At 54.3% G+C, this 121,896-nt stretch overlaps 8 protein-coding genes across 17 annotated transcripts; 2 read left to right on the forward strand and 6 right to left on the reverse strand.

Annotated features, from left to right (window-relative positions):
• Positions 1 to 23,900: 23,900 nt before the first annotated feature.
• KAZALD1 (Kazal type serine peptidase inhibitor domain 1) lies at positions 23,901 to 30,421 on the reverse strand. 2 transcript variants are annotated; one of them, XM_040071457.2, is made up of 5 exons: positions 30,366 to 30,421; positions 28,286 to 28,886; positions 26,931 to 27,091; positions 25,813 to 25,960; positions 23,901 to 25,598 (listed from the first exon to the last, which is right to left on the reverse strand). In XM_040071457.2, exons 2-5 carry the CDS (start codon positions 28,785 to 28,787, stop codon positions 25,513 to 25,515), a joined length of 897 nt encoding a protein of 298 aa, XP_039927391.1. In that variant the 5' UTR covers positions 28,788 to 28,886; positions 30,366 to 30,421; the 3' UTR covers positions 23,901 to 25,512. The 2 variants fall into 2 exon arrangements, with proteins under 2 accessions (XP_039927391.1, XP_039927392.1); XM_040071458.2 differs by having other exon boundaries at positions 28,286 to 28,911; positions 30,366 to 30,392.
• A 5,919-nt stretch (positions 30,422 to 36,340) lies between these two features.
• On the reverse strand, positions 36,341 to 41,272 carry SFXN3 (sideroflexin 3). 2 transcript variants are annotated; one of them, XM_040070963.2, is made up of 11 exons: positions 41,215 to 41,272; positions 40,476 to 40,642; positions 40,085 to 40,255; positions 39,825 to 39,923; positions 39,488 to 39,563; positions 38,964 to 39,049; positions 38,514 to 38,641; positions 38,339 to 38,388; positions 38,132 to 38,181; positions 37,620 to 37,667; positions 36,341 to 37,353 (listed from the first exon to the last, which is right to left on the reverse strand). In XM_040070963.2, exons 2-11 carry the CDS (start codon positions 40,637 to 40,639, stop codon positions 37,257 to 37,259), a joined length of 969 nt encoding a protein of 322 aa, XP_039926897.1. In that variant the 5' UTR covers positions 40,640 to 40,642; positions 41,215 to 41,272; the 3' UTR covers positions 36,341 to 37,256. The 2 variants fall into 2 exon arrangements, with proteins under 2 accessions (XP_039926897.1, XP_039926898.1); XM_040070964.2 differs by lacking the exon at positions 41,215 to 41,272 and adding an exon at positions 40,962 to 41,089.
• Positions 41,273 to 42,118: 846 nt separating this feature from the next.
• On the forward strand, positions 42,119 to 50,291 carry PDZD7 (PDZ domain containing 7). 2 transcript variants are annotated; one of them, XM_040070966.2, is made up of 17 exons: positions 42,119 to 42,516; positions 43,158 to 43,565; positions 43,745 to 43,885; positions 44,276 to 44,450; positions 44,768 to 44,944; positions 45,154 to 45,301; positions 45,528 to 45,588; positions 46,018 to 46,443; positions 46,928 to 47,131; positions 47,321 to 47,362; positions 47,547 to 47,704; positions 47,881 to 47,972; positions 48,117 to 48,208; positions 48,302 to 48,373; positions 48,747 to 49,241; positions 49,546 to 49,646; positions 49,787 to 50,291. In XM_040070966.2, the coding sequence occupies exons 2-17, from the start codon at positions 43,373 to 43,375 to the stop codon at positions 49,934 to 49,936; spliced, it is 2,727 nt and encodes a 908-aa protein (XP_039926900.1). In that variant the 5' UTR covers positions 42,119 to 42,516; positions 43,158 to 43,372; the 3' UTR covers positions 49,937 to 50,291. The 2 variants fall into 2 exon arrangements, with proteins under 2 accessions (XP_039926900.1, XP_039926901.1); XM_040070967.2 differs by lacking the exon at positions 47,321 to 47,362.
• On the reverse strand, positions 50,158 to 55,686 carry LZTS2 (leucine zipper tumor suppressor 2). Its single transcript, XM_040070968.2, has 6 exons — positions 55,601 to 55,686; positions 54,965 to 55,033; positions 53,511 to 53,951; positions 52,645 to 53,160; positions 51,874 to 52,143; positions 50,158 to 51,785 (listed from the first exon to the last, which is right to left on the reverse strand). Exons 3-6 carry the CDS (start codon positions 53,910 to 53,912, stop codon positions 51,108 to 51,110), a joined length of 1,866 nt encoding a protein of 621 aa, XP_039926902.1. The 5' UTR covers positions 53,913 to 53,951; positions 54,965 to 55,033; positions 55,601 to 55,686; the 3' UTR covers positions 50,158 to 51,107.
• A 1,929-nt stretch (positions 55,687 to 57,615) lies between these two features.
• Positions 57,616 to 62,682, reverse strand: TWNK (twinkle mtDNA helicase). 3 transcript variants are annotated; one of them, XM_040072083.2, is made up of 6 exons: positions 61,422 to 62,426; positions 60,659 to 60,899; positions 59,880 to 59,987; positions 59,388 to 59,529; positions 58,657 to 58,734; positions 57,616 to 58,571 (listed from the first exon to the last, which is right to left on the reverse strand). In XM_040072083.2, exons 1-6 carry the CDS (start codon positions 62,284 to 62,286, stop codon positions 58,557 to 58,559), a joined length of 1,449 nt encoding a protein of 482 aa, XP_039928017.1. In that variant the 5' UTR covers positions 62,287 to 62,426; the 3' UTR covers positions 57,616 to 58,556. The 3 variants fall into 3 exon arrangements, with proteins under 3 accessions (XP_039928017.1, XP_039928015.1, XP_039928016.1); XM_040072081.2 differs by having other exon boundaries at positions 57,616 to 58,734; positions 61,422 to 62,682; XM_040072082.2 differs by having other exon boundaries at positions 57,616 to 58,698.
• A 209-nt stretch (positions 62,683 to 62,891) lies between these two features.
• Positions 62,892 to 63,855, forward strand: MRPL43 (mitochondrial ribosomal protein L43). 2 transcript variants are annotated; one of them, XM_040071921.1, is made up of 3 exons: positions 62,892 to 62,968; positions 63,343 to 63,455; positions 63,626 to 63,855. In XM_040071921.1, the coding sequence occupies exons 1-3, from the start codon at positions 62,907 to 62,909 to the stop codon at positions 63,838 to 63,840; spliced, it is 390 nt and encodes a 129-aa protein (XP_039927855.1). In that variant the 5' UTR covers positions 62,892 to 62,906; the 3' UTR covers positions 63,841 to 63,855. The 2 variants fall into 2 exon arrangements, with proteins under 2 accessions (XP_039927855.1, XP_039927854.1); XM_040071920.1 differs by having other exon boundaries at positions 62,893 to 63,037.
• Positions 63,856 to 63,908: 53 nt separating this feature from the next.
• On the reverse strand, positions 63,909 to 97,123 carry SEMA4G (semaphorin 4G). 3 transcript variants are annotated; one of them, XM_040071918.2, is made up of 18 exons: positions 97,044 to 97,123; positions 92,913 to 93,124; positions 72,406 to 72,634; positions 71,070 to 71,218; positions 70,459 to 70,521; positions 70,281 to 70,379; positions 69,042 to 69,135; positions 68,706 to 68,819; positions 68,357 to 68,523; positions 68,039 to 68,208; positions 67,731 to 67,875; positions 67,431 to 67,653; positions 67,229 to 67,344; positions 66,751 to 66,902; positions 66,483 to 66,544; positions 65,135 to 66,386; positions 64,802 to 64,922; positions 63,909 to 64,719 (listed from the first exon to the last, which is right to left on the reverse strand). In XM_040071918.2, exons 3-16 carry the CDS (start codon positions 72,518 to 72,520, stop codon positions 65,545 to 65,547), a joined length of 2,511 nt encoding a protein of 836 aa, XP_039927852.1. In that variant the 5' UTR covers positions 72,521 to 72,634; positions 92,913 to 93,124; positions 97,044 to 97,123; the 3' UTR covers positions 63,909 to 64,719; positions 64,802 to 64,922; positions 65,135 to 65,544. The 3 variants fall into 3 exon arrangements, with proteins under 3 accessions (XP_039927852.1, XP_039927850.1, XP_039927853.1); XM_040071916.2 differs by having other exon boundaries at positions 65,135 to 66,401; XM_040071919.1 differs by lacking the exons at positions 70,281 to 70,379; positions 70,459 to 70,521; positions 71,070 to 71,218; ... (1 more) ...; positions 92,913 to 93,124; positions 97,044 to 97,123 and adding an exon at positions 69,899 to 70,266 and having other exon boundaries at positions 65,135 to 66,401.
• On the reverse strand, positions 95,678 to 121,623 carry SLF2 (SMC5-SMC6 complex localization factor 2). 2 transcript variants are annotated; one of them, XM_040071746.2, is made up of 20 exons: positions 121,512 to 121,623; positions 119,849 to 119,892; positions 119,261 to 119,370; positions 117,935 to 117,992; positions 116,115 to 117,241; positions 112,855 to 112,937; positions 111,770 to 111,880; positions 111,329 to 111,496; positions 109,268 to 109,370; positions 107,750 to 107,825; positions 106,329 to 106,470; positions 105,817 to 105,925; positions 105,038 to 105,214; positions 104,376 to 104,473; positions 103,627 to 103,714; positions 103,013 to 103,138; positions 102,120 to 102,197; positions 100,429 to 100,515; positions 98,950 to 99,018; positions 95,678 to 97,813 (listed from the first exon to the last, which is right to left on the reverse strand). In XM_040071746.2, exons 1-20 carry the CDS (start codon positions 121,619 to 121,621, stop codon positions 97,778 to 97,780), a joined length of 3,000 nt encoding a protein of 999 aa, XP_039927680.1. In that variant the 5' UTR covers positions 121,622 to 121,623; the 3' UTR covers positions 95,678 to 97,777. The 2 variants fall into 2 exon arrangements, with proteins under 2 accessions (XP_039927680.1, XP_039927681.1); XM_040071747.2 differs by having other exon boundaries at positions 119,849 to 119,909.
• Between the last annotated feature and the right edge of the window lie 273 nt (positions 121,624 to 121,896).

The following is a 121,896-nucleotide window of genomic DNA, read 5'->3' on the forward strand; positions in this document are numbered from 1 at the left end:
CAAGCCCCAAACTGGATGAGGTGAGAGGAGGGGAAGAAAGAATGACTGCAGCCAGTGCTGTGGTCTGTGGTTCAGCCAATCCAGACTTCCAAGGATATCTGCAGCCCAGGGATGGTGGGGTTTCAAAACAGTGCTAGGTTAAGCTCTAACCTCCCCTGCAGAGCTGCCTTTGCTGGGCAGCCAGGAGAAATCAGCCAAATGGGAGCAGTACCCCTGCTGAGGGTTACAGAGCCAGGCTGAGCCATGGCCAGCATTTAGAAGGGCTAAACTCTCCCAGCAGAGGCATTTTTTATCATCTGGAGGATGCTGCAAGGCAGTGATCTGCCTCTGGACTGAGTGCTCCTGGTGTTCCCTGAGTGAGACGTGTTCCCACTTTGATTACATTACAGGATGTGACAAGCTGATCCCTGCCAGGAAATTAATGAGCCCTAAACACCTTGCTCATCCATCACCACCCCAATCAGCTGCTTAACACACTACCCACCCTGGCCACACACCCAGCACTGCTGGTCACTGAGATCCTGGAAGCTTCACTTTCCAAGCACCTAATGTTGCTGCCAGGCTGGTGAAAGGCCCAGGCCACCACCAGCCCAGCACATCCCAGCTCTCCTCACACCCCAGCAGCGGCTGCTGACACCTCCCTCCAGGCTGTTCTGTCTGACCAACGCCTGTTTTCCCTGCCCATTGCCCACAGGAGCCCCTGAGGCCATCGTGGTCCACAGTGCCAAGGCCATGGGGAAACGTCCTGGATACCAGCAAACGCAAACCTGATATTTAGCAATGATTGGGGCAGGTTAACACAGAGATGAAAATAAGAACAGAAAGCTTGGTGGGCTGGAGAAGTGCCTCTTCGCCAAATCAGATCAGCAAATTGGTGAAAAATTCGAAGGAAAATGAATTAAAGAGGTTTATCATGCAACAGTGAGGAGAGCACCATGCCAGGGCATCATTTCGCAGAGCAAAGGCACAAAAGGGCACTCATAAAACACCAGTAAAAGTGGCATGTTCACAAAATCCATGATAAAAGTTGCTGGGAAGTCAAATGGAAGAAGGCACCTCCAGCTCCTGAAGGCTGTGTTCCCCAGGGTCTGGTCCCCACACAGAGCTGTACCGAAGCTGGTACTTATTGTGCTCACAGCCTTGCAGGAGCTTTGATGCACCGCGACGCATTTGCTCACACTTGCAGCTCGCCAGGTGGATCCTCTGAAGCCGCTGCTGTGTTTCAGGGCAGCGATGGAGGATGCCTGATGCTTAGCAGCACGGCAGTGGCGACACGACAGCTCCCTGGGCTTGTGCCAGGTGAGCAGAACCCCTGGCTGGCACCGCAGCTCGCACGCCCCGCTGCCTGCACAGCTGCTGCTGGAACCTGGGGGACAGGAGGGTGTCCGCGTCCCCAGACAGGATGGCCTGGGGGAGAGGTCCTTGCTGACGAGCCCTGGGTATGACCCTGGAGAAGAGGATCAGGCTGGCAGCCACTTTTATCCTGCAGACTGCTGGTGCAGGGCAGCTCTGAGAGCGCAAAGCCTGCCCAGCAAGGACTGATGGCAGCAGATGCAAGGAGTGAAGCAGTTTGCACAGCAGGCGAGGGTGAGCAAAGCCCCTCTGGGTCTTCCCAGGATGAGGGCATCCAAAATGTCCTTTTGTGCCACCCCAGCAGGTGCAGAGTCACAGCAGGAGGCAGAAGATCGGGTCCTGAGGATGGGGGTGTCTGCAAATGCTTTCTGATGAGCTGCTTCTGTCCCTGAAAAATGAAATTTCATTAAATAAGCCTTGAAGTAGCACGTGAAATTCCCATGTTGTGTTTGTGCTTCACTTTGTCTCCATTGGATAATTATGAAAAATACAGCTTTCCAAGTGTGTCACTTGCTCTTCTTCAGCTTAAAAATTTCTTTTCCACCTCGTTCTCTAGGCAGTATTTTTTTACTTCATCTTAATTGTGGAAAAAAAATTTGACTTCCTGGTAATAAAACAAAAGAGACACAGAAATTTTCCAATCTGAAACTTTTTCACCAACGAAGTAAGGACCAAGTGAAACATTTTTTCCCCTGACCATCTTTGTTTCTCTTGAAATTTTTCAAGAGGAAAAAAGTCACCAAAAGACAAAAATTCGGTAGTTTCCTCCCTAAGCTGATGGAGATCTCTCTAGAGGAAATGTGTCTGATAAGCTAAAGTGAACCCACCTCCCCTGCTTTATCTCAAGCAGTGTCAGATGGGTATTTCTAGCAGGATCTCTCCTGGACACTCAGAGCATCAAATTACTCTCCCATCCCGTCCTCCTCCACTGCGCTGTTTCAGAGCTCCGGGGCTGATCCCGGGACACGCCAGGCAGCTGTGCTGGGCTCTGGTGCAGGGATATGGTCCCTGGCTGAAGGGAAGGGCTCTCACCACTGCCAGACTCCCTTCTCCAAAGTGGCTGCTTCGCTGGACAAGGCTGAGGATGTCCAAGGAGTTGCCCCCAGTGCCACACAAGTGGCTGCAAGTTTTGTGTTTTATCGGGGGTTTTCAGTCCTTGGAAAGCTGCTTAGGTGCCTCAGTTTCCCCAATAAGTGTTTCAAGCAGACACCTCGCTGTGGTCTTTCCTAAAGCAGGTGTGAAGCAGAAACATCTGCATTTCCTGGCATTAGAGGCATCTCAGTTCATTCCTAAATAGAGAGTCAGCAGCCCTTGCTTCTGACCCCACCCAGGGCCAAACAGGGAACCGAACACCTCAAAGCATCCAGTCCCGAAACACCCCATGGCTCAGGCTGGACACGTGCTGCCAGCCGGGCTGGGCACAGTCTGCAGTGGTGAGGGCAAGGCCAGTCCTGTCCTCAGCCCAGCTGTGTCTGTTTTCCACGTCTTGGGGTTTGTTGTCAATATTCCCACCTGCCCAAGGAAATCCCCTCGGCTGCCACTGCTGGTGGATCACCCACACCTCCGTTCTCTTTGGCCCTCAGGGCTTTGCATCCCGGTGCCATAACGCAGATGCTCATTTTTGTAGTGGAGAGAGGGCCAAAAGGAGTCCAGCCTGGAAACCCTGCCCCAAAATCAGGCCAATTACCCATTAATTGATCCTGCTCACTCCCCAGTGATTAATTGTCAAGAAAAACCATGTCACATTTTGCAAGCCCAGACTCCAGCGCAGCGACACCGCAGGTCCTTTATCAGCCCCGGGGCCAGCCGTGGCACCAGCCTGTCTGAGCCAGCCAGGTACCTCCACATCCCAGGGCTTGTTTGTTTTGGTGTAAGCCTGAGTGTAATTGGGGCTAAAGAAAAATACCCACAGCAAAACAAACGCGGCGCCAATGATGGACACAGCCCTGCAGCCGGCACAAAGACGGATGGGAGGAGAGCCTGTCCTGAGAAGCACAGGTGGAGATGCCCAGAGAGTTCAACACATGGCTGTCAACTGTTCAATCAATTTCCAGCGGCCCCTGTGAGAGTGAAGAGCCCAGCCAAGCACCTCCTGCAGACTGGATGTGTCCAGGGCCAGAGGGAGAACCCCACTGCATCCCACCCTGCCTTCCCAGCTGCGGGACCGAGATCACCTGCCCCAGCCACGGGACTCTCTCATTGCTTTCCTTGCCTCAGTTTCCCGTAGCATCATCCTGAATAATTCATGTACAAGACAGAGAAAAGGATAAATCTCAAGCAGTGATTAACGTGAGTTATTTCACATGCTGGGGAGATCTATTGGCCTGACTCTATCAGGTTGGGGTGATTAATGCAGCGTGTAGCCCTGAACAGAAGCCCTCACATTCAATTACAGATGCTGGGGAGCTCCTGGACAGCAAGGAATCAGAGACAAGAATGAATGGGGAGACCCCAAGACACTGCAAGACATTTAGAATGGATCCACCTCATATTATCCTTAATCGGATTTAGTGGGATTCAGACAGGCTGAGAAACCAAACACAGGCACTTCAGGCACGCTCTGACACCCCAGTGCATTTGTGATTTACTGCAAAGCCATCAAAGCCGGCTCTTAGGTCACATCCAACACACAAATCTGCAGCTTTGTCAGACCAGCCCTCTGATGCCTTGGGAGCAGACTAGCTTGGTGGCAGAAGTTATTTTAGAAATTAATTTTTTTTAAAAGTGAAACATCTGACTTGATTAACAATAATTAGATCACTAACAATTCATTAACATTAATTAATTAACAAGCTGAACGTTATTCTACATCTTTGATAACCGCTGACTCCAAATGCTCTTTTCCACCCTGTCCAGGGCTGCACTTGTTTCCAGGTAAGCTCCCCCTGTGCCCCACCAATACCACCTGATTTATTTCCAACAACAGCAGCCTGACAGAGATGCTTCTGCATCTGCTGGAGGGTGCAAGGAGGGAGAGCTCTGGGGGTTTGTAGCCAAGATCACAGGTGTCTGATACGATGGGGTTTGAATCCAAGTCCTGAGCTGGCTCTGCACACTGACTATTTTGTGCTGTTTGGTCTCCGCTGTTGTTATGCCAGACTCCTTCCTCTTGTATCAGGGCCTTCAACAACAAAATGCCTCTCTGTTCAAATCTAGATTTAATAATCAGTGCAACACAAAACTCAGGAAAGTGTATCCATGTGGTGAGGCTTTAACTACCTGTTTTGGGGCCTTGATGGCATCAGACCTGTGGCACCCATTTAAGAAGGGGAGAGTCCATGGTCACAGACTGCCTAGCAGGGAAATCTTTCCCCTGCTCACTGGCATGGCCAATCCCACTCCCCTCTGCAGCCTGGCCGGGGCCTCGTTTCACTGCACACCCCTGTGATCTTCCAGGGAGGACTTATATTAGCCCAAGCCATTAACACAGAAAGTTATGAGTAGGCTTTTGGGCAGAGTCTATTTTCACATTCATTTGGCTAATTAAATGTGAATCTGCTGCTCTGGATTACCGCTAAGGGTCCCAAGCCCCATCAGTCAGCCCGTATTCACAGGGGAGAAAGGGTGTCACCCCTGTGCAGAGGTGGCTCGCGGTCACACGGGACACCCCACGCCTGCCGTGTCAGTGGGTGGCTCTGTCAGCGCCAGTGGGTGGCACAGGGGGGTGCTTCAAGTTATTTGGGCTCCAAGGAACAGGTACCACTTCTTTCTACCCACGGGATATTTAAACCAGGGACATCTGGCCAGGGCTCCCCATGACGGCAGGGCTTGAAAGATGTCCTATGAACGTGCCAGCCATGATCAATATTTGGAGCCTGCTGGCCCTGGCTGCCCTCCCCAGGGCTTGATGGAGCATATGGGTGTTTCCACCCGGCTAGTGTTGCAGCAGCTTTTAAGATGTCACCGATCTCCTCTCAGGGACTCTCTGCCAGTCACGTAGGCCCAAGTGGCAGGGGAGTCCAAGGAACTCTGCAGGGTCACACCACCAGCCTGGTCCCCACTCCCCCGTGCGTTGGTACCTGACACACCACTTGGCAATGCTACGAAATCACACAAAAATGAGATTTTCTGCTCCGGGCAGGACGCTGAAGGGCTGCAGGTGGGGGTAGGATGGACAGAGACGGATGCCCTGGGAAGTGGCGCGGATCGTCGGCCTGGGGGGCACAGGGGCAGGCAGGCGTTGTCCCCCCACAGACGCTGCATGCAGCCAGCCCTGGGCAGGCTTGGGTGCTCCAGTCACTCCTGCCATGTCCCCCACGCTCAGCCTGGCCACCAGCTCCATCTCGCAGCCCAGCGGTGGGAGAAGCCAGCCCACCCACGCCTGTGTCCGCGGGTCTCAGGGCTTCCACATCGCTCACGTGAGGGTGAAGCCACCCTTTATGTCATACAGGCAGGACAGAAATAAATGCCCTGTGTGGGTTTGGCTGCCCAGAGACCCACGGGCATGGCTTTGCACCCACAGAGCGCTCAAGGGATGGGTGGAGAGGGACAGAGCCGAGCTGCAAAGGCAGGGTCGGGGAGATGTGTAAGAGTCCGGGCTGGGGGAGAGTGCTGGGAGAGCTGCCATGCAGTGGTGGTGGAGAGCCAGTCCAGCCCCACTGCCTGGTGTCTGCTTTTCGGTGCCTGCAGCAAAAGCCACCTGCCACTCAAAGTAAGCCCACATCCGCCTGCCCCGCAGCCCCGCTCTGCTTGCATGTCCCAGCTGGTCGCAGATGGATAGGCTGGGAGCAGGCCAGGAGTAGACTGAGTTGCTGGGAGCCGGGGATACTTTGTCCCGCTTTAGGGCAGCTCACAGGCAAAGCAAACCTGGGGTAGCTGTCTGTTTGCTGTAGACTGAGCTGTAGCATTACACTCATCCTCTGAATTCCTTGTTCATCCGGCATAGGCTGCCCAGCTCCCTGGAATCCAGCTCGGTGCTGGTAGCTGAGCCAAGCCAAGCACACACAACGAGCTCTGCAAGGTGGGGAAAGCAGGGGATGGTGTCTCCAGGAGCTCAGGAGCTGTGCCACACTGCCTGCAGTCCCACGAGTAGGGAAGGCGCAGGGGACTTACTCTCCATTGCCCCCAGGTACCTTGCAGCCCCTTGTCCCACAGCCAGGCTGATCCTGCTTCTGCCAGCTCACAGCCCAACCTGTCCCTGCTACCTCCTGTTATCAGCCACTGAAATCCCACCTGTCTTCCCTGCGTCTGTAGGAGCACCCTTGTCTGTATTAACCCCTGACCCCAGCGAGATTCTTTTGACAACTGTGTTTACCAGGGGCTTGGAGGCTGAGATTTTTCTCCATGCCAGAGCTCAGTCATCCTGTCTCCATCCCAGGATGCCCCATGGTCCTTCCCAGCTTGGAGAGTCTGCAGGGTCTGCAGCTTGGCACAGGGATGCTGCTCCTGCCAAGCCAGCCTTAGATCCAGAGCTGTCCCAGCCCCCCTGAAAAGCCTGGCAAGAAATGATGCTCACCTTCTGCTGGGAGATCTTTGGAAGAAGTCCACCACCCTCTCCAGTGGTCCCTGCTAAATTTTCATGGGACCCCTGAGTTGTCTGGGTACCGACAGGGAAGGTCTCACCCTCACACCTCCCAAGCCTCATGTGACTTGTGCTTTCAGCTCCTCCAGGTCCAGCTGCAGAGCCTGGACCTGACAAAAACCTTGGGAGCAGGGACAGAAGAGGTTTTAGGGGTGGAAGCCAAGGGCAGGGGGTGATGGGCATAATCTGACAAAATAGAAGAGCTGTAAACCCTCACCAAGAGAGCCCATCCCAGCCTTGGTGGATTTCTCTTCAACCTCCTCCCCTACTCACCCTTCCTTAATTATTCTTAATGGGTAAACTCATAAGAGCTTCTATTAACTTTATTACCAGATCAATTAGTGCTTACTTCCCCCTCGCCCCCCCTCGTGTTAATAATAGCGTCAAATATGAAGACAACATCTGCACTGCTACCCAGCAATCTGGAGAAGGTGCTGGGGAACACAGTCTAGTCTGAGCTCCAGATGCTTTGCTGGGCACTTCTGAGATCGATGGATCGTCCCCAAGATGTGGTCCAGTGAGGAGGGAAGCCAGGGAGGAGGAAGATTAATTGGAGAAGACATTGGCACCAAGCAGCTCCAAAATCTGCTGGCATGAGCTGAGCAGGAGATGTTTGGCACCAGAAGGAAGCGCTCTTGCCTGCAGCCCTGTGAGCTGGTGGGCTTGGCACAAACAGCAGAGGATACAGGTGTTTGTTGGTGGATCTGGTGGAAGGAGGCATGGCATCAATCAGAGCACCACAGGATGGCAGGAATGGGGCCAGTGGGACAGGAGATGGGGGAATGGCTGCAAACACTTTCTCCAAACAGAGGGAAGAGGACACCTTCCCAGCACAGAGAGAGGAGCAGCACCAGCACCCCTGCTCTGCTTGATGGAGACATGAGGGAGGATGGGAACACCCCTGGGCACACAGCATCCATCCCCACATCCCCTTTAGAGAGGGAGGGGCACAGAGGATGGGCGCTGGTGCTGAGCGTGTCATCCAGCAATCCTTCCCCAAATTCTGTCCCTTTTGGGGACCTACTCCGAGCACCCTAGAGGGGGGTGCCCACCCTCAGCCCTTGGCACAGGCCTTGCACAAACGTGAGTGCTGGCTGCAGAGAGGCAGGAGCTGGCTGCAAGCTGCAGCTGTGCTGGATGCCCTGGCTCTCAGCAGGGCCATTGCAGCCTGACTGACAGCCCCTGAAGGGAATGCACAGGAAAATTGTGGGAGTGAAAGGATTTTGAAACATTTAACCGGGGCACCTTGCATGGAAAGAAACTCCTCTTGCAAAGGCACCAGCTCCCACCACAGAGCATTTCTCAGACCCCTCAGCTGCCCACGCAATTTGTTCCAGCCTGAAAGGACCCACTTGAGCATCCCGGAAAGGACACAGCATTCCCAGCACCCCGAGTCACGTGTCCTGCTTGTGTCATGCTGACAGCTTGCAGCTTTGGCACTTGGAAAGTGCTGCATGACCACTGCAAAATTCCAGCCTGCCTGGACATGGGACAGCAGGGCTCTGAGCCAAAGGGCTGCCAGCCCAGGGGCTCAGCGAGGCTGTAGGGGAACAACCTGTACCTGGACCTTCTCAGTAAAAAGCACTCAGACAGGGTCTGCAGGGCCACCAGCCACCGGGTGTAGAGCAGAGCCAGCCCCCAGTGCCATCCGTTTGAGCCATACTCAGCATTCAACAACACAAATTTGTTCACCTGCCCAGGTCCCCTCCCAGATCCTGGAGGAGGCCAGATGGGCATTGGGTGTTTGACCTGGTGAAAAATACCCACAACAGCTTTTGGTGGCTGTCACCTGTTGATTTCTGCATGGAGACATTGCTGCTTGACTGTATGACCCAAGAAGATGTCCCCAGCTAGAGAGGAGTTAGCAGGGGATTGCATCCTGCTCTCCTCATGGAAGGACATCCCACTGCCTCCTAATGTCATGGGTGGCTGGCTATGAGCAGCCAACAGCTGAGCCCATATTTATGGTCCATGGGGGCACAGGTGGTCTCACACACACATTACAGTGCTCTCTGCTGGCTGAGCACCCCAAACTCCTCCTTCTGTCATCTTTCCAATTGCCCCAAGTACAGCTCTCTCCTGAAACAACCCGTTCCTGTGTCCCTGGCTGGCCTTGTCCCTGCTCTTGCCTGCAAGTCTCCCTTCCATGGAGCTGATCCAAGGCTCTTTAGACTCCCAATGCTGACCTGCCCCTTCCACCTCTGAGGCTGGGCCAGATAAGGTCTCTGCCCAGCACAGGGCCCTCCAGCCCATATGGATAGGACTCTGCTCTGCTGCCAGCAGGGCTGTTACTGCCGAGCCTCAGACCAAGCAGGGAGCTGCACAGCTCCCACAACACCCCATTCCTAAGGAAGACCTCCAAAGAGAGCTCCTGGCCTTCAGCCACTGTGGGCTCTGCAGGCTCAGCTCCAAAGAGCTCCAGTTTGCAGCAGAGTGGAGCAGTGGTTCTGTGAACCTCCAGAGACACAGGTGTCCTGGGCAGAACACCACAAGCCTGGGATCAGTCACAGCCAGAGCACTGGTGGGGAAGAGTAACACCACCACCACAGTCTGGAAAGAGACTCTTTTCAGCATCCAGCAGAAAATGCAGTTGGAAAACTGACGCTAAAGCCTTCTAACTTCACGTCCAAGGAGTTCCCTTTTGCAGGTAGAGGTGGTGGGTGCATGAAGGAGAGAACGATGTTCTGTTTGTGTGGGGCTATTGCTGCCATGGATGGAGGAGGAGAGAGCAAAGCACCACTATCCCCTGCCCCCCCAGCCCTTCCAAAATAAACAGATCTGGGAAATAATTGTCAATGTGAAAGGAATTAAAAAGGCTTCAGCGCGTGTGTGTGTGTGCGTGTGTGTGTGTGTGTGAGTCCTGCCAGGTTAATACTGCTGCCTATTCGCCTGACAGCTCCAAGATTGATTACCTGCCTCAGCGCTCTTTATAACTTGATCAGTCGAATTAATCTCTGGCTGCGGGCCCATCTGATGCCAGGCATCACAAATTTAATTTGGAGGTGTACGGGATCTTTTATTCCTCCCTCCCTCCCGCCTTCCCCCGCCCCAATCCCTGTCCATGTCCCTTTCTTCTCAGCTCATCAGCACGCACGATGTTCCTGCTGATGTAAGGATGACCTGGGCTGTCAAAGCTTCCTCAGGGCTGCAGGGATTAACATCAGCAAGTAAACCCATGCTACTCACAGGAAAAAATAATTTAAAAACCAAAACAACAAAAACCCCAAACCCCAAAACAAACTAAAAAAACCCCAAACCTAACCACAAAACCAGAGGCCAAAGCAGACACTAAGTAAGACATATTAATGTACTAAAGACTTAATGAAGTTGGGGAGGGGGGTGTGGAGGGGAAAGTGCTTACTTTATTAGTTTATGGCCGATTAATGGGAACGGTCATTACAATGATGGAGATGGATTACCCCCATCAAACACAACCAGCAGCCCCTTTCGGAAGGTACAAGGGTGCCGCTGTAGTGCCTTGCTGCTCAGCCAGGGTTTGGGAAGCGGGGTGCTCCACAGGGAGGGGAGATGGGCTCAGGGAGGGGACTGCAGAGATGCCAGGGAGGTTCTGGAAGATGCCATGAGCTGGAGACTGAACGAATGAGAGGTTCAGGTGGTGGGACTGAGGGCTCAGTGCTTTGGAGGAGAAATCCCACAGAGGAAAGGAAAGAAAAGGGCCAAGTGAAGAGGCCAAGGAGCCCCCATGCCGATGAGCAGCCTGGGGGTGATTTCATGTCCCCAAAGCTTGGTTCACCTTCAAGGCTGAGAGGAGCACAGCATAGATGCATTAATACCCAGCTGCCAGCCAAAGAGGGCACAGGATGCACAGACAGCCTGGCCAGAGGCACGGGAGATCAGCCCCATGGGTGGTAAGCAGCTTCCACCCCTTGCCCCTCCAGCACTCTGCGCTGACACCCTCAAGTGTGTCTGCAGGACCAGGATGTGAGAGCCAGTTTGGTTCACCCAGAACATGGTTGAACACCTGCTCACAGCCCAGGTGCCCTACAGTGATCACCCAAAGGTCCCCAGATACTTCATGATAGCCAGAATTACCAAATATCTCTCCAGCCACTAATTGGTAGTTACACTTTAGCTCCCTGGGGCAAGGAAGTAACTCTCATCCCTGTGAGCCGTGGTTCAAGGACCATCTACTCACACTGGGGATTAAATGATCCAGGAAAACTCTCACACTTGCATTCACTCAAGAGCCTTTGATTCCTCCATGTTTTCAGCCCCTTTTATTCATACCACACCAAAATTTACATCAAATATGGAGGATAATTTACTTTTTTTTGCCTTTAATGGCCAGAATATTCACACTGATAACAGGAATTGGGAATTGAAAGGGAACATCTTAGATATTTGTGCAAACTTTCCTGTTCATCAGAAAGCAAAGGTGTTGAGCTTCACATCTGGGGGAAAGAAACAGAGGGAAATACATGCCTTATTTTCTTCTTGGGTGCCAGGGTCCCAGAGCATAGCCATGAGATGCAGCCTCCTGACCTGCCTACCCAGGCACCTCTGGCAGAGGTGGAAGTGCGTCTGCCAGACCCTTGGAAGAAGCAGGTGTGTGCAGCCTCAGCAGCGGCCGTTCCAGGTGGTGCTGTACCCGAGCTCTGACCAGCCCGCAGGGATGGCCATTCCTTCACACACTCCCCACAGCTCCGCTCTCACAGACCCTGGCCTTTCTCCAGCTGGGGTTGGGACCATCTTGTTAAACCTTCTGTTTTGTGGGATCACCCAGCGCTGGCAGACAGGTTGGTGGAGCACAGCAGGGTCGCAGGTTTCCGTCACTCCAGATCCTCTCTCTCTCCATTCCTTGTCTGTATGGATTAACCTGTGCTTGAGCCAGTTTCCCACATGACTTCTGGACAAGCCTGGGACTACTGGATCCCCAGAGCCTGGTGTAGGAAGCCTGTCTTGCAGTCTGTTGTGAAGGGACTGCGATCCCGCAGCAGCTCTGCTGCCATCCCCACCCACAGCCAGGCTCAGCAGCGAGGAGGGAGCTCCTGCTCCTGCTCACACGCCCGCATCGAGCAGCGCCGCCGCTCTCCAGCATCCACATGGACTCGCAGCGTTTTTTGATTCCCAAGTGATGAATAACCACCCTAATGAATGGAGGGAAATTGGATTAGTGCTGAACACCCATGTGCTTGAACTGTGCCTGATTAAACCCCCATCTGTGCAGGGAAAGGCCGAGTCTTCCCGCTCCTCAAAAGCCAGGGAGCTGGCAGCACCTGTGCACAGCCTCATCTGCAGCCTGTTGGGACACCTCAGGTGCTCAGAAGCATTTTCCCCCTCTGCCGGTGGCAAACCACTCCCTGAAGGCTGAGCTGGAAAGTTTGGGACTGGTTTTCTTCAGTGTGCTGACCTGTTCCCAATGGATGCTTTTGCAGCTGGAAGAGGGAAGGTTTACAAGACTTCTGAGTTGTCCCTTGGCTTGCTACCAGGTCCTTCCCTCAGCTGGGAAAGTCAGTCTCATCCGCCTTGCCTCAGTTTCCCAGTTTCCAATGGATACAAACACCTTCCCACATAAAAATTCTGTGTTTTCTTTGAGCAGAGTGCCTTCCACTAAGAATTTGGCCCAAATGACAGAAGCTACCTCTGTCTTTCTTGATGGCTTTGCATAGACCCCTTAGAAACAGTCTAGGGACACTGATGGGGCTGACAGTTTCTAAGACACGGGTGCCAGGACTCAGAGTAGGCAATCTGCCAGGGCCAAGGCTGCCAGTAGAAAATTCAAGGCTAGAGGAGATGCCAGGATCCTCTGTAGCTGTCTCAGAAATACTCAGGACAGATCATATCAACCTGCTTCCAAACACTGACAGCTCTAACTTGGATTTGCATAAAGAATCCCTATGACACAAACACATGGCAAAGGATCCCAGTTTGCTCTGCAGATCCCAAGAGCTGGCCAAACCACCTCTGATTTTAGTGGAAAAGACGTTTTCAGCCCCCTCGCTGCTAAAAGAAGTAAAGTCAAAATGGGTCTTATTTTTAAGTGTTTTTTTCTCTTTATTTGGGTCCCATTGACCCTCCAATCCAGCAGGCTCAAGCCCTTTGATGGCTGCACCTTTCTGCAGACCCTGGGAACAGTAGTGGGATCTGATACCAGGTTCCCTGCTCATGGTTCTTGGGAGTGTTTCCGAAGAGAAACAGCAGCTGCAACCCATCCCATGGGCAAATAGGACATGCCAGTGCTATCCCAAAGGCACATCCCAAGGAGTCCTTTCAGGTCCCCTCCCCACACACAGGAGCTTCCATGTTCAGGACATGGCAAGACACTGCACAGCAGCACACCCCACACCTATCTGCACCTATACCTGGCTCCCAGCTCTGGTCAGTGTCCCACCTGTCCCACCCCATCCCAGCCTCTGTACATCCACATGAAGGACCAGGAGTTTAATACATCACCAGCCTGACCATGAGCTACTTTGGGTCAGCACAACTCGAGGTCTGACTGCCAATTTTTTCCTCGCTCTCGTATAAGGTGAGGTTGCAACCTCTGCTGAAGAGGTATCAGCCTCTGCTGAGCAGGTATCAGCATGTAATGAAACACAGTCACTGCTCTGATTGACAGCACAGCAATCTTGCAGAAGAACCAAGCCAGACACCAACCCTTGGATGGCTTTTCCTGATTTCCATGAAGGGTTAGGCTGTGTTTGTCCATGGGCTCCACTGGGTTTATGAGAACGAGTGAATCTTTGAATCTCACGGACCTTGGCCACTGATGCTGCTTTAATTGCAGGGCTCCTTTGCTACCAGGCCCTAATGAGGCAGGTGAGTGGCTGACACTTGTCAGCTGTGCAATGTCACTGCTGTCCCAGCATTGCTGCGAGGTGGCTGTGAGGCCATTCGACCCCAGGAGTGCCAGGACAGGCACGAGCACCCACAGCAGGAGGCTGCAGGGACCAGAGGGGTGTCTAACATTATCCTGGCCAAGATGGCATTATGGTCCAGCACAGTACCAGAAGGGCCCAAATATCCCCAGCCTCTCTCCCCACTCCATATCCCCATCAAGGAAACTTTCAGGTGTGGGACAAAGTTGACACCAGTGATCTGTCACAGGCTCTATAACACCTGGGGTCCTGCCCTACATGTCAGGCACATCCTGGCAGCTCACCCTGGGACTGGGATGACACACCAGCTCTGCTTCTGCACACGTACCTTGCACCCACACGAGAAACAGCTTCAGCTCCTAAATCCAACACACACCTTGTACCCACCCCAAGGACTGAGCCACGAAATCCCCTGCTCAGCCTGCAAACACCTCAAATGAGTTTTGCCCTCCAGCTTTGCCAGCAAGGGTGGTGAGGAGCCCTCACAAATGCACCCAGCAAAGAAAGGCTGCGGGTGCCAGCAGCTCTTCAACCATAATGAAAGTCTCAGGTATCCCAGCCCGGCCACATCACCTCCTACAGATGCAGAACGGCGCTGGAGTAGCAATAAAAGTGTCAGGGATGTCTCCTCGTGCATCACCAGACTGCAGCATTTTGGGAGCGGCCTGCACAGAGGTTAATTATTGCTTCCCTCTCTTCCCCTCTCGCTCCCAGTTTAAGATGGATCTGACTGTCAGGAGGGGTGACAGATGAAGACAAAGCACAGGTACGGCTCCCATGAACTCTGCGCCTGCCTGTATCATCCTAGAGCAGCTGGGAGCACGTGGAGTGGAGCTGGGGGGAGGGAAAGGAGGGGACGAGGAGGAGGGAGAGTTGAGAAAGCAGCAACCATACCAGTGCTGGAATGGATTTGCTGTGGGGGACGTGGGGTTGCTGGACTGGGAGAAGAGAAATTACAGCTCCTTCCACCCCACTCTTGTAGAAGGAATTCTTTTCCTTCTTGCCTCTTCATACAGCCTCAAAACTTCACTCGAGATTGGCAGAGACCTTTTTCCAAATATCAAGGGGAGCATGAGAAAGAGCACATGGTCAGCTGCCTTCTGCTCCACAGAGCTCCCATCAGTGCAAGCACAAACATGTATTTGAGCATCCCCCCTCTGAGAGTCAGTTTAAGAAGATCTGGTATCAGGGTCCCAGCTCTGCTCCAGTCACGAGTCTCTGAAGTGCTGTTCCCTAAAGCAGCCTCCGGCTGGAACAACACTCAGGTCTTTTGGGTGGAAGAAGCTTTGCAGAAGCTGTTATAAGCAGTCCTCAGCAGACAGATTTCTGTGAGCATCCCCTCTCCATGTGCAGCAAGAGGTGACTTGTCCTTCACTTTCCTTCCTGGTCAGTGGCTTTAGTGCCAGCACAGCCATTGCCATTAAAACCTTGTTGTGGCCTCTAGAGGTTAAAGAGATGACCATGGACATGTCCCTCTTCTTCTCTACAGAGCAGCTGGCCTGTTTTGATCACCTCTGTCCTCCCCGTGACCAGACCTGCTGCCCAGGGGGTACTCGGCCCTGCTGCACCCAACAGGGACAGGGCACAGCTGCTTTCAAAGCAGCTTCTTTCCAGCCAGCTGGGGAAAATCTGTTCCTGTGCAGCAGAGAGGACACTGGTCTTTCCCAGGAAAAGCCAGCTGCTTTGCCTCCCAGACAGTTTGTTTTTTGTAGTTAAGGGATGCTGTGACAGTGTAGCACGTGCCCCACTGCTGCTGTTTTGCCCCACTGCCCCCACAGAGAAATTCCCCAGGCACTGGGAGCAGTGGCCTTCCTCTTCCACTCCAAGAGGGTTTGAAGGTATCCATCAGGAAGATGGATTGGTGCCCCTTCCCCTGCTACTCCCTGCAATCTGGTTTAGCTCTCACCTGTGTTCAGGGGCTGCCGAAGCATCTTCAGGGAGGCTGCAAACCACAAACCTGGGAGGTGCACTGGCTCCTCAGGGCAGAGCAGCACCCACATCTCCGTCTCCTGCCTTCCCCTTGCTCAAGGGCACAGACACTGCAGCCACTTCAGAGGCATGGAGCCACCCCAGGGCACCCAGGATGAGAAATTGCCCTGTTCCCATTCCCAAAAGGGTTTGGATTTTATCCCGTGCTAGGAGCCAAGGGATGAGAAATGCCAGCATTGACAGTTTTTATCCCTGTGGAAAGGCTATCAAGGCTGACCCTAATGGGAAGGTCTGCATCCAGCCATTCCCAAATAGTGCCTTTCCTTTCCAGGCTTTCCAGCCATTTCAGCCTGGCTTGATACCATTTAGCTGCAGATGCTGAAGGAAACATCACTTCAAATTAAACCAAAGGGGAGCACTTCAGCTGAACAGCTTTGAAGTAGGAGGCTTTGATAAAAGACTCTGTTTCCTCCCGCTCTTGATCTTTCTTTCTTCCCCCTCTCCTCTCCAAATGGTGAGTTTTGGCATGGCTGCTCCAGCACAGCCGCGGGAAAGGCTGTGACTCCCCCTCCAGGGGCATCTCCCATCGCTCAGCCAAACAGCCTCTCCTCCAGGACAATGGGCTCGGTGCCAGCAGCTGAACCCAGGTTCAGCCTCTCCACATCACCCAAGGTAACACAAAACCTCCCAGAGGTCCTTTGTCCCTCCGTGGGCACCCTGAACGGTTCCCTGTTGCTGGGATGGAGCAGACCCCAGAAGATATTTCCAAGGACTTCAATTCCTGGAGGAAAGGCACAGCACAACTATCCTAACCCACTGCCAGCCTGCCCCATGATTTATACACTGAGGCTGTCACATTGAAACCAGGGTAGGATGCCCTCTCCAGAGCCAGAAGCGTTCTGCCGTGGGAATGAACGAGAAGATACTTTTAAGCTGTCATTTAGTTACCCTGTGTCTTCCAGGCAGCTCCCACGGCCCCGGAAGGTTCCCATCTCTCCAGGCGCTTTCCCGAGCCCTTCTGAACCTCAGTGCTCAGCCCTGAGTGGGCTGGGCCGTCAGAGCACCAAGCAAGCCCGCAGTGCTGACCTTGGATGGAGGCTCATGTCCTGTGTACTCGTCCCCAGCCCTCCTGGAGGGCAGCAGGAGCACCCAGGATGCAGGCAGCCCGTGTGCCTGCCGGGGAGGTTGTGCAGCGAAGGCTGGAGGGCTCAGAGCACATCCCTCCCTGTGCGACAGCTAAACGAGGCGAGGCAATTAAATGTGCCTTTTGATGGCTGCCTGGCAGAGCCAGAGCCTCTCTCTCTTTTAATAAAAGGACTCTTTTCCCAGAATCGCTCAGGCTGCAGTGAGGGCTGCAGCTTGTGAAGTGTGAGAGCTCTTCACATTTAATTAAACAGCCCGTCCAGGCCTGCCTCGTGTCGGCGGAGCTCACCCACACTGCCAGAGATGCCCCGGCAGCCTGCTCCCACCGCAGCCCTCACCGGGCACTACACCCCTGCCTCCTTCCGTCTTCACTCCCAGCGCGGACAGAGCTGCGTCCCAGCTTGCCCGGACAGCAGAAGCCACTCCAAAGCGGGCTGCTGTGCCCTCAGATACCAGTGCCCACAGGGTACTTAACCCTTGCAGAGCCGATAACTCCCTTGATGTGAGCCGGGCTCTCCGGGGGGCTGGGGGCCGGCGGCTCAACATGAGCGCTACAGCAATGAGGCGCTGCTGGAGAACCCGGGGTGTGACACGGCCAGGAATAATAGGGAATCCGCCAGTGGATCCAGCTCCGTGGTGGACCACACCACCCCCCCATCGCTGACCTGCAGCCACACAGCCGCCCCACAGCTGGGACACCGTGGCCGTGGCCTCCCTTGAGCCCTGTGCTCCCAGGCAGCTTCCGCCTGTCGCCAGCTCTGCTCCTCATCAGCGGAGGAGGGGGAATGCCCTGCTCTTGCCCAGGGCAGATAAGAGAGATGGATAAGGGTGGGGGCAGAGGGGAGGCCGGCATTTGGGTAGCTTGGCTGACTTTCCAGAGAGCACTTGTTTTGCTGAGCCCTGTGGCTTAACCCTTCCTTCCCCAAGGCCAGGGCAAGCTGGCAGTGGGAGAGAGCTGGAGCTTTGGACAACTAGCGACAACACCATCCTAATGGGCTCAGTGCTTTTGGATCTTCTCCGTGAGCCCTGTTGAGCTGGCATCACTCATTTCTGTCTCCTCCGTCCTTGGGCAGGGAAGGCAGCAAGCATCCTCCTTCCCGAAATGCTTGCAGGGGAGCTGCCACTCCCATCCTGGCAGCCTGGTGGCTGATGGTTTGTTATCTACAGGCATGGAGGGCTTCAATCCACTGTCTGCAGCTGTTCTTGCAGGATGTGCTAGACCAGGCTTCCCTGGACCTTCTTGGTCCCCCCGACACCAGCTAAGATGCAAACCCAGATTTTTTCTGTTTTATTCTTCCCACCTGAACTCTTCTGTGAGGAAGGACTGGCTTCAGCCAGGTCCTGGAGAGATGCTGAACAGCCCCCTCAGCCCTTCACAACATTCGTCCACATGTGGCTGCAAAGTGGGAAAGGTGAGGGGGGATGGGATACGCAGGTTGCAGCTTCTGCCTCTCCTCATAGCCATAGCTGGGAGAGGGAGGCTGTTAAAGGGGAGCGCTCAGGCCGTGCTTCGAATGTTGACGTCCAGCCAGGTGAATATTTGGGGTTTTTTACAAGTTTTACAAAGTCGCCGTCCCCTGCTCCCCTCCCACATTCTCCAACCGGCAGAGCGCAGGCAGCTGGGGAAAGCTGCTGATGGGTACGAGCCCTTCCCAGCCCGGCAGGGCTCGGGGGCTGCTCTGCAGAGACCCCATCACTCACACTTCCAGGCCTGCCAAGCCAAAGGCACAGTAATTGCAAGCCAGATACCCCCCCACTTCCGAAGCAGTGTGCTCTGGCAGGGACCCGGCCCGGGGGCTCCCGTTTCCGCCTGCCTCCGGCTGTTACGGAGCAGAGAAGTGACAGAGAGCAGCCCCGGGGCAGAAAGGGCTGCGAGGAGAGACAGCAACCAGCGCTCCGATAAGGGCAGGTCCCTGCTGAGCTCCTCCTTGCTCTTGAGATAACGCACCCCAGGCGCCCGCTGAAGGATACCTGTGCTCTCCGCAGCTTGTGCCCTCGCACGGATTATTGCCTGCTCCAGCTCATCCCCCTCTCCCCGTGGAGTCAGACCCCAAATTCCACGTCCTTGAAGAGGGGAAACCCAGACCACAGGGAACAAATCCAGGACGTCAGATGAGCACACAAGAGGAGATACAACCAGGTCCATCTCCACACACCACTAAGGATAGGTCTTTCCCCCACCTGACCACAGGTGAAGGTCAAAAAGTAACCTGCAATGCAAGGAGACTGTGGGGGCCCTGCAGCCCCCCCTGGGCTGGTGCTGCCCCCAATGAATCTGCCCAGGGATCATCACCTCAAGGGGACAGCTGAGATACGATGTCCCTTCACTGGATCCAGAATCTACATCCCACTCACAGCCTCAGTAATGGTCATGGATAGAGTCACATCAGCAGCTCTTGGGCTTTTCAAGCCAGAGGAAGTGGAGCTTTCAACAGACAGAGCTGAGAAGAGAAGGAAAAAAAAAAAAAAGCAGTCTCAAGTTAAAACCTTTCACAGGCTCCAGCAGGCACCAGTGCTGGCAGAACCAGAGGGTGTTACCCTGCATCAATCCCAGCATGAAACCTCTGCTGTCAACACCAGCTAAAGAGTTCACAAAAACTGCCCCACACACAGCCCTGCCAGCGCTTCAGCCAGGCTGGAGGACAGAGGCTGCTTGCACAGCTTTATCTGGCTGGGAAGCCCTCCTTAAGACAGGAGGCTGCTTGCTCTGCTGGAAGGAGCTGCAGGTGCCTAGAGCTGGTTTAGTTCCAGACTGTCATTTGGCTGGACAGGGACAAATCTCCCACAGCCTTGGTAGAGAAGGGACAATCTGTTGTCTAATATAACACCAGCAAAACTTGCATCAGGGGAATGGCTTCTCCTTGAGGCCACTCCTCAAACCAGAGCATGGGGCAGTCATACAAACCCCATTTTCATGGGGAAACAATGTGGGCAGTCCCTGCACCACTTCTCATATCTCTTCCACCTGCTGTGCTGTTCTCTGCAGGTACTGGGGTTTGGGGGGATTATTCCCGAACAGAAAGGGCACAGCTAGGTTGCAAGGAGAGGAGGCAAAAAGGCCACAGAGGGGAAGGGCTGGTATTCAAGTGTCCAGGAAGGCCTACAGCAAGAAGAGGGAAAAAACAGCATCTGGATCTTGCTAGGTGATGAATATGGGACAGTGCAACATCCTTCAGCCCTCACCTATACACAGAGGTGTCTCCAGACATAGCTGGTACTGTCAAGCCACCTCAGCCGAACCACCTCCATGACAAGCTCTTGCTTTTCACCAGCCCTTGAACAAATCCATGTCTGGAGGGGCCACCCATGCAGCCCAGTGGAGAGCACACACGCTTGCTGCAGCACCAGGCACCAGCCGTTCCCCATACCTTGCATCATCTCACCTTGCACAGCCTCTCTGTCTCCAGGAGGCTCAGCTTTCCACTCTGCCTCCTTTTAAAGGCAGCCCAGCAAGGGTGAAGCAGAAAAGGGCTGCGCAGGCTGAGCTGACTTAGAAAGGGACGTGAGTGAGAAAGTTTTGGAGAGAGGGATTGAACCCAAGGCTTTAATCTGATCCTGCAAGCAAGATGTGATGCCAGGGCAGAGCTCTTCCCTGGATGGCTGGGCAGCTGAAGAGTCTGCTGCACTTCACACCTGCCCCTTGTCCTTGCAATAATCCCCATTTCCCACAGGTCTGGCTCACATCTCCATGCGCTGCCCAGGATTCCTGCAGTGCCAGATTGAGGGGCACACAGCAAAGCAAACCCAGCTCTGCGTGTCCCTGCAGCCAGCTCTCCCAACCTCCCCCCACAGCTAGCACCCCGCCGCTTGCTGTGACTGATACAGGGAACCCGGTGCTTTTATTAAACTCTTTGCTCCCTGCTTTAAGCTTAATAATAAATTGCATGTCACATTACGGCTGTGTTTATTAAAACCCATTGGCGTGGGCTCTGCTCTGCAACAGCATTTGAATTATTGAAAGCAACCCCCCATGGAGACCTATTTGCTGCAAACGCAGGAGGATTTATTTCCATTTTGTTTATCAGGCAGTATAAGTGCTGGGTGGAGGCAGGGAAGCCGTCTTGCTTTTATTTTCCCTCTGAGCCACTACAGCAGGGTGAAGAGATGGCATGCAGAAGACAGGGGAAGAAATGCCACCCCCAACAGGGGTGGGGACAGGTTGGGGACAGAAGTCCTGGGGGTAGCTGGTTGCTCTGCCCTGAAGGTCTCTCTGGCTCTGGTTGAGTTCTCCAGGCATAGTTTCTTTGTGCCTCAGTTTACCCATTTGCAGAGCGAGGTCACAATGCTGCTTCCATCCAGGCATGACCAGCGATCAGCTCAGGCTCAACAAGCCTCTGCCAGAAGCTGTCAGTCTCGCACGGGAGATGCCCATGGCTTGGGGGGGCTGTCAGGGTGGCCATGAGGGGCGTTCACCCTTTTGCAGCCCCGGCTCAACGTGGACACCCAAGGATTGCAGCTGAGCATCCCCAGGCTCTGCCTCGCCCCAGCTCTGCCTGCAGCAGCCATCCAGAGGCTGCTCCGGCGATCGTCCCCGGAGACAGCCCATACTCGCGTCCCTCGCGGCCGCCGCTCCCAGCCAGGCGCAGGGTGTGCCGGGGCAGGGACGGGGCGCGGAGCGGGCACGGACGGATTGGCGGGTCAGGCTCCCCAGCGGTGCCCAAGGCCCCGGGGGCGCGGGGCGCTGCCCGGCGCGGTGGCGGGGCGGCGGGGCGGGGGGGCATTGCCGGGAGATGGCACTGTTTCACGGCGAATCCCGGCCCGGCCCGGAGCCGCGCTCCGCCGCGGAGGCGCGGATGCACCGCGAAGCACGGCCAGCAGGTTGCGGGAGGTGATTCTGTCCCTGCTTGTGTGAGACCCTCCCGAGTGCTGCGTCCAGCTCTGGGGCTCCCACACAAGAAGAATGTGGACCTGTTGGAGCAGGTCCTGAGGAGGGCCATGAAGATGCTCAGGGGGCTGGAGACAGGCTGAGAGAAATGGGCCCGAAGAAGAGTAGGCTGAGGATGACGAGGCTCCAGGAACGCCTTAAAGCACCTTCCAGAACCAAAAGGGCCTACAAGATAGCTGGAGAAGGACTTTTGACAAGAGCATGCAGCGATAGAAAAAGGGTGAATGGCTTTAAACTGGAAGAGAATAAGTTTAGATCTGATATTAGAAAGAAATTCTTTTTTGTGAGGGTGGTAAGGAACCAGCATAGGTTGCCCAGGGAAGCTGTGGACTCCCCAGCCCCAAAAGCATTCAAGTCCAGGCTGGGTGGGGCCCTGAGCACCCTGGTCTAGTGGGAGATGTCCCTGCCCATGGCGGAGGTGTTGGAACTAAATGACATCTAAGGTCCCTTCCAGTCCAAACTATTCTATGATTCCATGTGCCTCCTCTCCAGGCCCAGACAGGGGCAGGTCCCAGCACCCCCAAGGGCGGGGAAGGACAGGGACAGCATGTTTTTGTTACAGGAATGTATTTACCTGCCAGACAGGGTGGGTTTTCCCTGTAGACCGCGAAACCCTGCGGTTGGCAGCTGGTCAGAGGGAGCATCCCCAGGGTCTTTCAGGTCCTGGCAGGACAAGCCGCCCTTTCTTTGTACCCAGGCTCGCAGTGACCTCTGGTGCCCTGGGAGGTGCTCGCACCCTGCTCATCCCCGGTGGCCAGGAGGTGTCGGTGCTGTGCTTGGGCCAGTGGCCACGTCAACACTTCCCAGCCCAGCTCTCCCCATCCCCGACATCAGCCTGAACTCTGGGCTCACCTGATCGGGTGGCCTGAGTGCAGTCAGCCGGGCTGACGGGAGCTGCTCCGCCCCTCTGCCCCCAGAAAGCCACTGCACCAAAGATGGGCCAGCAAAGGAATATGGTGCTGCGTGCTATTGCGGCACACCCTCCAAACCCACAGCAACACCAGCTTTGGTCAGGTCCCTGGGACCCTCTAGGTGCCTGGAGCTGAGAACAGGATCTGGGGGTGCCCCCCTCCTTGGGGCAGAGCCTGCAGAAACATCTGAGCAGCCAGCAGCAGAGGTGACCAAATGTTTTTAGAGCCAACAAATAACCTCAATTAAGCTCTGTGGCAGTGACCGATTCCAGCTGTGCAGCAATATCGGCTTCTTTAATTTTTAAGTGAGTGGAAATGGCAAGACTAGGAGCTGGGATGAGGAGACATCAACCCTCTCTGTGCCTCTGGAGCCTTTCACCATGGGGGGAGTGGAGCTCAGCTACTGGCTGAGCTCCAGCCTGCCAGTCAGACAGCTCTCTCCCACAGTGGGATCCGAGGAGTCTGGGAGACACAGCCCTTGGTTTGGTTAATTTTGGCCAAGAGCTTTTGCTCAAGTTCCTCCCTCTCTCCATCATCACATCCCCACTGCTCTTCCTTCCAGGCAGGAGCCACCAGCATCCCCTGCCAGCTCCCTACAGGGTATGAAGGCACTGGGTGTGAAGCAGAGGGGGGCAAGGACTGAGACCAACCTGCAGCTGCCCAGGCAGGGCATTGTCCTGCAGAGCACACCGAGAGCCAGGGATGGAGTGTGCCACCCATCCGACACTCTCCAGCCAGACCAAAGCTGCATCCACACCCGGCACCACCTGGATTTGTGCCAACGCAGGCAGGGCAAGCCTGGCCCTGGGGAGGGTTGGCATGGCAGCCCTGGCTGGAGGCCAGCTCTGGGCACCGGCAGGGAGCCCAGCAAGCGGCTCTTGACTGCTGAGGCTCCGGGACACTCTCGGATTTCCCCGTGGCAGCCTCAGCCTGAGCGTGGCCCAGTTCCACCAGCTCATTTGTGTGCAAAACAGGAAGGGGATCAGGATGGATAAAAAAGGCCCAGCTTCTCTGAAAGCATGTTTTACACCCAAAAAAAGCAAAATGAAAGCCAATGGCACACTTCTGTCCCTGGTCCCTCCTGAACTCGCTCTGACTCTGCTGGAACAACCCAGGAGGATTCTGTTATGCTGTTAGATGGAAAGAGAAGCTGGGGCATCAGTGGCTTTTACATTTCTCTGGCTGAGAAGGGGTTTTCTGCCAGAAGGGGTAGGGTAGGCGCTCCAGCAGGCAGGGCAGCAGTGCCCCATCAAGCTGTGGTGCAGCGGGCCAGAACTGGCCCAGCCTCACCGTCTGCAGGAATTTTGCTCTGCTGCCAATTCCAGACAAACCCCTTTTATTTGCTTGTTCAGGTTTCAGTGCCGTAATTGTGTCCTCTGAGCCAGCTCTCAAGAGAAAAAGGAAGAAAAGAAAAGAAAAAACATGTGAAGGAGAGTAGCACAGGACCCGAGCCGCCAGCCTTACTGCATCCTGCCTGCTCCTGCCTGGGGTCTGGCCAATTCCTTCCTCACGGGGTCTGGCTCCCTGCCGTAGCCCTGGACCTCCCTGGAGCTGGGACTGAGTAACTGGGAGTGGTTTGGTCCACATGGAGCTTTTGAGCACCAGAAGTCCTGCAAATGCTGCTGCTTTGGGGGTAAAGCACCCCTTGAATGTGAGCTCAGCCCCAGAATGCCCACAGGAAGGGCCCTCTCTGGGCAGTGAGCAGCACAGTGCAGCTCTGAGCTTCCTTCCTGTGCTCCCCCCAAATGAAAGCTTGCTCTAAATCACCAGCTCTGGGAGGTGGGGGGATTTGTTTTTTCTTTCATATAATGTTTCCAGTGGAAACTGGAGCATTCCTTTACTTCATCAGCTAGGCACAGAGCTGCTCCACACTTGGCAGGGCTGTGGTCACCTGGGTGGACACCCCAGTGTCACAGAACTTAGGATCCCAAGATGAAAATGGGATGGGATCCAAGCGCGTGAGAGTACAGTGATTTGAGTCGATGCATCACCACTGCACAGGAGATTATCTGCTGGGCACCCCCACTCCCAGGTGGGGTGGGAAGGGCAGGACCCACACCAGGACCAGCTGTGAGCACTGGGGTGAGCAGAAGGGCTCCTCAACACAAGCACCCCACGATGGACAAGGTAGCAACCACAGTGTTTGCACCCTTCCTCACCCCCATGATCATCCCTGGGGATGCAGGACAATCAGCTGGGCTTGGCTTTGACCTACATGTGTGTTTTAAACAACATTAACTGAAATGACAAAGGAAAGCATGAAGTCAGTCAAAGGCCTGGAAGGGAAAACATGAAGTCAGTCAAAAAAAGGCCAAAGTGTTTCTGACCACAAGGGTGGTTCAACTGGAGACACGACAGCACTGAAAGCCACAAGTGCCTGGTTTCCTCAAATCACTACTTTTCTGGTTAAAAACAAAACAGAAGAGAAGGGTGTTTTGGCAGCAGGTTCCTCAGGTTCTGGGGAGAAGCTGGGATGTCTCTGTGCTTGCAGGATACAAAGCAGACAGGGGCGTGACACACTGGTAATCCCAGTCAGGTCCCAGCTCTCTGCTCCAGCTTCCCCAAAAATTATTCACACAGGACATAATGCCCCTGCCCTGGCCTCACTCTCCCAAAGAGGGTTGTCTCTATCCTCATCACACACAGCACAGCTGCCCCCACAGTGTCCTATTTGCCCTTGTGTCTCCACTCAGTGCCAGAGGACAGATCCATCCTGCTCCAGCCAGAGCTGCCCCTGGCCCCAGCTCTTGCCAACCAGCCAGTATCCCATCCCCAGCACCTGTCCCCCACCCCAAAAAACAGGCTGGTGTGCCAGAATTGTTCAGAGAAGGAGTTTTGGGCCGGAGGGTGCTCTCTCCAGAGGTCCCCAAGCCCCAAGGAAGGCTTGCTGCGGGCAAGGCGATCTCTGCAGCCGGACATGCCGTCTCTGGGCTAGTAGTAGTCCTCCTCACTCTCCCCGTAGTCCTCAGGTGTCATGTGGGGCTTCGGCAGGGAGAAGTCTGTCAGGTTGAGCTGGTCTGAAATGGCAGCACGGGGACAGTGTGACATTGCCACCCTGCAGTGCCCGTCCCCTTCCCCAGCAGGACCAAAGCCAAACCACGCACAGCAGCTTTCTGGGGCACCCCCAGCACAGCCCTGTGCTCCAGCAGCTCCCGCCACACTGGTGCACGGTGCCCAGACATCCCTTCCCTTGTCCCCGTGAGAGCATGGGCATAAGGACGTGGTGCTCACCCGGAGTGAGGACGGTCAGGCTGGCCGGTGCCACCACCTCTCCGACCCTGTTCCGGGCGAAGCAGCGGTACGTGCCCTCATCCGTCACCCGCACACCCTGGATCTGAAGCCAGCCTGTCACTTCGTACTTCTGGGGGCCGCCTCTGAACTGCAAAATGGGGGGATTTCTGTCAGCACTTGGGGCAGAAGCAAGGGCGGTGTGTGCCACAGAGCCCCGGGTCCCCTGTTCCAGCAGGCAGTGAAGTTCCAGGATTGCTCTGGCAGCAACCATGCTATTTTCTGTTTATCTCCAGGAATAAATAAGCTTTTCCTGACCCAGCTGGGCTGCAGCTGTGTTTGCAGGCTGCTATTATGGTGCAGTGGCCAGGGGTGGAGGACAGTAGAGTTTCCTCCAACCAGGCAGGGTAGTCCTGCTTGGAGTGAAGATCCTCAGTCGGACCCTGCAACAAGCAATGGGGAGGCTTGAAGGACAGAAAGATGGAAGGGGGCCACGGTGCCAGGTTCCACCTGCTGCTCTGGCTCCCTCCATCCATTCCACCACAGTTTCTTCCTCACTGGTGCCTGGCTGAGGTGCATGGCCCCTTTGCCTCTGCCCACACCCTCTAATAGCTAGGTACACCCAGATGGGTGCTATATTTGGGGCTGGCAGCAAGCAGGATGCTGACCTCTGGGTCTGCCAGCTCTGGGAGGGAAGTCCTGCTGGTGGGAAAAAAGGCCAGGAACTGCCTGAGTGTGCTGGTAGGACCAGAGACAAGCCAGGCTGTAAGGCACTTGGTAGGTTCTCTTTCCAGCCCTGCCAGCAGGACTGCAAGTGAAGCCAGCACGCACAGCAAACTAACGGCAGGCAAGTGGGAAACTCCCTGCTGCAGAGCTCTATGAACAAGTTCAAAAATTACTAGAGGAAATCACAGAAGAGAGCTATGCTAAAGGCTCCTACCACTGAGACACCTGGCTCAGTCAGTCCTGATACAGTACAGCCTCCAGCCACCGCTTCTCATCCCCAGGCAGCCAGGCTTGGTCATTCCCAGAGGATGATCACTCTCAGGTCTTGTCCATGAGCTCTGAGAAGTGCTGGATCACCCTGGGGACATCTTCGATGCCCTAGGCACGCTGCTCACCTGGACAGAGATGTGGGGGTCATCTCCAGGCAGCAGCATCTCTGTGCCATCCTTCCTCCACTCAATGGATGCCATGGGGTAGGCAAAGACCTCACAGCCGAAGATGACATCCTGCCCAGTGATGTTCCATGTGTCATAGGGAGGAGAGGTGATCTGAGGCTCTGGAGAGGGGATAGAGGAGAGCAGGGTGGGTTCAGAAGAGGTCCCACCCTTGGCAGGTCTCGTGGGCTCTCTTGAGCTCTCTGGAGCAGCAGCCTTTGGTTCACATAGAGATGCTGGGACCCTTCCCATGTCTGTCTCCTCTCCCTCCCATGGCAGAACCTCACCTTTCCCAAGGACATGGTCCCACCTCACAGCTGGGACTGGGAGCTCCCTCCCCAGCCCTCGCAGTCCACAGAGGGCTGCCATCCCTGCTGGCCTCAGTTTCCCCACCTGTGCAATGATGCTCAGGCACACGCACAGGAAGAGTGCAACAACAGCAATGCTGCAAAGCAAAGCTCTCCTGAGCAACTGGAGCATGCTGCTCCTGTGAGAGAGAGGCCAAGGGGCGCTCATCCAGCCCCAGGCTGAGGATGGATGAGGTAGTCGAGCTTCCAGCCAGACGAGGCCCCTGCTCTGACACAGGGCTCATGCCAGCAGTGAAGAAGTCAGCGGGTGCCCATCTCCTGGATGGAGCCAACAGCTCCAGGTTCCACATGCCTTCCCTAGAGGGAGAGAGTGAGGACCATCCTTCTTACCCACACCTGCTCCACGATCTGGCCCATAGCACGAGCCAGAGTTCAGAGTTCAACCTCCAAACATACCTGGGAAAACACTCAAGGATGTGATGGTCTATGGAAAATAATGTCAACCTTGACACCCCTCAGGCTGCAGTGACAGCACTGGGTGACCTTTGCCAGACTGGAGAGGATGGGGCACGGCCTTCCTGCTGGACTGTCCCCTCTCAGCCCCCACCTGAGCTTTAAATGGGAGATAGAAATCACACAGCCAAGCTAACACAACCCTGGTTTCTATTTGCGGGAGGCAGGCACATTTCTCGGGAGCAACAGGCCAGTGTGAACCCAGCCCTGCCGCCAAGAATTCACTAACAATTCCCTGGAACTACCCCATATGCTCCAGAAGGATTTGTTGCTTCCCATAAACTCCACTCCCTCCTGGCAAAGCTGCTCCCAGATTTCTCCAAGCACAGGATCTGCTCAGGCTCCCCCAGAGCAGCAGGGTGGGGGGACTAGTGGGAGCCTGATGCTGCATGGAGCAGCCCCCAGTGCAGTCCTGTCCCTGTGGTTTTGCTGCCACGTGAAAGAGTTAAGCCAGACCCCCTCGCTTGTCTCTTCCCACAGCTCCAGGGCCGCTACCTGACTCGCAGGGACCTTCGTGGGCCACAGTGAGGTTGGCATCGGGGTGGGCACGGGCAGCCTCCAGGAACCTGCAGATCTGGGCGTAGGTTTTGCCGTCAGAGCCGCAGAGGGCCAGGTGGGAGAGGCAGGCACACTGGGGCTCGGGCACCTCTCCGTGACGCAAGTCCCCGGCATCCAGCCGGCACTCCAGGTGCTCCCCACACTTGCCGTAGAAGTGGTTGGTGTTGTCCAGGTCACAGATCTGTCCCTCCAGGTTGGCGCATTCCCAGCAGCAGTCGCAGGCGTCCCGCACTGTGCCAGCCAGGCACCCGCGTGGCATCGGGCACTCCTCTGGCTGGCACTCAGCGCAGCCCTCCCCCTCCTCCAGCAGCCGTTGCCAGCCCCGCTGGAGGTAGTCAGAGGTGCTGGGAAAAGCCTGGCCCAGCTGGAGCAAAGCCCAGTGCAAGGAGAGCAAGGAAAGCACCAGGCAGGAGATGCTGAGGGGTTTGGCTTCAGACATCCTCACGGCAGCTCCTCTATCCCAATCCCACTGTCACTCGGATGGGGATTTCTGGCACTCCTCTGGTCTCCCTGTCTAGATCTGAGGAGCCATCCTGGCCTGTGAGGAGGGAGAAAGTGCGTTACTGGTGCAGGAAGTGACTCCCACTCCTTTGTCTCCTGGCTGGCTTGCTCTGAGCAGCAGCACTGCATGATGTGCAGGGGGGAGTTGGTCCCAGCCCCTCTCATCCCCAGCCCTGCAGTCGTGGCCTTTGCACCCTGGAGCTCCCCAGCCAGCTCCTGCCCCGAGATGCTGAACACCTTCTGGAGAGGAGTGCTGATGACCCCAGCCCATCAGGTTTCATCCTTGTTCCCCTGGCATGCAAAGTCCAGCCTCCTCTGACCCCAGCACAGCCTGGGAAGCCACAGGGCTGGCAGGGCACTGGACAGGCTGTTCTACAACATCGTGGTTCATCTCGTTCATACCCTGCTCCTGGTGTCCTGTCAGAAAGTTGCTCTCGAGCTCCTTTCCTTTCCCCATTGCTTTGCAAGAGCCACGACCCCTTTTTTCCCCCCTCACCATCCATACAAGCACAATGGAGAGGCTGATCCTGCAGACAAGGTGCTCTTTCTGTGCTGGAGGCAGCCGAGACAGGAGGATGCTCCCGCTCTGCCTGGCTTTTGTTCTCCCTCCCTCCCTGTGCTGTAACCCCTCTTTTTAGGCACCACCTACTCGAGGAAGGGAAAAGATGCCCACTCCCCAGAAGGTTTTGTGACTCTCTCAGTCATCACACAGCCAACTGAGGCTGAGCATGGAGTTCAGGGCACAGGTGAGCAAACACTGGACTGACAGCAGACCCCGAGTCGCCAGCCTGTACCAGTACAGCAGGGTGCCCGCCCTCAAACCCCAAGCCTGTGTTACCTGCTCAAGGTAAAAAGAAGCTGATCTACTCTGGGTGTCCCATCTCTCTTGGTGGGGGGAAACGTGGCCTCTCAGAGCCTGTCCCCAGTGAGGGTGACAATGAACCCAATCCCTTTGCAAACATCCCTCCCTGCCCCATGTTACACCCTGGCTGCCTTCCCTGAGATGGGGTGAAATTATGATCCTCCGCCCCAGGGCGGCTCAGCATAGGGAGTGGGGCTAGGGAGGGGACTTCGGCAGACAGGCTGTCCCCTCCCCTTCCCTCCTGCTCAGAACAGCACCGAAGGGCACGCTGCAGCCCCCCCAGCTACACCCCCCACTCCTGGGGCTAACACAGCCCAGAGCTGGGGTGGGGAAGGCCCGGATAGCGGGTTACACATATGCACCCCCGGATAACAAACCGTGAAGATTTGACCCGTTTACCAGAGACCCCCAGGGGTGGAAAGGGGCAGAGGGTCCCAGTGCCGGAGCCCTCCCCACGCCCACCCTACCCCAGCCCGTACGGAGTGAGGTCCATCCCCCGATGGATGTGGGGGGGCAGAGAAAGGGCAAGGGGGAATTGCAAAGTTGGTCGCTGGCTCCTCATCTCTGGGGTGCAGGGGCTGGAAGAGTGCTGGGAAGAGGCACGACGTCCCTTGGGGTCCCCCAGGAGCCGCCCCGCCGTAAGCCGCCACTTACCGATGCGCGGGTGCCGGGGGCCGCGGGTGCGCAGTGGCCGTGGCGCCGGGGCTGCTGGCCCCCAGGGCTGCTGGCCCCCGGCCGCTCCAGCACCGCCGTGATGTCAGCGAAACGTGAATCCCCCCGCCCCTCTCCGGGCCGGCGGCCCGTCCCTGGACCGGGACACGGGCTGGCTGGCACCCCTTCCCTGCCGGGCTCCCGCCACGCACCGCACCCTGGAGCCGGGGCTCTGCCGCTCCCGCTCCCTGGCACCGGCACCTCGCCGCTGGAATCACCCCCAGCCGTGTGCGGGATCTGGGCTAAGGCTCCGCCCCATCCATGGGGCAGGAAGGGACTGGGGTCCCCTCCTTTGCAGCCCAACTTGGCCGCAGTCCTTGGGGACAAGTGAATGGGAGAGGTGGGCACGGCTAAGGAAGTGGTCAAAAGCATCTCTCAACCTGTAATTTGGCTGGGAAACATAGGCTGAAAATTGAGCAGCTGCTGTAAGTAAATCGGGGGATAACTCCCGGGGGATGTCTGCACTCTCCCTACACCAGGAGCCACGTTTGGAGGGGGTATTAGGGTGTAAACCACGGTGCTCCCTTGGCTGGAGTGGGGCTATCGGGAGCAACTGTGGGGCCGCTCCATGCCACAGCAGTGCAGAACCCATGTGCACAGGGCTGGGGCTCCAGACCTCCCCAGCGAGCTGCCCTGCTGCTCCCTGCCTCAGTTTCCCTCTGGAACTGGCTCTGAGCAGCGGGTCAGCCAGTATGCCTTTGCAGCACGAACACGCACGGTGCATTTGCATCTTGCTCCCGATGCCGTGCTGGGGGGATCACACAGCCCGCTCCTCTCCAGGCAAGGAATTTGTGGGATTTCATTCCCCCATGAAGCTCAAGCAAATCAGGACCCCTCCAAGGATCTGGTTTCCTTCAACACGCTGCAAAAATCTGCTTTTGCTTTCCAACACCCTCCTGCAAATTTGTTCCGGGTTCCAGGGCTTTCTCTCGGTCACGCTGTGAATCCAGCCATGTCTAACGATGGAAAATGCGTCAGGCTTCAGCCCCCTTAAATCTGTCTCTGCCGGCCAAACTCCCCCCTCCAGCCCCCTGCTAGAGTGGGGTTTTCTGCCAGCTCTGCCTTCAGCCTCACTTCCCACTCCCCCTGAGTGGCCCCCAGCCCCTTGGCTCAGGGCTGCCTTCCTCCCTGGCTCCCCTTGTCCAGCCCATTGAGTTCAGTCCCCGCATGCCACAAGTTTTCAGGTCCGGCATCCACGAGCTGCTGAGCAGCTGTGGCTGCAGCTGTTTTGGGAGCAGGGAAAAAGTCAGGAAGGGCTGAGGTTTTCCTACACGCAGGCCCAGAGCTGGGTCAGAGCCTGAGCAGAGAGGAGAGGGACTGGAGGTGGTCCAGACAGGAGTGCTGAGCCTCCTGGGCTATCCCTGCCATACCACCCTTCCCGCTTTGGGATGAAGGATTGCCTGCTTATTTGGGCATTCCTGCACCAAACACACAGGGGGCAAAGCAGCGAAGCAAGCCTGGCCCTGGATGCCACCTCCTGCTCACAAAGCTCCTGGCCAGCACAAAGCAGCGAAGCAAGCCTGGCCCTGGATGCCACCTCCTGCTCACAAAGCTCCTGGCCAGCACAGAAACAGAGGCAGCACTTAAATCCCAGACACTGCTGAAAAGGCACCATCAGCGGGTTATTTGTGTGTCTTGCCCTCACAAGGGGGAACAGGCCCCACTGCTGCCATCCTTTCCCACACATGGCTCCTTTTCCCATGTGCAGCGGCTGGAACACTTGGTGTGTCTCATCTTCATGGGATTATCATGGCCTCTGTGTGGCTGAATTCACCTGAGCACCACTGCATCATCCACTAATGGGGCAGAAGCCCTGGCCAAAGGTGAAATCCGAACGCAGATCAGAGCAGCACCAACTCTAGTTGTGGAGCAACACAACCCAGCCTCAGAAAGCCAAGGGCAGCTTAGCTCAGCTCATCAAGATGGAGCTCAAATGTGGCAGTTAATTAAACCTCCCGCTTAATGAGACTATTGAATGGGTTAATAAACAGTAGCAACAATGAATGAGGGGTGCAAGATCTAACCTGTGCTTAACAAGGAGTTCTGCTCAATCACACCTGAAGTCAATCAACACAACCATGGCTGCAAATGGGGTTTGTAGCTTATGTTGCTTGAGAACTTTGTGAGGAAAAGGGTGATCACAGCCCTGCATGGCCTGGCACTTGGGTAAGTTGCATTCCTGGCTCCCTACCAGCACTGGCTAGTTATCTCTCCTTTTTCCCCACTTTTTGTGAGCCCAGTGAAGCTCCTAGAATGGGGCTTTGAAGGCTGAGCCTAAAGCACCAAAGCCTCCTCCTCCTTTCCTGGTGGTTGCTCCCCATCACTGTTTTCTCATCTTGTGATGGTCCCATAGAAGCTGGGAGTCCATGGGTGCTCCTGGCAGGCCCACATCCTTGGCGTCCCTCCAGAGCTCTGCCATCAGAATGAAACACATCACATCCAGTCAGGGGTACCACACTGCTCCTGGCCCCACTGACCCCTCCACAGCTTTGGGCTGATCTCCCAGCCACCCCATAGCAATCTGGGGTTTATGGCAGATGAGGCCAAGGGAAAAATCCACTCTGGAAAAACATCCCAGGCCAAGTGACTCAATGTACATCACGTCAGGCAGGGCTGGCGAGCAGCATTGGGGCTGGGCTGGTGGGGTTGAGAACGTGGGTTATGTCACAGCAGAAGCAAGTGTTGCCAGAGGTCATGGGACAGATTGCTGCCAGCACACTGCCTGGGGCCCTGGGGGTCTCCTTCTGATAATAAACCAAATCTCTCTCATTTCACATCAAATACACTGTTTCCTGCAGTCTGACAGCCTGAAACAGCCCGGTTCTGGCCAGTCTGTACCAAGGCTGAGTGGTTCTGGAGAGGTCCCAGCCACATTCCAGGATTCCACTGTGGGGACAAGGCACGGGCAGCAGGCAGGTTCCCCCCGCTAGGAAGCAGCCAGGCTCAGGTTTCTCCAGGCTTTTCCAGACCAAATTCCTCTGAAGAACCAACCCGTCAGCAAATTCTTGGGGAAGCGGCTGCAGCTGCAGGGTCAGCCGGCCCAAGGGCAGGGGCCGCCCCGGTGCGCAGCCTGCCCAGGGTCCCCGGCAGGAGCCGCGGCTCGGCTCCATCCCGGCAGGAATCACGCCGCCTCCTGAGGTTTCCCCACGGCCCCATCCAAGCGCAAGTCCAATAACCCGGGGGCGGGAACCACAAAGGCGGCGGGGGCGGCATTCCCGGCATTTCTCCGCACTGGCACCACCGCGCCAACTTTGACACTCCGGTGTCGGGTGGGAGCGGGTTCCAGCGACCCGCCCGGCTCCTCCGCAGCCCGGCCCGCACAGAGGAGCCCCGCGTGTCCCCGCCCGGCACGGGGCTGCGGCGTCTCTGCCGCCACCTCCAGGGCACTGCTGGCCTCGTCCCCGGCGCCTTGCGGCGACACCGAGCCCGTACCTGCGGGCTGCAGAGCCCCGGGCACCTCAGCCCCACCGCCCTCATCTCCCTGCGCTCTAAAAGCCCCTCTGTCAGCCGAGCCGGGGAGCCCTGGCCGCGGTGTAGTGTCCCGCGGGGCTCGGGCACACCCTCCTGCCATGGTGGGACCCTCTCTGTTCAGCTTGCCCCGGTGCTCGGGGCTGCATGGCCCTCCCTGGACGGGGTGGGTGCTCCAGAGGGTGCTGCCAGCTCAGCAGCACCTCGCCCGCTGTCGCCTTTGCCACCTTCCCTTCCCAAGAGCAGCCTCCAGGAGCGCCAGCCGGGCTGGGACGCAGCCAGGGAGCCAGGGAAGGTGACCCGCTGCCAGCACCCCGGCACCTCCTGCCACTGGGGACGGGCACTGGGGAGGGGGAGCCTGCCCGCTCCCCCTTGCAAGAGGCTGCCCATTTCCAGGCGTCATTAAAGAGCAATTAGCTGGAAATTAAGCTGAGAACAAGTATTGATTAGCTCATTAAGGCTGGGGGAGCCGGCTGAGGGGTAGGGATTGCTGCTGCTCGCCCTCATTATGGGCAAGGTTAAAGCGTGTGGTCGGGCAGCTCATTAAAAATGCCAGGGACCAATCGATGTCCCCAGCCCAGCGCCGCCCAGCACCCCTGGGGACATCCAGCTGTTGTCTTTCTGGGACTGGCCCTTGACCTCTGCCATGAGCCAGCTCGGGAATGGACTGAGCATCTTTGCTCTCCTGCACCCACTGCTGCATCCTGGGCTCCCCTGCAGAGGCAGCAGTGTCCCTTTTGGGCTTGTCTACCCCTCAAAACTCACTGGCCAAGTGAGTTTTCTCTCCCACAGTCAGCAAAACCCACGGGGACGGGTTTCCCCTAGCCCAGTGAGGTGGCTGAGTCTGGGCTCACTGCCCTGCAGCCGGCCCCAAGAGAGAACAGACACCGTGGCTGGTTTGCAGGGCAGCACCCCAGACCTGCAACGCCCCAGAACTGAGTTTTCCATGTCTCTGCCTACTGGTGCCAGCTTGTGCTGGTGTGGGACAGACCAAAGGGGATCTCAGGGGCGGAATGAAAGCAGGTGACAGATGAAAGACACTCAGTGGCTCCGTGTGGCCAAGTACTGCCACACCACACTGCCGTGTATCCCAGCCTCACAGCTCTTGGGGGGCTCTTGAGGGGAGCCCAGACTGGGCCCAGCCAGACTCATTCAGCTGGACCCAGCCACCCCAAGCAGCTGTGTCTCTGGTCTCACATCCCCCCCACTTCCACCTCTGCCTCTCGTGGCCAGCAGCAGCTCAGGGCAGCTCCCAGCCAGCCCGCACAAGGAGGGTGTCCCTGCAAAGCCGGATGGTGTGCGTGGGAGGAGGAAAGTGTCATCATTATTTTTGTTTTCTTTACACTGCTCTGGAAATATATTGTATTCTCAGATAATCCCGTTCAATTACACCACAATAAAACACATAATAAAAACGTAATTCATTTTTCCTGAGTGCTCCATCTCCCTGTGTCTTGGCAAGCTATTAAAAATTTGTCTTCATTTTTCTGGCAAGAGCCTTGTACCTTTTCATCTTTAATTTATGAGAGCAGAATAGCTACTGACAAGCCCTTATTGCACAGCGAGGGGCTGCATTATTTATAAGCCGCCAATGGCTGGCTCAGGGGAGATATTTGCAATATTCCGGGGCCAGGAGAAGGAGGGGGACAGATCCCTGGTGTGCCAGTCCCAATCCACTCACTTTCCCACCTTGGGTGGGTGCTGGGTGCAGGTGTTCTCCTGTCTGCCCCTTGAGGGGAGCAGCTCCAACCCCTGTCAGCTGTGGAAGCTGTGGCACAGGGTGGCTTTGGCTGCCTGGCCCTTATCCCATCACTGCTGCATCTGCCCATCTTGGCTTTTGCAGTGGTCTCGCTCCTCTGCCCCTCAGCATGGGGCACTGCAGAGCACGGTTGTCTCCATCCCTCCTCTCCCTGAATCATCCCTGAACATCCATCGCTCCTTCTGACTGCCCTGGTCGGACAGAAAGCCGAGGGGGAGGCAGCTGCTGCCCGCAGGCTTGCCAGGGTCCTGCGACAGCCACGACGTGCTCTCCGATAGCTGTACACAGAAAGTGGGATAAAAATAGTCCTGCAGGGAAGGCACAGGAGCAGGGCTGGGATTGTCCTGTCAGCGGGCTGCAAGAGGGGGTGTGAGCGTGGGCAGAGCCAGGGTGACGCTCTGGCCTCTCCAAACCAGCAGCATCCAGGGCAGCAGCTTAGCAAAGCTCTGCGCAGCGGCGAGGTCCAAAGCCGACTGTACTAAAAAAAGCCCTCCTGACAGCTGGATAAGCTTAAACACGTCATGCCAGCCAGAGCTGCTGCAAAGGCAGCGGGCTGGAAAGCGGGGAGCACAACCCAACCCCAGGGGGTGCAGAGGCACCCCAAAAGCCAGCCTGCCCCTCTCTCCTGCTCCCATCTTCACCCCAATAGCACTTCCTTTCACCATATACAAACTAGCCAGCAGCACACTTCTTTTTGCTGTTGGTTTTGTATAAACAATCTGCCTTTATTGTTTGGTATATATAGGTACATTATACATATATCAAAAATATCTAGAGGAAATCACCAGTGCACTTAAAGCTATCTGAGAAGGTCCACCTGAAAGCAAGCACTCCAGGAGGGGGGTAGAGTAACCCCTCAGGGGAAGCCCAGCCCTGAACGCAGATGGCATTAAAAATGAGAATAAAAACCCAAGACTCTACTGGGATTAAAATGTGCCATTTGCTCTGGGGATGGAAGCAGCAGAAAGCCAGATTAAACCCCCAGAGCAGCCCGAAGGAGAGCAGAAGGTGAGCTGGGAGCACGTGCCAGGGCTGGGAGAGGCCCCCACTCCAAGTTCACGCAACTACGTGCAACTGATCACTCACCCCAGCTATTTTGGGTATGGAGAGTTTTCCTCTCCAGAAGCTGCTCTGCCATCCCCAGGCACCAGCTGTTGAACCGCTGGGCACCGTAGGGTGCCTGCAGAGGTATTCTGCCTTCAATTGCTGATTCTCTGCTGCCTCCTAAAGCTGGGGAGCACCTTTTCTTCCTCATCCCGCTTTTGTCTTTCTCCCACCACAGCTCACAAGGTCCCTGGTGTTGCTGCCCGCACTTCCCTGTGCACCTCACGGAGCTACAGGCACACGCAGAAAGGAGGACTGCACCAGGGCGCCAGGCAGGAGGTCCCCAGAGCAGGGCTGAGCCGGGCACGGGCACAGGCACAGGGTTTGGTGTGGTGCTGCATGGCTGCAGGCACCCCGGGAAGCAGGGCTGAGCACCTGGGACCTACGGACACGCAACGGCCAAGGGAAAGCGGCGGCAGCCCCGAGGGGATCCAAAGGGCGAAGCTCAGCAGTGCGCCGGCCCGGCAGCTCCGGGGGCACACCTCGGCCACCCCGGGAACCCCTCAGAGCCCCTTGTTGAAGTAGACCGTCTCCAGCAACGGATCTTTCTTCCGGATCTGATCTTGGACTTCAGGCTCCAGGCTGCTCACAGGCATTGAGCTGTAGAAGAAACACGGATACAGAGGATGGAGGGGGTATATCCACCAGTGGCCGCAGGTCGGAAACTTCCTGCTGCACCCCGTCGGGATGCTGTGCCCGCGGCCCAGCAGAGACCCTCGGGTCCGCACTGCTGCCTGTGCACAGAAATGTGTGTGCACAGGTTTAAGCCCCTGACTGCCTGAAGAAGCAAAAGAATCCCTTGAGAGTCAGAGAGGAGCCCCGTCCCACACAGGAGCCACATGTGCAGGCAAAGTGCCTGTCTGTACCTTTTCTGTGGGAAGAGTGCGCAGCACAAAGGGGTGGCGAACACCAAACTGCAAGGGAAAGACATGGAAAGGTGAAGCTGGGCTGCATAAATCCCCCACACCCACCCATGGCCTGATGCCAGAGCAGCAATGAGGCAGCCCAGAGCTATGCTGGGTGTTCAGCCAGCAAAAGGCTACAGAGATGGCTTCTCCAAGCTCCAAACCCTGCACTTGGCTACCGAGGTGGGGCAGGCAAAGTCTGTCCCCCGATGAAGTGGGGGAACAGCAGTGCTGTTCCCCATGGCAGTCTTGAGAGACACCAAGAGGAAGCAAAACTCCCAGCCCCAGAACCTCATATTCCATCCCATCTGCCTAGGGTGCCACTAGCCTGGCCAAGCTCTGGCATCCCCCCAAGAAACTCTGGGGCAGTTCTCCCCCACACTGCCAAGGAGGGCTCCCAGCAGCATTGTCCCATACCCCTGGGCTGGGTCTGTGCCCAGGGCAGCAATGCCCATCGGTGGAGGAGAACTTACCAGAGTCCCACCAGGCCAACCTGCACGGGAGCATTCAGGTACGGGTACCGCTGCCAGGGACAGGGAGAGGATGTGTGTCAGTGCGGAGGACACAGGCTGGGAAGACGTCTATTCCCCAACAGGGTGCCAGCCCTGAGGGGTGTTAACAATGTGCCGAGCTTGGTGGGTGTCTCCACGCCCACCCACCCATCCCAGGTGCACTGGTACCTTCAGGAAAGCTCTCTTCTCCAGCATGTTCATGATCACGGGCGGAATGGCTGAGGCAGGAAGGAAGGAGATGAGCTCCCAGTGCTCACAGCCCCCTGCCAGCAGTGGGACCCCATCCCACGCTGCCAGGGATCAGCTGCAACCTCCCGACACAGCTGGAGGAAGGGACACTCACCCATGGCTGGCACTGCCATGCCAATGCGGGACACCACCACCTGGAAAATGGCCTTCTGGGCTGCTGCTGTGGATTCGCCCAGGCGGTTCCCATTCTCATCCGTGACAGGGATCCCCAGCTTGAGCTCTCTGCAGGGACAGAGGGGGTGAGGGGGCCACAGGGCACAACGGTGAGGGGATCAGGACACGGGACAGGGACATGTCTCCAAGGGAGGTTGGCATCCTCCTGTATCCCATCCGCTGGCTGCACAATAAATCAGAGGGGGTCTCAGCTGGACCCACATTCACTTTTGGCAGCAGTCCTCAACAGGGCTGTACAGGGACCAATAACCAGTCAGATGCTTGCACCCTCAAGCCAACCCCCCAGGCTAAGGATCAGCAAGGAAGTCCCTGCATTCCCCACCAGTGCCTACAAACCCTGAGGCAAGCCTGTCCCACCCCAGGGGCTCACCTCTGCCTCATCAGCGGGATGTTGATGCAGTTGGCAGCTGCCACGGCCGCAAAAGGCACGTACCGGCCGATGAGGGCTGGCAAGTGCTGGGGGAAAAGCAGGAGAGTGTCATGAAGAGGGTCTGGGGGCAGAGCTGGCTGTCCCCAGCTCTGCCTCCATCTTCCTGCAAGACCCTGGGGCATCCCAGCCCCAGTGGGGGCAAAATGTTTCCTCCCCCCCTGCCACACTCAGCTGGTAAAAGCTGCACAGACCAAAGGGTGTGGGGGGTCTCAGGTTCCCTGCCAGGCCTGGACAGAGGCTGAGTGAAAGAAGCCTGGAGATACATCCAGAGCAAGGCTGAAGGGAGAGGCCATCTGCACAGCCATCACTGGGGAGAGCAGTTGCCTTGTGTGGGCAACCTCGGCAAACCCCTTTTCTTCATTTTCTCCCTGACCTGAGGTGAATCCCCTGCTCAGCTCAGAGCTCAGGGAGATCCCATGGGAGGGTCCACATCCCCCAGCTGTGATGGCCAAGGGTCACCTTACCTTGGTGAGAGATTTGAGTCCCAGTGCTGTGACAACTGCCCCTGTGGTTGCGCTCACATAGGCTGTCCCCAGCTGGCTGAAAGAGCAGGAAGTGACACCAGTAAGCCAGGCTCTCCCTACTCCAGTTACCCCTCCAAAGGAAGGAACAGCTCTTCCTTCAAGAGCACCAGGATACCCGGGTTCCTCTCTCAGCTCTACCACTAACACTGACAGTCCCAATGGTGTCCATCTCTGCCTTCACCAGGGCTCCATCGTCCCATCTCACAGCTCCCTGCTATTCGAGGCACCCCCCTGGTGTTTTGGGGTGTCTTCAGAACCTGGTTAGAGAGATGCTCACCTGGGGGTGATGGGTGCATCCCCACTGCGGTTGGTGTAGTTGACAATGGCATTGAAGGACTGGTTGACCCACTGCCAGAACAGCACAGCCGGTGTGGTCCTGCCAGAGAGAGGAGGGTGCTGGAGACACTGGGGGATGCCAGCCGTGCTCCTACAGCAGGAGTACGAGCGGGGCTCGGGACACGTGTCCCTTCCTCACCCCAGAGCCAGGAGGATCCTCCAGGCATCCTCTCGGTCCTGGGGTGAGGAGGAGACAGGTACCTGTAGAAGGTCAACATGCAACCAGTGATGGTCATGTTCATGGGGACCTGAGCGGACATGCGTCCCACGAGGATCATCTTCTCGCCCGTGTCCGGGTGGAAAGCCGAGTCATAGATGTACTTTGCTCGCCAAAGCTGGTCCTCTGTCAGCCCAGGCTGTACGATGCCTGCCCTGCCAGGTAAGGGCAACACCTGTTGAAAGACCCTCTGCCAGCACACATGGCCTAACTGGCTCCCTAAACCATCTGCAGCAGCTGGGAGATGCCTTAGGGACCAGCCAGGCAGTTGTGGGGCTTTGGCCAGGGAGGCCAGGATCACTTCTCTTCCCTCTCCTGGGAATGGCTCCTGCCTGGGAGCAGCGCTGAGGGTACATCCACCCTCCCAGTGGGTACCTGTAGTCCTCCACCACCCGTCGGGCTTCCTCCAGTGTAGCCCCTGAGAGCAGCAGGTTTCGGGGATCGGTCACCATGAAGAAGTGCTTGGCCCGGCCCTGAAAGGTGTTCTGGTCCCAGCGGGGCTCCCGGATGTTGATGGTGGCAGGCAAGGACGGCGGCATTTTCTGGCAGGGCAGGGGATGACAGGGTTATGTGGGATGTGGTGCCCGTGTGCCTCCCCACATCCCTGCTGCAGCAGCTCTGGGGATCCCCCCGCCTCGGGGAACAAGGGATGAACGGGGACTCCCTTGGTAAAGGAGCTCAGCAGCGACTCCTGAGCTCACCCAGCACGCGAAGCAGTTTGGGCGGCGCGACCTGCAGCGGGACTGCACTTTGTAATGTGCAAAGAGAAACCCCCGACCTCGCTTACACCAGCCACCAGAAGCCGGGAAACCCCCACCCCAGCAGAGCACCCCGGTCACACAGGAGGGGACGGGGACCCACCACTTAGGAGCCACAGCTGCGGTCGGCGTCGGGAGAGCGGAGTGAGGAAGGGCACCGGAAGGAGGAACGTCCCTCCCGGCACGGCACCGACACACCCGGCACGGCGCCGACACACCCGGCACGGCTCTGTTCCCACACCCGCCCTTCCCCGCGAGAAGCGGGGCTCTGCTCCCTTCCTTCCCGCGCCGAGCATCTCTCCCGCCACGCGTGACCCCCCCCGTGCACAGGGACCCGGGGCACCCCCCGCACTCACGGCTCCCGGGACAGCGCCCGCCGCGCCCGCGCCGCCGTCACGGCCACCGCCCCACTCCCGCCCCTGCGCGCTGACGCGCTGCCTCGTCACGGGTGGGCGGCCCCGCACCCGGCGGGCGGGGCGGAGCGGGGCGGGACGCGCCGGGGCGGGCGGCGCGCGGGGGGCGGCGGGGACCACGCGTGACCGGGGCCGGCGGCGGGGGGAGCGGTACGTGCGGAGCCACACGCGGCGCCCGTGGCCCTCCCGCGCTTGCGTGGGCGCTTGCGTGGGGCGCGCTCGCGCCTGCCCGTGGGCGCGCGCGCGTGGGCGCGTTCACGCGCGCGGTTCCGCGCGTCAGCCGCCCGCGCGCGCGGGTTTCCCGGGGTGGCGATGCCCGCGCCGCTCGCGCGCGAGCGTCCGTAGCGCCGCGTTCGCGCGCGTCGCGTCGGCGTCCACGCGCGTCGCGGCCGTCGCGGCGTTGTTCGTCGCCGGCTCGCGCGTCGGGCGGCGCGTGCCGGAACACGCGCGCGCGTGCCAGCGGGGGCCGCGTCCGCGCGCGTGCGGCGCTCCGCGGGCATCTGTGAGTGCGCGCGAGGGCACGAACGCGCATGCCGTGGACGTGCGGGTGCATGGGGTGCGTGTGCATGTGGGTGCGCGTCCCCGCCCCGGCCGTGCCCCCCCAGCCCCTCACCCCGGCGTTGTCGGGGGGAGCCGCCCCGGGACGGCCCCCCCACGCCCGCCCCCGCCCGCGCCGCCCGCCCGCAGCCCCCCCGCAGTCCCCGCGGCCGCCGCGCATCACCTGAAACCGCCGCGGTGTCGGGTTCGCGCTGGCGGCGCCGGGCCCCGCCGGGGGGTCACGGCCGGCCCGGGCTGGAGGCGATGCCGCCCGGGAAGGGGGACGCGGGGGGATACCGGCTCGCACCGCCGGAGTGAGCGAACCGAAGGGACGCGACGCCCCCCCTCCTCTGACCGTGCCTCAGTTTGCCCGTGTGCCCCCGGGATGCTGTGCGCTAAGGGAGGAGGTCGGGGGGGACGCCGCATCCCTTTCCACGCGTGGCCTCGCGGGGGGACGCGCCCCCGGACCCCCTCGCGGGGGACACCCACGGGACTACTGCCCCCCGCTCCCCCCCCCGGCCCCCAAGCTGCGAGGCCAGCCCCGGCCGCTCTCGATTGACAGCTCCCGCACCCGATGGCCTCTCCGGTCCCACAGGGAAAGCCAATCCCCGCGGCCGGGGGGGCAGGAGGCGGTGCTGCCCCCCGGCCTCGCCTTCCCCCCCGCGCTGCTGCCAGGTGTCTCTTTCGCAGGTGGCACCATGGGGACAGGTGAGGAGGGCACGGGGCGGGGGGGGAGGGAAAGACGGCGGTAGGGGGTCCCCCGCGTCCCTTCGAGGAGGGGGGCGCCGGCGTCCGATGCTGGCGGAGGGTAACGGGTGGGCGCTGTGTGGGGCTGGCAGCGGCGGGGATACCGGCGTGTCCCCGGAGCCGGGGCCATCACTTATTTATTGAGGTCAGGCTGGGGCGAGCGGGGAATGAAGTGGGGGGAGGCACCGTGGTGGCGTTTCACCCACGGCTGGAAAATCCCCGGTGGAACTGCCTTGGGGACTGACGCACCCACGTCCAGCCGCATGGCGCTGGGAATTCAGAGGGGTTCCAGGGAGGATGGGGAATGGCCGGAGGGATCCGGTCCTGCTCTCTAGTGTAAAGCTGATATCCCCGTGTCCCCTCTCTGGAGCCTTTCCAGATTTATGCTGTCAGGTAAAGCCCCTTTGCATCCCCTGTTCCGAATTTACACTGCCAGGGTGAGCTGTTTTTCACCCCAGCATCCTCACGCCAGGGCAGGGCAGCCTGTGCCCGCACCCCCATGGTAGTATTCAGGAGCTATGTAACAGTTTGATCCTTGGGACGCTGTAGGACAGGAAGGGATCAGGCTGGAGAGAGAGTCACAAATCTCCTTGTCCCTCCAGGCTGTGCTGCTGCGCCTGGGTCCTGTCTTGCCAGCGGCGAGTACCCAGGCCAGCTGCCCCCAGCGCTGCGCTGCTAAAAAAGAGCGGTGCCCAAGCCCGGGCATGTGCTGCTGGACTATGCCATGTCCCCCGCTGGCTGACGGGCAGCCCTGGCCCTGTGAGGACGCAGCCAGCCCCGAGCCAGACGCCGGGACACCGGAGTGCCCAGCACCACCATGGCCCAGGACTGGGACGCGGTGCTGTCGGGGATGACGACAGGCAGCCGGTCACGGAGCTCCAGCAGTGAAGCCAGCCTGGCTCCCCGCTACCTCCTCAGCAAGCAGAGCCGCCTGCTCAATGGGACCACCCGGAGCAGCCGTGCCGCCTCCCCCATGGGCCGTGTCATCCTCATCAATGCCCCCATCGAAGGTGCGTGGGGTGTCCTGGCCCCCTGCCCGCCCCCATGGCCAGCAGGGCCCCAACGGCTGAATTCCCTGTGTCTAGGGGCAGGGAGGGCCTGGGGATGTTCACAGCAAGAGAGACACCCCTTGCCATCGCTCACACACAGCTGCAGCACGTGTGATTCATCTGCTCCCCTGTCCCCACAGCCAGCAGCAACGAGAGTGATGTCATCAATGCCATCACGGTGGAGAAGAGCGTAGATGGCAAACTGGGCTTCAGCGTCCGTGGCGGCTCCGAGCATGGGTTGGGCATCTTTGTCAGCAAAGTGGAGGAGGGGAGCACTGCTGGTAAGAGGGTCGGGTTGAGGGATACCAGTGAAGATAGGCACATGCCAGCAAGGCCCTCTCGAGAAGCTCCCGGTGACATGGGATCACAGTGACAATGCCACTCTTCGTGGTGGAAAGCCACCATTTGCTCCCTGCTGCCTCTGGCCATGAGATTTGCAGGCTGCCCAAACTGAAGGGCAGGACACAGGAATAGACACCCCTGTGCCAGTGACTCCGAGCTCCGTCCCCAAGTCGCAGCAAGGTGACAAGCCACTCAGTGCAATTGTCAGGCACCCCTGCCTCTGTTCCCAAGGGGTTCAGATCAGCTTGAGGGGACATTGAGGGAGGGGATGTCAAACAGGGGCGTCAGTACCAGGCCAGGTGCCCAGATGAGCCGTGTGTCCCTTGCAGAGCAGGCTGGGCTGTGTGTTGGCGACAAGATCACAGAGGTGAACAGTGTGAGTCTGGAGAACATCACGATGAGCAGCGCTGTCAAGGTCCTCACCGGCAACAACCGCCTCCGCATGGTGGTCCGGCGGATGGGCCGTGTGCCAGGAATCAAGTTCTCCAAGGAGAAGACAGCATGGTGAGCAGGGCATCTCCCATGTCAGCACCCCAAAACCCAACCCCATGGAGGGCATGCTGGGGGAGGTTGGTGAGGGATTCTGGGCAACAGGGAGGATCCCTGGGGGAACCCCAGTGTGGAGTGGCATCTCTGGCAAAGATGGGGAGAGACCAGGGTGGGATACAGGATGGGATAGGAAGGTCTGGAGCAGGTAGGGTGCCCATCCTAAACATGCCCATCCCCACCACTCTCCTCCACTGGGTGCCACCAATGGTCCCATCGTGCTGGAGGATAAGAGCCAAATCTCTGAGACCACCTACACTGTACCCATGCTCCAGGGTGGATGTGGTGAACAGGCGCCTGGTAGTAGAGAAAAGTGGCTCGACACCATCGGAGAGCGGCTCTGAGGATGGGCTGCGGCGCATCGTGCACCTCTACACTACCTCCGATGACTACTGCCTGGGCTTCAACATCCGCGGTGGCAGAGAGTTCGGCCTCGGCATCTACGTCTCCAAGTACGGCTGCCCCGGGGCATGAAGGGGTTGTGACACCCCAATGTCTGCTGTGCCTGTGCTGGGGTTCGGCCCCTCCTCTCAGGCTGAGCCCCCCACTCTCAGAAGACTGTGGGCATTACCACCATGGGTGCTGAGCCAAGTGGAGGCATGGGGCAGGAGCAGGACTCCAGCAAAGGCGTAGCCCCATCCTGCCCCACCTGCTTCCCTAGGGTGGACCCCGGAGGGTTGGCGGAGCAAAATGGCATTCGGGTGGGAGACCAAGTCCTTGCAGCCAATGGAGTCAAGTTTGAAGACATAAGCCATAGCAAGGCAGTGGAGGTGCTCAAGGGTCAGACCCACATCATGCTCACGATCAAGGTACCCATGCCCTGCCCCATGGACCCTCAAGCGAGGCAGGGGTTGGCATGTCCCTTCGCTGGCACTGCCCCTGCTCAGCCCGGTGCCGGGGGCTGGTGCAGCTGTTGGCTGGTTGGGTTTCAGGCGGGTGGGAGGGGGGAATGCATTATTCATGGTTGGCGCCAGATCGAGTTTGCCAGGGCAGCTGGCACTCACTGACCCCCTTGTCCTCTCCCCCTGTGCCTAGGAGACAGGCCGGTTCCCTGCCTACAAGGAGCTGGTGGCCGAGTACTGCTGGCTCAGTCGCTGTAAGGGCTGTGGCGTGCGGGTACTGGTGGGGGCACTGGGCTGGGGCACAGTGGGGCTGGGGCTCCCATGCGTGATATGTCTCAATGCTCTAGGGAGGGAGAAGGTCCGTGTGCCAAGGGCTCCCAAGGCCTTGGAGGGAGCAGGGAGCTCCCTGTACCACTGTTAGCATACCCACAGGCCTGATGGACTTGCAAGGTCCCACTTGTCCCCCATCCTTGGAGGAGGCATGAAGAGCCCCTTGCCATGGCCAGCAGCCTTGTGGTCCCTGTGATTCCACAGCATCCTACATGTCCACTTTCTAGGAGAGGACGTAATGTTCCCTATGCAATGGCCAGCAGCCCCTGCGGGTTCCCCACATGCCTGCTGGTTTTGGGAGTGACATGGTGGCCCACAATGTGTCACAGTGTGTCCTTGCTGTGCCTTTGCAGTGACCAATGGGCAGCTTCGACAGCTGGCTCAGACCTCGGAAACCAGCTCCTCTATCTCCTCTTACTCCTCGGGACCAGCACCAGGGGCAGTGAACGGGCTGGGGGCAGCTGCCCCGGTGCCCCCAGCCCGCACCGTGGATGTGGCCATCTCCACGGAGGACGGGCCACGGCGGGGCTGGGCGCGGGAACGCGCCGAGCGGGCCATGCAGACCGAGCCAGCCTCTGAGGGGCTGCCGGAGACACGGCGCACAGTGCGGCCCCCCGAGCTGCTGCGGGACACGGCCATCCGGGGCCAGGCCACCCGTGAGACCCCCGGCACCCACCCGCGCAGGACCTTCACCCACTCACCCAAAACAGCGCTTCTGCTGGCGCTCAGCCGGCCACGGCAGCCCATCACACGCTCCCAGAGTGACCTCACTGTCGCCGGTAGGCACTGGGGCACAGCCCCACACGTGGGACTCAACCCTGGCTGAAGTCCCCTTCCAGGCCTGCATGCCCAGCCCTGGGAGTCCCACAGCTCAGGCCCTGCCCCATGGGGAGAGCCTGTCCCTCACTCAAGCACCCTACAGTCCCTGACATACATGGATACCTGGCCCCCACTCCTAGGCTTCCTATAGCAAATGTCTTGGTCCCTACCCTGGCGCCCTATAGCCCATATGGCTCCCTGGCCACCAGTCTTGGGTATCCTGTAACTCCACAGAGCCCCAGGTCTGTTCCTGGGGCTTGCCAGGCACCCCAAAGCCCAGCCCCATGGCCCCTGGTGATCCACTGCACCCCACAGAAGGAGTCTTTTCCCGTCAGCGTCTCCCAGTAGCCCCTCCAATCCCCCAAAGTTCCCTGCCTCCAGACAAGATTTGGGGTGGCATCCCCTCACCTCTCCACTCCAACACCCCCTTCTCTCTGTCCACAGAGGAGAAGCGGAAGAAGGAGAAGCCAGAGGGACAAGGGGCACGGGGGGCTCCCCCAGGATTGCACCGCTCCAAGACCCTTGTCAACCTCTTTTTCAAGGGGGGCCGTGCCACCAGCCAGAGTTGGGCCCCTCCCAGCCAGGAGGCCCCTGGCTCTGATCGCCGGGCACGCGCCAAGTCCCCAGGGCGCTCTGACGGGGACAGAGGTACCAGCCTGGGTGACAGGGCAGAGAGGGACTCGACCTGGGACTGTTCCCCCTTCTGTGGCCCTGTTGTGGCATCCCTAGCATGAAAGGGGCATAGGGAGGGGTTTCCCGAGCATGCAGTTTTGACAACTGGCAGCAGTGATGCTGCCATCTGCCCTGGGCACTCACCACTCTCCATCTCCCTTGCAGTAGGTGCTGTGCAGAAGTTTGTCATCCGGAGCCTGAAGCGGGGTAACAGGAATGCCCGTGTGCCTGGGGGGGTGTGGGGCAGGCTCTGCATGCGCCTGGCCTGCGCTGCTTGTGTCTGTCCTGCTCTGGTGTGGAGTGAGCTGCTGGGGTAGGGGGGATGAGCAACTCTCTGGGCTGGCTTGGACAGTCCTTGCCCCACTGGCCACCCCTCCTTGTGCCTCCCCAGAGAAAAGCCAGCGTGCCAGCATCCTGGGCCCCATGGGCATCGCCACCCTGCAGCCCAACGGCAGCGACCCTGAGGCCCGGCTCCCGCACATCCAGGACGCTGCTGCACGTCTCCTCAGCCCCGATGAGGTGACGGCCGTGCTCCGCCACTGCTCCCGGGTACGCGCCAAGGGCAGGGCGCAGGCAGGGCAGCACCGCCACCCTGGGCTGGTCCCTGGGAAGCTCCTGCGTCCTAGGGGCGTGGTGAGCGCTCTGTGCCCGTGCTTAACTCTGGGAGGTAAACCAAGGAACGGGTAAGGGGGTATCCGTCCACTGATCCCCTCCTGTGCCTGCAGTACCTGCACGAGGGCAGCGTGGAGGATTTGGTGCGGCCACTGCTGGCCATCCTGGACAGGCCCGAGAAGGTCCTGCTGCTGCGGGACGTGAGGTGGGTGCTGCTGGAAATAGCTGGGAACCTCAGTATTGCCCATCCTGGCGTGATTGAAGTGGAGCCTCACACATGCTCCTCAGCCCTGTTCACACTCCACCCCAGAGGCTGCTACAACCTGTGCCCACATTTTTGCCTTGGCAGGAGTGTGGTGGCCACCACGGACCTGGGCAGGTTTGACAGCATGGTGATGCCCCTGGAGCTGGAAGCTTTTGATGCCCTAAAGAGCCGCTCAGGTAGATCCCAGCCCCCCAGGGACCTTGACTGGGGGCAGGTAGCGGTCAAGGGTGGGTGCAGCTCGGGTGACTGGGGGCTCTCCCTGACTGCAGTGCGCTCACCTGCCCTCCGCCCAGCCCACCATGACGTCCCCCCCAAGAGACACCTCATCACACCAGTGCCTGGTAAGTGCCACCTGTAGGGTCTGCCTGGATACCGGGCTGCCCAGTGGGGACAGGGTGGAGGGAGTTTGGGGGAGGAGAAAGGGAGCTGGGATACTTGAGTGCAGGGGCTCCCAGGGTAGAAGGCATCTGGCATCCCTGAGTGTTTGGAAGACTAGGAGCAGCACAATCTTGGGTGCTGGGGTTCTTGGGAAGGAGGACATGGAGTGCTTGCAGAGAACTGGGGTGTCTAGGGTCCCTAGATGAGGAGGATCTGGAGCCCTAGGTTGCAAAGGACCCAGGGCTTTGGGGTACTCATGGGAGGCCTGCATGGCAGGGGTCCCAGGGAGCAGGGCTGTAGGTCCCTGGGGAGACCCCTGAGCCCCTCTCATTGCAGACTATCGGGGTGGATTCCTGCTGAAGCCAGCAGGGACCCCAGAGACGGAGGAACCTGGGGAGCAGCAGGCGAGTCCAGCCCGTCCAAGAGCCTCCCCCAGCCCCCGCCGGCCTCACGCCCGCACCTACACCCCACTCCCTGACGTGCCAGTGGATGCCTATGCCTCCGTCAGCCGGCCCCTGCCCACCCTTGGCCCTCAGCCCCCCAACTGGCTGCTGGCTGAGCCACCCCCTGGCAAGGGGCATGGGCACTCCCGCAGCCCCCGGGCCACCTGGCGCAAGGAGCCCCCCAGGACAGCGCCCAACAGAGAAGCCGAAGTGCTGGGGAAGCGTCATTGGGCAAGGCCCCCTCTTGCCCCTCTCTTTGGGGGACCAGGGGGTGAGACAAGGGCTGCGGCAGCCACCAATGGCCCTGAAGATGCTGGCAGGGAGGAGGAGGAGGAGGAAGAGTATCATCTGCTCACCGTCACCCTCTCTAAGCTGAAGCACTCGCTCGGTGGGTGGCACGCGAGTGGGACTCCAAGGGTGGGGTGAGGACCCTTCTGGCACCAGCGGGATGGGTGGCACCTCCTTGGCAAGGGGCAAACCCCAGAGCATTTCTCAAAAATGAGAAGGGGCGGGGGAGGGGGGGGGGTGGGCGGGGGACAAGAGCTGTCCCTGTGCTGGGCCCTCATCTCTGTAGGACCTACCAAAATAGGGCAAGACAGAGGTGCAGCTCCCCAGAGAAAGGTGGTACCGTGCTTGGGAGTGGGTGGGGGTCCCAGCCTACCCAGTGTGAGCGTCTCGTGGCTCCCTTGCAGGGATCAGCATCTCTGGTGGTATTGAGTCAAGGGCACAGCCAGTGGTGAAGATTGAGAAGATCTTCCCTGGTGGAGCTGCCTTCCTCAGTGGCATCCTCAAGGTACGGGGGTACCAGCACATGCCGGGGGTGGGCAAACATCCAGACACTCCCATCCCTTGGCACCACTGGGTTGCTGGCAGTGTTCTGGCAGCCCAAAAGTAGCTGCACTTCACACGGTGGCCTTCCCTTCTGGGACCCAGGCTGGGCAGGAGCTGGTGTCTGTGGATGGGGAGAGCCTGCAAAACGTCACGCACCAGAGGGCTGTGGACATCATCCGCCAGGCCTACCGCAACAAAGCCAAGGAGCCCATGGAGCTGGTGGTGCGGGTACCTGGACCACCACCGCAGTGAGGCTGCACCCCCTCTTCGAGGAGCCATGCTGTGTTCCAGAGGAGCCAGAGGGATGATTCCTGCACCGAGCTGTGGCTGGTCTCAGTGCAGCCAGAGGGTGTGAGAGCCAGACCTGTCCCAGGGGCATGGAGCAGCTGCCCACTACAGGACCCAAGGGAGGGCAGCACTGGCGACACATGGGAAGGACAGACGGTCCCTGACCCTGCTCTGGACACACAGAGTCCTGAAAAAAACACAGCCAGGGGCTTGTTTTTAATCGCTGTTTCCGGGTGGTACACAGATGAGCCAGGCTCTGGGAACATAACTGAAATAAAGTACAAAATCCCCCCCTCTGGAGCCAGGGGTGACCAAGCCACAGCTGGGCACAGACAGACTTTTCCTTTGGTTTGATGCCCCTGAGTGCCCAGCAAGGGCTCCCCACCTCTGCCCATCCCCAGGGGTGGCCCCAGGGTGTCCCCAGCTGGCACATGGAGCACCACGCCCCTCTCCCCTGGCAGGCTGGGCATCACAGAGGCATGGGCTTTTTTGGGGGGGGGGGGGTAACAGAGGGGTGCTGGGGGCAAGAGCATGGGAAAGGCACTGAGGGCAGGCTGCCCCGTGGCAGGAGTGAGGGGGCACAGACTGGTGAGGTGTGAGCTGGGAGAGGGTGATATGTTTCGACAGGTCCTATAAAAATAGAGTTATTTAAAATGGCACAGAAATGAATTCCCTGACAAACACACAAAGGGGCATGAGGGAGGCTGGCATGGGCAGAGACAGGGCACACACCAAGTGACTGGGTGACAATGCCAGCAGGGATGAGAGGGAGGGAACAAGTCAGCCCTCCCCCTGCCCAAGGTGACCCTGGCTGAAGCCAGCGCCGCTAATCCCCAGGAGCTAAGAGGATCAGCAGAAACCAGTTCCGGGCGGCCCCAAGGCCAGGACTCGGCACCCACCTGACCCCACATCTCACGGGCACCCCCCACTCTGGGCACCCATACACCCTCACCCCCCAAGACCTCAAGGCTGAGGAGGGGGCAGTGCCTGTGGTTCTCCCCTGCCCCTTCACAGTGGCAGCAGTTAGCAGAGCTCGGGGAGAGCAGGGCCCCCCTCCAGCCCCACAGCTCCCAAAATCACAGGAGCTGGAGGTTCCTTCAGCCCTCCAAGCATGGGGCAAGGGCAGGCAGCATCTTCAGATCTCGGTGGCTGTTATCTCCTCAAAGGGCGGGTCAGGTGGGTCACAGGGCTCGGGCAGGGGGTCCTCGCCCTGAAGCCGGAGCTGCTGGAGCCGCTGCTCGAGCCGCCGGTTGCGCCGGTACATCTGGATGTAGCTGTACTGCAGCTGCTTCTGGTAGCGGATGACCCGTTCCTTCTCGCCCTGCCACGTGCCACGCTCCTGCTCGAAGGCCTCTCGCTGCTCCTGCCCGCGCCGCCGCTCCAAGGCCACCTCGGCACGCAGCCGCTCCAGCTGCCGCCGCAGGCCCACGCTGCCCCGGGGCTCCTCGCCGGCTGCGGGGCATCCTTCACCAGGTGGGGGACATCCTTCACCAGTGCCCGGCGGGCATCGCCCACGGGCAGCTTCCCGCAGCCCCACCACCTCCTGCTCGAGCCGGCCGGCTTTGGCACGGAAGAGGTCGGCCTCGCTCTTGCGGCGCTGCAGTTCGTTGGCGCAGACCTCCAGCTCCAGGGCCTTGAGGCGGGCGGCCTCCTGCAGCCCCTGCACCTGCCGCTCGCCCGCCTGCAGCTGCGCCCGTGCCTCCCGCAGCTGAGCCCGCAGCCCCAGCAGCTCGGCGCCGCGCTGCGCCAGCTCCGCCTGCGCTTCCTTCAGCTGCTGCTTCAGCAGAGAGATCTCCCCCGACTTCTGGCACACCTGTGGGGACGATGGGGTTCAGGGGCTGGCCAGGACCCCCAGCCACAGCCTGCGCCCCCTGACGTGCCTGGCGCTGCCGGAGACTCACCTCCCACTTGGTCTCCTCCAGCCGAGGTGCCAGCTCAGTGCGCTCCCGCTGGAAGGAGGCACAGCGACGTTCCAGCAGTTCACGCTCCTGCAGCAGCTGGGTCAAGTCCTCCTGCAGCTGCTTCTTCTCCTGCTGCAGCTGCAGCACCTGGAGCTGCAGGACCTGCTGCCCCCGATGCGCTGCGTGGGCCGCCTGCCGCGCCTGGGCCGCACAGCGCTGCCGCAGCCCCTCCAGCTCCTGCTCACACCGACGCTGCTTCTCCTCAAACACCTGGGCCAGGGGATGCACAGGTGCTGGGAGGGCAGCACGGCACCCTCCCACTTCACCTGCCATCTCCAAGATCGGCATCACAGGGAGGGGGCAGCACATCTCCCCCAAATGGAGGAAGGGTCCAGGAAGAGTGTGATGTGCGGGTAGACACCTCCTTGTGCTCCCCGATCCTTTTGCATGATGCGCCCCCCATGTTAGCAGACCCAGAGCCTATAGGCCTCCTCCAACTCCATCACAAGCAGGGAGAAGCCACAGGTCCCAGGCTCATTCAAAAAAAGGGCACCCCGGTCTGTACAACTGGTCCCATGGGCCATACAAGGCTCCCCCACGGACTACATAGGACCACTCAGCCGGTGGGAAACACCCACATACCCAGACCCAGAGGAAAAAGTATCCCCTGCAAGGGTCTGTAACGGGTCCTTACTCCCATCCAGGGCGTATGTCCACACCTGTCTCCAGGGAGGGAGACAGGTATGGGACTTGTGGACGCCAGGGACATACCTGGCAGATGGCCACCTCATTTTCATCCAGGCTGTCACGCAGGAGCCGCAGCTCGGCCTCCCTCTCCCGCAGCTTGTCCTCCAGCTCCCGCACCAGCATGGCCTCCTCTCCAGGCAGCGGAGAGCGCCCACAGGAGCCACTCTCTGAGGAGGGCCGACCCCGGCCACTCAGCGAGCCCGTGCTCTTGCTGGAGGATGAGCGCCCGCTGTCTGAGTTGGAGGGCCGGCAGCCCCCCGGAGGATCGAGGGGGCCATGGGGGGTGGTCAGCAGGGCACCCGCCTCCGGGTGCTGGCTGCAGCCCGTGCTGTAGGTGGGCAGGCTGGAGAGGGAGTTCCGCCCCGAGTCCGAGAGGGTGCTGGCACGGCAGCTCAGAGAGCCAGGCTTCTCAGCACCCAGCAAATGGGTGAGGCTCACCTGGCTCTCCGAGAGCCCCAGGCGTGTGCCTGGCTGGGCATTCCGAAGCTTGGATATCACTGGCTTGAAGGCCATGGGGCGGATCAGGGTCTTCTCCACATTCTGCCAGGAAAAGAGAGGAGAGTGAAGGGTTGGGAAGCACTCACTAGCCCCAAGAAGGGCTGCCTAGGAATGTTACAGTGGGTGCCCCCAGCCCCAATGCCTTCACACCCCAAGGGAGACAGAGGCCAGTCTTCATTGCCTTTCCACGGGTGTCCAGGTGAGCTCCCCAAACAGCCTTGGCATGATGGAGGGGACATTAAGAGCATAGGGATTGCCACTTCCCCAGGGACACCAGAAGTGTGGCCATATGACCCCATTTCACACATCAGAGCCAACAGTCTCAGTGTGGCACAGGGTGTGAAGTAAAGACTGCGGCACACACCCACCCACCCTACCGCTGCCTGCCCCACCTCTTCCAGCTTGCCAGAGACAGGTACAAGCTTGGGGGGTGGCCCACGAAGATGATCACTTGGTGCTTGGTCATCACGGGGATCATCTGAGTCACTGCAGGGGCTGGCAGGAGAGGAGGCATCAAGCCAGTCACCGCAGAAGCCCCCATTGGCGTAGGAGTGGGTGACGCCGGGCACAGACACGCGGGGCTCCTCAGGAGTGGCCCGGAGTAGCCCCTCCTGCTTGCAGAAGGAGGCAGTGGAGGGGTCCCCGTTGCTTGCGCAGTCGTGGCGAGGCCGGGCGGGCAGGAGGCTGCCCACGCTGCCCATGGCGGCAGGGGGTGAGCGGGCGGTGGCGCGGAGCTGTGTGGCCCCCTCAGCAACGGCCTCGAGGGGCACTGGCAGCGTCTGCACGATGGCCATGGCGGGGGGGCCCCTGGCGGGCAGGGGCACGTGGGCAGCCTGTAGGCAAGGGAGACAGGGCATCAGAGCTATGGGTACTGACAACAGTGCCCCACCACCCACCCACATGGGCACGGGAGCATCCCCAGTCTTATAGGTGAAGGTTGTCCCGAGGGCAGAAGGAGATGCCAAGTGAACCAGAACAAAGCCAGGATTAGTTGTGGGGAGTGGTACTAGCAAGCCCCAAGTTGGCCTCAGCCCCCCAGTGGAGCACTGGGGGCTACCAGGGGCTGTGGGGTGCTGGTGGCACCATAGGGCAGCGGAGATGCAGTCCTGCCTCATGCCGTGCCCTGGCATGACCCTGCCACGGGAAGCATGCCAGGACTGGAGGCGAATCCCGAGAGGCCTGCAGAGAGCTGGCTTACAGGCAGCCTGCCCGCCTGTCTGCCCCATCGGCACCTACCAGTGCAGCCTCACGGAGAGCAGGGAACAGCCCCCCACACCAGGGTCAGCCACCTCCTCTGCCCCACAGCCCCCACCTCTCAGCAGTGACCCCCCCAGAGCCTGCCCTCCACCTCAAACCACCCACAGTGGGGCACAGGGTTCCCTGGAGAGGGCCACCAAGGCGGGCACCAGGCTCTTTCCCAGCCCCAAGACACGGAGGTTTCTTCCTGCCCCCTCCAGCTGGGGGGGCTCTGCCGGTCTCTGCTGTGACTCCCCCTGCCCCAACCCACGCCATACGCCCGCGTGACGGGAGCCGGCCGACGGGCCGGATCCATCCCCTGCTGCCTCATCGCATCTCGCACGTGGCTGCGGCTGGCACAGGGCGCGGGCGGGGGGGCGGCGCTGCCCGCACGGTCTCGCCCGCCGAGCTGTCACCTGAAATCAATCCGCCTGCCAGCGCCTGGGGAGGGGCGAGCAGGGGAGAGATGCCGGCGAGCCAAACCCCCTCCCGCCCCGCCAGCGTCACCCCCACCGGCACGTGCCATCCCCAGGCACCGCCACCTCGCTCCGTGCCCTGACAGCCTCGGGCGGGCAGGTGGGTGACCCCCCTCTCAAACAGCTCATCTCACCTCGCCAGCCGCTGCCCATCCGTCCGGTCCTCTCGGGCCCCCGCACCGTGAACGCGGCTCCGCCGGCCCCTGAAGCGCGGAGGAGGAAGAGGAAGGGGTCAGGGGGCTGAACGGCAGCAGGGTCCCCCGTGCTCCCCGCTGCCCTCTCCCCCCCCAGTCCCCCAGGCGGTAGGGCCAAGGCAGGTGGTGCCAGCGTGGCACTGAGGGTGGCAGAGGAGCCCGGCGGCGGGCGCGCTGCTCCTGGCACCCAGGGTGGGCTGCGGTCACGCCAGGAAGTGTGGTGGGGACAAGAGCCCGCCACTGGGGACCTGCTGCTGCCAGAGGAATAGGAATCAGGGATCAGGAACACCAAAGGGACATCTAATGGCGCCCCCAGCCCAGCCAGACAAGGCACAGCAGCCCACCCCAGCGAAACTCCCGCAGAACGTGCAGGTCAAGGGGACGGACAGCCCTGCGGACAGTGGGTCCCTGCACAGCCTGGAGGGGACGCGGTCACTGCTGGGGCCCCGCCAGGCAGGCGGTGGGAACAGACTCCATCTTCTCCCTCCCCCCGGCCCCCCGGCCCGCCGAGAGGGTCCCACCGCCACCCGCGGAGAGGAAGGGTGCCCAGTCCAGCCAGCCAGTAAAACCAGTCACCGGTTGGGGTGGCGTCACCTCCAGCCACTCCGGCCGGAGCAGAGCGCTGCCGGATCCCGAAATGGCAAAGGAACACTCGGTCCCTGCTCGGCCAGACCCCCACCCCGAGCTGCTGTGGGGATTCCGGGCCCCCGGGGACCCCCGTGCCTGGACGGCATCTCAGGGCCACCCCAGGGCGGGGGGAATCAGGGTCACCCCCGTCCCTCCCCACATGCCCAGCACAAGTGGGACGGACACCATCCATGCCCGGCTGCGCCCCTCTCCAGGCCCCCGGCATCCTGAGGTTCCCTCGATGATGCTGCCCCCCTCGCCCGCCCTCCCACCCACCTTCCGCCGCCCCACTGAGCCCCAGAGCGCCAAGCCTGTCCCACGGTGCTTCCACCCGTCCCAACCCCACAGCACCCCGAACTGCCCCATGGCGCCCGGGGGCCCCGCTGCCCTACAGCTCCCCCAACACTGCCCTAAACCATCCCCAAAGTTCTCCGTGACACCCCTAAAATGCTTCACGGCGCTCCTGGGCCTCTGCTGCACCACACTTCCCCTAAAGTGCTCCTAAACCACCCCCAAAGTGCTCCAAAACACCCCAAAAGTGCCCCACGGCGCGCCTAGGCCTGCACTGCCCCATAGCTCGCCCCTGAAGCACCCCTAAAGTGCCCCGCCACCCCCTCAACTACCCCATTGAGCCCCTGAGCCTCTGTATTGGCAGGACCGTCCCGAAGAGCCCCCGAAACATCCCCAAAGCACCGCGCGGAGCTCCAGGGCCGCCGCCGCCCCCCCAGCCCCCGGACCCCCCCAAATCGGCCCCGGGGGGCCCGGCCCCACAACACCCCAAACACCAGCGGCTCCCCCCGAAGCACCCTGCCGCCCAACTCCCCGGAGCGCCCACACATCCCGCGGGACCCCCGGGCGCCCCGGGCCCGGCCCCCGCACTCACCGCGGCCCCGCCACCGCCTCCCGCGCCGCGCCGCGCCCCGGCCCCGCCCCCTCACGGCTCCGCCCCCGGCTCCGCCCCCGCACGGGGCCACGCCCCCCGCGGGCAGGGGCCGGGACACGGGGGCACGGGGCGGGGGGGCACGGGGCAGCCCCACCGGTACATTCCCGGTCACGTTCGTTCCAGGGGATTCCCGGGGCTCATCCCCTTCTCCCTCCCAGCTACGCCGCCCGTCTCAGGGCTCTGCACCTCCGAAGTATCCCCAGGCCTCTGAGGTGAAGAACTCTCTTGATTCTGCTCCCCTCCGCAATTATTTGGTGGGCCCAGCACTCTGCTGAGGGGCCTGGGGGCCTCTGCCCCGCTTGACATCACACCGTGTACCCCCAAGACTTGTTACAGCTATTGCCACCCTCCAACCTTTTGTGGAGACCCAAACTGGGGGCAAAAGGAGAATAAAATAAACCTTCAAGAAACCACCTGCCCCCCAGGGTCTGGAATCAGCCAAGATCCCCCCCACAGGCTCAGCTTCTTCACCCCTTCTGAGGTCCATGGAGGGATAGGTGGGAGATGGGGCCCTGGGCTATCCCACTGCCTTACTTCCACTCTAGAGCCCCATGTCAGCACCTCACCTGAACTAGACTGGGTCAAATGGAAGCCAGTGAGATGGAGGGGACCCTTGGGCTGAGGGGGAAACCCATAGCCCCCACCCACACCACCATGTGAACCCTGCCCCAGCTCCACTCCCCGCATCTTACCTCTACTTCCCCAGGACAGTCCTCTGCCACCACCCCCATCCTGCCTGTGGGTGCTCACACCTGCACTGTCAGCACCCACGGGTGCTCTCCAGGTGAGCTGGTGCACCCCGGAAACCTGGGGCTGGGTGTGTGCCACTCGCCTGCTCTGGGCCTTCATTATGGCTCAGGTTAAAACTATTCCCAGCACGGAGGATGGTAATGATCCGGTGTGCCAGGGCTGGGGCAGGATGCTCAGCGCAGCAGGGACATCGTCAGCAGGCCACCTCCTCCCTGCCCAAGGTACCCTCCCCAGACCCAGGGCACTCCAGTCACAGAAACAGAGAAGGCACTCATATTTATGCTTTAATAAAACTAGAAAGAGGGAAAAAAAATCAAAGGGATTAGACCAAGATCCAGCCATGGACACTCCCTGCCATGGCAAGGACTAGTCAGGTCACAGTATTTGCTACCCGCAGCCCTGAGGGCAGACCCCCCAAACCCAGCAGAGCAAGGCAGGACTATTTCCCACATGGTTTTATTGCTGGTGATGCCCCCCCCAAAGAAAGGGGCTTGGGAGACCCTGAGCAAAGCTGGGCAGGTCAGGCGCCAGCCGAGCAGCTAGAACTGGCAAGTTCCATGTAACACCTGCACCCATCCTGGAGCACGAGCCACCTACAATCTCTCACACTTTCCTTCAACATCTTTTCCTTGTTGGCTCCATTCCACACAGGGCTGACCCCACAGACCTCATTTACAACGGTGGGGGGGTTCTACTATGTGTCCCTCTGCATAGTTGTCCCCCACAATCCCTCCCATTTAGTGACAGCTCAGGATTTCAGCTTCATTTTAGACACAATTTAACGACCTGCCCCAGGTCCAGGTTTACTCAAGTCCCAGACCCATAGATCATCCCCACCATCATCCATCTTACTCTGCCTCTACTCCCCCCATGCTGCCTGCACTCAGCACCAACACCAGTGTTTGTCAAAGCACCTTCCCCAGCCACTCTTCGCTAGGATGAGACCACTCCTCCTCTCATGGTGATCCCCCATCTCAGAGACATTGTGCTGCTGGTCAAGAGGTTTGTTCATGCAGGAGAAAGGGCCACAGAGGTGCATGGCAGATGCTCCCAGGGAAGAGGAGCTGGCATATTCCAGCCTTGGGCTGCCAGAACCAGTCTCTGTTCCTCCAGATGAACTGAGGAAGAGACCTACTCATGGCTTCTTGGAGGCTCCTGAGCCTCCCTCCACGACTTTGTTGGCTAAATTCTCCTTGTCCTCCTTCACTTTCTTCAGCCTGACCTTGCCTTTGGAAGATGAGAAGGAGAGTGAGGCCTTGCTGAATTCCAGAGGGAAGATACCCACATCCCCATCAAAGCGATTCTTGGACACCTGCAGGTAGCGCTTCCCTGGCCCTGTCACCAGCTTACGGTCCTGCAGGATGAGGACATTGTCAGCCTCCTGGCTAGCCTGGAAAGAGGAAAACATCTCCAGAAGGGTGCCAGGAATGCTGCTGTCAGCCTCCTGACTAGCCTGGGAAGAGGAAAACATCTCCAGGAGCGTGCCAGGAATGCTGCCAGTGACATGCCTCAGCGATGCTCAGAAACACTTGCCCAGCTCCTTTAAATCCTTTTACAGGGCACCCAGGGCCACAACAACTCCAGCATTTCCCCAACACCAACCCCTTGTGTTCCCCTGGAACATCCAGTGACCCACCAGGCACACCCTGCGCCACAGCCCACCCTGGGGAAACGGGATCAAGGGCGGGCCGTGCACAGAGAGCACCTCCTGCCCACTACTGCAGGGCTGGTCAGCATCACGGAAGAGACCGGAGAACTCAGAGAGCCCATCCCTGCACCCTCCCTCTTTAATTATCTCCGACGACATTCCACTTACAGTCAGTATTAATTAACTGCACCTAAAACCCCAACAGAGCTTTAGCTGACAATGGGTATGCTCTCTGCCTGCATCAGGACTCTGGGAGACATCCCACACCTTTTAAGTCCCCAGTGATGATCCAGGGTGCTGATGGCAGCTGAGGATGACTGCCCAACACAAACTAGCCCCCTCCCGGGAATACCCTGTGCCCAGGGGACAGGAAGGGCCACCCTAGCCCAGCTCACCTTGGCAGAGCCAAAGATGGAGGCCGTCTGCAGCTCCTTCTCATCATCCTCCTTGCGAGGATGGATGATCAGGGTGATGTGGCACATGTTGTCTGTGGCAAACTTGCGGAAGGCACCAACGATGTAGTCCTGGGCAGCGAGCCTGCCACAGCAGCAAGAATGGGCTCAGGGGCTGGCATTGCTTGGTGGCAGGGGGCAGAGAGGTGCTGATCCCCACAGCAGAAACCACCCAGGAATGTGAGGAAAACAAGCCCACACGGGAAGAGGGATGTGGTATGGCAGGGATGGCTGGTAACCTGCCCAGCCCTCCCCACCTCTTCCTCTTCCTCCCTAGGGCACTGGTTGCCCTTTAGTGAAACATGGTGGTCAGACCATGTAGGAGTAAAGGCAACACCCAGTGCGGGTCCCCAGCCCCTGGCGTAACACCTGACAGGGACAGCTCCAGCAGTGAGGGTGGCAGAGCAAGGAAGGGTCAGACTGGAGAAGGGCTACCTGTCCACAGAGAGGTTCTCGTGTCCCATCATGAACTGGAGATTGTCGACGACCACGTGGGTGATGTCATACATGTAGACTGCGTGCTGCATGGTGTCAATCACTGTCCTGAGCAGAGGAGACCAGGATCAGCCCCAGCGATTAGAGGAGGTAGGGATGGGAATGCTGACCCAGGCAAAGGGACTCAGAGAAAGAGTTGGAAGGTACCAGGCTGAGTCCTGGTGGGACCTGGGCACATCCCACCTCTGCATCTCCCCCAGTGTATAAGCAGGTGCAGCCCCATCGCCGCAGTAAAGGCGGTTGGGATCAGAAGGACCCAGCTGCTGCCCACACCATCCCTGCCTACTACCCTGCAATGCCCCCAGCCCACAGGGATCCTCAGGGCATACAGGGATGCGTGGAGGTGCCACAGTGCCTGATGAATAAAAGGAGTTGGAGGTGTTTGTCCTCGCTCTTCAGCAAACAACAGCACTACAGGTAAGCAGGGTGTGGAGGGGACATGTCCTGCCATGGGCACGGGATGGCTTCAGAGCACAGGGTCAAGTCCCCTCCTTTCCCCCAACCCAGAGAAGCTGTGAGAATGCCCATGAAAGGAGGAACACACATGGTTGGCCGCACGGTCCCCGCACAGCAACCCTGGGACTTGAATAGTCCCAACGTGCCTCCTGCCAGCCCCAAATCTGTGACTCACTGCAGGGGAAGAGCCCCAGCTCCCCAAGGCCCTGCAGCACATGCCACGAGGGGTAAATGCCACTGGGAATGGAGGTGCAGGACCATACTTGATGTTCTGCTGGCCATGGAAGGTCATGAAGTACAGCGGGAGCTCCTCGAAGCGGTCAGCCCACTCATCGTACAGCTCTAGCTGGTCCTCCAGGCGCCGGCCAGCAAACTGCGTCAGCATGATTTTGGCCAGGCGGACATTGTTGATCTCAAAGCTACCCCACAGCGTGCACACTCCCTGCATGCACAGGTCCAGTGCATACTCGCTGATAAATGTGGTCTTCCCACTGCCCGTTGGGCCTGGTACAAGGACAACAACAGGAGAATTATTGGTGGAGATGATCTGACCCATCCTGACCATTCGTGTTGGGGGGGTTGTCTAGAGGTGGAAGCACCAGGGAGCGGGATAAGAGAAGCCCATCTGCAGCACTCACACCATAAACAAATTCTCGTGCCACACTACACACCTGGGTGCTTGGCACGGCCTCCCACAGCTTATGCGTCCCCACAGGTCCCTCTGAAGGGCTGAGCAGCCAGTGGGGCAAGCAGAGGGAGAGCGCAGGGTGACAGGTGGGAGCAGGGGTAAGGAACAGCCCAGGACTTCCTACACCGCCCCAGGCAGGGAGCCCTTCACTGCATTGGCATGCACGGTCCCACTGAACTGAGGAATGCACCCCAGCCTCTCACACACCCGCAAGACTGGCTCAGCGAAAGCCTTGAGCAGAAAGAGACCTGCAAGGCTCATGAAGCACCACCCCCACGATGGTGAAGCCACCAAAGACCCCTCTGCTGGCCCTGTCCTCCACTCATTGTGCCCGTTACCCGTGAAGATGGTGAGCTCCCCTCTGCGGTGCCCTTTGAGGAGCTTGTTGAGCTCAGGGAAACGTGCCCACTTGACGCCAGACACCTGCTCGGTGTTGACCAGCTCCCCGAACACCTCCTCACGCAGCTGCCGGAAGGAGACAATGGATTTGTGGCTGGCAAGCAGGGCAGAACGCAGGATTTTGGTGACGTTCAGGCCCTGGTTCAGAGCTTCCAAGGGCCGGGGCTGCAGGTTGCCAGGGCGCACCAGAGAGCAGCGCTTGAGGCTCAGCTTTCGAGCAAAGAGCTTGGCAGCCTCCCAGGAGCGCAAGTCCTCGCCGAGCCACAGCGTGATGCGCTTGAACTGCTCCAGGTAGGGGAGAAGGGTGGGAGGCAGGCAGCTGGTCCCCCGTGGCAGGGCCAGGCTGGCCACTCCTGCAGCTTGGTGCAGGGCCAGGGCATCCAGCTCCCACCCGGTTAAGACCAGCTCCGTGTCCCGGCGGCCAATCAGGTGCAGCCCAAAAAGATTGCGATAGGAATCGAAGCGGGGTAAAGTCTCTTCCACGTAAGTTATTGTGCCCCCATTTTTCTCCACCCTCACGAGCTTCAGGCCCTTCAGGGTCGCATCTTGAGGGCTGAACCAGGGGAAGATGAGAGACCTGGCAGTCCTCAGATAACGCACGCCGAAGCGTTTCAAGGTGGCATTTGTCACCTGGGAGATACCAAACAAAGCCTTGGTCTCCTTGGTCTCCTTCTCATCCAGCAGCTCCCAGAGCGGCAGAGCCCGTTCCCAGATGCAGCGGGCATCCTCTCGAGCCTGTCGCATCTCCGCCTCCGTCTCCTCCGAGCTGGCAGGGGGAATGGGGGAGATGCCACGGAGCCGCATTTCCACGTTAGCCTGGAAGTCCTGCCAGGTGCCCTCGGCCAGGGTGGCCGTGCACAGGAAGCTGCCCGTGGTCTTGTCAATGAAAAGCGTGAACGGGGCATTGGCGGAGAGCGGCTGGTCCCCGTGGTCGCCGACGAAGAGGCTGGGGGTGTGCAGGCAGCTGTACCCATCGTGGAAGGGGATGTCCTGCGCCCGCAGGTACTGCCGGATCTCGGTGATGGAGACGGAGGGCGCGGGCCCGTCGGGGGAGGGCAGCACGTCCTTCTTGTAGCGCCGCTGGCCGAGGCGGCCCGGCGCCCCGGGGCTCAGCGAGGCCCCCTTGCTCCTGGCCCCCCCGCACAGCAGCGGCAGGAGGCGGCTGGCGGCTCTGCCCGGCCGCAGGGGCACCAGCGCCATCCCGACCGCCCTGGCACCCGCCCGCGCCGCCGCCGCTCCGCATGGGCGCCTGCCCCGCGGCCCCCGGCCCCGCGGAGCCGCTCAGGGCGCAGCCCCCACGTGGGTCCGCACGGACACCGCCATCGCCGGTCCCGCTCCCGGAGCGTCACTTCCCGGCGGGGTCGGGGCTGCCCCGTCCCGCCCCTCCCCTCCCGCCGGTTCCGGCTCCGGGTGAGCGCGGAGCCATGACGGGCCGCGGGTCGCCCAGCCGCTTCCTGACCGCCGTGCTGCACAACGGCGTGGGCCGGTACGTGCGGCAGCTCCAGCGCCTGCAGCTCCTCTTCAGCCCCACCGCGGCCGACGCCCGCGGCGCCAGGTACCGCCGGAGGCACCACCCGGCCGCCGGGGATGGGGCGGGGGGAGCCCGGTGACCCCTTAACCCGCAGGACGGGTCTTCCCCTGGGCCCGTCAGCGTGGGGAAGGGACGGTGCTGCTGTCCCTGAGCACCGGGCAGCGGCGGGGGGGACCCCCAACCTCCTGCGAGACGGGGCAGCAGCTGGAAGGCGGCACCGGGGGCATCACCCCAAATTCTGCGCCGTGACCCCTCCCGTGGGCCCGGCGCCGGCGGACGGTGACCCTAGTCTGGCGGCTATGGCGATTCGTCCCTTCTCTGGCCCCCAGGCAGTTCGTGGAGGAGGCGGCACAGGACTTCGCCCGGCAGCACCCCGATGTCGTCCTCTACGTGAGCCCCCACTCGGGCCCGGGCCCGGCCCCGGTGCTGCGGGCCGAGTACTGTGAGTGCTGGGGGGGTTTGGGGAGGAGGCGGGCACGGGGGTCTCCCTGCCCTGCCCCAGCTCTGTGCTGTCTCTGCCCGGCGCAGCTGCTGTGGGATGGGGAGCAGCAGCTGCCCCCGGAGGCTGCAGAGTCGGGGCAATCCCGGCCTGACCCCCTCGCTCTGCTGCAGTGAACGGGACGGTGCGGGAGGAGCTCATTGCCAGCAGGACGAGTGAGGAGATCTTGCAGCTGGCCACCAAGCTGGCCAACCAGTCCGGCCTGGACATCATCCGCATCCGCAAGCCCTTCCACACAGACAACCCCAGTGTCCAGGGCCAGTGGCACCCCCTCACCAACAAACCCTCCATCCTCACCATCCAGGGCCCACGCCTGCAGCCCCAATAAAGCCTCTTCCACCCCCCCCGTCTCCGCATCCATTTCTCTGGCCTTTAGAGGGACGCTGCTACACCAGGTCCAGACAGAGCCATTTTTATTTATTGCTGGGGGAATGCGGAGCTGTGCATGAGGAGTTCCAGACACAGAGGTTGTCCTTGGGGTTGAGGGTGGTCTTTGGGGTAGTCCTTGGGGGTGGCTCACGCCCCCTTCTTGCAGCAAAAACAAGGGCTGGGCAGGGTGGCAGAATGTGCAACTCTTGCCTTTTCCTGCTAAGCCTCACTCTCCTCAACTCAGGAGGCCTGAGCTGTAGCACATGAGGGACCCCGGGGGTTGTCACCCCTCTCTTGTTTCCCGTGCAAGGCTGAGTCCTTGGCAATGTCCTGATCATGGAGGTACAGGCAAGCACCATGGGAGAGGACATGGACCCCCTCAGGTCTGGCCCTCCCCAGCTTCTCCAGTGCCACCACACTGCCCCTGGAGCATGAGATGCTTTTGTCACCTCCATCTCTCAGGTTCCCCCAGGAGGTGGCAGAAGCAGAAGCAGAAACAGTTGGGAGGACTTAGGGACCATGGCTGCTTCTGGAAAGTGCCATGAAGAGAAGGCTCCAGAGGGAGGCAGGCCCTTATCCAAGGCTCTTCTTCCTCACTGTGTGAGGACATTTCCCTGCCCACGCATTTTCCCACAGGTGACAGGGCTGTGCCTGAACCCCAGTTCACCGACAGCACTGTACAGGGGGGCAGAAACACGTTGTGCTTGGAGCCACAGGGGCACTGCAGACATCAGGGGCACGTGGATGGTGCTCTGGTCCCTTGTCACGCTGTAGGGCAGGGTGGTAGTTGCCAGTCCTGCTGCAGTGCATCTTGCTGCCTGCTGCTGCATCCAGTGCCCTGGGGAAAGGGATCAGAGCCCCGTCAGGGTTGGAGGCCCTGGGGGTGCCACCTCCCCAAGGCACCCAGCCCCATATTTCACCTGTGGCCTCTTCGCAGTGGGCACATGCCCCTTTCACCGGCTGCTCCAGCGTATTCAGGACATCAGTTCCTCGCCCTATCTCTCGTCCCTTGCCAAACCATCCTCTCCCAGAGAGGAAATCCTGAGGGGGCAGACGTGGGACAGTGGGCAGGGGCTGGAAGCCACTGAGACCATCCCTCACAATGTGAGATGTGTCCAGGGCCCCTCTCCTGCCTGAGGGCCAGCAGCTGGGGAAACCCCACCCGCCCTACATCAGGAAGGGATCCTGTGCCCTGTGAGAGGCACAGGCACAGTATGTCAGCCCTCAGCCCCCCCTCCGTGCTCTTCACCCACCTCTCAGCAGCTATCCAGCTCCTGTGTGCCAAGGGACACCCAGCAGGGCTGGCCAAGTCCACACATCCACAACAGCGTCTCTCTCGCGTCTGGATGAACAGACAAAACCTCTCCCTCCCCATGGTGTCCACTTTCAGCCAGGTGCCAGTTCCTGTCTCCAGCTCGTGGCCACCGTCAGTGAGTTTTGATACATAAATAGAGCTCCAAATTTAAATAGATACTTTTTCCTTTTTTTCTGTACAGCAAGTCTCGGTGAGTGAAAAGCCAAAGGAATGGCCGAGTCTGGGCACGGCCCAGCTCTGCCACCCAGGAGGTAGTTTTGTCTGAGTCTTGTAACACTGCTGGCAAAGGGTGGGAGAAGGGGCTGGAGGGGAGGGGGGTCCCACTGGCAGGACCCCCCTCCCCAGCCCCTACACGGAGCTTTCGTCCAGCTTTTCCACCAGTTGCGTGTGTTTTCGCTTCTCCAGAATTTTGCTGAGCTCCTCGGTGAAGGATGCGCTGTAGAGTGGGGAGGCCAGTGGCTCCTCCTGCTGCTGCAGCAACATGTAGCTGTTGCCGTTCATCTTGCGGAGGACATTGGGCAGGGCCCCCACGCCGTTGGTGAGCTCGGCTGGCAGCGGGGGTGGCAGCGGGGGCACGGCAACCGGCAGCTCCTTGACTGGGGAGGTGGCAGCTGTGGGCGCCTCGCCAGGGATGATCCGCAGGCAGCCGTCGGGGTAGGTGAGCTCTTCCTCCTCCTCCTCCCGGTGGCCCTTGCGCAGGCAGTTGGCCGAGACTGTCTGCAGCTCCACGCTGGCTGGCCGCGGCTCCCCAAGCACGTACTTGCCCTTGCGCTTCTCCAGGCAGGACATGTAGAGGAGGATGATGCTGAGCACGGTGCAGAGCACCACCAAGGTGACGATAGCGGAAATGTAAGCCACCTTCATGTCATTGGTCGCCTGGCTGGCGGCGTGGGGCGACGGGGCAACCGTAGGGCTGCGGGGCAGCTCGGGCAGCACGGTGAGGCTGTAGGCAGCCAGCAGCGTCCGGAGACCCTGCTCCTCCCCGTAGCAGCGGTACTCCCCGCTGTGCTGCGGCAGCGTGTCCGTCACCAGCAGCCCATCCACCCCCACGCGCAGCCGGTCCTGCCCCGTGCCCAGCACTTCGCTGCCGTTCAGCAGCCACACGGCTCGGGCCAGGTTGGAGCGCTGGTCGCAGGGCAGCAGCACGTCGTCCCCCTGCAGCACCGTCCGGTTCTTCCATGGCAGGGAGCCTGCGGGGACACGCACTGCCTTGCACCTCTCCCAGCCATTCTAAGCGATGCTGGACGCCAGCATCCCCGTGGTCCCGAGGGGCAGCAGAGACTCACCCCGTCCAGAGCCGCTCCGGCATCCCTTGTTGCCACTTTGAATGTCCTGCACCAGCCCTGTTCTGCAAGGCATGGGGGGCTCAGCCATACAGCCTGGGCTGAGCCCACCCTTACGGGGGTCACGGCCACCGGGAGGCTCACTGGCAGATGCCAGACCTTTGGGGATGGCTCTGGGGTGACTGTGCCACAGAGTGACATGAAACAGCATGGGACGGGACAAGTGGAAGGTTCATGGGGACCCGCCTGGGAATGGACAACCCGTCCCTACCTGTCTATGGTGGTGATGGTGCGGCATGCCCTGCCATCCCAGGCACAGTAGGGATCCCGGGCGAGGATGCAGTCATAGCAAGACGTGTACCTGGCACAGGAGGCCAGGGGCATCTGCACGATCCCGCTGGCTGCCCCTACATACAGGCTCCTCTGAGGGGGAAAGGGCTGGCTCAGTATGGATCTGACATGGTGCTGCTGGGCTATGGAGTGCCCCATGGTGCCCAGAGATCACCCCCCAGCCCCACAACTCAGCTCGCCCTTCAGGGGTGTGCACAAGAATGGCCCCCAGCTCCCAGTCAGTGCTGATGGCCAGGCTGGTTCATTTCCCCAGGCTATCCTCTTGGGGCTCCAGCACATATTCTGAGCCAGGGTGACCCAGGAGTCATGTCCCCCCAACCCCCCAAACAGCGCAATGGCAGCTTCACAGCACAAGCATGCCCAGTGTGTGATGTTCCCTTACTTGTTCCACCCCTCACCTGGATGCGGGAGATCACCAGGCTCTCCACAGGCTGCAGGTCCCTGAACACCTGCACCTCCTCCACAATGTGGATGACAGAGTTCACCACCACAGCCTTGTGGATCCAGCCGTCCCCTGGAGAACAGAGCAGGGGATTCAGGAGGGAATGTGAGGTGTGCCCTTTGCCCAGCAGAGGCCTGTCAAACTCATCTCACACTCACCCGTCCCCATGAAGAGCACATCGTAGGAGCGGCCATCCAGAGCCTGCACCCTGTCTACAGCCAGCTGGCTGTACGCCACGTTCTTCTTCACCAGGAGTGGCTCCTCGCCGGCTGGCTTCACCTCCTCAAACATGAGCGGGTGCAGCTTGACAAAGTCCAGGACACTGTTGGGCAAGTCCTGTGAGGAGTTGTAGCCCTTCCTGCGGGAGTGGTCCGTGATGCACTGCCCAGGGGAAAGAGGGGTCAGAGAGGAAGGTGGCTGCCCCGTGCCCCCCCTGCTCTGCGCTCCTAGGCACTCACGGAGCCGGGCCGGGGCTCGGGCACTGCACCGTCGTAGCGGGACCATTTGCGAGCCCAGTCCTGGTACTCCATGTAGGGGCCCTCAAAGGCGCGCTGCACTGCCGAGATGTTGTAGCGGCACACGGCTGAGGCCTCCATGGTCCTCCTGAGGAGCACAACCTCACCTAAGCCTGGGCAGATACATGGGTGCTCCCAACCAATGCACCCCCGGGCGCTCAGCACCTGCCTGCACATCCCCTCGAGCATCTCTGGCTCCCCTGGTGCTGCAGGCTTTTAGCCCCAATCATTTTGGCCGCTGCCCCACTCACCACTGTGCTGAGAGTGTGAAGGTGGCATAGAAGACGGTGCTGGCCCAGCCGCCCCCATCCAGGCTGCAGACACTGCGCAGCACCTCGTAGTAGGGGATGTAGCAGACGAGGCGCGCCTTCATGAAGGACGTCCACTTGCGCTGCAGAATCTTTTTCCCCCCCACATCGCTCTGGGAGGGTGCAGAGAGCACTTCTGCACAGGCTGCATGGGTGTTCATTCCCCTCTGCCTGTGCCTCAGTCTTCCCACAGGCGGAGGCATGCTGCCCCTGCACCAACAGGAGCAGTGCTTGGCTCCCTGTGGCCGGGGACATGCCTACCTTGCAGACACGGGCCACACGGGCCACTCGGGCCACCTGACTCTTGTCAAAGAAGGATGTGGTCTCCTCTCCTGCCCGCTCCATGAAGAAGTAGTAGATTTTGTCATCGTCACCCACAGGGCTGTCCTTGCTCTCCCGGACCAGCACAGAGGTCACAAACTCAGCATCTGGGGACACGGAGCAAGAGGTGGTGACCGGAGACCAACACAGAATGGGGAATACGTCTCATGGCAAATCACACAGGACTGCAGAGCCAGCCCCCACACCTGCTCCACACTCTCCAGGGCAATGCACAGTGTCCCACAGCCCATGATGCCAGCCACAAGATGGGGGGACAAGGACATCTCACCATTCAGCCAGTGCAGCGGGGACTCCTCCGTTTTCAGTGGCCGCTGGTGCAGGTTCCTCCGAATGTCAGGGAGGCTCCGAAACTCGTAGCGTGTTGCTGTGTACAAGCCTCCATCTGTGCAGGGCAGGTGCCCATCAGCATGGCCCTGCAGCCTGAGGACAGCCCCGCAGGCCACCAGCATCCCCTTGCCCCAGGCAGATGAGTCAGGGCAGGACCAAGTCCTGATTTGCTAAGGCCTCTGCACGTGGAACCCACCCGGCTGGACCCCCCTGGAGGGGTGTTGGGGATGGGCCATGCTCACTGGCATCCCACCAGCCCTGGAAAGGTGCTGCTTACCCACAATGAGGCCAGTGTAGCCACGGGCAGGGTCATATGGGCACTTCTCCTTGCCTTCCTCAAAGTGGGACGGCAACACGAACCTGTTGGCATCCTTGAGGGGGACAGGGAATCAGGTTAGACAGGAGGGGACTGACCCACCTCTCCTGCCAGCCTCAGGCTCTGCAGAGGCTGCTAGCAGGGACAAAGTGATGCCCACAGCCATTCCCTTGTCCAAGTAAGACAAAGCCCCCTGGCACCCTCCAGCTGGTCAGAAACCACATGGGGTCAGCCACAGACCCCGGCCAAGAGTGGGTAGAGGGCTCTGGGAGGAAGGGGAGCCCAGCTGGGCATTGCATGGGTACTTGGCAGGAGCCGACCTGTGCAGCCAATATTCCCAGACAGTGCCTGGTTGGCAGACGTTGCTCAGCCAGCCTGGAGTCCCCCCAGGTGTTGTCCATGTCATGGCAGGAGTTACTTTCTTTGGGGTTTGCAGTTCAAAGCATGTCAAATAATGACAGGGCCCTTCCAGCTTGGCAGCTCCTCCGCCCAATTTCCAGTGTGTGTGCGATGGCCAAACCGGACCAGCAGCACAGCCATGGGAACAGGCACAGCCTCTCCAGGGCTCCCTAGCCACACTGCACACACGGTCCCGGGGCCCCTCTGCCCCCCAGCTCAGGAAGGGAGGTGGGCAAATGGCAATTGAGTTTCCATTGACTCAAGGAGCTACTGAAAGGGGGTCAAAGTCCCACTGCCAGTAAAACAAGGCAGTTCTTGGACACTCCCATAAGTCACAGCCATGTGGGGACTCTCAGACTGGCACGGGAAATCCCTGGGGAAGGGCTGCTGAGTCAGTCACCCTTCCATGGTATGCATACCACCTGCCATCTCCTGTGGGGAGCAATTCTGCAACAGCAGGCACAGGAGACCAGGTCCAGGGCTGGTGCATCCCATCCTGCTGAGCCCACGTGTGCCTCCCATGGCATTGATCCATGCTCAGCACTCTTGCTTGGTGTCCAAGTCCAACCCCAGTGGTAGGATGGGGACTTATGGCATCTGCATCATGGTGGCCACATCCTCAAACCTATCAGCCCAGCCTGGGAGTCACTCACCCCCAACGTGAGCCAGCGAGGGGCAGGGACAGAGGTAGAAAGGGAGTGGAGCGGTGTGTTGAGATGGTGGGAGAGGACAGGGGCTGCACCTCTCCGGGGTGACAGAGTGGCAGGGGACAGGTGGCGGCTGTGTGTGAGCCGTACTCACGATGGTGGCACAGAGCGGGTGGAAGGCATAGGTCCCACAGGCGTAGAGGTGGGTGCTGTTCAGCCGCTGCAGGAACCGCACGTGGTTGAAGCACTCAGTCTGAGGAGGGCAAGTGCAGGTGTTACAAGCTGGGAAAAGCAGGGGCAGCCCCTCCCTGGCACCCACCCAGCGGCTCTACCTTGTTGTTTTTGCCCTTCTGCAGGCAGTCCATCTGCTTCTCCGGGGAGGCTTCCCAGTGGATCTGCAAGGGGAAGGGAGATTACTACTGCACGACCCCCATTGCTGCATGGTCTCCCTGTCACTGCAAGCTCCAGTTTTCATCGGAGCAATCAGAGATGATAAAATCCTGATTTATTTGGGGAGGGATGGTTGCTCAGGGCATAAGATGGCACGCTGCACACATCCCACCAGCCTGGGCCAAGAGTGGTCCCACATCCAAACCAGTGGGCAGACATCCCAGAGCACCGCAGGAGCCTGGAGAGTTTTGGGATATCCTTTCCTGAGGGAGCAAAAGAGTGCAATTCCCTCCCTGCCCCTCATTCTGCTGGGGAGTCCCTGAAGCAGGCAGCCCTGACCTTGGGGATATCTCCCACCGCTGTCCCCATGCTGTCCAGCTGGAGAGAAGGCCCAGGTGTCCACAGGGGACCTGGGGACAGACTTGGAGACCTCCAGGCAAGACCTGAGACGGCGAGGTCGAGCAGGGATAGAGTGACCACGATTTGGATGGGGACTGGGCAGCGTGGGATGGGAGAGGACAAGCAGCTGGCGGCGGGCAGGGGCCAGGCTCACCGTGTGGTGGGAGCCGTCGGCCACGTCGCTGGAGTTGAGGGCGAAGATGGCTCCCCTGGCGCCCACGTAGAGGATGCCCCGGTCGTCCTCCAGCAGCAGCGTGCTGTAGTTGAGGGTGTGCGCGTTGAAGCGCCGGACTCCTGACAGCTCTGCAAAGGGAACAGGGGGCTGAGGGGGACCCCGGGGCAGGCACAGCGCGAGCCACTGGGAAAAGACAAGAGAACGGAGCTGGAAGTGGGTGGGATGGCACTCACTGAGGTTATCAGACAGACAGTGCTGGGTGACAGCAGTTATGCAGCGGGAGGAAAGGAAGGGAGGAGGTTTGGTAAAAGGCAAAAGGCACTAACTGGGCTCAGGCTCACAGAGGAAATTTCTCTCCACTAATTAAAGCACAGCTCAGGGGTGGGAGCTGCAATGTCTGTGTTGGGCACAGACCTGCCATGCCGTTTGGGAAACTGCTGAAGAAAGCAGAAACATGCCAGCAGTGACCCCGGCTCTGAACGAGCCTAACCAGCCCAAAGGGAAGGATAAAAAAACCTGAACCAAAACTGTCATACAAGGGGAGTGATTCTGCAGTGACGCTGAGTGCTCCTGCCCACCAAGCCAATGAAACCATCCAGTTTGGGGTGCTGAGAAGTGCAAGGTAGGACTCAGCCCTGACCAGAGGGACCAGAAGGAAGTGAAAATTCTATGAGGCTTGGGACTCTGTAGGCAGCTGGAAAAGGAATGATTCCATGCCTTTCCCAGAAGAGAGTCACTGCCTGGAGAGAAAAGGGCACCCCAGCTGCTAATGAAACTCTCCCACCATCAATTGCTGAGTTGAGCCTCACTAATGAGGTCAATGATGCCATGTGGATCCCCAAGGGACAAATGACACTGCTGGACTCACTGACATCACAGAGGCTGAAGATCAAGGGCCCAGTTTTAGAGAAAGAGTTTTTAAACCCTTTCTTTTAGAGAAAATAAATGGAAGAAAGTTTCCTGCTGACTATTTGGGCCATGAGATCCCATCCCAGGTGCGATGCCTGGCTCAGGACACCCTCCAAGGGCTTCAGGGCAGGGCCAGGGCTTGGTCAGGGTTGGCTCCCTGACCCCCTCAGGCTTTTGGGGAGAAGATTTTGCCATGGTAGCTTCTTTGGGGCACCCAGTAGCAGACAGCATGTGGGCTCTGATTTCTGGAGCCCAGGGGATCAGAGGCCCCCAAGCAGCCACCTTCCCGTGCCGAGCGCCCTGCTCCGGGTTGGTGGCAAAGACGAGATGCAGTCACAATGCACCAAGGCCAGTGCCAGCAATGTCCCAAACCTCACTGCCACCCCCAGGACCCGCACCCCCTTACCATCAAAGGTGACTGTTGTCCTGGGGGTGGCATCCAGGTCGGAGGCGTGACGGTAGCCCATGGCTGCTGCTGCCATGAAGAGAGTTGTCAGGAGATGTGCCGGACCTCCGCTCATCTTCCTGCTCTCCTGGCAAGGGCAGCCGCCTCAGCCGCTGCCTCCGGGCCGGCACAGCCGATCCTCGGCACGGGCTCTCCAGCTCTCTGGGACGGGGCTGGCCACCAAACCCTCCTGAAACACAGAGCACTGGCTCAGACACTCCTGCTGTCCCAGCAGCTCACAAGCAAGCAGGCTTGGGAAGGAGCCAGCTGCATACACGCATGGATGCTTGACCCTGCACGGCCTCAGACCAGGGCTGGCTTCAGGGAAAAACAAACCCTCATTTGCTAAAGGGGAAACTAAGGCATAGCACAAGGCATGGAGCCTGCAGCCAACATGGAGCACAGAGGGGAGTTTGAGCACAGTGACCTTCTGCAGCATCCCCCTGGGCCAGCAACCATTCTGTCATAGCAGGGAGCTGCTTGCTGAGCACTCGGGTCAGCTGCTTGGAGGTACATTTTCCTCCAAGTCTTCTCTGAGTTCATCCCTCAGTCACTCCTAGCCTTTTGTGCCAGCAGATCCCCCTGACTGAAGGATCTGTTTCACCAGAGGCAGCTGATCCCCCACTGCATTTCACACCCAAAAAGCAGGCCCACTTTTCCCTCAAAAGCAGAGAAAGGGGCTCAGGGCCAAGTCCCTCTGTGGGTCTCTTGGCACACTGGGGTAACCCCAAGACCAACTCCCCAGAGCCACTGCAGCAGGAATGGCAACAGTGAGGGTCCTGGGGAGCCCAGGGTCTCCTCTCCCTCCCAAAAGCCCAGCAGAACATGTCCTGCTGTGCAAGATACTTGCCCCCAGTTTTGCACCCCCTGAAATGATGAGACTCCCGAGGACTGAGGCATTGGGAAGGCCACTTCAGGCATGCAGAGATGCAAGGAGAAGGAAAATCCATACAGGAACTGCTTGGAATCTTCAGCAAGTCTTTTCAAGCAGAAAATCTTTCCCCCCAGTGTTTTTCCACAAGATTTCAATTTCTTCTTCATCCCAAGCTGCCTTGAAGCTCCACATCTACTTCACCTCTCACTTCCATGCATTCGATCTCTCAGAAATAATCCCCACCTCTCCCAGTTGCACTGAGCAAAGCCACTAGCTCATCTTGCGGGCATTAAGGAGGAAAAAGATGACTGGGTATCTCTGAGCCGGAGAGCTCCCTGTAAGTAACCAGGACCTATGTATTTAGAGGTTTATAAACCTTGTGCTTAGAGGTTTATAAGTATATATATATAAATAAAAAACCAAATACCTGACCCTGAAGAGAAGCTGCTCAAACACGCTCACTGCAGATGATTTCCCTGAAGCAATGAGTCCCAGGAAGAGGGGAGGTAAAACCAAAGTGAAAAGGGCTTTGGGACTGAAAATGAGAAGTGAGGAACTGGATGTGGATTCAGCCACAATGCTTGCATCAAAGCCCTTATTCCTTCAAGGGGTTTCAGACACAAACCTCCCAGAAAGGGGAATCAGACACAAACCTCACACCTGAGCACTGGCTGCTGCCCCAGAGCATCCCGGGAATGAGGCAGGTGGGAAATGTTTCTCCCCACTGTCCCCAAGACTCTAGACCAGCACAGAGCACCCAAGAGCACCTAACCCTGGATGCAGGCAGGCTGCTGCATGCAGGGCTAAGCTCCTTGGGGAGCAGATCCCAGAGCAGGCTCAGTCCATGTTACTCCTGTTTCCAGGACAAGCCCCGTACAGACAGAGAGTCTGCCCACGAATAACAGCACAGCAATGCAAGGCAGGTGAGTGCAGATGGACATTAAGAAGAAAGAATTTGCTTTGGTGGCACCATGTCAAGCACGAGCCAAATCCACCAATCTTTGGGCAAAGCAAGTGGTGGGGTCACACCTGGAGCACCAAAGCACGGTGGCCAGCCCTGTGCTGACAGCTCTCCATCCTACCAGGAGGAGCAGGGCCACTCTGGAAGCTACGGGGACCCTTCACAACCCTCCACATGGGGACACGAGTCTGGAATCATGCACAAGACACAAGAGCTGCTGCACCTGGGACGGGAAAGCAGAGTAGAGGAGAAACTTCCTTACGACAAGGCAAACAATGATCTCTCATAAATGAGTAACAGTCCTGCACGCTGCTGGGCGTCCTCACCTTATCTCCCCTACACAAACAAGTCCTGAACTTTGCCTGCTGCTCGGCTCCCGACGTGCCGGGGACCAGAGCCGGGCAGGGCAGCAGGGATGGTGTTAATCACAGGGCTGGCGCGGTGCTGCAAGCCAGCCCCAGCTAACATTTAACCATCATACGCACCAAGCCACTACAGGGGGAAAACAAAAATAAATTAAACTGAGAAGCTGTGCAGGGTTCCTGGCTAGGCTGAGGGGAGCAGCTGTCAGGGCTGAGCTCTTCTGCTTTTTCCAGGGAAGTAGTAACACCCATTTCCAAAGGCTCCTGTTCCAGAGATCAGATGTAACTTTGTCCTAAAGAACGTTTAATCAGTTACGCCAGTTAATAATTTACTCAAAGAGCTGTTCCAAGCTTCCTTTTTTTTTTTTTTTTATTTTATTTTCTCGTTTTTATTTTTCATACCTAGGGTGGGGGAGAAAAAGCAAGAAGGAATTGAAACAAGCTTTGGTTCTCCTCAGGTCAATACCCTGGTCTGCAGCCACACCAAACACCCCCCAACCCATCACTTCCCCCTTGTCAGGGTACAAGTTCTAAGCTCAGGGTGAAGCTGAGGGCTCAGACAGGAAGCAGAGGAGGTCTTGATCTGTGGGACCCACCACCAGGGCTGGGGGCAGATGGATTACACAAATCCAGCACTTCAAAAAGAAATGGAAAAAAGCTGGGAATGGAAACACTACAAAGTTTTCTCTGTGGGAGGGAAACAAAAAGGGGAGAGGAAGAGGCTGAAAAGCAGCAGTAGCTCCAACGAAACTAGGAGTTCAAGGGAAAATCTGCCCACTCCATCCCCAGGAGTGAGCTCCCAACTCCCTTGGCACCTCACCTACTTCCCAGCACAGAGGGGGCCAACACAGGATCTGATAGTCCAGCCTCAGCTCCCACGCTGGCCAGCAATGCTGAAGAAGCAGATGGTGGATGCAGGACCCAGCCACAGGGCTGACAGACACCTGGAGAGGGGCAAAGCCAGGAACCAGCTGCTCTGCTCACAGCGTTTAACATCCACACCGGCAAAAGCCCACCCTCCTACCACTGGTTGTCAGTGCTCCTACGAGCCTCAGCCACAGCTCCCAGCACGGAGCCAGACCCAGGCACCGTCTCTGACCAGGGATGTCTGCTGAGAGATGGTACCTGGTCCCTGGGGAACGAGGAAAGCAGTGGGGCAGCAGAGGCGTGCAGGCGTGGGTGAGCGCGCAGGGGAGCGAGCAGCGAGCCCTGGTCAGGTCTGACTGGGTTTACTGGGTCATGACAGAAGCTGTGTGAGCATGACTGTGCCGGCCTCAGCCTCCCACCAGCAGCCAGCCGGCACAGCACACCCAAACGGGCTGGCCCAGGCGGCACCTCCTTAAAAACCCCATGACCAGCGTCTCTGGAGGAGCAAAAAGCTCTTGATGAGTGAATTTCACAGTCTCACCAAGCTGGATCTGGCCAAAGAAACTGGCCAAAGAAATGAGCCAAAGCTGCCACACACCTCAACAGCCACTGCAGCAGGACGTTCTGTGGGCACAGGAGCCCCTTCCCGCTGCCCCATGGTCCCCAAGTCACAAGACTGCAAAACCTGGGAGCACAAGCTGTTTGCCAGCTGCAGTGCAGGGAAGCTGCGCTGTCTGTGGGGCTGGCAAACAGGGAGAGACCACAGACAGGGTCTTACAGACCCCCCATGGATGTTTCCTCATCAGCACAGCTGAAAATTATGCCAGCTTTTAATTTCAAAGGAACTCAGGAGAAAGAATGGAAGCGGTGGGTGGGAGCAGCAGTTCTCTAGCCTACCCTCAGCATCCATTCGGGATGGCAGGACAGATTTGCAGAGCGGGATAAGACACTTCCCCATCCCACCCCTCCCTAGACAGCTTGTAGTTGTTCCACCAAGATCTAGTAAGGCCCAAGCAGGTTCCCAGAGTGGCTGCTGGACTTTCCTCCTCTCTCATGGGCTGCTTTCCTTGGCATCACACACTACTACAAGCAAGCACTGCCGGTTTCCCAGTGGGAGACAGGGATTTCCAGTGGGTCTTCTCTGGGTTATGGAGCTGCAAAACAGCCTTAACAAAATCCCCATCAGGGACTGCACCAGAAGACACCAACTGCACCCTGCTTTTTTATGGCAGCCCAGCCTGGGCACTCCAAACCCCACACAGCCAATTCCACTCTACTCACTGGGGCCAAGCCTGGCACACGCCCCCGCAGCCACCCCATTCCCACTGTCACTGAACTGTTTTACCCTCCAGGAGACCCGCTCAAGCTGCCCTCAGGTTCAGCCGAAACAGCTCGACCCGTTCCAGGGGAGGGCTGGGGGAAAGGCACCTGCCCCAGGGGATGAGGTGGGGAGAGGCTCCCAGGCGTGGGAACAGCCAGTAAGTTATGGGAAAAGAGCCATCCAGGGATGGGAGGCAAGCCTGGCCCCAGCCCGGATGCGAGCGCAGTGCATTTTGGGCCCCCTTTCCCTGGAGGCGGCAGACCTTGGGTGGGAAATCCTGCGAGATGTGGGAAGAGGAGCCGGGATGGAGGTTGCCAGGCAACTTTAATTCAGCCCTTGACGAACTTCCAGCACTTTGCTTCTGCTGCAGAGCCCAACCAGCAAATGATAAAACATCAGATCTACCCCAAGCCCACAGCGTCCATCTGCCCATTTGCTCGAGGGGTTTGATCCTGGCCTCGTGCCCGGATTGCCCTGCAAGGACACGGGTCCCTTGTGGCAGCACCCCCAAAGGCCAGCCCAAAACACTGTTCCCGGCACAGATTTGCAGGGGCAGGATTTGACCCGTGGGACAGGGCTGGCGCTGCTGCACAGATATTTCTCAACCAGACGGGATTTTTGTCAACAACACAAGAAAAAAAATGCAAACTTGCCAAATGCCCTCCAGGAAGAGGGGACCCGTGCTGGGTCAGGGAGAGAAGGAGCACAGTGACCTCCTGGGAGCCCCTCCCTGGGTTTATTTTAGTTGCTTTCTTTAAACAAAACCATGCTTGACCCTGAGGTGCTTCAGCAGACATACACTAGAGCTTCCGCCATTCAGGAAGCAGATGTACTTCTCCTTTACCCAAATTTGGGATTTGGGCGCAGAGAAGGGGAGGAAGAGCTGCAACATCAGCTTGTCTCACAGAGTACACTTCCCTGCTCCTGATGCAAAGCCCCCACGCAGAGCACAGCCATCGTGGAGCCAGGGAGGCGGGTGGCAGGCTCCTGCAGGCCATGGGAACAGGCTCCAAATTCCCACAGCACAGCCCCCACCAGCCACGAGCACAGCCCAGCACATCCAGCAGAGGAGAGCACCCAGCTCTGATCCCAGAGATGTCACAGCAGGGAGGAGACACGTGAAGCAGCAAAGTGATGGATGGGAGAGTGAGTAGGGACAGCCGGGGATGTGGGCCAGTTTAAGGGGAACCAGTGCTGGAGGGAGCCAAACATCCCTGGAAAGACAAGCTGAGCAGTCAGCAATAAAACTAACAACTAAACAGCCCAGTTTCTGACAGATTCTTCCCACCCAGCACCACGCCTTTTTCGCCATCCCCCTGCTGCATTCCTGTGGGGGATGTTGCCCACCCCACAAGGGGCAGGGATACATGGTGCCCCCCTGCACAGCTGCAGGGATCAGGGTGTGTTAGCTTCTCCCAAGCTCCCTGTTTGCACTAATCTCACAAGAACTTGTTCCTCTCCTCCATCAGGTCGGGTCTGATGTGGAGCAGGAGGTTCAAAGGGGCTGCCACGCAGCAGCAGAGCTCAGTGCCAGGTCCCTGTGAGAGATCTCCAGACATTCTCCTCCAAAACCACCCAAAAAAGTCCAACTGAGAAAATAAGAAAAGCTGCTCTGCCCTGTGCCATGGCTGCCAGGCACAGCTCCAGCTGCTCCTGACACGACACAAGCAGACAGCAAGAGCACAGTGCCCAGGACAGCAGAAGAGATCACTCCTCCACTGCTCACCCTAACGGAAAACCCACCAACACCCTCTGTTAGTTGAAACAGCTCCTTGCCTGGATCCAGAGGCCTTGCTGAGAGATGGCCTGGAAGGGTGCAAGGAGCAGAGGCTGAAGGGCAAACCCTTGCAGCGCAGTGACTGGACCGAGAGCACCAAGGGGTGCCGCAGCCAGCCCAGCCCCAGAACCCCTGGACAGGACAGCAAAACTCCCCTCACAGGAGCAATTCCTCGTGTGCCAACAGCTCTTGCAGGACAGCAGTGAGGACACAGTCCCCGCGGCTCTTCCCCCTCAGACAGCACGTATCTCCCCTTTGGAAGCACCACAGCAGCAGCCCCGTGTTGACCCCACAGCCTGGGAGCACCTGAGTGTACAGCAGGGAGTCGTGCAACAGCGGGAAGTGAAACCGGATGGTGCCGGGGCTTGGTGGCCTCGCTCTGACTTCAGCCACACGCCTCCAGTCCAGGACATGGGGGAGGCAGAGTGCAGCCATCGAGGCCTGGAATATGGGATGCAGATCCCCGGGGCTCCCACCTCCTCCATCATTTAGGAAGAGGCAAGCTTGGTGCTAGCAACATCACCTCCAAACCCCAACACGCTCCATCCCTTTTTCATTTGCAGCGTGACAAGCTTCACCGCTGGCCGGCAGCCCCTCGGCAGCCTGGACAAACGAACAGACAGACAGCCCTCCACATCACAGCAAATTCTCCCAGCAAGGGGGCGTCTGCATCCAAGTGGTTCAGCACTGGATGTGATCTGCGATTCAGCCTTCAAAGGCTTTGTGGCTGAAGCACATTGTCTCCTCAGCAGAAGCAGCAAAATAATTGTAGAATTAAATTCCCAGGAACAATTAGAAAGAAAACAAGAAAAAGATCCCAACCCTAAATGTAAAAGGACATCTCAAAGCCAGCAGATTTCAGGGCTTTTTAAAGCATCTGAATCCATTAGCCCGTCCCTGCGGCTGCACTGCGTTTCATTTCACTGGGCTCATACAATGCAAGACACGGAATTAACTTGGGTGTTTGTTTAGAGCCGGTTTGTCTTCCAGTTATTTTCCAAAGCCAGGTTTGAGTTTCAAAGCTGTTTCTTGGCAATGCCCGGGGTTCCCACCGTCAGGATGGTGCGGGGCTTTCCCAAGGGGAAACAGAGGCTCAGGAATCACACACAACCTGGGGTCTCCTTGGAAGCAGGGCCAAGAGGTGGAGCACAACCCAACTTGTTTGCAGTGAACATGGGGCTTTCTGCTGCAAGCCTGTTCCCCTCCCTTTTATTTATTCCAAAGATAAACTGTTTTCTTTTCCAAAGTCCAGCAAAACCAGATGACGGGAGCAGTTTTAGGGCTTTCAGTTTCAACAGTATCTTCTTGTTTCCTCTGCTTTCCCTCCAACAAAGCTTCAATTTGGGGTCAAACCCGATTTTGATATTCCACTTTGCATTCAAAGCTGTGCAGCACGAAGCAGTAACATCTGGCCTTTCCCACAGTTGTTTGCATACCACCAGCTTTGCTGCCCCAAAATCAGATCCCCGCATTATTTACATGGGCTGGGCTTTGCAGCAGGCAAACAGTCACCCTCCATCAGGTAACGGAGGTGGGATTGTACCTGGAGGGATCTTTTAAACAACAAGAAAAGCAGAACCCAGAGCACACCCTGAACCACAAAGCTGCACCCCAGCCCCTACACTGAAAAGTTACCTGGTGCCTAAAACCCCTGGCCTCCTTCATCTCTGAACAGCAGAGCTCAGGCCCCAGGAGGAAGGAGGGGGTGGCTTTGGTGATGACCTTGCTGTGGCAGAGCCCTCATGCTTGTAAATCACGAGGAGCTGGTGGCACAGCCAGCCAGGGAGGAATGGAGGTGGCAGCGTTTCCTCCTAAAGCGCCAGAGAAGGGTAGGGAGATCTCAACTTTGAACAGGAACAGTCACCTACCCAGTACCACTGTCAGGGGGGGTACATAAAAAAGTCTGGGGGCATCACCTCTCCCCTCCAAGAAGCAGCAGGTCCCCTCTCACAAAACCACCCATCACACGAGCTGCTTCCCAACAAATTGCCAAGCAGAGCCGGCAGGCAAGTGCAGGGAAATTCCCCACACGCGGCCAGGCGAGGCTGGCACCACATCTCCACTGCGCCCACCGCTGCCCTCCTGCACGGGGTGCCCCCTCACCGATCTTGCTAAACACACCTGGATGCTTTTTCCTGGCACATGACCTTGCCAGATTTGCTGAATAAACCTCCCAGCTCCAGCAAACCCACTGCATTCCTGGTGGGTAAAGTGGTGAAATGTTCAAATAGATGTTGGAAAAGGCGGGGGGGATGGGGTAGGGGGGAGAACAAAGCCTCATCTGCAGGAGCTGAAAGGGCGGTTCGGATTTGGGGGTTTTTTTTCCCCCCCTCGGGTTGCAACACAAAAACAAAGTCTTGATAGGGATCTCTCCTGCTGCATCCCTTTGGGCAGAGCAAGCCTGGCCAAACCAAGATGAAGCACAGACGTGTCCTGCAGGGCACACACGCAGCATCTGCGGCTGCCATGGTCACCCTGCCCAGGTTCGGGGTTCAGGAGGGGGGGCCCCAACCAGCGCCTGCTGCAGAGGGAAGCAATGCCGCCGGAGCCCACAGTGGCGGGCCAACTAGCACCAAAAGTGCCGCTGTTGTTATTAATAATTTCCCTGCATCTGAGCAGAACTCCTCATCCATTTTGGGAAGCCTCTTTGTCTTAGGAAACTGTTTTTCTTTTTTGGCACCCGAGGAGCCTTTTCATGGTTCCCTCTCCCACTTCACGCTCTCGGTTTAAAGGCCAGGCACAAGTCACTGGGCCACCTGGGCACTGATGGAGTGAGCAAAGAGAGCCTCAAATTCCAGTGCTGCGGGTACTTCCCACCTTTGCATTGGCACAAAGATGCAGAGAGGCCCCCAGCATCCGCTTTGCCTGGGGGCCATCTGCAGCCCCCACAGCAATGCATCCCAAGGAGGTGAATCTGGACAGGACAAGGCTCAGACAAGCCACATTCCATGACCACCTCCTGATTTCAAAAGGGAAGGAGAGGGGGGCAGGGATCGCACTGCACCACCTGCATCGGTTTAGTACCTCGTCCCAGCCATCTGAAACACCAGCTGACCACAGTTAATGCTCGGCCTTCCCAAACATCTCCAGCAGTTCTCATCCCTACAGCCCCTGATCCCCACAGCCTGCTGGGGAAGGAAGGGGTTGTATCCAGCCCTCCCTGACCACAGCTGCTGCCCTGTCTCTCCACAGTTCCTATCGTCGTGTTCCCTCACTACCCCAGCACGCTCCCCCAACGCACATACCCAGATCCCCCACACCCCAAACCTGTCTCCAAAGAAAGCTCCTGCACTGCCACCAGATCCAGCATATCTCACCTCCCCTCCTGCTCATCATCCCCAAATCCTCCCCTGCCTGAACCCCTCTCCATGCTGCTTCCAGGGTTCTGCCCTCTTATTTCCCCCAACGCATTATTTCAACGGCGGCAGGTCAGAGCCCTGCTCCTCTTTTTCTGGACCCTTCCTGCGAGCAGCACCCACAGCAAACACCCCAGATACTGCCTGTAGACTCAGCACCCGAGCAGATAGAACCAGCATTCCAAATCCTGCTCGCGGACCCGGACCAAGACGCGGCGCTCCAGATCCAACAGCCCAACCCCGCCTGTGGATCCGGCGCCCCTAATCCTTCCTGCGGACTCGGCAGCAGGGATCCAGCACCCCGAAAACCCTGCCCGCAGACCCAGACCCGACCCTGAGCCGGCACCCCAGGACCCCCCAAGCGACTGAACGCCCGGCCCCGGCACTCCGCTCTAGCTCCTGCCCGTGGGCTGAGCGCCCGGCCGCAGCCGTGCGCACGCAGGACCCGCAGCCAGCCGCGCGATCCAGCCTCCCGCATCCTGCCTGCGGACGCGGCGCCCCGACCCAGCGCCCCCCGGCCCGCGGACCCGCACCCCCCCCGGCCGCGCTCGCGTCCCCTCGGTACCTGCCCGGTGCGGTGCGGTGGTGCGGGCAGGGCAGGGTAGGGCTCGCACGGCTCGGCTGCGCTCGCACAGCCCGGCTACGCGCGGCCGCACCGCGCCGGACCGAGCCCGGGCCCCGCACTGCCGCCTACCGGCACCTGCGTGGATGAGGAGGAAGAAGAGGAAGAGGAGGAGGTGGGGAGCGGAGCGAAGCAGGGACGCCCCTGCCTGCGTTGCGTGGAAGCAGGTGGCGGCATTTCCCCCGGCAGAGTGGCGGGCAGGCAGGGACGGGATGCTGCCGTGCAGCCCCCGGTCGGCCCCCAGCAGGTAGGGTGGGCTGGGGGTTCAATCAGTGCAGGATGTTTGGGTGATGCAGCCCCCAAAAGGCCCTTGTGAACGCCCTTTGCAAAGTCAGGGAGGCAAAGGGCTGGTGTTGTGGACTTGTGACTGTGAAAAAGCGTGACTGAACGCAGATAAGCGTCATCGTACTCTGCCAGCACAGCAAGCACACGCTACCAGTACCATCACCCCGCAGCCCCCAGTAAGAGGCACCGGTGTCAGCACAGCACAGCCGCCCAGCAGTGCCGTGGTGCTCACTAAGGTTCCTTGCTCCTCAAAGTCACCCCAGCACCCTGCACTGCACGCCTGAGTCAGGCACGGTGCCCCATCTTCCCTCTGCTCTCAGCACGTCTCGCCATTCACCCATGGCGGAAGGTTGTTTGGAAACACAGGCAGGTAATGGTTTCTCTGGGGCACTGTGTGGAGCCTTTTTATCCTGGGTGGCTTCTGCAGCTCCTCCCCATGTGGAGGAGCTGCCAGGTCCAGGCCTGTGTTTGCTTTCCTTTCGTAAGCTTCCAGCACCTGGCCAACCCTCCCTCCTCACTCCTCGCAGCAGCAGCAGGCCTCCTGAAAGCAAAACTCTGAGCCAACACTGTGTGTAATCAGCAGGTTGGATCTAGGGCAGTTGGAAATCAGCTGGAGCAGGAGGTGGGGAAATGCTGTACACTGGATTACGGCTCTCCCTGGGTTGGCAGGGTGGCCAGGTGATGCCAGCCCATGTTTACAAAGCCATGTGGTGCCCAGTCCCAGCACCATCACCTCTGGATGCCAGTTCATCCCCCCGACTCCACACCAACCCCTCCCAGGAGTGGGGTCTCCAGGAAGGGGACAAAGGCCACTCCAACCCCACGCCCTGCAGACCTGGAGCCAGACCCACAGCAGGGTAAAGGGTTGAGCAGGTTGTGCTACAGTTGCTGAGCATTGTCTGGGGACGAAGGTCAGCTCTAGTTAAGATTCCACCACCTTCTGGACCTTTAGGGTCAGTAAAGATGGCAAGGCCAGGGTGTTCCTGTGGGGAGCCTGACTTGCAATTCTCAAGGCCTCTGACTGCCAGGATCCTACCTCCTACAAACACTGTATGTGGGAGGGAGTGTAACAGAGGTTTGAAACCCCCCAGTCCTCACCCACCAATGAGTCTCAGCTGAGGAGGGACTCATCTGAGTGCTCCTGATGACAGGTGGCTCTGTCACCCTTGCACACACTCCCCGGGCAGCCACCACCCCCTCTCTGAGCACCATATCCCAGGACCCATTCTTTTCCCCACTCTCAGAGCAGACTCTCCCCACCTCCTCAAGCACTCCCTACCTCCCTGCCCTCGCCTCCTGTGTGCTCCAGAAGCTAATTACCATTTCCTCCTGTCCTTGGGCAAAACCCAGCGTCTCCTCCGCCCCCCGCTTTGCCTCGCCCCTCTGCCCACCCTGCGGAAGTGGGAGGCCCACGCACTGGGAGCCAGGCAGGGATGTTCTTGGCCAGCCTGTCTTACCTAGGTGTGGGGCGTTCAGGTGCTGCAAGGCAGCTGGTCCTCCATAGCCCCTCCAAACCCCATTCCCTACCTTAGCAGAGGCTCAGCTTGAGGCTGTGCGACCAGTTATGGGGAGAACTGGTCCATGAGAGCTGGGGAAAGGGGTGCCAGGGCTGGGACAGGGCTGCCCAAAGCTCCCTCTCATCCAAGGCACTGTGCCCGTCCCATCCTGCAACAGCACTCCCTGCCTCCCACGTGGCTGGAAGCCGAACCCAGCACAATTTGGAGCTTCGTTAGCTGCTGGCCTTGCAGTAGGATAATTAGTGCGTGAGTGCAGAGCAAGCCGAGCCTGGCGCGACCAGCACTGCGCTTTTACAGGCCCGAGCTTGCGAGGCTTTAATTAATTAACACGAGTCATTGGCAGCTGGAAACAGATCTATTTTCAGAGCTTTGCCTGCTCTGCTGCCCCCATGAGATTAACTGAAGGAATTTAGGGCTCCGCAAGGTTGAAGGCCAGGGTCTTTCTCTTCTCTTCTTTGCATGGCTTTCCCAAGAGTCAGAGTGGGTTCCAGGTAGCAGGAGCCCAAACAGACCCAACCCTCTCCTGTAGTTGCATCTCTCAATATCCACGGGTTGGTTCTGCCAAGCAGGGAGGTCTGGCTCCTGCTTCAACCCTAGCCCAGAGCCAGGAAGGTGCTGGAAGGGGAATTTCCTATTGGGGCAGTTCTAGAATCATAGAATCATTAAAGCTGGAAGTGATCTCCAAGATCACTGAGTCCAGCCTCTCACCAAAAAATACCTGGTCAACAAAACCACAGCACTAAGTGCCATGTCCAGTAGATTCTTGAACATCTTCAGGGATGGTGACCCCACCACTTCCCTGGGCAGTCCATTCCAATACTTTAACACACTTACAGAGAATAAGTTTTTCATGATGTCCAATTTGAACCTCCGCTGGTGCAGCTTGAGGCCATTTCCTCTTGTCCTATCATTTGTTACTTGGGAGAAGAGAGTGACCCTCACCTCCTTTCGAGCAACTGTAGAGTGACATGGTCTCTCCAGAACATCCTTTTCTCCAGGTTAAACAACCCCAGCTCCATCATCTGCTCCTCATAAGATTTACAGCCCTACAACGCCTATCCCAGCCCAGGGGCCAGCCCAAAGCAGGGGACCCTTTGAGTCATAACATGGTGCCTCGGGAAGCCCCCCCTCCCCAAAACCATCCCAGATTTTATCTGTAATGCTCTCTCCCTGTTATTCCAAACTGCCTTTAGGAAAAGGAAATGCTTTCACGCCCTCATCACCAGCCCAGAGACTGGTTACTGTTTAATTTCTTGTTGTCACTTAAGCAGCGTGTCCCACAGGGAGAGGACAGCGTAGAGCAGGCTCTGCCATGTCACAGCCCCGTCCGTACGTGGGCCAGCTGCCCAGCACAGCACAGCACAGCCCCACCGCTCCTGCACGTGGCAAAACCAGGCAGATGCCAACAGCCGGCATTTTGGGGTTCAGCTGTTTGCGCCGCACAGCTCTGCCCATGGCAGCGAGCGGAACAGCTCCCAGACAGCCCCTTTCACCCCTCGGATGCCTAGGGAGCCAGGGCAAAGCCATGGCAGCTCTCACGTTTCACTTGGCACCGCACCCTCATCCCGGCCGGCATCCCAGATGACGCGAGGAATTATAACAGGGCCACGACACCGTGAAATATTGATGGGATTAGCGCGGATCAGCTCTCCCAGCACACACGCTGCGCTCGCCCCGAGCCTGGGAGACGGCGGCCTGCACCCACTCAGGCTGCAGCTCAGCGCTGCCGGCTGCTCCCTGCCAGGCACCTCCCCAGCCACCGCCAGCCCGCAGCCTTCCTGGAGGGACACCCAGACCCCCTCAGAGCATGGAACGACGTGATTTAAGGTGCTTAATGCGTGAGACTGTTCTGCCCCAAGTGCCTCAAGGTCTGCTGGGGATGAACCTTTGTCTGGCTCGGTTGTAGCTCGGCACCAATTGTCACCCTGGGCCCTGGGGGACCCTCACCCTGCCTGCAGTCCCAAAACATGCCAGCCCCCAGATTCCAGCCCTCTTTCCCCCTCCCCTGCATGGCCAAGATTTTAGAGGACGTGCCACACACTGGGGTGTCCAGGGTGACTCGTTGTAAGACCCCCACACTCCCCACTGCTGTATGTCCCCTCTCCCACTACTGGGAACCACGTTTGGTCAGACAGAGGATTTTGTTGTGCATCATAGAGGTGTAAATACAAACAACTTGGCAGGATCAAATAGCAGCCAGGATTAAGTTAGAAATACACTGGCAGGGTGCACACCGTGGGAGCAGCATGTCACAAAGGGCTCTGTTTTGGAATTGCTGCAGTAACAGGGCATTAGCGCCTATCAGACCCATGGGGTTGACCAGGATCCTCAGCCTTTGGTAGGAAACTGCTTCCTAAGGCAGGCCTGGCTTCTCCTCAGCAATACCTGCAGCCTGTCTTTCCCTTGCCCCAGGTAAGAAAAAGTAAGATAAAACTCCAGATCTGGGATTTGGTTTGCCAGCCTCTGTGGTCCGAGAGGCAGCAGGCATCCAACCATTTCAAGCTCCTCTCCAGACTGATTTAAAAGCCAGCTGAGAGTTACAAAATCACGGTGCTCCAGCCGCTGGGGTTTTACGAAACCCACAAAAGAGTTGTGAAACTCAGGCTAAGGCCATGCCAGCCCACACCGCAGCGAGAGGCTTGTTACAAAGTCAAAACCACCAGCGGAAAAACGGGTACTTTCCCCTTCTGACGTGAGAAAGTAACAAGCAAAACAACCTTTTTCCGGGCCCCTCCATCCCTCAGCCACGCTGTGAGACCTGTGCTGCTGCTTTACCTGCCTCCATGGAAAAAAAGCCCAATGGGGAGCACACCAGCCGCACACCACGGGGCAGTCTCACTGCTCCAGCACCCACCACCTCATCAGGCTCCTCTGCCCACCGCGGGAGCAGCCCGCCCAGATTCCAGGCCGGCAGAGCTGTGTGAAGCAGAGGAACAGAAAAGACCCCATGGTGTTGCCTGGACTCCGACAGCAGCACTTGGGGCTTCCCAGCAGCTGAGTACACACTCACCAGGCTTGGCTTTGTTTCCCGAGAGCGTCATGGACTCGTCAAACCAAGCGTGATGCTCCACAGATTAGCCCCGGGAAAAAAAAAATATTCCAGTGGGCACAGAGCAGGAAAGGCTTGAGAGCCTCTTCCCCTCAAGTCATTGAGCAAACTTTCCAAACCACTGTTTCTTCAGGCTGAGAGCCAGCAGGGAAAATTACAATTGCAGAAGAATTTGTCTGAGAAAGTTATAAGGAGATGGGAAAAGGCAGGGGCAGACCAGAAGAGCCAGCCTGTGCTGCAGCCCCTCCAGCCCAAGGCTCAGCTTCAGGGAGGCACGGGGCTTTCCCCCCCAGCTCAGTACAGCGCAGAGTCCCTGCCACGACTTCCTGCAAGATCACATGCTGCATTTCTCCTCCCATAAACGCTTGGCAGTGGAAACCGGGATGTTCTGCCCAAGGCCATTTGTTGATGAAGGCTGCCAGGTGCCGGCAGCCCCAGCCGCAGAGCCAAGCACCGTGCCAGGGCAGATCTTCTCAAGGGAGAAGCAGCTGAGTCACAGCAGCCTCCGATCCGTTCCCACAAGCCCGGCTGCAAGAGACGCACGGGAGTTCACGGAGGACAGGCGCTCACACGGGGAGCTGGCAGGGTTTGGGTTGCTTGTCTGCAAACCTCTCTAAGCCAGCGGAAAGCATCTCCCTGGCTCGGGATCTGTCGGCAGCGTGCCCTCAGGGAAGGGCTGGTGAGACTGCGGGAGGGCAGGGTCCTGACCTGCCTTTCAACCAGGAGGAGCTGCTTCGGGATGCTCCTGCAGCATGGGGGGGGAACGCCAGCAGGCACTGGGAGTTCCATTAGAAAATTAGAGTTTTGAAGCTCATTGTGGGGTCTTGCCCCGAGTCCGGGGCAGGAGCGGGACAAAGGTGGCTGCAGGCAGGGAAGAGACAGAGGAATACCTCCCAGAAAAGTGACTTGCTGGGCTGGATGTAGACAACCCCTCTGCCCATCATCCCAGCTGCTCCCAGTAAAAGCAGGCAGGCTCCAGCCTGGCCGGGGAGCACAGGGGAGTCTCTCTCTGTGGTAGGGCACAGACCCCTATGTTTTCCCCTGCATGGCAGGTCAGGTCTCTGCCACACACTGCCTAGAGCAGTAACACAAATACCCGGGGTTGCATGAGGGATAGGATAAGACTGGTGGCAATTAAAAGCTGCTCTCTGGGGTGAGCCAACTTGCACCCCCAGAGCTAAAGCCAGGAAGGTGCAGGTTGGCCCCCAGCATCCACCCTCTGCGCCAAGCCATCAGACAAGGATCCATGTCCCCACAGCTTCACCTTTTTGTTGTCTGTGTCACTGCGCCCAAGCAACCTCTCTCCCAGCCCTGCCTCCTCCAGCCAAATGTTTGGATGACCCGTGGGCATCCTACCCCTCCTTCCCAGGCACCAAATCCCTACGCTGCTGTCTCTGCCACCAAAGAAGAAACAACCCCAGCAGTGCAGTAAATAACGCCCCCCACACACAGCAGAGCTCTGGCAAGCAGAGACGGGCACATCCATCACTCTCGCAGTTTTTCTTCAGCTCTGACACTTTGATAGGGGCGAGGGGGTGGGGAAGGAAAGTAGCTTCCAAAATTTATGAGCTAAGATTTAAAAATATAGTCTCCCAGAAGCACTGCAAAACCCAGAGATGGTGAAGGAAACTGGTTTAGAAGTTGCCTTTAGAAACGAATGCAAAAGCTGTGTCTGCCTTGGAAAGAGGGATTCGAGAAACCTGCACGGCTGATGTCACAATCCACATCCCCGGTGGGATCAGTTTGCAAGTCACAGCTCTCCGTGCCGCGCATTACAAGTAAAGTGAAAGGTAGAGGTAGCAAATGATGGGTTAAAATCCCTCCAGCCCAACGGTAATGTCACCCTCAGTGCAGACAGGATTTGGACTGTCACCTTCAGTCTCCCAGGGTTTCTCCTCTACATCCCTTACCTTCCACTCGTACATGCATAGCCAGCCTTTCCTTTTGGAAACAGATCCCCTTTATGCAAAGAGCAGAGCTTGTTGCAGTAAATTTAGCTGAAAACATCTCTGCCACAGGGAATCACATATCAAATAATAAAGCCAAATTAATGTCAGGAAGAGCAACCACAATATTGGAACCCTTGGTCTTTACAGATGGACTGTCCCTCAGCAGGGTGCTGCAGAATAAACAGCTGAAAAACGTTACCCGGTCATTAAAAACATCTAAAAGTAATTTAGCCTGAGTGACAATGATGCTCAAAGCAAGTTGTTTGTCTGCAGAGATAAAAGGAGCTATTTCAAGATTGCGTTTTTGTTGTAGTTTTCTGTTAAAGTCAGAAAGGACTGAAAAACGCTGAGCTGACAGCCTTGCCCGCAGAGCCCTGGTGCTGTGGCAGTGCTGTGGGGAGCATCGCCATGAGCTGCTCTGATCTCCCCTGCCATCACTCTCCCATATTCCCTGGAAGGATGCTCAGAATGGTGCGGGAAGATGGTCCCCGGGGCCACCACAGCATCTCTACTGCATTACAGTGCCTTTTAAGATGATGGTTTTGCTATGGAAACATCTCCCTCCTAACAACAGATCTGTCAGCACGTGTCCCAAAAGCAGACCAGCATTCATTACAGGATAATTTTGCTTCCCTGTGATGGAGGCCAGGGACTTATCCTTTCCATGCTTTTCTTTTAAAAAACAAACCAACCAACCAACCAACACAAAACCAAAAAAAAAAATCCAACAAAACCAAGCAACGTGAATATCTGGGTTCACCCATCAACAGCATGGCATGAGCCCAGGGTTCCTCTAAAATCTCCTCGTAAGCACATTTTTGGTGGGCTCTTTGGACACACAGAGCATTTCAAATGCCCAGCGTTAAATATTTCAGGTGAAACATAACTCTTCTAAGTGCAGCCAGCCTTACTCTGAAGCTCCAGTTCTGTGAAATTTCCCAGCAGCCTTCAGGAATTGATTTGCTTCTTGCTGGTACCTTCTTTCTGTGCTGTTCAACTGAGTTAATGTATTCCTAAACCTGCTTTTTTTTTCTCCCCCTACATAATCAGATTTTAGGAGGCTGCAGTGAGATGCCTTACAAGCAGGTTTTGTCCTTAGGTGTTTTCTGAGCGGGCTGCATCCCCCACATCCTGGTGCTTTAGCACATCTCTGTACGATTCCAGTCAGCTGAATTCCTTTGATTCATGTTCCTGCATATCCATACAGCTAATTTACCTTTATTAAAAGGAAAAAAAAAAAAAAAAAAAAAAAAAAAAAAAAAAAAGGAAAGGAAATAAGAGGAGCTATTAAGAAGGACAGTGTCAAGGCCAGCAGAGCGAGTGCCGGAGGGCTGGGTTAATGAGCTGCGTGGTTGCTGCTGTCCAAGTGCCCAGGCTGGCTGGAGCCAGGAGCTGCTGCCCCAGCAGGGCTGACTCAGTCCTTCACTGGGCAGGCACAGGCTGCAGGGCCCTGCACCCCTAAGCTTTGGTGTCCACAGTTAACCTCACTTGCTCCAGCCTCCTCCCTGGTATTTTCCAGAGGAGGGGCCCTGTGTGCCTTCAGCTTGGGACAAGCCCCCTGCTCAGCCCAATTCCTGTGCTTTGGGGAGAAGGTGAAACACAAATACGGATAAACGGATTTGCCCTCACGTCTCACAGAAACTCCACTCTGTTCAGTCCTGTGGGCCGGACAAGGACGCTTCCCCACCGCTGTCTGTGCCAGCAAGGTCACTGAGCTGGGCCCTGGCAAGGACACTTCCAAGGAGAGGGAGCAGGGATTTGCAAGGCTCTCGTCACGATCATTTATTCTTGTCATTTCTGACCCTCAGGGTAGGAAGAACATCAGAGCACTGCAGGCACAAAACAACAGGCTTTGTAGGTCATATCAGCGTGTAAAGTACCATTAGGAACCACAGCACAAAGCATGAATAACACTTCCTTTATTCCATCATATACCTCAACGCCCTTTAAATAAATGCAACTGGTTTATTGTGGACGAGGTTTGTACCAGACGCCGGCTCGGGGACTCAGGGCTGAAATGGAGCTGGAGCAGCAATTTTGCTCTCTCCCCTGACAAGAGAGAGTGTCTGCAGCACTATCTGGTAGGCTTAGCGGTGGTCCAAGCCAAACCAGGCAAAAGAGCCAGGAGAACACTGTAAATCATCCTTGCAGAGATTTACGTTCTGCCCATCAAACCAGAACCACAAAACACATGTCCTTCCGTGCTCCTCTCCTCTCTCTGAAGGACACCAAGGCAGGAAAAAACTTTGAAGGACTCCAAGCTTAGAAAGGGACCTTCAAGAGCCAATCGCATCGTTTCTGAAAAGCCACCGACAGTCAGCCTCGATGGCTTAAATCCTAAAATCCTTTCAGCAAATTATGACCTCGATTGCTAAAAATGATCAGATAACACAAAGGCAGAGAGAGATGCGCAGTGAGTCATCGCCCCCAAGCATTTGAACGCCCTTTGGTCTCTGCCGGAGTGGGGTGAGGTTGCCCCCAAGAGGCAAATCTGACACAGCAAGCAGAGAGGAAAAATGCTGAATTGTGCTCTAGAGGTACCACACAGGAAGGATTTTTTTTAAAAAGTCTCCTCCTCTGCTCTTATTTGTACTTCTCCCTAGCTGCAAACATGCATGGATGGGGTGGAAGGGAAGAGGAAGAAGGTCAGCTCTGGCATGTGGTTGGCTGTGTTCTGCTGGAGCTCCTGAACCACACAACTTGTTTTCCTAGTCTCACTCACAGGGTTATTAGAAAGATCAAAAAAATGTCACTGAGTTTTCTTCAGCCAAATGAAACATTTGATCCCATACACCTCACTAGGCTCCTTCGGAGCAAGGGCTGGCACCACCTCCAACAGCAACTTCTGTCTCAAGAGCGGATGGTGAGACACAATGGTGGACACCACAGACAGTTTGGAAACTGGGGTGACATGAAATCCCTCAGCTGTTCCCATAAAGCACACGGGCAGTAACACAGCACTGGATCAAATCCTAGCACCTTGCAGGGGGTGAAGGAACAGGACAGACATCTGTGATATCTCCCCAGCAGACGCTCCACCCTCCAGGGATCAGCAGCCTGGCGCTTTCTCAGCCAGGGAGAACCGCTTTCATTTCACAGAACCCCGCTGCATTTTTCTGCCATAAAATGCTCTTTGAACCTCAAAGCTTTTAGCATCCGCAGCATCCCGAGGCAAGCAGATCCCCCGCTCCTGTCTCCTTTTGTTTGCTTTGAGCTTTCCTGATAATAAAAGAACTACGGGGTCTGAAGCCATATTACAGAGTGCCATTGAAACGCTTCTCCTTATTTGCTCTTTTTCAGGCCATTTAATTGTTGAGCTCTCCATCTTACTTTCCAACACTACGACTGTTTCAGAGAGCCGCAGCCGACTTAGGGCCGCTACAATTTCTTCCTGTCCTTTACACACTCAGAGTCTCCCTCACAAAGGGCTAAACCTGTGACATAACCACGGATTTAACCCTTCCTGCAGCCGCTTTTCAAGAGGACACGGTCCAAACACCCAAGCTGAGATGCACCCAGGGTACTCACTGCTCCTGCACCAGGCTCCTCGTGGGTCCCCCTGTCCTGCTCAGCCGGAGAACATTCCCGCATCCCCAGCACGAGCCCCTGCCGCAGCACCTCAGCTCACTGTCAGCTCCAAACTGGAAGCGTCATCTCCAAAATTACTGTTGCGCTGCCTCCTGCCAGACTCTTAATTAGAGGAAGGCTGACACAGTTTCTCAGCAAACGGCGTTCGCATACTGCGGGGAAAAAAACAGAATGAGGGCAAGAGGAAAAATGGGCTAATCAGAGAAAATCAACTGGAGGGAAAAAACACATTGCATTGCGCAAACCTTACCATAACAATGCTGGAGCACAAAATACTTGGCGGGGGGGGAGGAATGGGTTAGTACACAGGGGAGGCTGGCAGCACTTCACAAAGGTGGAGGAGAGCTGACATGCAGTGCAGCATCTCAGCATCCTCACCTGGCAGGCCTCTCCTCACAGCCTGGTTAGGGCAAAGGGGACACGCTCAGTCGCCAGGACGCAGATCAACGTGTGGAGCCCATGGCTGCTCTGCATGATTTACACTGCCCTTATAAAAGCCTGCAGTGTGAATAAAGCATGAAACTGAATGCCTTGCTCTCCCTCTCCCCGCCACTGCCCCAGGCAGCTTGAAGCTATTGTTTTTATTCCAGCTGCAGCCTGGTGGTCAGTCCAGAGAGGAGAGGGACCCTCTGCTCCTGCATCTGCTCCGAGAGCCAGGAGTTTCATCACGCCTCGGGAGAAGAGCCTGAAACCCAAAGGCAAAGCCCCAGAGCCTGCATCCAACCCCAGCTGACAGCACTCACTGCTCGGGTGAAGGACTCATCCCGTAGCACAAAAGCAGCACAAACCCATTTACCCTTTCTGCTTCTCTCTGCGAGAGGGAAGGAGCATCGCTCGCCCGGCTTCAGGCAGCTTCAGCTGCAAATGCAAACCCAAAGGGAAGCACTGGGACAAGGGTGTGTGAAAATGGCCCCTTTATCCACCCCTACACACCATACGGGCCAAACCTGCCTCGAAAAGCTTTAGGCTGGTGGCAAAGGCTTTGATGACAACGAAGGGAACAATTCCAGTGGAGTTTCCATCCTCTTCCCTGTGGCCTCTCTACAGGGAACTGGGAGGTGGCAGGAAAACCGAAGGAGGTGAAACATTAGCAGCAGCTCAACCACGCAGAGACAGGGGAGGCGTTCAAAAAAGTACAATGTATATCCCAATGCCACTTAAAAGCAGCCTGAAAATATAGGACTGGCTTTCTGCAAACAGATACAAAAAAATCAAGATGGGAAGACACGAATGTTTTTCTTCTCTCACCACCCAGCCTTGCTTTGGATACCAGATAAAGTACTCCCTTCCAAACTCCTGACTGCAAAGGCGAGGAAGCCCTGGCTGAAAAAAGCATCAGTCAGGCAAAACTAAAAGCCCCTCTGCAAAGAGAAGCCCTTCGAGGAATTTACTTTTCCTAGGATCCTTCCCACCAGCAGCCCACGCCGTTCCCCAGCACTGAAAGCCCTTTTCAACACATGATAAGAAGGGGCCCTGCCAGTAAAGCTGGCAAAATATCTACAAGGCAAAACATGAAGGTATTTCACAGCCTAGGGTGGGGAAACAGCAATTAAATGAATTCTGATAAGTTAAACCACAAGCAATAAGCTGAATCCATTAATGATAGTCCAACCACTCCGGGCAGCTCCTTTGGAGATCCTCAGCAGATGCCTAGGCTCCTACATGTGCATCAAACCTCTTCCCTGTTCAAAGTCAGCCAGTCCCAAGAGCCTTTTCTCTCTTTCTGGACGCAGAAAGAAGCACTAACACGCCAGTAGGAACAGCTGCCCCTCTGGCACAGAGCAGGGTTTCCCACTGGGGAACTTCGGGCAAGAAGCAGTTTTCCAAAAGCTCACAAACCCAAGGAACAAGACTCCAGGAAAATCAGGAGGGTCATCTCCAGCAGAAATCTTTCTGACTTCCCCTTCTCAGTAAAACAAAAAGTCACACGACCACCACAAACCAGCGGGAGACGAACCAACAAAAAACTAAAACACAACCCCCAAGCCAGGGATAGCATGTTATACATACAGTTCTCCTGGGAAAGAAAACCGAGGACCAGCGTCAGTACTGTGGCTCCAGTATTCCTGCTAGTGACAGGATGAGCAGAGGAACCCAACGACCTGGAAGCATTTGCTTGAATCACCACAGCAGCCCCCAGGCACCCATGACTGGTGCTGGACAGTGCTGAGCACAGACACCTCTACTGGAGACAGATCTGGCTGTGCCCAGAAAATGGATGAGCAAAACGATGGATGCTGCAGCATCCATCCCTCAGTATTAGAATTCTTTTTCCGTGCTGAAATCCTACCTCTCAAATGCCTTTGCAGCAGTCTAACCATATGCTCCACCAATAATAACACACTTACAGTGTTCCAGTCACCTGCTTTTCCCAAAGACATTTTCAACTAAATCATCAGCTTCAGGGACTTTGGAGAGTTCCTGCAGCTGCTACATCAATGAAGTGTCCTACTGACCTTCAGCCAGACCTACCTGCAAGTCATTAATCACTTCTGAAATCCCCATCCATTACCAAGTTCCACGACAGGAACAGTGAGAATATGAGACACAAATAGTTTCAGTGCCAGGTTTCTTTAACTTCAAAACCAGAAGTGTTTATGGCTTAAAATAACCCAGAGAAGCTTGTCAGGGGAAAAAAAAAAAAAAAAAAAAAGGCAGTAAGGAGCTACAAACATGTTTTATAACCAGACTTTAATTTTTTTCTGTTATTACTGCAATAAAATGCACCTACTTCCACATGATATGTGATAATCAGGCTCTTAATACAGCCAATCTACTATCAAAAGATAGACCTCAGTGCAAAGTGCTTATCTGAAGACATCCAAAGCAGTTAAGACCTTTAGTGTGCAAACAACCTTTTCCAACGTGTGTAAGTCCTGGCTGAGGGACAGCAAATGAGTTGGCAAAACACAAGGGCAGCAGGTTTGCTATTTCACTGCCAGGACCCCCTTGTAAAGACCCTGTAGTGATGCTTGGGAATCATCTCTCTGAGGATTCTGATGAGAACCAATTTAACCCACATCTAGATTTCAGCATGTGAGGAATTACTCCTCAGCTAGAGAACAGATGGAAGAGAAGTCCAGACCAAGCAGGGGTGGGGGAAAGAGGGAAAGTGCTGGAACAGGCATTGAGCATGAAAACAAAGGACAGGCTGACTTAAGAATGCTTTCAAGACCGTCTCCATCTAGAGTGAGCTAATCAGCTGTGAACCCAAGAATTGTAACATGTGCCATAAGAATAAAATAGCACTTGCAGCCTTTTTTTTTTTTTTGTGAAACAGAGCCCATTTTGTCCAGGGACATTTAACTAGAAAGGAGTGTCTGGTTTTATTTTTTCATTGTTCTGTTAAATGAAAGTAAATATCAAAGTTGTTATTTTGTGTGGAAAAACCCTCAGCAGTTTCAACATGCTTTGAAACTGCAGTACAAAAGCTGCTCATCTAAACCCTTCCCCTTTTCTTCTTCAAAATATACAGGCCAGCAATGTCAACTTTACACAGTAAGAAAATATATACACATTAAATACAGTAAACATTCTGCATTTTTTTACCTTTATACAATATTAGTGAAAAAAATAAAAACATTAATAAAATTACATACAATATATTCAACAGAGTGAGCAACTGTTACAAGAGGGAAGGCAGATAAGCTATTAAAGAGCAAAAGATGACACTGACCTAACGATGCAATACTTAAAAAAAACCATTTAGTATGCACTTGCCAATCTGATAGATTTCTTCTAAGATGTGTCCGTTCTATAGCAGCTCATTTATATGTAATACACGTATTTAAATTTGAAGGGTTCGTGGGTGACAGGTTTATGAAGCCTTATTTTACATTCTTATAATAGAGAATTTATCATACAAGACAGGGTAATCTACAAGAATTAAAACAGTATTATAAAACACACATGTTGATGTTATTAAAAATCTCACTTATTACGGGAATCCCCATTGGTGCTGCTACCCAACACCCCAAGTTTTTCTTCCTATATACACCCATCTTATAGACAAACCACAGTGTAAGATTTAAGTGACAGTCTTTGTACAGAGAGCACAAAAGGACATCATACCTTCCTCTGATTAGTTCATAAACAGCTCCTGGAGCTTTGAGCACATATTGTGCGTGCAGCAGGACTTCACACCAAGGAATTCAGTCGTCATATGGCTTTCACAATCTTTGCAAAGGTGAGCCAAATGCTGTTCTCTAATCTCCACTGAAATGGTATTTTATTCTCCATTTAAAGAAGGTGCAGCTGCTGTGTTTTGTATTTTTAAGAGACACTGGATGTTCATACCAATTCTGCTTTGCAGATTACCATGATTCAGCCCACATCTGAACCACTTCCTCACCTGCTCCCAACAGGGGAGGTCTAACACTCCTCCTGAACTCACGTTTCATGTCACGGGGCAGTTCTTCCCCAGCCAACCTAAAACAATGCTTGCAGGTATGTGCTGGCAAGAAAATAAATACATACTGTTTTCAAACGTCTTGTGATTAACAAGGGAAACAAGAAAACTTCCTTCAGCTTTCAGTGCGGTAAAATATTTCTAGCCAGTTCTGATAGGGCTGTGGGAACAGCTGGGGTTTTTTCATTTTATCCACTTCAATTTTTCAGAAGTAGAGCACGTGTAGTAAAAAAAAAAGTTAGTCAAACCAGATTCTCATGTGTCTAGTGCTTGTCTGAATCAAGCTCAAGTTCTAACTTGGGTGACTGATTTCTTCTGTTCCAAACAAGGTGAAGCTCCATTCATTCTACATCCTCCTTGATTTCAGTCTGTTATTTTCCCCTAATTAGGCAAGATTTCATGAATCTGGCTCCCAGAAGTCATGCAGTTTTCCCTAAAGAGTAAAAACAAATTAGTATACAAGTCAGAAATCCAGAGTCAAAAGAAATGAGTAGAGCAGGCAACTGCTTAGCTTGGGAGCACCACAACGTGCTGGAAAAAGTCCCTGGCATTTTATTCTGAAATACTTGCCCATTTCCCTTGTGTGAATTAATCCCAAACATCTCAAAAAAACCCCAAAAAACCACTGAAAGAGCCACCTTGTTATCCACTTTCATTAATTGCTAAGGGGATTCTGCAGCGATGTGTTACTCCTGCTCTAGAACATGAAATATCACACAAACAACTTTTTTCTTTTTTTTTTTTTTTTTTGTATTTTTGGGAGTAATTTATAGTCTTTAAAAACAGTTAATTACACAGTTCTTAACTGCAATCAATATGTATAATTTAATTTTTATGTAAATTATACTCTGCATTACTGGAAAGCTAATCTTTTCCAAGAGAGATAGCTTTATGTTCCAAGACAGGACTCAAACAGTTGGTCTGATCACATTACAACAGAAACCTTACAAGCCAAGCCTGGAAGAAAGAGTTCTGGACTTTGAGTATCAGTAGAAATCATCCACCTATTCTACCAAGGCCAGCTACGTGTCACAAAGGCAAATATTTCTGAGACGTATCATGGCATTATTTACTACTTTTACAAACATGAGAGGCTTTGCCTAACCATGGCATGAAATTTGACACATTCAAAGGGGGAGGAGTTGTTGAGAGCACCTAAGCATATGTGAATAAAGCTCTGCACCCAAGAAGACTCAGAGCCACACGGTGCCAGACCACAGCAGGATGTGCCTCACTGCATTCCTGCCCCAATGTCCTTCTGGAAGCATCTGCTAATAGCTGTAATCAGAGACAGGCCCTGTGACTCGACTCAGGACTGGTTTTTAGGTGTATTACACACACCTTCACAAAAACAGTGCTTTTAACGATGGAGAGGAGATCCTGCTTTTAGTGATGCCAGCAAAGTGAGATCTTTAATTAAAAGCCACTCTAATGCATCTAACTGTATTCTACAGCCATGACACTTATGTAGAGAATCTCTTGAAAAGAATCTATCATTTTCAAGTGCTGAAAAATGAGTTAAATGCACCCCACAACGTGGGAAGAGAGAAAACAATTTCATGACAGTACCTGAGTAAGCCGAGTGGTTTGTATCACGTCCTGCCATTTCCCATATATCCTAGCAGCCAAGCCTTTTACCTGCAAATTCACACTGATTAATGTAGCCATTTATGTTTAAAAAGACAAAATCACATCCTGTGTACCCCCTCACAGCTTTAAACTAAAAAAAAAAAATTAAAAAAAACCAAACCAGATAACCCAACATACAAGGTTTACTGGAAAAGGAACAATTTTATTGTCACAAAGTATCATCACCTCAACTTCAGATCCCTGTAACTCCTGACTCTCAGTTTAAAGTCATGCACTCCAGGAACACAGCAGAGGCACATGGCTCTTCTCAGGTTCAATGTTTGGAATCACCATGCAAACCTCTGGCCTCCAAACACCACCTCATCCCTGGGAAATGAGGTTTGTCACACAAGCCTGACTGCACCTGAACAGGGGCAACTGCGGCCACAAAAGCCACCAACGCAGCACTGGCTGCTTCTGAAACAAATTCCTTGCACAAAAAACTGGGCTTTTCCCTAACAGGTCACAAGCAGGTGTTTAATCCGAGCCATTCACACTGAGATGTGCTTCATTTGCTGTGTTATAACCCAGCTCAGTGTCATCCTCTAGAAGTTACTGCAGTATTACACAAATGAAGCAATGGAGAAAACCAGAGTTAAGATTTTCCACTCTCAGTGCAACGGCAAATAGAAACAGAAGTGGAAGCAACCAGAGATACAACACTCTAAGGCAAGAGTAATTAACTTTTTAAAAGGATCCACAACCCACTAATCTGTCTGAGCATGAAAAGAAGAAGAATGTTTCTGAGAGGTGAGGAAGCACACAACTGCAAATGTCTGATTTAAAGGCAAAGAAGCCAAGGCTTTTCAAAGCTGAGGCTGGTCACCTTCTCACTGAGCTGACTTGGTTTGTTACAACAGCACAAAAACCGCAAAGGTCACAAAACCTGGACTGCCAGCAGTAAGGCTCACACGACAAAGCAAACAAAAGGCAGTTGTCCAAGCTTGATGTTATATCACATACACAGCTGGCTTAAATCCAAAGCATTTTTAATCAATTCATTCATTTGAAAAATAAACTGGAGACTCTGTGCAAGACAGGCAACTCTTTCAGTCCTCTGTATCCTGCCCTGCTCTTCCAATGGGAGTCAGCTACCAGCAACTGCACACAGAGAAACACAGCAACTCTGTGAGCCTAAATGTGGAGATGCCTGGCTAAAGGGAAGATCAGTCACATTTCAGAGCTGTTAGGAGTCCTATTGTTAGCATAAGGAGTATTTTCAGTGAATTAAAATGGGCATGTATTTATCCCCATGCAAAGACATGACACAGACAGAAAAAAACAGGAAAAAAACAAACCCAAGCCCACTAGGAGCTCCTAGAATTTCCAGGGCTGAGATGAGGGAACAACATGGATCACAAACACTAAAAACCACCCCAAAACCAAAACAAAACAGAAAAATCAAGTTTTGCATCTTACCTTAGACCGATAAAACATTCTTGCATCTTCCCTAATATCACCTTTCACGTGCTTATCTAAGGCACGACAAAGCTTCAGCAAGTGTTGCTAAATAAAGACAAAAGCGTACAGCTATTAAATCCTCCATGTCAAAATGACAGGCTTTATACAAATATTATATCAATTTAAAAATTACATGCTTCAGTTTGCATTTTTCTCAGAAATACACAGTTAAGAAAGGGAAAAGAAAGAAAATAGGATCACATCACAAGATCCTCTATCTGTCACTGGCATGCTCCTGGAAAACCAGGCCTAAGTTTTTTTAAAAGCAGCTTCAAAGTATAGCAGAGCTATACAACACAAATTCTGAAGTTCCTACTAACTAAATTGCAAATCCTTTTAGCCCCCAAAATAGCAAACACAGTGCAGTGCCAGTCACATCTTTTATCAGCAAAAAAAATTTCTGAAGTTACAATAGCTGAAAATAACCTTTTTTGTAATGATGGCTCAGGTAATTTCTTTTGTAGGAATTGGCTGAGCAGGTAAAATATATCCAAGGTTTTATGAGCTGATCTTTTAGTCTCTCTAAATTTCTGATTACTTTAATAAAGTAGTTTTGCACTTCATGATCTCCTGATAATGACTCTCAAGGTCTTTCACATTCTGTTAATTTCTTCATAAAATTCCTGTTTTCAGTCTCTCACTGGACAGCTGCCAAGAGGCTCTGCTCTGCAGAACAGGTGAGACATGCTGAAATTCTATTTATAGACATTTGCTGGTGTCTCAAGGCCACCACAATTTTATCCCCTCTAACTGGAAGAGGGGCAGGAATGAAATAGTTAAGATTGATTTTATACAAGTCTAGCCTGCACAATATTCAGCCACACCCCTTCTTGCCACTTGATGGCTAACAGGTCAGCGACTAATAAAATCTTTCTCCATTAAGATATTGAGACATTAAAGAAACCAATCGGAAATATCAAGTTCTCCACAAATGTAAGTAATATACTGAGACATTTAAGCATCCAAATGTAGCCAAACATTACTGCTTTAGGTCTCTCAAACAATTCCTATGATAGATTTATTAAAAGCCAAGAGTGATTCCCACAAGGCAGAAGGTTTACACAAACACCTTGCAGCAAGCAAATCCAAGCAAATGATCACAGAAATCTGAACAGAAATACTGAAAAGCTAAACAGAAAGTATTACTTAGCAGCTGTTCACATCACATGGCACAAAGGAACTACCACTACAGAGAAGAGCTACAGTCCTTGCTTTTACCTGCTGCACTCCAGCACAGGAAACTGAAACATGCTTGAATATATTTTACTGGATATTTTTAAAGTGGTTTTCTTCTAGACTGAAAAATTTAAATCCTACTTCCAAAGCTGATGGAATTATTTAACTTAGAACTTCTGTGGCAAGTTTCTCCAGATACTTTCTGAGAAAGATCAACACGACAAATGCCTGCTCTTTCACAGCCTTATGTGTGGAGGTAGCTCCATTCACAGAAACACAGAAGAGAGGTTTCCCTTCTCTGCAGTAAGCACACAGAAGCTCTTCTGCATTTACCTTGCCCAGAACAAAATTTCCCCCAGTGCTATTATGCACTGGTGATCTTCCATCACACGACAGCTCTTACCAGAACAGACTGACCGTGCAAGATAAACAACATTCTAAAATCTAAAGGTCCAGCCCCTCAAGTTACTTACCCTTTGACTCGGATTTACGACATCAAGGAAACTGGCTTCACTGACTAAATGAAGGAGGACATAGATTAAGTAGTAGACCTGGGGAGAAATCAGAAGAGCTTTAGCAATCAAAGCACCATTATAATTCTTCACATCTAGAAACAGAACCATCTCTGCTTTCTGGAATGGATCCTCCAACAGCCAGGCTAATGGACAAGTACATCAACATATCTGCCTAAATAACTCATTTGAAACAGTACATTCATGTATTAGAAACATCTGAAACCAGTATTATACTGCTTTAAATAACCTAAGTGACCCATCAAAATGTGTTTTTAATAACTGAAAATTAAATTCAGCAGTTGGCTTTATTCTCCCATCATCTACCCCCAGACCAAAACACTTGCTAAGAGATTCCATGATAACCATTCAAATAACCAAACCAATAGTCAGTTTTTGGATGGATGGAAATATAAATATTTCTACCACTTGTTTGGGAGAAGAGATTAATAGGAGATTCATAAGTCTTCTTCTGAAGCCCGCAGGTGAAGGCTTGGCTCAGCATCAAACAGTTTTCACTGATTACATCAGAAGGGATTACATCATTACATCCTCTGATTACAGAAGTAAAGACACAAGACATCCCCGTGACTCAGAACATCTGACCATTTCCCTGTCTGTAAAACAACCCAATACAGGTTCCTCCACCACAGGCTCCTTTCCTTCCTTCATGACTATAACCAAAATTAGTAATATTTTAAAGATGAACAGTAACAAAAGTGTATTTACAGTTCCACAGAACTATTAAAAAGTAAAAGAAACATTCCCCAAATTGTATATAATATATATTATATATAAAATATAAAAAAGATGCATAAGAAAGCAAAAGCGAAAAAGCACTACTGGCTACACACCTCATGTTCTAGTTCTGCATGAACTTCATCATCTGTATGCTCCTTCTGTCCTTTTCTCATCTCTCTCATCTTCTTCAGTAGATAAGAAGGTTTCATACACACCAGAAAGTGATGCAGAAGAGACATCTACAAATACAAGCATTAAAAAATTGAACTGATTTACTGACAACAGAAAATTGGAAACTGAGTGCCACTACAATATTAGTTGTCCATTAAGACAAGAACAAAAAAAGGACTTTAAATTAAAAAAAAAGAAGTCTTCATGCTTTGAGTAATTTTGAATATTCATATACTTCAGTGTTTGTACACTTCCTGAATAAAAGATCAAACCCCTGCAGTGTGTCCCCACATGATTATAAAAGGAAGACTCAAAGAAGTGTAGACCTCTTCTCTATGCCTAAAATGAATGTTTAGGCACATAAACAAGCACAAGCTGCAGAACATGCAGATTACACACACGTGCAAATACACTAATTTAAACAGAAAGTTATTAATTGGTCATTTGGCAAGGTTCTTGAAAACAGCTTACAGTATTAAAACATAAAACACAAGCATACAATACATAAGATTTCTAAACTTCCAAATTCGACAAGGACAACACATGTAAGCAGTACCTGCTTGTCACTGTCATCAGGTATTTCTACATGCTTTTTATGAAGAAATTTTGCAATTATCACTAGGCTAAGCCGTCTTCTTACTTCCCTGAAAAACAATTAAAAAATTATTTCCCTTAGAATTTCTCTAATCCACAGGTTCTATAAAGTATGTGAGGCTATGCATGTCTTCCCTAGACATAATTAAACTGGATTTTCTGAATACAGGTGCTATATAAACCAGTAAGTGGGCTAGTAAAATAGAGGTACCCTTAATCTCCTTGCAGCTCAGCTTCTGCACAAGTAAACAATGCCAGATACTTGTCTCCAAGCCTGAAGTTAATGACCCAACCAACTCTGCTTACTCAGTTACATTATAGTTTACTAATTTCAAAGATACAGAACTTGGAATGATGCTTAGAAGCAGATATGAATCACCCAAAGAGAATTTAAATTCTGGTCACTCAGACAAGAGTTAGAGTGATGGATGTCAGAACCTGAAGCTAAGCCTTTCTTTACTGCAGGGTACCAAGAATCCACAGCCCAGAAACTACGTAAGGGCTTTAACAACCCTTTTTCACAGCAGACGTGCTCAGGAAGCCGTACATGCACACCAAGAACTGCACATACATCTGTAACACACGAGAAAACAAATTCTTTTTCTGTTTAAAGTGTCATGTCATAAACATTGCATTTCCCAGACCTTGAGCTTATACAAATAAAGCAGCTGTTAATGACCCAGTGCATTTCTGACTGGACAGTGTCATTACCGTCCACGTGTGATCCAGCTGGGCATGAGCTGAACAAGCCACAGGAGGTTATGGTGATTACTGGAGAGTTCACTCACTGCCAGGCACAGCTCAGGCACCTTTAAAAGAACAACAAAACATCCTGAAACTGAAGAGTGGCTGTTTGCTTTATTGGCAGAGGAACACACATCTACTTCCCAGAAACACAGGCAGCATTAAGTGATAGAAGGAACTGATTTAACAAGAGATGGTGTACATAAAAAAAAAATTCTGCACTGTAAAAGGAGGTGAGCATGCTAAATACAATTTAAAGTAGGGTAGTTGAAATCAGAATCTTTTTAGTTACATCTTCCCTGCATAGTGCAATAATTTCTTCATTCTTTCAGACTGCCATTTTAAACATACAGATATTTTAGCACGCAAAATCTTAAGATAAACAAACTCTTGTAGAAGAGGACGGGCAACTCAATGTTGTGCAACAAAAACCCTCTCAGTATACCCACCCACTTCCTAAATCTCACACAAACGCAAAGCTTTGAAATTTTTGTATTATTATATGTACTATTATTGAAAATTCTGTATTACATTTTCAGCCCGTACTTAAGAAAAAAAGAGAAAACTTCAAAACAGAGGTTACAGTTTCACAAATCCACAAATCTAGTACAATAAATGTATGAAGTTACCTTTGCATCCCAGTCTTTTATATTCATCAGAAGCTTTACAAAAAGGCACTGAAAATCTATCGGAAAATGGTTTTTTAACTGTTTCTCCAAGCTTATTTTAAATAGCAATATAAGCAGCAGCCATATTTCTTGGTCAGTATATCCATCGTGAATTACTGATGTACAGAAAACTAGAAACTTGAAAAGAAACACAAAGCATTAAAATATGGAATTGCTTTAGCTTATTTTGAATTTTGAAGCATGATGAGAACTCAAGTTTTCCACGCTCACATTAAAATGTACCTCCAGTGATGTACTGTTTTGGCAACACTTGTGTACTAACATACCCCCATACCCCAGTAACAGCATCCTTTTTTTTTTAATATCTGCTGGAGACTCGATTTTTTGAGCGATGGTAATATTCCCCAGACACTACCAGAGCAGGAAAGATCTTTCTTTACTACATAGAAAATCCTCCTTTAACTGAAGGAATTGCAAAGATTTTCTAAACATTCCAGGAATACTGAAAACTGAAATCAGTGAATAGTTTCTTCTAAGAGAGGGAGCCAAGATGACCTATCAGCAAAACTCTGCAGTTGTGAGTGAAGCCAATGGAAGTCAAGAAACGGAAGTTTGCAAAATGCCTGCAATAAACTCTGCTGAATGTGAAGCTGAAGTCTCAGGACAGCATCTCCTCAAACACACGCTCAAGACTAGACTGAAAACCTGATCTTCCCTCCCAAAAGGAAACAGACACAAAAAAAGAAACCCAACCCACAAAAACCTTGGAGTTTTCTCACCTTAATCACATTAATTAAATTGTTTTTAAGTAGACTGGGGAACGCTGGACTGGCAAAGGCTACATCTCCTGTTGGCTGTTGTTGATCCACTGCTTCTTGCAACTGACTTCTAATAGAAGAAACACAATCTGAGTAAAAAATAAACAATTCAAAAGCCCACAAAGGCTTATTGACATCAAACTGAAGAAAAAAAAAAATCCTGAAGGCATCAAATGCCTTCAACCCAAAATCTTCAGTTACAGAGCATCTAACCCACACATCTAACTCAACTTGTAGCCTGCAAACCCCTCATTAGGAATATGCAGGACAAAGGACAATGCTCTGGTTTGCTGAATCCTTACCTAGAAGGCATCGTTTGAATTCCAGAGTAATTTGTTTTTACTGAGACCTGAGCCAAGAACTTACAAAGTATGGGAAAGGAAATAAAGAAGAACCTTCTGATTCTACATCCTAAGCACAAGACCTGCTTTCACAGGATCTAGGCAAAAAAATATCCAAAGGAAAACACTTACAAAATATCATGCTCGTTGAAGGGGGGTTGAAGATGTTGCAATGGAAAGAGAGATCTGAACCCAATACCCATGTTGACAAAAACAGCTGCTATATCAGCTATTGAAGGAATCCATGGCTTAAACTGTTCATCACTGATGGAAGCTACAAATAAAAGACAAGGAATGGATTAGTTTAAATTTAGTTCTTAGCATTAGTTCCTTTTAAGGGAAACAAAAAAGCTTAGCAGTTTGCATCAATTCTAGCAGCTCTCATCTCAGAGGAGTCAGTACATTAAACAGTAAGCTTATTTTCAGAACAAAGGGGGAGGGGAAAAAAAGCCTGATACAGTATTCTACACTAGGGAAACATCTTGCCTATGTAACAGGTAGATTACTTTCAAGTTCCACCCATTTTATGTCATAGTTCTTTTTCATCACAAACAGCAGAACTAACAACAAGGCAATATTTTTAAGAGAACACATAAATTACTGCCTGTGTAGGTAAAGGTAAGAGGGTGTTATCACAGCAGGACTGGAAGAGAAGCTAAGTAACATTTGAAAACAGGCAAGGTTTCTGGAACAGAAGTGGTAAACAAGGAGCTCCCAGCCTTAATTGTTTGAATGCTCATTCATTATCTTGAACTGTTCATCCAGAATCAAGCCTAATGCCAGCAAGGCACAAAATAAAGGAGGCTACATTCCCTCTGATATCAGCTCTGATTTCAAACAAGAATTAAAATACGGGGTGCAACCTGGACAGGCCTGTGCAAACACTTGAAGAGAACCACATTACTCTAACAACGTTAACTGGTAGTCTTAAATGAATGTCACTTCTGATGGATCTGAACGAAGATGTGGGGAACACACAAAGGAACTTGTAGTGGAGAAATATTTGCGTACAGACAAAGGAAGAAGACAAAGCACAGAAGACATTAGCAGCACTGTGGGCTGAACAGATCCTTCAAAGTGTTTCTGTGAAGGTGTATGATTCACTTCACTTCTGTCATTAATCTGGAAAGTAAATCATGAAGAGCTACATACTGGATATGACAAAGTGAAAAACATCTTGTAGTCCTTAAGCTACAAATGTCCACATCATACAAAGTAAAAGATGGAAAAGAGAGCAAACTTTTGAGCATACTGAGCTTCTCTTCAGGTCAACTCTATTTGTGAAATACCAGGAATGAGTTTAAAAGGCTCTGTACGGGATGCACCACTCTGGAGGTATGTGCCAGGACCACATACGGTGATACAGGCTGCACACACTCAGTGAAGGTCAGTCCTCAGCATTTCTGCATCAAATTAGTAAAAACAGAGCCTAAATTCAAGCCAAAATCACCCAACAGAACTAGTGCCTTTCACTTCCTCACTAACACTTTTCTAAACTGAAGAGAGAAGTGTTTTCATTCAGGTGATCAGTTTTCCACCCTTCAAATACTTACAGTTTTTTAGTGTTAGCTCCATCAATCTTTCTAAGAGCTTGGTGGAAACACAGTGGTCGAGATGGATAGACATCATCTGCAAAGAGAGAAGAAGCTGTGCATCGAAAACCAACCTGTGTGACGGCATCAGTTTTCTTTTAATTAGAAAAACCACCCCCACATCGAATCAGAACAAAAATACCACCAAACTTCCCAGCAGAGTAAAATGAGTAACAGATTAAAAACCAGCCAACCAAAAAACTCCAACCCCAAAGCCTCTATAAAGCAAGATACACCAATGAGAACAGAAGACTGTGAATATTATTTCAAGCAGTGCAAAAACGATATGAATACTTTAAAATTAATTATTTACAGTATCAGAATGCTGTAACCCCATGTTGGTTTACAAACAAGCTCTGAGGGTTAAGAGAATAGAAAGTATCACGTACCCCTTTGGAACCCATTTGCATCTGTGATCAAATTGAGCTCCCTGAGCAGGAGTGGAGGCAACAGAGTTAACTACACCCTTTTCCAGCCACACACAAGTTGGACATATGCAATATTAAACCCAAACAATGAATTCTCAGTTTTTCACATAACTCTTAACTATAAAAACATGACAATGAAGTACCGTTCAGGTTTCTTGGAGCACATCACTGGCCCAACAAAAACTCTTTTTTCTCCCCCAAGTGCTGGACAGTTTCCTGCTCTGTAAGTGATCTCAATTGGCTCACACTTCTTCCTTATTAGAGGAACACCAGAGCTCAGAGAAACAGGGAAGGCAAATTTTTAACTGGCTGGAGGGAAGGCCAGGAAAGAGCAAAATGCTTTGCTTTTGGCAAATGTAGAAATCCAGTCAACAGACTGAAGCTGCAATTTCCCAGGTGGTCCAGACTTCTTTTTTGTTTCAGGTGCAGTTAGAATGTGGCAATTAATAAAAGAATGGAGACTGCAGGGGGGCATTTCTGTGAGTAACAACACTGTAAACTCCGGGTGACTCAGACCCTGACACATATCTTGAAAGCAGAGAGTCACGGCACTTCCTTTGCGAATGACTCCGGGCTTCTTCCTGAGCCATAAGGTACCTTTTCCAAACGAAAATTATCAGATAATGCTGCTATCACTGATGATTTTCGAAGATTATATATGTAGAAAATGTTACTTTAGCACTTTTGCATACTGCAGCATGTATTGTTTTTCTAAGGGTGAGAGGAAATGGGATTAGCATTTGCTCATGATTTCACCCATAGCACCTCTCCTCACCTACTGTGTCCTTTTTCAATGCAGTAGCATATATGAACATGGATATGCAGCTCTGCATTCGCTCAAAACGTGGAGAAAAGGCTCTCTCCATTGTTTTACCCCTAGTGACAATCAAAGTGTTTCAGACTCGAGAATAAATCAAAACCCATGGGGAAAAAATAATATCTGATTTAAAAGTTGTTAACGGAACAGATTCACCAACTTCTTCAACTGGCTTCCAGGAAAAATATTGTACACACAGAGAATTATTATAATGCATGAATAGCGCAGACTTACCTTGAAAAGCCACTCTAGAATTGGTGTGGAACACAATGTATCATGGTAAGCAGAACTCAGAACACCATTAACAACTAAAAAAACCTGCTGCGTTACACTACAACTGCAAGAGAAAAACAGGGGCAAGGAAAAAGGATAAAAATCAATTAGTGGTTGCATCATCACTTTCACAAAAACATAAGAACTTCCTCACCCCTCAGATCATCATCAACAGCAAAGAAAGATCTGAATATGCAAAACAGATGTTATTCTCAGGCTATAACTTACATAAAGTATCATAGTAATGAAACCTTGATTTTTAATAGCAATCAAATTCACAAATGTCATTTAGAACATCTTTCTCTCCATAAAGCCACAGTACACAGTCTGGAAATATCTGTATTATTAGGGAATAATAGTTTCAAACAAACACTGATTACACCATTGTACTATAAACCACTATGTCTGACTACACAGATAGCCTGCTACGCTATTTAACGAGAATATTAAATAAGATTTTTAACTGTCCAATGACCTTTACCAACACTCTCAGAATAAGAGAAAAAACATTGTTTTCAAAGTTTTTAAAAGTCCCTTTTAAATAAAGGGTCTGGAGGCAAACTAATGCAATTAAAATCCCACAGCCTAATCTCACTGTGCAAATTTGTGGGGTGCAAACAGTAGCTGCTGGAAGAACAGAAGTGTTCCATTGCTGTTACTGAATTATTGTAGCTTTAGTCACTAGGATGAGGTCAGCTGGTCAGAGCAGGGTGCTGATAACACCACGGGTTCAAATCCCATACGGACCACTCACTTAAGAGTTGGGCTTGATGATCCTTGTGGGTCCCTTCCAACTCAGGATATTCCATGATTCTTCTTTAGAAAGTTAGGGATGTCACAAGCAGCTGAATTAAAGATACACAGTTTCCCACACAACCTTCTTCAGTCTCCTCTGTTCTCTCTATCTACTACATCAGGTAACTCTGCTGAGAGATCTGTGTCCTAATTCCTACATATACCCTCTACCTGCCTGACTGGTGAGACCTCCACGTGCCAGCTGGGCAGCCAGTACCTGCCAGCTGTGCCAACTGGGCTAAATGCAATAATAAGCAATTAAACCATAATTGCCTTCTGCAAGGGATGATCAGTTTAATTCTCATTCCTCCAGTCACTGATTTACAAGATGCTTTTGAAGCTCACACCCTTGTGATCTCCAAAACATATTAATAGAAAAGCCTGAAGCCAAGGGAGTGCATCACAAACACCATTTCCCCAAGAGATGAAAAGTCACTCTCCTCCTCTTCACGCCCACAATTGCACATACACATGGATATAAAATCCTCTAGGAGTAACTGAATTCTCTCAGCTCCTCTGACGCATGTTTGGAATAAAATACCAAATGACATAACCAGAAATTTTCAGGATTTACACTTGCGGCATTAGGGAAGTATTTGCCCAGTTATTTGCAGTGTGACAACCTCGTAAACGTAGAGCAGAAATGCCTGTGGGTTACAGAGCAGTTGTTTGTGTACACACAGACATGCTGGTGGCTCAGAGACTGAATCTAACATGTCAGAGACCCTGACCCTCTGCAATCCTCATTAGATGGAGCCTCAAGTGCCAAGCCCATGCAGGATGGGAACACCAAAAGTCTTTCAGCAGTCATAATGTAACACTAGAAGGTCACAAACAGGCAACCACAAAGGTCTTTCAGTCTGCAGATAGTTAAGCTTGTGTCCATTAGAACGTTTCACTTCTGCATTTGTGTCCCACAAACCGGTGAGGTTATCAATGACAGCCCAATGTGGTAGAAATATGGAAGGGGCCAGAACAGCTGTTTTGCCTCGTGTCTCTTTTAAAGAGGTTTTTCAAGAATTGCAGAGGAGGAAAGAAGGAAGCTTCAAATTACAATTTACTCTTCTGTAAAGCTAACCCAAAAAGGAAAATTCCAGGGAAAGGGTCTTGCCTATTTACTAAGACAAAGCTCATTTGCATGCAAAGATTAAACAGAACCTTAAAACTGCTAAAAATAAAAAGAAAAATGTACAAGTAAACACAACAAAGTCAAGAGCATATTCTTACTTAAGAAGCAGATATTCTATATGATTTTGAGGGGTGAGGTGAAAATTCCCCAAGTCAAGGTTATGTTGAGTGAAGATTTTCCCAGCAGCTGATAAATCAAATAAATCTTCTCCAGGGTGTTTGTCAGGTATGACATAAGTTACTACTGAATATCTCTTTATAAATGCCCTGTAAAAATCAAAATAGCTTTTATCAATTCAAACACTGAGAAGCTATTTGCTGCTTCAGAATGTTATTTTCAGGTGATGAACACATCAGTCTTATGGGAAAGCTGAATTATTAGAATACAGTTGCACCCAAGGAAATCCACTCAACCACAAAAGATTTTAAAATGGCTCTCATTAAACATATTAACAATTGTTAGAAACAGCGAGAGGTTAGGGGGAAAAAAGGCTAGAAAAGCAGAGATCAAGATTTAATTGCTTTTGGAGTGGCAAGGACCTGTTTTCTTCCGAGAGATCATCTCCACTGGCATTGTCCTCATCTTCTCCATCTGAAGCATTGTCCCCTCTTTCTACATCTTCCTGTAACCGTTTCTCTATTTCCTCTAACCTGAAATAACAGCAGCAGCAGAGCATATCATCACCATTTAATACTTACAACAAAGTCAACAAAATCCAAGCTCTGAATGTGAACCCTGAAATCAGGAGCCAGTTACATACGGCAAAACCACGTGAGACATTGCATCTGTGCAAAACCCAAGGGTCTTGCTATTCCAAGACACAAAGTGACTGTTTCCCAAAACATAAGTAATTTCCAACTGCACAATCAATCACTGGTTTCTCAGACACAAATACTCAACCAGCTTCTGATAAAGTTTTTGTAGTTGCACAAAACTTTCGATCTTGTGGCTGAATGTTTACTTTCTTCTAAGCACCAAACAAGCATTTCATCTGTTAAACACTATTAGTTACAGGAGTATCTGCTACTCCATGACCAATCAGCCCATAGTTACCAGGGTCAAATTCTTTAATCAAAACAGTTAATCACAATAAGCAGTTAAACACATACACCCATCACCACCACTTGCCACTAACACCTAAACCACATTTCACTTCCTACCCAAAAGATCTCTCGTAAGAATACTCATTAGTTCTGTTCACTGACCTGTGTAACTCCTCAGACACCAATAACCTGCAAAATTTGGCAACCAATACTGAGCAAAAAATGCCTTTGAAAAAACTAGTATAGTCAGTCTACATAAATATTTCTATTTCATGGTTGACCAGCAGCTGCTAGCTGGCTCAGTGACCTAAAACAAAGGCATCAGTAAATATAGCCTGGCTCTTCAGGGGTAAACAGATGCATCACAAATCATTTCTTGCTGCTTGGAAGGAGCCTGTCATTCAGCTTTTAACATTTAAGCAACACTTGTAGGTCCTGTCAGTTCAGTTGTATGCTGGTGGCATCAGCAGGCAAAGCTTAGCTTGCTGCTAATCAAACCTTATCATTTCTGGGGAGAAAAGGCAAAGCCAAGCTTTTACAACACCATCCCACATTTTTCAAACTGGCTTTAAGAAACAAACCTTCTAGATTCTTCCTTCTCCTTCAAGAGATGATCTAAGCTGTTCACATATGACACCTTGCTTAAAACAGGAGTCCTAGAAAGCTGGAAATAAAACAGTAAGACATTTAAATAATACCATAAGCCATCAAGTCATTATTAGACAATAATCAAAATAGAAACCTCTTCCAATTTTAACGATATTTTACATGCAGATATAAACCTAAAGGAGACCTGCAAAACAGGATTATTATCAGTTCAGGTTTCTCAGTCCCCTGACAATTTTACATAATGGTCAGATCTCTCTCAATGACTAATTCAGAAATAACCACTTCACAGTGGCTCTGAGCAGTGAAACAAGCCTCTGCATGTTTGGGGCTGACCTTCAGCTAGCCTTCACAAAGAGCATTACCATCAGAAGCTTTTATCTCACAACTTTACTATTGTTATCATCCACTGAGACCCCGGGAATCTCCATTCTCGTGCATGAGACAAGAACCTCCAAAACTGTCTCAGATTTTTTACTTCCAGAGTGCCTAGAGGGCAAAATTCCAGTATCTACTAAATCACCTTCAAATTAATCAAACAAGACAAAATTTCCAATCAAAATCCCAACACAAACCAAATTAAGGAGCTAATAAACAGAACAACACACAAAGTTTTAACAAATTTTGCTAGTGGCTTGTTTTTCAGTGGCCAGTCTTTTATTCAGCCTGTAACAGACAAAAGATTTGAAATCTTTTATGGCCATGATTCCATTCTTCAGACAAGCACAGCTCTTCTGCCACCACCCTGGTATTCAGTCACCTTGTAAATGTAACAAGCAGCATGTCTTTGTGTGGGAAATCTTGTAGCAAAGCTGAAGACTTCTTAGCTTATTGTATATTCGGTTAATATGTGTCAAGTAACTGTTGAACAACTGAGGAAACCAAAGCTTTATTCCAAGTACACATATGCCCTTTTTTACAAGAAAAATCATGGTCATGGACATGTTGGGACAGTTCTTAACTGCTTTGTCTTACTTGGCCACGATCAGAACAGGCCAGGCAAAGGCTGTGGTCACACAGGTGTCCCACAAGCACTTGATCTAGGCTGTGTGTGTTTATCAAGCTTAACCATTAATTAGGTAGTCACGTTGGCTGAGATTGTGAAACACACATGAAACCGCACCAGTCACATTTATAACACTCCTGATTACGGAATCGTAAGCACAGATGAAATAATTACAGCTGCTCAACATCCACCCATGGAGACAGTAACTCAGTCAACAAATAGACCCTGTCAGAGATTGAAAAGCATGAGGAGAGGGGAAGGCAGAAGAGAGAATTCACACAGGTATTCTGCTGTTTGTTTTCCACTCTAGAAACTAATGATGGGCTGACCCCAGGCAGCAGCTAAGCACCACAAAGCTTGGGCATTCCCCCAGCCAGTGGTGCAGGACTGTGAAAAGCAAGAAAAGCAAAGATAAGAGAATTCATGGGTTAAGATAACAACAGGTTAACAGGGGAAAAGGCATAAGCAAGAAAAAAAAAAAGCAATTCAAAGGCAGCCACTCAGCACCTCTGACAAGCAGGAGGATGCCCAGCTACACCCTGAGCAATGGCAGCACGCCAGACCAACTCCCCCCACTTGGTTTTTTGATTGCTGAGCATGACATTATGTGGCCTGGAATATATACTTTTGGTCAGCCAGGGTCTGCTTTCCAGGCTCTGTTCCCTTCCAGCTTTTTGTCTGCTCTATGGGGGCAGCATGGGAAGAAGACAAAGCCTTGATGCTGTGCAAGTACTGCTCCACTATAGGTAGAAGACTGGTCTACTATCAACATTGGTTTTGTCTGAAACACACAGCATCAAACAGCTATTATAAAGAAAATTAATTCCAACCCAGCCAGGGCCAGTACAAAACCTCTTTGTTTAAATACAGCTATTTCCAACCTGCACCAACTGTCAGGAATGTCACACTAATGCAGGACCTTGCCTATTAAAACATTATTTTACAATAAAACTTCAAAATCACTACTTGACAAGCTCTTATTGAACAAATGAGGTAATTTTTAAAAACCCCAATTCATCACCATAAAATCCTGTACACAGGGATTCAAAGATGTCACCTATCCCTTGTGACAGATGATCAGAATTCAGTCAGCTTTTTGAAATCCTAAAATACTTCCAATTTCCATGAAATGCAGCCTCAAAGAAAACACCACACTTACTCACATGCAGATCTCTGACAATCACAGACTTTGTCAGGGATATATGACTGGAGTCTAGCACACAGATCTCTGAATGTCTACATCGATTTCCTCCAGTTAAATTCGGCTCATAAAAATCTTACCTGACTAGGAAAACAAAAACATTAGACTGCACACATCTTCTAAACGTAACCTCCTAACTTTAGGGGGGAAAAAGCAAAAACAGAACTCCTAAGAACAACCAGAAGGCACAGAGCTAAATCAGTCTGGCTGCATACACCATCTTTCATCCATTCCCAGGACAAGCACAATAACAAGCACATCCCTGCTCCAACTACGCTGGAACTGCACAGCAGCACAGGACCCTTAAGCCAAGTAAGCAGTTTTGCAAGCAAATAATTCTGAATTATCAGGCATTATGAATAAGGGATAATAAAAATACAACAAAGCTGGTTATCTGCTACCTCATTACACTCAACTGTAGCTTTAGTGGGTGTAATGAGAATCAGCAAGAGGTGGCTGAGTGTTGGTGCAGAACACACTCTTGACTAACATTAATGTAAAGTAACTATTACCAATCAGTCACACACAGCCTGACTGCTGTTAGCAAGAGTTCTACTGGCACCACTTAGACAAAAACTTGACTGAGTCTGCAAGTCTGCTGAGTCTTTTGTAGAAGACACAGTCACGGTTTGTGCCCTGCATGGTAGTGGAAGGGGCACTAGAAGACTACTGGACATCTCAGCTGCTGGAGCAGCTTGTCATTTAAAAGAGAGCTAAGTAGCAGACACTACTTCTTTAGCACACCTGAACAAGTTGCTCTCTGTACGTGCCAGATGGAACAGGTGAGGCTGGAGGCAATTTGATTCTTGATTATGAGATGTCTCCATTCACTGGGTCTCTGTCTGTGTTTTGGTGGTATATACCTACTATACCAAACTTCATTCCCCTGAAATTTGAAATATGGGGTAATAACTTAGCAGTATCTGGGCCCTGCACTGTGCTAAAATCTGTATTATTTTTCTTGCAAATAGCATCCTTAAAAGAATACTTGAAAGAATGTGCTTTTTTTTGGTTTTTAGCCAACTTACATGAAGCTTCAGTAACGGAGTTACGGTGTCCTGAGAAACACTGTCAAGAGAGTCATCCAGGGTTTTTGCCTGTGGTTTGAGACTTGAACTGAGCATTTTCTGCAGTGGCATTAATACTTCTTCATCATCATCATCATCTAGAATGGTTTCCAATACGTCATCTTCACTCTCAGAGCTGCTTTGCCATCTTCTGTTCAGCTTGGACTTGTGCGTCGAGTTCCTTTTAACTTCCAGTTCTCCTGAGCTTTGTGAAGACTCGTGGCTGCTGTCCATGAAAGACTCTTTCAAAGGCAGCGAAGGGGGAACACTTTTACCAGTCTCTGGGGACAGTCCAAGTTTTCCAGAGACTTCCATTCTACAAGAATCAGGAGTGTTTTCAGAAACTTCATGGATTGTATTTGAAAAACTGTTGCTGGATTGAATACTGTATCCTTTATTCCGTTCATGTCTTTCTGGTCTTTTATCTTGCTCTTTCCTAACGTCCAATACCTGAGATAAGCCAGCAACCTGTAGAGGGGATTTCAGGCCTTTTGTTTGTGTTAAGTGGTGGGGAGAAGGCAAGACAGTACTTTTTTCCTGAGAAAAAGGGAGGGACTTTTCCAAGAAAAAGCATGAGTTGGCCAGCTGTAATTGATTCTCTTTGGTGTCCACAACAGAAATATGGTTATTTTTAGCAGGACTGTGTGCAGAATATGAAGATGACAAACCTACAGTGGAGTAAATATTTTTCTCCTTTTCATTGCTTGGGTTGAGGATTTCCTCTGAAAGAGTCAAATCATGTCTAGACAGGGCAGCAGGCTCCTTGAGTTGAAGAACATCATCATGAGGAGACTTTAAAAAGATATTTTTTACAAACTCACACCTCCTATATTTACATTTTGAAGATGATCTACTAAAAGCAGGGTCATTCACTTCAGATTGATCTGAACCATCTACATCCACGCTCATGGTAGAGTGTTTTCTTTTCCCAGGAGAGTCTCTTGGTTTGGATAGTCCAAAGGACACCTTAAGGAAGTGTGAAGGAACAGCTGGGCTCTTTGGTGCACCGGAGGCCATCTCAGATGATGTCCTAAAAGACGATGCCTCATGTTCTAAAACCTGCATCAGCCTTGGCTGAGAGGGGTCATCTGTGAAGCGTTGGAGAAAAAAATAAAACACAGTCATCATGTTTAAAAAAAAATTAAAATCGTAACAATCAAAGCTTTAAAAAAATCAAACATGTAACAGCTTTCCATTTAAAAAACTAGCTTCTGGTTTTAAGTCAATTAGGACTACAGCAGCAAATAATCTGATGGGTTTCCACAGCCATAGACACTTTTTGTTTTCTTTTTAAAGTTTATCTTCCTACTGACCTACCTCAAGCGCTTTAGATTCCATTCCACCACCTATAGAGCAAAACGATGTGGTTAAAAGGCCAAAAAGCAACAAAAATACCAGCTCAACTTTAGTGGTTGGGTCAACAAGAATATTCTTTCTGGGTTAAGCTGAAAGGCACAATTTATTAACCACCACAGAAAATGTGGATTATCCAAAGCACAAGAGAAACCATAAAAATAATCTGAGATCAAGATTTTAAGACAATGAAATATCACGAATTCTAATTGAGTTACAATCAATGTGTTTTACACTAAAATCCTAAATTACTTTTAAAACTCTTCAAGCTTGCCATATATTAGAAATAACATTGACTTTTCAGCAGAATTCCTCTTTTAGTAAAAGACAATAGAAAACAATCTCAAGGAAAAAAAGCCATTAAAAACAGACATGAAGTGATGAATTTGATTTGTTAATTAATTCTATATTAACAGCAATGCTCATACCTGAGGCAATCTCCCTTGAACCAAAAGGTATTATTTTTCTTATAGGACATCCATGTCCCTAAAAATAAATACAGAGGGAGAAAAAAAAAAAAAAAGTCAGTTGTATACTTTTTAAAACCAGGGTTGAATCCAGCACAGACTTAGTTCCACACACCCTCAGAATTATGTTAATAGACCTCACTTCAAGACAAATTTAAAACACAGCTGCAAAGATCTCTCCAGAATGCAAATTATATATTTTTTTCTTCAGATTAAAAGTGACTTGTAATTAAATACTACATTTTTAATAGGACCACTCCCATCTCTATCTAAATACTGTGGCTTAAATGCATAAATCTGAACTGCTATTAGCTGCAACTTCTAAAGAGCAGAAATTTGTCAGTCTGCTCCCTAAGCCACATTGTAAGAAAACACGAGATAAGGCATTTAAGATAAAGGCATCTTTTTCTACAAAATATAGTTTCAAGTTACAATTCCTATTGCATTTCCATGCTTGCATCTAGCCCAGAATATCTCCCCTGCTTTTAAAACAGGACTTTCCACTGTTTGTAAAATGATTAAGAATCACCTTACCCAAGCACGACCTAAAACTTACAAAGGAATAGCAAAAGAACATAAACTTCTGTTACATTTGAAAAAGGCAGCACCAAGAACCCGATCAGACCATGTAAAATTTTAAAAAAAATCTAAAAACTTAAAAATTCATCTTCACAATGGGTCAGTGATTTCTACCTTTATTAACTCTTTTAAAAACACCTGACGCAAAACATTTGTTCCTTAGAACGGCTTTACAGGATGTGGCTTAGATTGTTTCAATTTCTGCTTCTCCCATTCCCTTTCCCTGCAGAGAGCTTCCAGTGACAACCTAAAGGCAGAATCAGTAGGGGAGCGGGGCAGTGGGGAAATCTGCCTCGAGCTCAGAGATGCGGCGCCCTTAGTGCCGTAATTTCCAGCCCCAGCTTTTCAAATATCAGCTCCTGGAGGTGAAACCCCTTTGTCAGAGACTGAGCTGGAGTCTGTCAGATGCATACAGTTATTCTTCTCTTCCCAACTATTTCCAGGAGACAATGGTGCTCTCCTTACACCCAGACATTTCTCATTTCTCCCCTGTTCTGGCCGGGCAGTCTTTTCCTTTCCGGTCAAGGAACGCATCTGAGACCCCGCAGTAACGAGGAGCTTCTGAATCGCCACTTTTGGGTACGAACAACAAACCCAGGGCCCTGCGCGCTCTGCCATGCTTACACTGTCCTTTTCCTCAATTCTTTTCCAAAAGACACCTATCACAGGACTTATTTCATGTTTGGTCTGGCATCTTTTTCTTCTGACCTTCTTTGGAGAAGACGAATTCCTTTCAAAACCTTCAGTGCGTAAAACTGACAGTCCCATTCCTTCATCTTTTACATTTCCTTTGTCTGGTGAGGACAGCACCGTTCTGTCTTTATGGCCGTGGTTTAGAAGAGGAAAGAAAAGACAATTATTCACAAAAACGGTATTGGAAGGAAAAAAATAACCCAAAACAACAGACCTTATTACAGTATATTACTTGGTATTTTCTCTCTCTCTCACATGCAATCCACAATTAATTAACTTAACCATCCAGTCTTGCTACTGCCATGCAAAGAATCACATGACCTACGATGCAGCTTCAGTTGTTATAAACAATCTGGCTTCAACATGAGACATAATTTGAAATAATAATTGCATCACTATTTAAAGAAATTTATTTAAACAGGAAATTGATAATTTCAGTTACATTATTGGAAAAAAATTAAATGTGCTCATTTTGACATATTTGGTAAGCTATGCTCATTATGTTGCTGCTCCAATATGGAATGAGATTGGACTATCATTCTGCACACTTACATAATTAAAACTCATATAAATGTCTTCCACTTGAAAAAAACAAAAAATTACCTTGACTTAAAACTGGTTTGAAGAACTCCGTTATCATCTGGTTTCTGAAGAGAAAACATAACTTTATCTTCTTAAAAGAACAATACCTAAATGCTCACTCAGTGAATGCCATGTAATTAAAATACTGTAAATTATTTCTACAGATTTTCTTTAATGCCAGCAGCTCTTATTTCTGACAAATCAGAAGAAGCATCATCATCCTCTTCACCTTCCAGCCTTCACCCTGCTTGACTAACAAAGTTAACCTGTCACTTTCCTCACTCCAACTGTTTTCTTTATAATCCCAGTAAATCTCAACCTTCCACTTTAAACTAAACTTTCCTGAATGGGACTGACCTCACCTGCATCCAGTATTCTAAGTGAAACAAAAATACAGCATAACAAAACTGATTATCTGCTGTCTCATTACAGAGATAGCAGATAATCAGCTGTAGCTTTCGTGGATGTAACAAGAAACAGCAGACCACTAAAAATCCAAAAGAAAACGTAAAAGCCACAAATACACGCTCTCCTCCAACAAAAGAAAAAAGCTGCACAGCCAGGAGGTGAACCTAACAGACCTTCCAAAAGTAATGACACAACCTGCATGGAAGAAGGAAAGTGGAAATATTCCCACTTGTCTTAAAAAAACAAGCCCCTGAGCATTTGGTAAAAGCAGTCAGTGTTCACAGCCCTATTCCTGGTTACCTCTGGCTGGATAAAAGCTTTTAAAAAGCTGTATTGGATACACTAGCAATAGCTTCCAAGGTTGCAAATTCACCTAACACAGTAATAAACTACAAAAAGCTACTACATCTTTGATGAGACAGAGCATCTTGAAAAGTTCTACAGAAAGAACAAAAAACAAAACAAAACAAAACACCCCACAACCAGCCAAAACAGAAACTCACATAGAAAAACTCAGTCTTTTAGACAACTGCAACAAAACCGAAACTGCACAGTTTCATTTCACTTTCTTGGGCAAAAAGTAAGATTGAAAAAAGTGAACTTTTATCCGGTCCCCTTCATTTAAATGACAGTGCTATCAAAACAGAGGATCTGAACAAAAGAAGGTGCTACTAACAACGTAAGAAATGTTTCATTCTGCAAGAAACAACCGGGCAGCCTCTGAAAGCCCCCAGGCGCTTGGCGGAATTTGAATTCCTACTTAGCAGAGGAGCCTGTCAAGGCTAAGCCCGCTGTCACCGGGTGCCGGTGTTTTCGCCGGGCAGCGCTCCTCCGGCACCGTTAGCGGCGCCGCTGGGAGCGGGTTCGGAACCTGAACCGACAGCACAAGCCCCGGGTTCGAGCCGAACCGCCGAAGCCGCTCCGCTCTACAGGTGGCCTGGGAGGGCACAGGTGGGACGATCCCGGGATTTTGAAGGATGCGCTGGAAATGCCAGCCAGAATTTAGCTGGACACTTCCTTCAGACCCTCGGAACCTCTCGGCCAACGAACACCGGCACCACGTACCGGTTCCGATTAGGAGGAGGCCCCGGCCGCGCCCCTTGGCGGCTGGAGCACCCACCGAGGGCAGGCCCCCGGTGACACTCCCGGGAACCGGGCCGAGCCCGGCCACCCGCCCTGGGCAGCGCGGCGCACGCCGGAGGCCGGGGCGTCCCGCTAGGCGGGCTCGCTGCCCGGCAACAACCGCGACCGCTCCTCTCCCGCGCCCCGCCGCTACCTGCAGTCCTGGGCCGCCTCTCTGCCCGCGGCCGCCGGCGTAACATGGCGGCGGGACATGGCGAAGGAAGGGACCGGAGACGGCAGCCCCTCGCCGAGCGGTCGGGTCATGGCAGGAGCGACCCAGCGGGGCCCGAGCGGCCGAGGGGAGCGGCCGCCCCCGGCAGCATCGCCAGGACCGCGTCTCGAACGCCCCGCACGGCCGGAACGCCCAGCGCGGCCGCAGGTCACGGGCGGGAGCTAACGGGCTCCGCTCTTCCTTTTTTTTTTTTTTTCAATGGGTTTAGACGTTGATTGGCTGAGCGGCGGCAGCGGCTGCGCATCCCGTTGGTCGCTTTCCGCCGGGGGCGGGACGGGCGGGGGGATGGCGGCTGCGATTGGCTGTC

Source organism: Hirundo rustica, chromosome 8 (assembly GCF_015227805.2).
Source record: "Hirundo rustica isolate bHirRus1 chromosome 8, bHirRus1.pri.v3, whole genome shotgun sequence".
Taxonomy (NCBI): domain Eukaryota; kingdom Metazoa; phylum Chordata; class Aves; order Passeriformes; family Hirundinidae; genus Hirundo; species Hirundo rustica.

Excerpts from the sequence above, each read along its gene's own strand:
- KAZALD1 (XM_040071457.2), bottom strand. The coding sequence starts at position 28,787 with ATGTCTGAAGCCAAACCCCTCAGCATCTCCTGCCTGGTGCTTTCCTTG. Across the intron at positions 27,092-28,285 it reads CGAAGGTCCCTGCGAGTCAG|AGCCTCAGATCACCTCTCCT; the intron begins GTAGCGGCCCTG and ends TCCCCTCTCCAG. Across the intron at positions 25,961-26,930 it reads ACCCCCACATCTCTGTCCAG|TTCAGAGGCGGCCCCCAGAA; the intron begins GTGAGCAGCGTG and ends CCCATTTTGCAG.
- SFXN3 (XM_040070963.2), bottom strand. The coding sequence starts at position 40,639 with ATGCCGCCGTCCTTGCCTGCCACCATCAACATCCGGGAGCCCCGCTGG. Across the intron at positions 39,050-39,487 it reads GACTCAAATCTCTCACCAAG|CACTTGCCAGCCCTCATCGG; the intron begins GTAAGGTGACCC and ends CTTTTCCCCCAG. Across the intron at positions 38,182-38,338 it reads AGAAGAGAGCTTTCCTGAAG|CGGTACCCGTACCTGAATGC; the intron begins GTACCAGTGCAC and ends TGTCCCTGGCAG.
- PDZD7 (XM_040070966.2), top strand. The coding sequence starts at position 43,373 with ATGGCCCAGGACTGGGACGCGGTGCTGTCGGGGATGACGACAGGCAGC. Across the intron at positions 47,973-48,116 it reads CTGCTGCTGCGGGACGTGAG|GAGTGTGGTGGCCACCACGG; the intron begins GTGGGTGCTGCT and ends TTGCCTTGGCAG. Across the intron at positions 48,209-48,301 it reads TGCCCTAAAGAGCCGCTCAG|TGCGCTCACCTGCCCTCCGC; the intron begins GTAGATCCCAGC and ends CCCTGACTGCAG.
- LZTS2 (XM_040070968.2), bottom strand. The coding sequence starts at position 53,912 with ATGGCCATCGTGCAGACGCTGCCAGTGCCCCTCGAGGCCGTTGCTGAG. Across the intron at positions 53,161-53,510 it reads TCTCTGGCAAGCTGGAAGAG|AATGTGGAGAAGACCCTGAT; the intron begins GTGGGGCAGGCA and ends TTTTCCTGGCAG. Across the intron at positions 52,144-52,644 it reads ATGAGGTGGCCATCTGCCAG|GTGTTTGAGGAGAAGCAGCG; the intron begins GTATGTCCCTGG and ends CCCCTGGCCCAG.
- TWNK (XM_040072081.2), bottom strand. The coding sequence starts at position 62,682 with ATGGCGCTGGTGCCCCTGCGGCCGGGCAGAGCCGCCAGCCGCCTCCTG. Across the intron at positions 59,988-60,658 it reads CATGGCCAGCAGAACATCAA|GACAGTGATTGACACCATGC; the intron begins GTATGGTCCTGC and ends TCCTCTGCTCAG. Across the intron at positions 59,530-59,879 it reads GAGAACCTCTCTGTGGACAG|GCTCGCTGCCCAGGACTACA; the intron begins GTAGCCCTTCTC and ends CTGCTGTGGCAG.
- MRPL43 (XM_040071920.1), top strand. The coding sequence starts at position 62,907 with ATGACGGGCCGCGGGTCGCCCAGCCGCTTCCTGACCGCCGTGCTGCAC. Across the intron at positions 63,038-63,342 it reads GCCGACGCCCGCGGCGCCAG|GCAGTTCGTGGAGGAGGCGG; the intron begins GTACCGCCGGAG and ends TCTGGCCCCCAG. Across the intron at positions 63,456-63,625 it reads GGTGCTGCGGGCCGAGTACT|TGAACGGGACGGTGCGGGAG; the intron begins GTGAGTGCTGGG and ends GCTCTGCTGCAG.
- SEMA4G (XM_040071916.2), bottom strand. The coding sequence starts at position 72,520 with ATGAGCGGAGGTCCGGCACATCTCCTGACAACTCTCTTCATGGCAGCA. Across the intron at positions 71,219-72,405 it reads GACAACAGTCACCTTTGATG|AGCTGTCAGGAGTCCGGCGC; the intron begins GTAAGGGGGTGC and ends TTCCCTTTGCAG. Across the intron at positions 68,524-68,705 it reads CCCGCTGCACTGGCTGAATG|ATGCTGAGTTTGTGACCTCT; the intron begins GTGAGATGTCCT and ends CCGTGTCCCCAG.
- SLF2 (XM_040071746.2), bottom strand. The coding sequence starts at position 121,621 with ATGACCCGACCGCTCGGCGAGGGGCTGCCGTCTCCGGTCCCTTCCTTC. Across the intron at positions 112,938-116,114 it reads CTCCGTTACTGAAGCTTCAT|CTTTCTAGGACTCCTGTTTT; the intron begins GTAAGTTGGCTA and ends TTTTATTTCCAG. Across the intron at positions 111,497-111,769 it reads GATCTCTCGGAAGAAAACAG|GGCATTTATAAAGAGATATT; the intron begins GTCCTTGCCACT and ends TGATTTTTACAG.